General features: G+C 41.7%; 5 protein-coding genes and 3 long non-coding RNA genes across 15 annotated transcripts; 3 read left to right on the top strand and 5 right to left on the bottom strand.

Moving 5' to 3' along the window:
* The first annotated feature begins 1025 nt into the window (after positions 1-1025).
* Positions 1026-13605, top strand: ogg1 (8-oxoguanine DNA glycosylase). 5 transcript variants are annotated; one of them, XM_082187767.1, is made up of 8 exons: positions 1026-1850; positions 3993-4148; positions 4619-4977; positions 9216-9395; positions 11876-12054; positions 12566-12713; positions 12874-12923; positions 13007-13605. In XM_082187767.1, exons 2-8 carry the CDS (start codon positions 4039-4041, stop codon positions 13169-13171), a joined length of 1191 nt encoding a protein of 396 aa, XP_082043893.1. In that variant the 5' UTR covers positions 1026-1850; positions 3993-4038; the 3' UTR covers positions 13172-13605. The 5 variants fall into 5 exon arrangements, with proteins under 5 accessions (XP_082043893.1, XP_082043891.1, XP_082043892.1 ...); XM_082187765.1 differs by lacking the exon at positions 1026-1850 and adding an exon at positions 2321-2432; XM_082187766.1 differs by lacking the exon at positions 1026-1850 and adding an exon at positions 2891-3004 and having other exon boundaries at positions 3996-4148.
* A 1179-nt stretch (positions 13606-14784) lies between these two features.
* LOC309512201 (N-glycosylase/DNA lyase-like) lies at positions 14785-16730 on the top strand. Its single transcript, XM_082187672.1, has 4 exons — positions 14785-15250; positions 15764-15911; positions 16072-16121; positions 16205-16730. The coding sequence occupies exons 1-4, from the start codon at positions 15047-15049 to the stop codon at positions 16367-16369; spliced, it is 567 nt and encodes a 188-aa protein (XP_082043798.1). The 5' UTR covers positions 14785-15046; the 3' UTR covers positions 16370-16730.
* Positions 16731-38726: 21996 nt separating this feature from the next.
* LOC309512047 lies at positions 38727-43625 on the bottom strand. Of its 2 annotated transcripts, XR_014210873.1 has the most exons (5): positions 42791-43625; positions 41798-42497; positions 41439-41711; positions 40236-40940; positions 38727-40084 (listed from the first exon to the last, which is right to left on the bottom strand). It is a non-coding gene; the product is annotated as an uncharacterized lncRNA (long non-coding RNA). The 2 variants fall into 2 exon arrangements; XR_014210874.1 differs by having other exon boundaries at positions 41439-42497.
* Positions 43626-55258: 11633 nt separating this feature from the next.
* LOC309511913 (zinc finger BED domain-containing protein 4) lies at positions 55259-56046 on the bottom strand. Its single transcript, XM_082187283.1, has 3 exons — positions 55991-56046; positions 55787-55901; positions 55259-55646 (listed from the first exon to the last, which is right to left on the bottom strand). Exons 1-3 carry the CDS (start codon positions 56036-56038, stop codon positions 55303-55305), a joined length of 507 nt encoding a protein of 168 aa, XP_082043409.1. The 5' UTR covers positions 56039-56046; the 3' UTR covers positions 55259-55302.
* Positions 56047-77290: 21244 nt separating this feature from the next.
* On the bottom strand, positions 77291-84284 carry LOC309512514. The gene is made up of 6 exons (XR_014211067.1): positions 84235-84284; positions 83551-83610; positions 83250-83321; positions 82676-82778; positions 77951-77992; positions 77291-77849 (listed from the first exon to the last, which is right to left on the bottom strand). It is a non-coding gene; the product is annotated as an uncharacterized lncRNA (long non-coding RNA).
* On the bottom strand, positions 78646-82435 carry LOC309512822 (uncharacterized protein; the record flags this gene model as incomplete). Its single annotated transcript, XM_082188550.1, has 5 exons — positions 78646-78671; positions 79685-79735; positions 79863-79943; positions 80186-82271; positions 82427-82435. The coding sequence occupies 5 exons, from the start codon at positions 82433-82435 to the stop codon at positions 78646-78648; spliced, it is 2253 nt and encodes a 750-aa protein (XP_082044676.1).
* Positions 84285-88694: 4410 nt separating the features above from the next.
* On the bottom strand, positions 88695-91358 carry LOC309513399. The gene is made up of 4 exons (XR_014211443.1): positions 91245-91358; positions 90641-90782; positions 89003-89201; positions 88695-88766 (listed from the first exon to the last, which is right to left on the bottom strand). It is a non-coding gene; the product is annotated as an uncharacterized lncRNA (long non-coding RNA).
* Positions 91359-101634: 10276 nt separating this feature from the next.
* LOC309513544 (uncharacterized protein) lies at positions 101635-140947 on the top strand. Of its 3 annotated transcripts, none has more exons than XM_082189452.1 (5): positions 101635-101753; positions 127757-127853; positions 130843-131679; positions 132462-132725; positions 137476-140947. In XM_082189452.1, the coding sequence occupies exons 3-5, from the start codon at positions 130917-130919 to the stop codon at positions 139467-139469; spliced, it is 3021 nt and encodes a 1006-aa protein (XP_082045578.1). In that variant the 5' UTR covers positions 101635-101753; positions 127757-127853; positions 130843-130916; the 3' UTR covers positions 139470-140947. The 3 variants fall into 3 exon arrangements, with proteins under 3 accessions (XP_082045578.1, XP_082045577.1, XP_082045579.1); XM_082189453.1 differs by having other exon boundaries at positions 101679-101753; positions 127786-127853; XM_082189451.1 differs by lacking the exon at positions 127757-127853.
* The last annotated feature ends 3232 nt before the right edge of the window (positions 140948-144179 follow it).

Consider the following 144179-nt stretch of genomic DNA (forward strand, 5'->3'; position numbering starts at 1 on the left):
AATTGTAATATAATACACTTGTAGTGTAATAGCAACATTCATGCTTAAGTATAACAAAATGGGGATAAAAGTACAGATGAAATATACTTCAAACAATTTGTTTCTACCTTACACTATAATAACATTGCACTGAAAGTACGTGTATGATGTTTAGGTTGTAATTGAACTTCACTTCAAAAACATTATTATTGTCATAGTGGGACACTTTAAAAGCACTAAATATAGTTAGGAAGTGCATTTGTAGATCACTTGAAATATTACAGAGGCATACTAAATTAACATAGTTTTTAGTAATTATAAGTATGATAGCAGTATGCACAAAATGTACTTAAACACAACTATAATTTGCGCTGCAATTGCCTTTTTAAGTGTATTTCCATTAGAATGGCGATACAATGCAATTGTACTGTAAGTGTGCTTAATTGCTCATGAATCTTGATTTTCATTAGTGTATTTTAGTGCACTTGAAGTTTAAAAAAAGTTGTTCCATTTTAGTATACTATTTACACTAGAAGTGTAGTCAAATAGATGTTAAATTGAATACACTTAACTATACTTGGATTTGACGAAAATAGTACAAAATGTAGAAAATATACTTAGTACACTTTATTAAACTATATTTTTAATAGAATTCTTTTTCACCTGGGAACAAAACAACAAATAGAAGGAAATAACAATGTTGTAATGAATGGACTCTGTAAGTTTGGGCATTGTAAGTTAAATGGAACTCTTTTGTATATTAAGAAAACGTCCCACAGGTCAATGCGATGAATATCAAGAGGAGGAAACAGTTAGGCACATTTTTATGTCATGCAGGAAATTTCCACAAGAAAGACAAGAGTTGAAATATCATTTACAAGAAATTGGTGTAGGGCAGTATAATGTAAAAAGTAGCCTATATTAGAATGCGGGAATAGTGATAAAGGGAGGAAATATTTATTTATTCATTTATTTTTTAAGGAGGACTGGACTGGAAAGATGAATATAATTATGAAGTGACAAGTTAATAGACTACAGGAAATTGTCTGTATATTCCACAGAGTTAATTGCCATAATAGGAGGGCTACAATGGATTGCACAGACTAAGCCAATTAGGACTGTGATCTGTTCAGATTCATCGTCAGCTCTTAAAATTATACTGTCTACAAGAAGTGACAGATAAGATTTAATGATGGAAATATATACATTATTGTACAGACTGAAAACCGAGGGTATAATAGTGTACTTCTGTTGGATACCGGCACTCATTGGGATAGTAGGAAATGAAACTGCTGATAAATTAGCAAAAAAAGGCATTAAACAAAAACTTAGTGAATATAAAAGTACCACTGGGGAGAAGTGAGGAAAAATCAGTGATTAAAAAGAAACTAGTAAATAAATGGCAACAAAGGTGCGAAAATAGCAGCACAGGGAGATGATATTATAATATTGAAAAATTAGTAGGAAAAGAACAGTGTTATGGAAGGTACAGAAAGGAAGAAGTAATGATCTCAAGATTAAGATTAGGACACCCAGGATTAAATTCAACACTTGCAATAATGGGGAAGCATGAAAATGGTATGATGAATGTGATGTTTTAGAAACAGTAGAGCATGTATTTTTTAAATGTAATAAATATGACGATCAACGAAGTAGTTTATTTAATAATATAAAGGATAGACCAGTAAATGTCACGGACCTCTTGGGAAAGGGATTGAGAGATTCTCAGAGATATGGGGCTGTTTTAACCTTTTTAAAGAATACAGGATTAGAGCATAGGATATAATGTATGGGGATTGTGACGCCCACCTTAAAGGTTGAGGAGCCCAGGGCGGAAGTTGGAGGAGCTGAACACGCAGCACCAGCAGAAGGTGGGTGAGGCATTACATCCACAAATAAAAGGAGAGAAGAGGGAAGGAATGTATATAAAAGGAATATACAGATGCATCACCCATGTAGGCTGTACAGTAGGTGGCGGTAATACTCCTAAGGAGTGAGCGGCCAGTAACAACAAGAAGAAGAAGCAGCAGAAGAACAATATGGCGAGCATACTGTCTATGATGGCGAGAAGTTTCACTCTCAGTACACTTCCGGCTTCTGAACTGGTTGAAGTTCCACTCTGATTCCATATGAGGGCTCTCACAGGACGAGTGCAGAATGAATGGAGGTCTATGGAGATATTGCTCTCAAAATCCACTTTTCTCAGGATATAATTTTTTGTCGAGTAATTTGAATATTGTTTTCGAAAGGGGATGCAAAGGGGATTACACATTGCTGGGTGTTAGATTTTTTTGAGTCACTTATTTGCTTTAAAAAGTCTTTTAAAGTGTCAATGACGTCATACACATCGTACGACCAGAGATACTGCTTTACGGCGATCCTTCAGTCACTTTGGTGCTTTCGCGCTCTGCACTTTCTTTTCTCTCGAGGCATCGACAACACAGCTGTCACAGGTAAATACACGTGCTAGAAGAGTTTTTGTTTTGTTTGTTTCTGGTCCCGCTTCGGATGCCACGATGCCATCAAGCTGTATCTCTGGTCGTAATCAGTCCTTCACTGACCAATCAGCGTTCATTAGCAGAATGCTAGTGTGTTATGGGCAACAACAACTCAACCTGTAAGAAATCGAAAGGACATAAGTACTCGTTCATTCAACTTTCGACCTATAACCCATGTTGAACTTGCAAAACCTACAATCAAATCTGAGATTTCTCAACGGCAATCGGGTGAAAGAGACAAATTTAGCCGTCTAGCCCCATTGACTCCCATTCATTTTGCACTCATGGCGAGCGCCCCCAGTGGAACTCTGGTGGAACTACAACCAAAATTCGGTACAATAGCCACAGTGGGCAGGCTCTCCGTAGACGGGCTCTGCTACAGGCAAAGAGCCTTCTATACTCTTTGCTACCATATACTGTCTATGTTTGCTACAGGTGGCAGTAATGCACATTTTTGAATGCCAACAGCCAGCCATAAAACACCGAAGAAGGAGAAGGAGAAGAAGAAGAAGGTAATGCGCCGAATGGTGTTCAATCTGTCATAAATTTTAATCGGAAAAAGAAGATAAATACAATGTTGAAGATTAGCCGATGGGCTGTCAGTTCATTAAGTGAAAATATGAAGAGTTCAGATGCAAAAGCCTCTAAATGCCATCTGAAATTTTCTTATAGAATGATCATTTTTATGAAGCTCGTATATTTAAATTCAATAATTTCACTTAAATGGCAATGAAGATTACCTATTAATTATCATTTAAGTGAAATTACTGAACTTAAATATACAAGCTTGATAAAAAATGATCATTCTATAAGAAAAATTCAGATGGCATTTAGAGGCTTTTGCATCTGAACTCTTCATATGTTTATTCGGCGTACTAAAAAAATAAAATAAAATAAAAAGTCAGAAAAACGCTCTCTTGCCTCCTTCGCAAAGCAGCGTTAAGTTTTGTTGTTGTTGCTAACATTGGAGGCTCGACTTTAAATCTGCTCTGCTGATGCTGAAACATCTAGACGGCGTTGTGAGTCTATTTATCTTTTCAGGGCTGATCAGGATAAACCAATCACCTCGTTTATTAGAGCTTACTAGGACGGGTTTCGATTTGTATCTCAGATACCAATCCTTGGAATTCATATATTTAAGCAATTTATTGTATACATTCCAATGTGTAACAATAAGAATTGAGGGAAAAACAAACAAAGTGCGCCCCTTGTCCATAGAACACAGTGATTAGCTGGCAACATTTTCTGCTCAATAGACTGCAAACATTTTGAACTTAAGTATATTTATTTCTGTGAAAAATAGTTGTTTCTGTTAATTCTGTCGTATAGAATATATACAGCGTGCACAAGATATATTAAGTAGGGTGTCTCTTTGTGCGCTACAGACCTCATTTTTTTAAACTTTTCTTCTGTGCAAACCATATGTGTATTTTCATAGCATGTTTTAATTTGTTTCAGTCTATTTTATTCTTTCCTTGAATTGTTGTTATAATTATTTCTATATTGTTATCACAGTAGCTGACTTGATATGTCCTGATGGTGTAAGGATCAAAGCTACATAATGTCCCAGCATGCTCTGCTCTCTGTGGGTTGTAAGGCGTGGCGGTCACTCACATGTCCACAGTCAGAGCTTCGGCTGGATTTCACTCTGGGATGTGGTCAGACCTTCAGGTAAACTATATTCTACTGTTTCATTGCTCTTCAAAAGAAACATTTCTTTTAAAAGGGTCACATTCTATGCTTTTGTAGCATTTGATTTACTCCCTGCAGACCATTTATAATGTTAGTCATTGTTTCTCATACCCAAGCCAATCTTATTTTTTTTATTTCACACCGTCTCTCACCCTAAGCATGCTGTTTTTATACTGTACCTTTAAGATGTCTGTGTAAATTGTGTTTTGACTGGCCTACCAAGACACATGTGAAATAATTAACAACATTTCCACCAAGCTGCTAAATACTGAGTAGGTACTGATATGTAAATATGGGCTGTATTTAAAAATACAGTAAGCAGCATACCATATATAGCACCCTGTAAGTAAAGTAATATTTCATTCTGTACAATGCCTTAAAATTAAAAAAAGTTTCTTTAAGCGTATGAATGTCTTTGTTCAATTGTTCATGATTGTCTATCTTTTTAGATGGCGTGAGACTGCAGATGGTCACTGGACGGGAGTAATGCGGGGAAAAGTGTGGACGCTTACTCAGACAGAGGATACATTATGGTACTATGTTTACAATCATCAAAAAAATCCAGGAACAGAAAACAGACAGAAACAAAAAGTGGAAGAGGAGGAGCAGTTATTGGGGAAGAGGTCAAAAAGAATGATTGACGTGAAGCAGGAAGAGGTGGGAATGTGCACAGTTATGTCAGAACCTGACATCAAAGAGGAGGAACTTCTGAGGGACTATTTCCAGTTAGGTGTAAAATTAGGGGATCTCTACAGGGACTGGAGCACCGCAGATCCACACTTTAAGCATACAGCTAACATCTTTACAGGTACATATCTAATTAATGGAATATTTTACCCAAAAATGAAAATTCTGTTATAATTTTCTCATGTCATATGATTTCCTCTTCAACACAAATGCAGTTATGCTGAATTTTCGTGATGCTCTTTTCCATATACTGAAAGAATCAGTGGCGTAGTGATATGAACTACATACAGTATGAACTACACTTATACCGTCAGCATGTGAGTTCTATGTAGTCCTGTGAGCAGAGCAGGGAGTGGATCAGTGAATGGCTATACCGCCTTTACCACAAACAAGTCCAGAGAAATTTCATTTCGGCACGTTATTTGAGTGGACTTTGCTTTTACGGTGATCGTGAGTGCATGAGTGGAGCGTTTGGGCCGTGAGCGACAGAAGAGAGCGCAGCACACACACGGAACGAAATACTGAGCAGTTGCTTCGAAGCTGTGCATCTTTGGAAGCGGAGCCGCTTGCAAAGTTTAAAACATGCTGTACACTGAGAGGAGGGGTGGGGCGCCATATTTTCGGCCTTTTTTCTCTTTTGGCCAAAAAGCAAAAATGCCATTTTTGGCCGATAATTTTTAGCGGCTGATATTTCGGTGAATATAGTATTTACCTTTTATGGACATTTTTACCTTTTTTAAATCCATTTTTTAAACCTATCATCTTTTGTGTCAATTTCATACATTTAATCAAATTTAATTATAATGATAAGACACAATAGGGCTGTTACCAATCAAATTAAATAAGTATCTACAAAATCCATCTTGGGCAACGGAGAGGAGAAACAGAAGTGGCATTTAGATGCATTTACACCGACTGTTCAATGCAGCTCAGAGGTGACAAATTAATAACCTGCAGCTACAAATGCATAAATAATGTTTTGATGTTTTAAACAATTTATATTTGAAATGATTTAAAACATGAAAAGATACTTTAAATGTGAAATTAAAACCGCCAGTACTAGCCAATGGGGCAGCAAGTCACCGTTAATGAGTGAGTCATTGAGATTCAACCGATTCATTCAAACGGCTGATAATTCAGGAAGCATTTGACTTAATCCATCTTAGTAATTGATTCAACGGTAAAGCTTTACAATAAGGTTCATTAGTTAACATTAGTTAACTACTTTAGTTAACATGAACTAATAATGAACAATACTTCTACAGCATTTATTTATCTTTGTCAATGTTAATTTCTACATTAACTAATACATTCTTAAAATCAAAAGTTGTATTAGTTAATGCACTGTGAACTAACATGAACAAACAATGAACAGCTGTATTTTTTGTTAACAAAGATGAATAAATACAGTAAAAAAATGTATTGCTCATGGTTAGTTTATGTTAATTAATTAACTAATAAACCTTATTGTAAAGTGTTACCTATTCAACTGATTCATTCAAAAGCTGATTCATTCAGTAAGGAAACACGGGTGTGTGTTGCTCAGAGATGCAATTACAGTGCTGTGGCTTTGTTTTGAGCTATTTTGGTTGGCGAAATAGAGCATAAACAGGCAATATGGTGTCTAAAATGTAAGTCACTTAATATTAACTTCTTGTTTATTAAACTAAAGTTTATTTAATATCACATTTGTTATCATGCTGATATCTGGAGAAAAACTGCACTCTTCGTGTGATATTTATTAATTATATTAAATTATATAAATTAGACTAAATCACGCGGTGAAAGCGTGCACTCAAAACGCACACCTGCACTAGTCTAATCTACTAGACTACATCACTTAGACTGTGTGCACTCTCTCTGTGTGTGAGTGTGTGTGTGAGGGATATACTCGATAATGTCAGATTGCACATTGTTAAAACAACAATTACGATACTATCGCAGACAATATATATCGCATACCCCTAATAAAGAGTGATACGAACAGTAACAATGGTGTCAGTTTTACCTTATCTAATCGTCCTCATCCTTTGGAGTGTGTGCAAAGTAAATTAGCTTTTTCCCCCAAAAAAAGTTAATAAAGAGATTGTAAAACTAATCCATATTGAGAGGTTTAGTCCATATTTTCTGAAGAGACCCTCTTTATATAATGAACAGATAATTTAGACTTTTATTCACATTTAAAGGGTAACTAAACCCTAAACCAACTTTTTTCAGTTAATGATCTGTAAGACTGGGGCTTTATTAGTGCTGTTCATTGATTCAAGTAGTTTTTTTGACATTTGTGTTTAAAGTGTTTTAATTTTACAAAATATGGTGTAAAAACGTCTGAGTGCTGCCCTCTTCAGGTTGAACAGTGGCTACTGCAGTTGAATTTTCCTATTGGAAGTTGTGGTACCCTCTGACGTCAGAGGGTACCAACTAACCACGCCCTCGCCTGCAGAGAGATACGTCACAGATGCACGCCCCCTCTCCACTGGGCTCTGCCTACTTTTCCAGCATTTTTCAAATATTGCCAGTGGGTGGAGTCAGGCTCTGACCAGGGGTTTAGTTACCCTTTAAAGGGATACTCCACTTTTTTTGGAAATAGGCTCATTTTACAACTCCCCCAACGCCCACTTTTAGCATAGCTTAGCATAATGAATTGAACCGGACAAGACCATTAGCATCTCTCTCAAAAAAATTAACAAAGAGTTTTGATATTTTTCCTATTTAAAACTTGACTCTTCTGTAGTTGCATCGTGTACTAAGACCGACGTAAAATGAAAAGTTGCGATTTTCTAGGCTGATATGGCAAGGAACTATACTCTCATTCCTGCGTAATAATCAAGAAACTTTGCTGCCGTACCATGAGTCCAGCAGGCGTAATGATATGACGCAGCACCTGATAATAGTCCCCAGCTCAGTAGCCTATTATCAGGCGGCATGCGCTGCGTCATATCATTGCAGCAAAGTTTCTTGACACACACACACACACACACACACACACACACACACACACACACACACACACTCACACACAGAGAGATTGCACACAGTCTAAGTGATGTAGAACAAAGTAACCTCATTGGTTCTTGCAGAAGCTCAAATGTGCTGTGTAACACATGAGAATGAACCTCATTGGTTCTTGCACGTGAAGCGAATATACTTGAGCTTCCGTTTACCGCAACTGATGTGTGAGTTGATGAATGTTTATATGTGACTAAAAGCCTAAATTCAATCTGTTCATCATGTAAAGCAATCGAGTCTCTTCAGAAAATTTGGACTAAACCGCTTGATTAATATGGATTAGTTTTACGATCTCTTTATAAACTTTTTGAAGTGTCAAAGTGGAAGTTGCTAGCTCTCCGAAGATGAATGAAAGTCTTACGGGTTTGGAACGACATGAGGGTGAGTAATTAATGACAGAATTTTCATTTTTGGGTGAACTATCCCTTTAAGGCAAGTAGTGAATGTTTTATGAGCAGTAGGATAACTAAATTCATCTGCACAGTCACGCAGAGCCGAAGCACAAACAAAATGCATGCAGTTTTGTTTTTAACCGTTAGAAGGGACAAAAAAGTTACATAGTGTACCTTTAAGATGTAAAAATAATTCATGGACTAGTTTTATACTTTTATGGTGCATTGCCAGACACTTTGAAACCAGTTGATTATTGTATGTTTTCAAACAACTTGAGGGTAACAATCACAGTATTTTCTTCTCTTTTCAAGGTGTACACGTGTAATTTTTCAGTTTAAAGATGATTTACACACATCATATTTGTATCTATTAACATATCTGTATCTATTCTAACAACTATTTTTAACATTGATAATATTAAGGAATGTTTCTTGAGCACTAAATATAAGTATATTAGAATGATTTCTGAAGGATCATGTGACATTGAAAACGGGGCTGCTGAAAATTCAGCACAGGAAAAACAATCGCATTTTACAATATATTCAAATTAAAAATAGTTATCTTAAATTGTAATATTTCACAATATTACTGTTGTTACTGTATTTTTGATCAAATAAACTGAGCCTTTGTCAGCATAAGAGATTTATTTTAGAAACAAAAAAAAAATCTAAAACTTTTGACCGATAGTTTAAGTAGCCTAATAAAAGCTGATTTATTTGACAGGAAGCAGATTGCTTCATAGGCCAGACATGTTGAAATCACATGATCAGCCTAATACTAGTCACTTTTTTGACGAAACAAACTTTGTGTCTATAGATCCAAGACGACTGAGCAAGTGCAACATAAACACAAATGCTGTCTTTTTGTGCAAAAGTGCTGTCTTTTGAACAGTGGTTCTTAATAAAAAAAAAAAATTTTTAATGTGTGTGGATGTGTCTGTCTTTTTGAATATTTCAGGAGTGCGTTTGTTACGTCAAGATCCCGTGGAGTGTCTTTTCTCATTCATCTGTAGCTCTAATAATCACATTTCACGGATTCAGGGCATGGTTGACAGACTGTGTCAGACACTCGGGACTCTCCTCTGCAAGATTGATGATGTGGCCTATTATGATTTCCCCCCTCTGCAAGATCTTACAGGTAGAATTATTATTTTTTGTATAATATGACTTGTGTTTGTTTGCTTGGTTTTATTGTATTTATATGATATTTGTATTTTTGTAATTGAATTTTTGCCATGAAAATAGCCTTAGATGCTGACATGGCATTAAATAAAACTATCTATCTTACAAGTCAAATCAATTCAAGTCACCTTCAAGATGATAGGAAATTACCATAAGGCTTTACAACAGCTTTAGGATAAAGTTATTGTCCAGCTAAAGTTAGTTTTGATTGATTGATTCACTTCCGTTGCGAAGAACGTGAAGGACTATAATGCGTTAAGAGCTCGCTCAAGTACTGCGGCGCTAAACCATTTAGTGCTTTGTAAGTGATCAGCAATATTTAAAAATGTTTACGATGTTTAATAGGGAGCCAATGCAGTGTTGACAGAACCGGGCTAATAGGGTCATACTCCCTGGTTCTGGTAAGAACTCTAACTGCTGCATTTATATGCTTACCGGTAGCTATACTAGCACTCTACTGTCATGCAATGTTTTTGTTTTTTTCACACAATCATTTTGTCAGTGATCAAAAAAGTAAAAGTAGCTTTAAATAATGTACAAAATAAACACTCAAGAATGTTTCACTGGTCTCTAAGTTAGTTTTCTGTTTTAAGTAGTTTTTTTATAATCACTGTTTTAAGTTGTTGGGGTGCTTTCTTCATGTTTGTATTTATTTCATATTATCTACATAACACCACTCGCCTCTTAGACATCAAATACAGATATTTGCAGTGAAACTTCACAATGGTGTCTGCAGAGGAGCTAATGGACTCCTATTTCATACCTTTTGAGCTACCACCAAATTCTACCATACAACAATTGAAGTGTCTTATATGGATTCAATTTATAAATAAATTATACTTAGCCGTTTACTCTTACTAAATCGCACAGAACAGAATGAAGCAGCCGATAAAATGGAATGAAGTCCTTAATTGAGCTAATCTAACCCATTAAACATATTGAATTAATTTCAACCAAACTCATCATCCATGACGACTCTGATACTTTTACATATAGCTATACAATAAAATCTGCATTTGCATGTTAACATTTAGTGACACTTTTCAATGAAACAAATTATATTTAAAATATCAATATAATAAAAACATGAAGGGTAGATGTTTGTCAGGTCTCTCACATATGAAGTATTGCAGTGTTTAAAGCATGTATTTGTTTCATTTAAAGAGCGCTGGTAACACACCCTTTAATCTCATTCAAGCTGATCTGTGATTTACTTCAGACATCTGTCTGAGGAGAAATGGCGAAATGCGGTTACAGAATTTACCAGCCATTGCTTTCTCAGACAAGCTTAGCTGAATTAAAGCTTTTAAAAAAACTTTTAACACTGTATTTTTAATACGATGTACACGATAAAGTCAGAAATGTCAGAATATGTCCTCTTCCGTCTCTGAAAATATACAGACTGTAAAATCTTCTTGGGAACACTTTCGGAAACTAGGTAACAACTGCTCATTATAAACACAAACAACCGGAAACTAGCAAACAGTTTTATTGCAGTCTTTTTTTGTTGTTGTCTGAGCATACAATAGGATATAATGAAATATAAAAAAAATAAATACCAAAAAAAGCACATGGGGGCCTGCATTTTAAATATCTGCAGTAATTTTAGTTAGTGACACTTTTGCCACAATATCTTGTTAATTTCTGACCCTGGTACATACCAAATAATTAAAAGAATAGACATGAAATGTTGATTTGAGTTTAATGGTTAGTTCACATACAAATTCACCCTAGGCTTTTGTTAAGGAAAATGATGTCCCTTCATTAAAAGTACATTCACCCAAAACTTCATAAAGTTAATAAAATGCAAGAAAACTTAATCCATATGAATTGGGAAAGTTTGATCACTTTATATGATTTAGGCTTTTGTTCACAATATAAAACATTGATCAACGCACATTCTGTAGATAGCAGATCAAATATGATAAATAGAAACTCAAACGTGCTTGCTTGATGCACAAGGTTTATTCTCATGTGTAATGCAAGCACATTTGAGCTTCCGCAAGAACCAATGAGGTTTGTTCTCGCACATCGAGCATGTACCACTGACTATCCTTTTACCATATTTGATGTGCTCTGTGTATCTATGTTGATTTAATGTTTATATATGAATATCCCTCGGGTGAACTATCCCTTCAAATAATAAAACATTTTTTAGAAGAAAGATCATAGACTTATCTGAGATGTGAAAATACCACATATATATAAGAAATGGGTTGCCAGTGACAACAGTTATTTATATAGTTTAGCATTCTTATGCTAAACTATTTGGCTGCTGAATGCCAATATTGACCATCACAATCATATATTCCAGACAGACTAATAAGAGTAAATGTGTTTAAAAACCAAAATCATTGACACCACAATGCAAAATTAAACAAGCACTGAAAAGGATAATGCTTAATATTTTAATGTTTGTTTGTATATCTGTGACAGACCCTAGTGTGGAGATGCGTTTGCGAGACTTGGGTTTTGGCTACCGTGCTCGTTTCCTGCAGCAGAGCTCACAAATCATTGTGAACTCTCATGGCCCTGACTGGCTCCAGTCGCTCCGCAGCGCCCCCTACCTGCAGGCCAGAGATGCACTGAGAACTCTTCCTGGAGTTGGTCTCAAAGTAATTATTTGTTAAGCCTGCATTTTTATATAAAAATACTCTTTGCATAGCAGTACATGAATGCATACACTTTTACCCTCGCAATTGCAACGCAAGTACACGTTGCGTGCTCAGCTTTGCTCAAAGGCGTGAAGCCGTGAAGTTCCATCTTCTATGGAGGATTTTCTCTTCCAGGTCAATCACTATCATGGCAGTCTAAAGCTGAAGTTAAAGTTAGGTAAATTGTCAGTGCTTAAAGCTACTTGATTAATATTAATATATTCAAACGTTTGATTAACTCCATTATCAAGTACAGTATGTACAATGGGACACATGCTTGCAATACATTTGCATTGGGTATGTTTCTAGCATATGCTCCTTTATTACCTCTACTGGCATAGTTCCCTTTACATGAGGGCTTTTATTTTATTTCAGCCGAACTGTCCTGATCGTTCTAGCTGTTAAACGCATAGATTTATCATATCTGCAAACATCTGTGTTACATCTGAAATGTATATTTGCTTGGGATCAGGTGGCTGACTGTGCATGTCTGATGTCACTGGACAAGTTTGAGGCTCTTCCTGTGGACACACATGTGTGGCAGATCGCCAAACGTGACTACAACTTTGCTGCGGGTAACAGCCAGAAGACCTTGACTGATAGAGTCTACAAAGAGATTGGTTAGTACCTATAATATACTCTGCCTGGCAACCACACAACAGTCAATTTGTGCCTGTGAGTTTTAAACTGACAAACTCGCGTTGTCTCAAAAAAAGTAGTAGTAAAAATCTACTTTAAAAGTAAAGTAAATGAGGTATATTTTTGATTCTCTTTTTCTAGGTGACTTCTTTAGAAAACTCTGGGGTCCCTATGCTGGCTGGGCACAGTCTGTGAGTAATACTGTACAACTTTCATTGGATAATAATATTTATATATTTTTTTGACCACTTTATTGTTTCTTTTTGTGTCTCAGGTACTTTTTTGTGCTGATCTAAAGAAGTTTCAGAAGCTGAGAGAAGAGGTTCCTGTAATGAAAGATGAGAAAACTGAGCTGAAGAACAAGATGAAAAAGAGAAGATATGACGGTTATAAAGAAGAACAGAAAAGAGAAAAAGGCAATAAGCATCAGAGGTCATAAGATCAAATGAAAACATTTATCTATTATCAACTCAGTGTGTGTGTTTTTTTTAAGTGGGGATAGGATGCATCTTTTGAAAATCTACTTTTATATATACACACACACACACACACACACACACACACACACACACACACACACACACACACACACACACACACACACACACACACACACACACACACACACACACACACACACACACACACACACACACACACACACACACACACACACACATATATATATATATATATATAATTTAATTAATTCATTATCAGAATTACAAACTGCTCAGTTTGATTGGTAATTTCAAGGAAGGAACAACATTTTCCACTGTGTATGATAAATGTGCAGTTAAACACTGAAGGTTCTGTTGTTGTTTGTTGTAAAACAGTTTTTTTGCAAAAAAAATGTAAAATCAATCTTTTTTTATTTTTTTTTAAAGAAACAGATAAAATATACATTTTGATAACTATTGTTTTTATATGTTGTTTTTTTTCCCCCTCAGTTTTTAAAAATAATAAAATTCTGCATTTGCCTGAAATTTTCTATTTTGTTGAAGCAATAGCCTCATGGGCAGAGCTCCAATATGTCTCGCAATAGCCTTACAGGTGACCCAAGTTTAATTACCGGCTTGGTCTTGATCATGTGCCCAAGTCTTCTCCTTTGTCGTTTCCTGTCTCTCCTTCACTCTTATCCCATAAAGGCTCTCAGGACATCAAATTCAAATTCACTCTTTGCCAGGTATAGCAGTTACATAAAGCAGAGCTGCACTTATAAACTACATTATTATAGGCATTATACAGAGGCAATAATAAAAAAATGGCATCAAAACTTTACAGGCTGAAATGCACATTTACAGGTATGACCTAGACACCATAAATTAAAACAATTACTTGGCATAAATGTGGGCAATTTGGTGGTTGCAAACTGCTCTAAAAGTGCGAGCAAATTTGAGACGCAGATTATATCCACATGCAAGTTACTGAATCCGCATTCAATGTGGAGCGGCTCTCGCACTGTATGACGTTACAAAAAAGGAGTTGTCTAATCCTGTTCCGTTTACACAGCAAGGATATGTAAGGATGAAAATACAGTTGCGAGTCCTGAAAAAACACAGGTGGTGTGTGTTCGTTTATAGAATGCGATTGTCACTGCTATAAACTCCCATATATAAAAATAATTATTTGAAAATAATTCTAGGCTTCAGCCCATGGAAGCCCGTGCGTTAATGTGCCCCTGGGCCTGAATGCATATGTGACGCTTCACGTTTTCTGGTCCAGGAAAAGAAGGCGTTCGGGTACAACCAGCTGCTGTGCAACACTTTAAAGTTTTTATTTAACAAAAGCTTCTCTGAAAAAAAATCTTTTCTTGCAATCTTGCTCTCTTTCTGCAACAAAACCACACCCCCTTGCCACATACTCAGACTGCCTTACTCAGGCCAGACATTCTTCCACCACCTGGGACAACTCAGGTCCCAGATCCCAGTCTTTAACCGTTAGAAGGGACAAAAAAAGTTACATAGTTACAGTTACATCTGTGTATCTATGTTGATTTAATGTTTATATATGAATATCCCTCGGGTGAACTATCCCTTCAAATAATAAAACATTTTTTAGAAGAAAGATCATAGACTTATATGAGATGTGAAAATACCACATATATATAAGAAATGGGTTGCCAGTGACAACAGTTATTTATATAGTTTAGCATTCTTATGCTAAACTATTTGGCTGCTGAATCCCAGTATTGACCATCACAATCATATATTCCAGACAGACTAATAAGAGTAAATGTGTTTAAAAACCAAAATCATTGACACCACAATGCAAAATTAAACAAGCACTGAAAAGGATAATGCTTAATATTTGAATGTTTGTTTGTATATCTGTGACAGACCCTAGTGTGGAGATGCGTTTGCGAGACTTGGGTTTTGGCTACCGTGCTCGTTTCCTGCAGCAGAGCTCACAAATCATTGTGAACTCTCATGGCCCTGACTGGCTCCAGTCGCTCCGCAGCGCCCCCTACCTGCAGGCCAGAGATGCACTGAGAACTCTTCCTGGAGTTGGTCTCAAAGTAATTATTTGTTAAGCCTGCATTTTTATATAAAAATACTCTTTGCATAGCAGTACATGAATGCATACACTTTTACCCTCGCAATTGCAACGCAAGTACACGTTGCATGCTCAGCTTTGCTCAAAGGCGTGTGATACCGTGAAGTTCCATCTTCTATGGAGGATTTTCTCTTCCAGGTCAATCACTATCATGGCAGTCTAAAGCTGAAGTTAAAGTTAGGTAAATTGTCAGTGCTTAAAGCTACTTGATTAATATTAATATATTCAAACGTTTGATTAACTCCATTATCAAGTACAGTATGTACAATGGGACACATGCTTGCAATACATTTGCATTGGGTATGTTTCTAGCATATGCTCCTTTATTACCTCTACTGGCATAGTTCCCTTTACATGAGGGCTTTTATTTTATTTCAGCCGAACTGTCCTGATCGTTCTAGCTGTTAAACGCATAGATTTATCATATCTGCAAACATCTGTGTTACATCTGAAATGTATATTTGCTTGGGATCAGGTGGCTGACTGTGCATGTCTGATGTCACTGGACAAGTTTGAGGCTCTTCCTGTGGACACACATGTGTGGCAGATCGCCAAACGTGACTACAACTTTGCTGCGGGTAACAGCCAGAAGACCTTGACTGATAGAGTCTACAAAGAGATTGGTTAGTACCTATAATATACTCTGCCTGGCAACCACACAACAGTCAATTTGTGCCTGTGAGTTTTAAACTGACAAACTCGCGTTGTCTCAAAAAAAGTAGTAGTAAAAATCTACTTTAAAAGTAAAGTAAATGAGGTATATTTTTGATTCTCTTTTTCTAGGTGACTTCTTTAGAAAACTCTGGGGTCCCTATGCTGGCTGGGCACAGTCTGTGAGTAATACTGTACAACTTTCATTGGATAATAATATTTATATATTTTTTTGACCACTTTATTGTTTCTTTTTGTGTCTCAGGTACTTTTTTGTGCTGATCTAAAGAAGTTTCAGAAGCTGAGAGAAGAGGTTCCTGTAATGAAAGATGAGAAAACTGAGCTGAAGAACAAGATGAAAAAGAGAAGATATGACGGATATAAAGAAGAACAGAAAAGAGAAAAAGGCAATAAGCATCAGAGGTCATAAGATCAAATGAAAACATTTATCTATTATCAACTCAGTGTGTGTGTTTTTTGTTTTTTTTTAAGTGGGGATAGGATGCATCTTTTGAAAATCTACTTATATACACACACACACACACACACACACACACACACACACACACACTGTACATATATATATATATATATATATATATATATATATATATATAATTTAATTAATTCATTATCAGAATTACAAACTGCTCAGTTTGATTGGTAATTTCAAGGAAGGAACAACATTTTCCACTGTGTATGATAAATGTGCAGTTAAACACTGAAGGTTCTGTTGTTGTTTGTTGTAAAACAGTTTTTTTGCAAAAAAAATGTAAAATCAATCTTTTTTTATTTTTTTTTAAAGAAACAGATAAAATATACATTTTGATAACTATTGTTTTTATATGTTGTTTTTTTTCCCCCTCAGTTTTTAAAAATAATAAAATTCTGCATTTGCCTGAAATTTTCTATTTTGTTGAAGCAATAGTCTCATGGGCAGAGCTCCAATATGTCTCGCAATAGCCTTACAGGTGACCCAAGTTTAATTACCGGCTTGGTCTTGATCATGTGCCCAAGTCTTCTCCTTTGTCGTTTCCTGTCTCTCCTTCACTCTTATCCCATAAAGGCTCTCAGGACATCAAATTCAAATTCACTCTTTGCCAGGTATAGCAGTTACATAAAGCAGAGCTGCACTTATAAACTACATTATTATAGGCATTATACAGAGGCAATAATAAAAAAATGGCATCAAAACTTTACAGGCTGAAATGCACATTTACAGGTATGACCTAGACACCATAAATTAAAACAATTACTTGGCATAAATGTGGGCAATTTGGTGGTTGCAAACTGCTCTAAAAGTGCGAGCAAATTTGAGACGCAGATTATATCCACATGCAAGTTACTGAATCCGCATTCAATGTGGAGCGGCTCTCGCACTGTATGACGTTACAAAAAAGGAGTTGTCTAATCCTGTTCCGTTTACACAGCAAGGATATGTAAGGATGAAAATACAGTTGCGAGTCCTGAAAAAACACAGGTGGTGTGTGTTCGTTTATAGAATGCGATTGTCACTGCTATAAACTCCCATATATAAAAATAATTATTTGAAAATAATTCTAGGCTTCAGCCCATGGAAGCCCGTGCGTTAATGTGCCCCTGGGCCTGAATGCATATGTGACGCTTCACGTTTTCTGGTCCAGGAAAAGAAGGCGTTCGGGTACAACCAGCTGCTGTGCAACACTTTAAAGTTTTTATTTAACAAAAGCTTCTCTGAAAAAAAATCTTTTCTTGCAATCTTGCTCTCTTTCTGCAACAAAACCACGCCCCCTTGCCACATACTCAGACTGCCTTACTCAGGCCAGACATTCTTCCACCACCTGGGACAACTCAGGTCCCAGATCCCAGTCTGAGGTCCCAGTCGCACCTGCCCATGATCTGTGTGTAAGCCCAGATTCTGTACTTCCTCTCGACCAATTGCGCAGTTTCTTAAGTTTGCTGAGTCCCTCCATGGGCAACGACCTCAGAACTGCCCTCGTGTGTCACATATGCCACGTCCTATCATTAATGTAAATTATGTCATCAAGGTTGGCTGTGGTGTATGCCTGGTGGGGATGGAAGACACTGTCCATGAGACGCTGGAACGTAGGTGGGGCCCTGAACAAACTAAGGAAGTGTAGCAAATTGGTGTGATCCAAACGGCCATTTTCTCTTGGGACATTGACGTTCCCCTTTTCAAATCTAGTGTCGGAACAAAATTGAGCTTTACCCAACCGATCGAGCAACTCGTTAACCCTGGGCATTAGATAAGCATCAATTTTCGACACTGCTTTTACCTTTCGTTCACGAGTTCACACTAACAAATAAGTCAGATAGAATAAATGCGTATTTGGCGTGCTGTCCGAGGAGAGGGCTCCGGGCTCGGTATTCGGCCCGAACCCAGAGTACTCCCCCCGTATTCCTGGCTGTGAAAGAACAAGCCAAGAGTGAGGAGTTGGGGTGGTGGAGGGATGCTGAAAACTGTCAAGGAATGTTAGGTGAGTTGACAGAGTGAATATATATATGCTTCCTCTCATGCTGATAGGGTAGACATGGTAATTGTTTGATGACGAGTTGATTGATTGATTATTTGAACGTGCTCCTCCCGAACTTTGTTTATAAAACATCATTTCACGAGTTCACACTAACAAATAAGTCAGATAGAATAAATGCGTATTTGGCGTGCTGTCCGAGGAGAGGGCTCCGGGCTCGGTATTCGGCCCGAACCCAGAGTACTCCCCCCAAAAAGCTGCAAATAAATGCAGGACAGCCGCCATGATGATGTTGATAACCCCCCAAAAACTTGCAGAGTGCAAAGCTTAAGGTATCAGAAGTGGAAAGGGGTAAGTTGCTGGAAGGCTTCCTGTGACGTCGGACGGGAGTTGGTTGTCATGACGTCGGATGGGTGTGCCTCTAACGTGGTAGGCTGGGGATGGTCATATGTGATGTACTTCTGCGGAAGCGGAGAAGAATGGTATAACCGTTGCAGTGGAAGCAAGTTTGATGGAGAACTAGCTCTAGAGATGAACCTGCTGCGGCATTGAATCAAACTTGCTTTGGCTTGCTTTTCAAATATCTGATGACAAAGGATGGATAATAGAGTACTTGTGGGAACAGAAGAGTAAACTGCTACGGGGAACGGAGCTCCTGCGGGAGTGGAGCAAACTTGCTTTCAATTTGCTTTTAAATATCCAAAACTATTTTAGAACTGAACTGAGCTCCTGCGGGAGCGGAGTAGATGACACTGCTGCGGCAGTGGACAAGTTTAGATGGAGTAACTGAGCTCCTGTGGGAGTGGAGTAGATGACACTGCTGCGGCACCAGACAAGTTTGTACGGAGTAACGGAGCTCCTGTGGGAGCGGAGTAGATGACACTGCTGCGGCAGTGGACAAGTTTAGATGGAGTAACTGAGCTCATGTGGGAGTGGAGTAGATGACACTGCTGTGGCAGTGGACAAGTCTGGACGGAGTAACGAAGCTCCTGCGGGAGCGGAGTAGATGACACTGCTGCGGCAGTGGACCAAACTTGCTTTTCAACTTGCTTTTAAATATCCAAAACAATTTTGGACATAGAACTGAGCTCCTGCAAGAGTGGAGTAGATGACACTGCTGCGGCAGTGGAGCAAGTTTGGACGGAGTAACGGAGCTCCAGAGGGAGCGGAGTAGCTGACACTGCTGCGGCAGTGGACCAAACTTGCTTTCAATTTGCTTTTAAATATCCAAACTATTTTGGACATAGAACTGAGCTCCTGCAAGAGTGGAGTAGATGACACTGCTGCGGCAGTGGAGCAAGTTTGGACGGAGTAACGGAGCTCCTGCGGGAGCGGATTAGATGACACTGCTGCGGCAGTGGACCAAACTTGCTTTTCAACTTGCTTTTAAATATCCAAAACAATTTTGGACATAGAACTGAGCTCCTGCAAGAGAGGAGTAGATGACACTGCTGCGGCAGTGGAGCAAGTTTGGACGGAGTAACGGAGCTCCTGCGGGAGCAGAGTAGATGACACTGCTGCGGCAGTGGACCAAACTTGCTTTTCAACTTGCTTTTAAATATCCAAAACAATTTTGGACATAGAACTGAGCTCCTGCAAGAGTGGAGTAGATGACACTGCTGCGGCAGTGGAGCAAGTTTGGACGGAGTAACGGAGCTCCAGAGGGAGCGGAGTAGCTGACACTGCTGCGGCAGTGGACCAAACTTGCTTTCAATTTGCTTTTAAATATCCAAACTATTTTGTGCGGAGTAACGGAGCTCCTGTGGGAGCGGAGTAGATGACACTGCTGCGGCAGTGGACAAGTTTGGACGGAGTAACGGAGCTCCTGCAGGAGCGGAGTAGATGACACTGCTGCGGCAGTGGACCAAACTTATATGGAACTTTTTTTTTTTGCGGATGTAACACTCAAAGGCCTCCGATGAGCAGCGCCAAGTGCTTGGATCTGCTGCTGAGAGAGGCCTTTTTGGGCAGCTGTGGTTGCTGTGGTTACAGAAACGTCTGACGGGGCGGTTGGAGTCGTGGAGTCGAGCCAGCGGGGGTTGAGAGTGTGAGCTGGCCGGCCGGGACTGAATCTGCGGCGCGGCTTACTGAGGGCCTGCTGCGGCGGCCTGGTCCTGGAAGAAGGCCCGTTTCTTCGTGTGAAGAGGGCGGCATTGCCCGAGACGCGAGCGTGGTGCTCGGCGGGCCTTATTGTCCATTTCTCGGTTTAGAGAAATGCGCGGAAGAAGATTGCGGATGTTTCGCCTGTGGTGGCGAGGATCCGTTTGTTTAGGCCTGACGCCCGCGAGATAACACCAGAGGATTTGAGACAAAGATTCCTGAAGGACGAAAGATTCTTCATTGGACGGGAGAGCTCATTTCGGAAATGTTTAGGAAGGTAGGGCTGAGCCAAATGCTGCTGAAAACTGTCAAGGAATGTTAGGTGAGTTGACAGAGTGAATATATATATGCTTCCTCTCATGCTGATAGGGTAGACATGGTAATTGTTTGATGACGAGTTGATTGATTGATTATTTGAACGTGCTCCTCCCGAACTTTGTTTATAAAACATCATATAATCAACACCTAACCTTAAACCCGCTAATTAAACACTAAAATTATTGGCCTGGCACAGTCACTGAGTGGCTTCTATCATGCCCATTTTAAGTATAGCCTCTAATTCCACACACACCACTTTTTTCTAGTGTTCAGGCAGCCTGTAGGATTGGCAATGTATTACTACCCCTGGATACAGCTCAATATGGCGGTCCATGATGTTCATATGGCCGGGAGAGGGAAGAATACATGAGCAAATTCATGTTGTAACTTGATTACTTCCGTGAGTTGGAACAATGAGAGGTGGTCTCCGTAAGTGACAGGAAAATAAGCATTAGACTTAGAATTTATTTATGCTTGAACTCCGTCTTCTCTTTTACTGTCACTGCCAACTGCACAGAGCCCTCCTCCAGTGGAACACTCAGGTCCAGTTCATACTGAATTACATTTTTCGTATTAGTAGATCCCTCCTCCCAAGCCTCCTCCCAATTCATAAAGTTTGCGGAGTGTTCTTGACATAAATGTTGTGCTTTGGTCGGTGAGGATTTCTTTCGAGATCCCCACCTGCAAGCAAGAGTTTTTTTTTTTTTGTCCTTGCAGAGATATATCAGAGAGCCACCACTTCCTTGTCTCACGTTGCATACAATGACTAGCCCAAAGCGGTGCCCATGTACTGACCGTTCTAATTTTGGAATGACAGGCGGATTAACCAGATTACATTTACGGCATGTCGCACCTCACCTGTGAATATCCGGCCAAAGCCTGATATGTATTCCCCTTTACACTTACTGGCAAGTGATACTTCCCAGCTTGATCGTTGACAATCTGTGCCAGGACCTCTGTACCTCAATGGACATACACTGATCTTGGAAAGTCCCTGCCTCTCCGCAGTGCCAACAGATCAACCCAGGCTTCCCATCTACACTGGTGGCAGCGGGTACATCCTCTCACAGATGAGTCAAGAAAGAGAGGGAAAGGAAGAATACTGGGGCCGGAGTGGTGGTCCTCCGACACTTGGAGACGACTGTGTACGGGACAGCGCTGCCAAAGGGCTTGATCTCCTCAGAGTTTGGCTATGGGGGCCGCTCCTGCAATGCTCTCATTTTCTGAAGCGGGATGTGGGCAGGCGGGCTGTGGGGTAGCTTCAGCAGCCTCCCAGCCAAGCACACTTTGGAAAAGCTGACGATCCTCCTTCTGCACATCCAGAAGAGCCCAGAACGTCCTGCTCCTCTCGGAGCTAAAGGAGGGCTTGATGTTGCTCATGGTGGGAGTTGGTGGGGGATTTTACCAGCTTTTTCAATGACACAGACTCCATGGCGACGTAAACCTTCTTTTCCCGGTTTTCATCACCTCTGTGACATGCTTCACATTTTCTGGTCAAGGAAAAGGAGTTGTCGGGGTCAGAGAGCTGCTGTGAAACATTTGAAGTTAAATGCAGTTAAAAAATAAAAACAGGTGTGCAGTAATCAGTCCAAGTATGTGGAAATTGTAGCCAATTGAGGAATCTTCACCAGCGTTCATGACAACGTTATCTAGAAAGATAAATTGTTGTTCCTCTGAAATTGAAGACCCTTATTATACATCAAACAAATTAATGAAAGATGTATTTGTTATTAACTAGCATCAGTTATATTACCTCTAATGTCAATTAGAGGATCATATACTGATAATATACAACAATGCCATGGTCTCTGGAAAGAGGTTTGGTTAAGTGATATTTGTGAGCAGTCCGATGGTGGTGACGTCTTCCACTGGTTGTGCTGTGTAACAATGCAGTGGGAAAAGGAGCCAGAATATGTTTCAACCGTCTTGAACACGAAGCTCTCCTAAAGCAAAAAGGGTCCTAAAATCTGGAACACGCAGATGAAGTGCTGAAATATGTGCAGAAGGTCCTTAACAATCTGGAAAACTGATACGAAGGTACCTTGAAGTGAAGGTTTGCTCTCCTGAGCTTAACCTAGTTGCAAATGCAAATGTTGCAAATTTTGCAGTATGTTTTCTGCCTCTGGGCCAGAAAAATTTAGAACTTGGTCAATCTGCTTTTGTCTCTCTGGACGAAGATTCGTAGTGAATGTTGTGTTTGTTAATGTCTTTTTCCTCACAGACTGGAGGCTCAGAACGTGGTCTTTTCTGTAGACTCAGAGCATGGAATCTGTTTCTGTCTCACCTTTGCAGGTTAGAGACTCAGGACGGCGTTAGTCTCTCTACATGGGAGACTCAGAACCTTGCATGTATCTGTTGCTGCCTTCCCCGTTACGTTCCAGGCTCAGAACGATGTATCTGTTAGTGCCTCACTAGACGGGAGACTCAGAACATGGGTGTATCTGTTAATGTCTCACTGGATGATCTGGAGACTCAGAACAAGGAGTGTCTGTTGAAAGGATACGTTTATCCCTTTCTGATGAGGAGGAGATTGCAATTTGGCACTTCTCTATTCCAGCGCTGCGATTGGCTGCTGGCATCAGAGGCGACACACACAGGGTGGCCCACCCTTCTTTCCCCAATGGAAATTTCTCATTTGCATAATCGAAAACACACATTTAGGCTACGTCTACATTAATCCGGATACATTTGAAAACGGCGTTTTCGTTTATAAACGCTCTCCGTCCACACTAGCGTTTTCAGGCGTTTTCGGACGTTTCAGTGTGGATGAGAAACTTTTGAAAAACGCCTAAAAACGCTAAATTCACCATACTGCGCATGCGTAAAACCCCACAAAAGATCACTGATATGATTCAGATGGAAAAATAAATAATAAAGTTATCGCGCAATTCTTCTGACAGGATAATTTTATTTAGTAAAATATCTCACCATTCACTGATGCTGTCCAGGTCGCACGCAGTCACCATATGTTTGGTCTAAAACGCAACTGCTCTCATGTATTGCCGCAGGACAGCAGATGTGAGTAAATTCTGTCATCTTTGCAGGACTGTGATATGAAGAGTGTGCAATGTAGAATATTTTTAGCAACAGTGTGAAAGTGAATAGCACATAACAGGCACAATACTGGTATAAACATGAATAACTATTGGTACAATATGCGTCACATGACTAAATTTACGTCATCGTTTTTAAATACCACCGGTTTCACAGTCCACACTACAATGTGAAAACGGCGTTTTCAAATGTATCCACTTTGGAGTGTGTTTTCAAAAAACTTCGTTTTCATTAATAAAAACGCCATCTTGGACGGAAGGCCAAAACGGAGAGAAAAATATACATTTTCAAACGAAAATGTATTAGTGTGGATATGGCCTTAGAAGTCTTTAAAGTGTCTTTAAAATTGTATCAATGCATTTCCAAACCACCACCAGAATACCTTTGGCAGTATTCTAAACAAATATAGTCCAAACAAGATGGAAAAAATGTAACTGTCATGCGCAATGGCGATTCTAGGGGGTGGCCTGGGGTGGCCGGGGCCACCCCTGAAAGCTCATTGGCCACCCCTGTGGCCACCCCAGATCTGATAGGTAGGTCAAGTTCGTCAACACAAGAAACGAGAAATGTTGTCAATCAGTGATGACAGCTGATCAACTGATTTAGGGCCAGTTTCACATTTTTAACTAACACAGTATCGGTCGTACTGAGACTGTGAGAGCTGATTTCTGCTCAGCGGACGTTTGGCCATGCAGGTCAGATGACCCATGAGATAAGAGCACGCGCGCTGCACGGTGCACCTGCTGCTGCTGGTCCGTGAAACAAGAGGACGGTCACACAGTTGCAACAATACAACAACGATAAAAACGCTGGAATCAGTCGATTGAGAGGTATGGTCGGGACCCAACGCAACAGAGTGCGGCACGGGAATATAGATCTGATGGCCGAGTGCGGGCGCGGGCGGTAATGCACTCGTGTGTCGATTCGCGGGAGTCGGGACTCCCGCAAAATAGAATTATCTATAAATTGAACAAATAAAAACGAATAAATTGTCATTCATCTGTTGCACAAAAGCAACAAGAACAACTAAAACAAAATAGAAACGATTTACAGGCCAGAGTCTCTATTTATAACATGTTTGCAGCGTTGAACAATGTAACCAATCACAGACATATGTGTTGATTTCTTGAACGCAATGGCCAATCAGATGCAATTAAGATAGAATTCCCTCACCACTCAAAATGGACTTTTTGTTCAGTGCTGAATTCTGCATACTGGCAAATCATCTATTATATCAAACAAAGTGTAGATAATATGATAGATTAATTATGCAGCCAGTTTCATTGATAATAACAGAGATTTGTGAGATGGCGATGAACTGAGATGTCAGCTTTTTAGGAATTATTAAGTGAGAAATCCGTCCCGCGCAGGTCTCTAATGTAGACTTTAAAAACAAACCACTAACATTATATTTACATTAACAGTAGCCTAGGCTGCAATCTAGTGTATGTAAACCTTTTTGCAGATAAACACAAATGCATTTTCGGACAAGTTAATGGCCAATGAGTCATATCCCCCACTATGGCAATTAATAACAGACTATAGTAAACACATTTCCTAAATAGGCCTGTGACTGTATCTTACATTTTATGAAATAGTACCATTATTTAAAAATAAAGTTTGCACTTTGTTACTATTATTAAAATCTTCTATTGTTCATAAGAGTTTAAAGGTTTACATAACATTACTTTATAGTATATATGGCCACCCCACTCTAGTTTTGTGTCCCATCTTGGCCACCCCAGTAAAAATGTCCTGGATACGCCACTGGTCATGCGTGCATTCATTTGTACATTAACAGCTGAATTTTTGTAAGATGTTGCACTACAAATAGCTGTCACTGAGGATACGTATTTCTTTAAATAAGTATGAAAAGGATGTGTGTAGTTTACACAAGTTTTAAGGTTTCCAAACATAGTTATGAATGGATTGGATGGATCATTGTGGCCTCTCATTGTTTCAGCCACTGCTCATGCATCGAAAAAGTCCTAAATAATTTTTATGGCAGTTAGTTAATCTTAAGGATTAGTTTCATGATAGGTGCAGGGCAGAAACTGCCTGTGGATCAATGAGAAGTCCTGTACTTCCCGCACTTGAGGTGTCTGTCAGTTGTCTTAGCATCCTTATTTGATGGTGTTGAACATTTGTTTGTGCTTGTCCACCAAGATCCAATCAAAATGCAGCAAACCTTTCTCCACTGTTGCAGTAAGAGAGGGGCCCTGCCATAAAACTGGGCTCTGGAATGTGATGTTCCCTACACAGTTTTCATAATGTAGAGAGTGAGTTTAATTTACATGATTAATAGCCTATAGTAAATCAGGAAACTAAATGAGGTAAAATAAACGTCTCGGTTACTGATGTAACCCTCGTTCCCTGAAGGAGGGAACGGGAGACGTAACGTCGACGTGACGACGTAATTGGGATCACTTCAGGGAGCCCTATCAACTTCGAGTGTCTACAGAACGAGCCAATGAAAGTTGGCGTGCGTGAATCGCGTCACGCGCCCCCGCCCCGCCGCGCGGGTATAAACAGGAAGCGGGCGCACGCACACATTGTTTTTCGCTGAGGAGCCGAGATTTGTGACGGCCATGCAGCGATGGTCAGCAACGGTGGCGACGGGACGTTACGTCTCCCGTTCCCTCCTTCAGGGAACGAGGGTTACATCAGTAACCGAGACGTTCCCTTTCAGTCGCTCACGTTCGACGTAACGTCGACGTGACGACGTAATTGGGATCCCATGGAAAACGCCACGGTTGCTGCCACATCCAGCGCCCTACGCAAGACTCTCAGACCCCCAACTGCTGGGGCGGAAGACCTGCGTAGAGGGAGTTCAACTGCTGTTCCATTATACCCCACACAGCGGAACTCTTGGATAACACTGGGAAAGCGTACCTCTCCAGGAGAAAGAACGCTGCGGAGCCACATCCTGCCCGAAGGGAGGTAACATGTGGAGAATACACATATGGACTGGCCGAAGGGGCAGTGCGACATATGGAATGTCACTGGGGTGGCTCCACCCAAAGGGGGAGACACACCGGACAGTGACGGCAGAGCAGACTCTGCCAAGGGAAGACACGGGCTCACCGCAGGGAGCTGGTCGTGGAAGAATACACATATGGGATCGCCGCAGGGATCACCACATATGGAACCCAGCCTAGCACAAGTTACACAGGCATACGAGCACTAGGCCTGGCGTCGGACGCTCCGCAACGTCCGACTGCCGAAGGGGTGCGGAGGAACTCACAGGGTTCGCCAATGGGGAACTTGACTGGAGTAAAAAGCGCACGTATCCGTTCCTAGGAAGGGAGTGGCGCAGCAAGCCGACACTAGAGCGGGAACTTCGGTGTTACCGGCTAGTAGAAGCGAGCACACAGGAAGAAACCGGCTCAACACGTAAGCTATAAAACCTAGCGAACGTGTTAGGTGTCGCCCAGCCCGCAGCTCTACAGATGTCTGTCAGCGAGGCGCCGTGAGCCAGCGCCCAGGAAGAAGCGACACTCCTAGTGGAGTGGGCTTTCAACCCAGGCGGGCAGGGCACGCCTTGGGCTTCGTAAGCCAAGGCGATGGCATCCACTATCCAGTGGGCCATCCTCTGCTTGGAGACAGCCTTCCCTTTCTGCTGGCCTCCGTAACAGACGAAGAGCTGATCTGAGGTCCTGAGGCTTTGCGTTCTGTCCACGTACAGACGCAGAGCGCGAACGGGACAGAGAAAAGCCAGGGCTGGGTCTGCCTCCTCCGAAGGCAGCGCTTGCAGGTTCACTACCTGGTCCCGGAAGGGAGTGGTAGGAACCTTGGGCACGTATTCGGGCCGGGGTCTCAGGATGACGTGAGAGTTATCCGGGCCGAATTCTAGGCACGATTCGTCGACCGAGAATGCATGCAAGTCCCCTACCCTCTTGATAGAGGCCAATGCAACCAGGAGTACTGTCTTACAGGACAGAATTTTTAACTCAGCTGATTGCAGAGGCTCAAAGGGTGGTCTCTGAAGTGCCGAAAGGACCAGAGACAAGTCCCAAGAGGGTATAGAGAGTGGGCGAGGAGGATTCAGTCTCCTCGCTCCCCTCAGGAACCTGACGATCAGGTCATGCTTTCCCAAAGACTTACCATCAACAGCATCGTGATGTGCGGCAATAGCGGCAACATACACTTTAAGGGTGGAGGGAGACAGCCTTCGCTCCAGCCCTTCTTGCAGGAAGGAAAGCACGGCTCTGATCGAGCAAGATCGGGGGTTCTCCTCATGAGAGGAGCACCAGTCAACGAACAGGTTCCACTTCAATGCATAGAGGCGCCTCGTAGAGGGGGCTCTAGCGGAAGTGATGGTGTCAACTACCGCAGGGGGTAGGTCACTTAGAACCTCCGCGTCCCGTCCAGGGACCAGACATGGAGTTTCCAGAGGTCTGGACGCGGGTGCCATAGGGTGCCCCGTCTCTGAGAGAGCAGGTCCTCTCTCAGAGGGATGGGCCAGGGAGGGGCTGTCGCGAGGAACACTAGTTCCGGGAACCAGGTCCGGTTGGGCCAATACGGCGCAACTAACAAGACCTGCTCCTCGTCCTCCCTGACTTTGCACAAGGTCTGTGCAAGAAGGCTCACTGGGGGAAACGCATACTTGCGAAGGCCCCGGGGCCAGCTGTGTGCCAGAGCATCCGTGCCGAGGGTCCCCTCGGTCAGAGAATAGAACAACTGGCAATGAGACGTGTCCGGGGCGGCAAACAGATCTACCTGAGCGGTCCCGAAGCGCCTGAAAATCAGCTGGACCACCTGGGGATGGAGTCGCCATTCTCCCGGTAGCACCTGCTGCCGTGAGAGCTCGTCGGCTGCACGGTTGAGCAGGCCCGGAATGTAAACGGCACGAAGCGACCTCAGATGCTTCTGACTCCAGAGGAGGAGATGGCGGGCGAGTTGTGACATGCGGCGGGAGCGTAGACCACCTTGGCGGTTGATGTACGCAACGGTCGCAGTGCTGTCCGTACGGACCAGTACATGCTTGCCTAGTAGCAGCGTTTTGAAACGGCTCAATGCAAGACGTACTGCTAACAACTCGAGGCAGTTGATGTGCCAATGCAGTTGAGGCCCCGTCCACAGACCTGAAGCTGCATGCCCGTTGTACGTGGCCCCCCAGCCGGTGGTAGAGGCATCCGTGGAGACCACAGAGTGCCTGGACACTTGTTCCAGGGGAACACCTGCCCGCAGGAACGAAGGGTCCGACCACAAGCTGAGAGTTTGGCGACAGTGCGGAGTTACTTGGACCCGGCACGAGCCGCTCTGCCACGCCCATCTCGGGACTCGATCGTGGAGCCAGTGTTGGAGCGGCCTCATATGAAGCAATCCGAGCGGCGTAACCGCGGCTGCAGATGCCATATGCCCCAGGAGCCTCTGAAACAGTTTCAGTGGTGCCGCTGTTCTGCGTTTGAGCGTGCTCACGCAGTTCAACACTGACTGGACACGGGCCTCGGTGAGGCGCGCTGTCATGCTGATCGAGTCCAACTCCATACCGAGAAAAGAGATCCTCTGCCCGGGGGTGAGTTTGCTCTTTTCCCAGTTGACCCGAAGCCCTAGGTGGCTGAGGTGACTGAGCACCATGTCCCTGTGTTCGCACAACTGCTCTCTCGACTGGGCCAGAATAAGCCAGTCGTCGAGGTAGTTGAGGATGCGAACACCACGCTCGCACATGGGAGCAATGGCCGCCTCCGCGACTTTCGTGAAGACGCGGGGCGACAGGGCCAGCCCGAAGGGTAAGACCTTGTACTGATATGCCCGTCCCTCGAACGCAAAGCGGAGAAACGGTCTGTGTCGAGGGAGAATCGAGACATGAAAGTACGCGTCCTTCAGGTCGATCGCTGCAAACCAATCTTGGGGACGGATGCATTTGAAAATGCGTTTCTGCGTAAGCATCTTGAACGGTAGCCTGTGAAGGGACCGGTTCAGGACGCGCAGGTCCAAGATTGGTCGTAACCCACCACCTTTCTTGGGTACAATGAAGTACGGGCTGTAGAAGCCGGTCTTCATATCGGCTGGAGGGACCGGCTCGATCGCATCCTTCGCCAGTAGGACTGCGATCTCTGACCTGAGCACCGGGGCATTGTCCGCCAAAACACGGGTGAACAGAATGCCCTTGAACGCAGGGGGGCGCCGGGCGAACTGAATCGCATAGCCGAGTCTGATGGTACGGATGAGCCAGCGAGACGGGCTGGGAAGCATTAACCAGGCTCCCAGAGACCGAGCAAGCGGGACCAACGGCACCACAGACGTACCCGGGGTGGGGCAGCGCGGCGGAATGCAGGGACCCGACTCGGACAGCACAGCGGCCCGAAGTGGGGTCTGAGTGTGTGGTGCAGCACATACCTGCTTCCGTCGAAGGGCAGAGTGAGTGTGCGGAGGCGTCAGTGCGTCCAGGACACAGCCACTGTTGCCTGCTGGCGATGAAAGAGGGGCTCGGGAGTGACAAGGCATGGCGGCGTCGTCGACTGCCAAGCGCGCCCTCTTGGGGCCCGGAGGTTTCAGAAATTGCTCTTTTATCGAAATTGTGGGTACCACTGACCCGTGGGTAAAAAGAAAAGGAAACAAAAGATTCTCCGCCCGGCCCTCCACCGGGGGAAGGAGTGGCGCCGTCGCCATCTCCTGAAGAGCAACTTGATCCACCTCTGGGCCGCCCGTCTCAGGGTCGTTTGCACCGTCGCTTGCCTCCTGGTTTGGCAGCGGCCTGGACGGGCGGGGTCGGCTTCCTGCGGCTTGCTCCACGCTGAGGCCTGGATGATGGCTGCTGCTGCTGGGGCTTAGCGGGAGCGGAGGACGCCGCAGAAGGCCGACCACGGCGACGAGTAGACGGAGGGTCTGCGGCCGGCGGACGGGTGGGAGCAGCAGGGGTCTGCCGGGGCAGGATGTGCCGGATGGCCTCCGTCTGCTTCTGTGCGGCCGAGAACTGTTGGGCAAAGCTCTCGACCGCGTCGCCGAACAACCCAACCTGGGAAAGAGGGGCATCCAGGAACCGATATTTATCGGTGTCCCTCATATCCGCCAGGTTGAGCCAAGGTGGCGTTCCTGGACCACCAGAGTGGACATCGCCTGACCAACCGAACGTGCGGTTTCCTTCGTCGCCCGGAGGGCGAGGTCGGTTGCCACACGGAGCTCCCGGAGGAGCTCTGGGTCAGAACCACCCTCGTTCATGTCCATGAGCGCCTGGGCCTGGTGGACCTGCAAGAGCGCCATGGCATGGAGGGCGGAAGCAGCCTGTCCACAGGCCTTATAAGCCTTCGCCTTATAAGCCGGACGAAAACTTACAGGCCTTGGACGGGAGGCGTGGATTACCCCGCCAAGAGGAAGCGGACGCCGGACACAGTTGCATCGCGACCGCCCGCTCCACTGGGGGGATATCCACATACCCCTTAGCTGCCCCGCCGTCGAGGGTGGCGAGGGGTGAGGAGCCACTAGAACGGCTTCGGGCACTATACGGTGCCTTCCACGTCCTAGAGAGCTCCTCATGCACTTCCGGAAAGAAAGGTACCGGGGCGGCGCACTGAGAACCAGCACGGCCCGCCCCAAGAAACCAATCGTCCAACCGAGAAGGTTCGGGACGTGGTGGAGGATTCCACGCAAGTCCGACCTTCTCGGCGGCCCGGGAAAGCATAGCGGTCCATTCTGGATCTGGCTCGGACGACGCTACACACCCCGAGGGGGGCAACGCAGCCGAGTCGTCATTTCCAGAGGACAGCTCCCCCTCCGATGCTGCGATCGACATCTGGTCATCAGCCGGAGCCCCAAAGGAAACGGTTGGTCGTTCCGGAGAAGGACCAAGGCGTCCACTAAGGGGCCCCAGTGGCGACAGCGCTTGTGAGGCGTGAGGGGCCCGCGGAGGATGACTCGACGGGGAAGCCCTCACGGTAATCCTCAGATCACCCTGGTCATGCGCCAAAGTAGGTCTATTCTGCGGGGCAGAATAGACACTAGATCGGGGCATAGGCGAGGGGACTGCACCTCCCTTGAGGTAAGCGAGTCTCGATCTCAGCGCTGCGATAGTCATATTCCCGCAATGGGAACATGAACTATCCACAAAAGCTGCCTCAGCGTGTTGAATGCCCAAACACGAGAGGCAACTGCTGTGGCCATCTGCTGGCGCCAGGGAACGACGGCATCCAGAAACACACAAGCGGAATGACATCTTGAAAAAGACGCAGGGTCACGCTTGTGTTGCTCTTTTAGTAAAAAATAAAAAAGGATTTAGAACTCTCTTTTTGTGTTGAGGCACCCAGGGGTAGCCGCAGTGTGAATGCACACACAGGGGAAACGCCCACCGAACCGACACACACACACACAGACACAAACACAGTGCTGTGAAAACAGCAGTTGAGAGCTGCAATGCTCGCGGCCACCGCTGATCGCGCCGTCACACCAACACAGGAACAGAGAGAGACGATCCTCTTTGAAGTCTTCAAGGCTGATTCTCATAGACAAAAAAGTCTCACAGAAACTCGGCTCCGAAGTGAAAGACAATGTGTGCGTGCGCCCGCTTCCTGTTTATACCCGCGCGGCGGGGCGGGGGCGCGTGACGCGATTCACGCACGCCAACTTTCATTGGCTCGTTCTGTAGACACTCGAAGTTGATAGGGCTCCCTGAAGTGATCCCAATTACGTCGTCACGTCGACGTTACGTCGAACGTGAGCGACTGAAAGGGAACCTTACATATGATTTCACATTCTCTTGATTCTGCTTATAGGTTAAAATGCAATAATTCTGATGAAATGTAAAAATAAATTTCTTAAATGACAACAATCATTGCGATTATAATTTTGGGCAAAATAATTGTGATTATCAATTTAATCATTATGCAGCACAACAAAAATAAGACTACATTTTCATTGACTAAAACTAGACTAAACAAAAACAGAACAAGGTTAACTAAATATGATAAAAACTAAAAAGTACATCTGACACAGGACTAAGACTAAGACTAAATGAATAAAATAGCTGACGAAATTAACACTAGCGCATAGCTTCACAATGATGCGTTTTGACGTGTTCATGGCCTATTTAATCTGTGAAGTTCTAAATCAGTAGCGAACCGTGACTTTCGAACCGTAGCACTCTCACCCCCACCCCTTGTCGGGAATAAGTAAACTCAAACTTGTGCCCTCTTCTATATTACCAATGTTACCTTTGACAAGAAATGCCAGACAAGTAATTTGTTGAGGTCAGTTTGTAAAGAAGGACTACACGCCTGCGCACATATATATTCAAATGTGCATACCGGGGTGCTAAAGTGCCAACTAGTTTCTCCTTATGGAGGATCCCTTTACCACCCTACAGATAAAGCTTTGTCGGGAAAATTCGGTTCGCGTATCTACCCCGAAGTGATACAATTCTGTATAAAAAATGTTAAGGCCAGACAAGTAGTTTTTTAAGGCTTGGTTTGTAGGGAATTACAAACCTGCGCACATATATTCAAACGCGCATACCAATAGACTGCACGCCATCAGCGTTCTCACAGAGTTTCCTGTTAAAACTGTCGTGTTAGTGGCCCCTAAGTTAATAACTAAAAATCGTTGCGACGGAAGTGAATCAATCAAATTAACGTTAGCTGGAAAATAACTTTATTCAAGAACTGCTATAAAGCCAAAACAATCTCTGTTACTTTAAACTATCCTTGTATCTCTGTAAAGCCGCTTTGGAACAATCTACATTGTTAAAAGCGCTATATAAATGAAGATGACTATTATACCTATGGACTAAACACGTAATACGCATGTGCACGCCGTCAGCATTTTCACAGGTTTGCGTTTTTGAAGTTTGCGCAGAGATAACTTTTTTCCCCCCAACATTTTTCAAGGCTTGCACCTTGGAACCTATTTCAAGGTTTGCGTTCTCGAGCCACCGGGCACTGTTGTTGTGCGAATGAGCGGGCCGGAGCGCGGTAAGGGTTTTCTGTTAGAACGGTGTCGTGTTAGCAGCCCCTAAGTTAATAACTAATGATCTTTGCAACGGAAGTGAGTCAATCAAACTTTAGCTGGACAATAACTTTATTCTAGAGCTGCTGTGAAGCCAAAACAATCTCTGTTACTTTAATTTCCTATTATCACTGTAAAGCTGCTTTGAAACAATCTATATTGTTAAAAGCGCTCTATAAATGAAGGTGACTTGACTTGACAAGCAAACATCAGAGTGAGTGTGAGTTATCACCCAAATTAAACAAAAAGTAGTAAAATGCAAATCATCATTACAAATAATTGCATCATCACACAATCAGTGTGTCATTTCAGTGGAATATAGTGACAACTGGCCACAAAACCAACAAAATGTTTTCTAAGCTGACGCATCATGACAGCGCTCAGACCAAAGCACATTAGCGACAGACACTTCCACATCATAGACAGTGAACAGCGATCATGGAATCCATCACCACAAACAAGCAATGTTGATAATAAATCATATCATTAGTTTGTGGTCTGCCTTAGCAGTTTCACGGGCACCAGAATTTAGTGGGTCTCAAAGGTGGCACCAATTTAATATTGTGAGTTTTGGTCACACCATTTAAGGTTAGTGTAAATGTGTTAGATGACTCTTGGTCTGTGGGGCACCAGCTAAGGATTTTTGTATCTCGACAATGAAGTACAATCAATGAGGATTTTTGAATAAATAAGAATTTTATAAATTGGAGAGAGTTTGTCACCTGAAATTTTTTGGAGATATTGTTAACTTTTAGAGGCTCTTACTGCATTATAAACACAAGGAAAACAGGTGTAATAAAATGAACGAGTAACTAACAACTACTAAATGAATAGATGATTGGATAAGGAAGTAAAGTGCATAAGACTGATAAATGCAAGTGATTGAGTTGAATGTTACAATGGCAGTTACACATTATCTTATGGAAAGATAAGCTGTTGTTTCTCTGCACTATAAGATGAAGATCTTATTCTGAATTAAACAAATAAATGTAATGATTATTTGTAATTAACTGACATCAGTGTGGGATAATTATGTAGTGAAACTACACTGCAAATATAGACTAGTTCTGAAAATATGGGCCATTGCACGATGAACTAATCAGTGACAGGTTAGTCGTTGGTTTAAATGATACACTACTGTTGGAGCGAATGTAGTTAGATAAAGATCTAATGTTGGAAAAAGCCATTGATATGGCAAGACAGACTGAAGCAGTGAAGCAGCAGCAGAGTAACCGGCGTAGTAAATGTGTTAATGCTAAACAATCTGGTTCTGAAGATAGAGTCATAAGCAGAAGCAAGCCATCTCAAAACAGGCAGAGAATCAAAAGTGGTCATGGAGCAAAAGAAAAATGTAACAGTCACAGTCAAAATGTCACAAGTGTTGAAAAAGCCCATCTCATCCGAAAGCGCACTGCCCTTCAAATACTGTACTGTGTCATGTGGGAGAAACCTGGATGCTCTCCACTTAGTGTGCTTGGAGAGCTGAACATGCTGCTTCAGAGGGGGAACAAACATACATTGGAGGAAGTGTATGTTGTTAAGAGTCTACATTCGGCACTGCTAGGCAGACCTGCCATCACCAAATTGGGTCTTGTCACACGTGTTGATGGCATAAGCATTCCCACACTATAGGAATGTTATCCAAAGCTGTGCAGTGGGCTGGGACTGATACAGAGGGCTGTGCACCATTAAACTGAGCCCAGGAGCGGTTCCATTTTCCCTCAAAACTCCACGACACATTCCTCTTCCACTCATGCCAAAAGTTAAAAATGAACTACAACGCATGGAGCGGATAGGGGTCTCAAGCAGGGTGGAAGAACCCACGGAGTGGTGTGCAGAGATATCTTTGGTTTTGATTTTTTAAAGAAAATGTTTTTGTAAGTCAAAGCTTTTAAGAATTTGAAGGAAGACTTCTGTCATCTGCACCATTGCTGACCTTGTACTATGCAAACACGCCGCTCAAAGTATCTGCGGATCCAAGATTTCCGGATGAGACTAATGAGCTATTCATAATAGATTTCTCTTGTTCCAGGGAAGAGCTTATGGACTGCAGACACTCTGTCACGTGCTCCACTACCTGCTGACAAAGAAAACACAAATGATGAGCTCATGGAATGCACTAAAATTTACGTTGTGGAGTATCTCCCAGCAAGCCAATCTTTCCTGGACAACCTGAGAGAGCACCTCAAATGAGACAGTGTTTGCTCAAATGCATAAAATGTCAGGATGGAGGGCCTGAGTCCAGTCGTTGATGGACTGAGAAGCTTTACTGGTCTGAGCAAGCTTACCTATCTGTTCACAAAGGTCTTCTAAAAGGTACAAGACACGTTATTCCCTCTGCATTGCGGAATGATGTCCATGCCAAGCTGCACGAAGGGCATCAAGGAGTAGTTAAATGCAGAGAACGTGCGCATCAAAGTGTATGGTGGCCGGGGCTTAGCCAACAGTTGAATGAACTGGTTCTGAAATGCCATGCTTGCATTAAAGAGCGCATTAATCACACTGAACCACTAATCTCAACAGTTTGAAAGGTAAAAACCTACCTTTTAATTGTGGATTACCATTCACGGTATGTCGAGGTGGCAAATCTTTCACTTACCAGCTCTGCAGATGTCACTACACGCCTAAAGTCTATCTTCGCACACCACGGCCTCCCAGAGACATTAGTGAGTGATAATGGGCCACAGTTCTCATCCAGGACTTTCTCAGATTTTGCAGCTACTCATCGATTCAAACATGTCACCAGTAGCCCGAAGCATCCACGCAGCAATGGAGAGGCTGAGCATGCTCTACAGACTGTCAACTCCTCTTCCCAATGGGTACAGCCCAGCCCAGCTGCTTATGGCTACAGGACTCTTTGTTACCTGATAGCGCCACCATACGTGTTCGGGAGAGAGAGACAAGAAGTGCAGACATGAGATATTTCAACCAACGTCATCGAGTGCATGACATGAACAAGCTCTCACCTGGCGATCAGGTGTGGGTCACGAATCAAAAGGTGTCGGGTGTCGTTCTTACCAGGTGGATGTGCCTAAAGTGATATTTAGGTTCCGCTTGGCTGTGATGAGTCTTGAAGCCACCTTTCCACTGCACACACAAACGGCAGCTGCTGGACCGGAAGTCAATAGTTTCCAATGGAGAGTAGTATGGGAGCTGCGTGGAGTTCCGATCTTATGCGCATGCGGAAGTTTCGGATCCGATTTGAACTTTTCGGATGTGTTGACATTTTTTAACTTCTGCGGCTAGACCGTGTGTGACCGGCCGACCAGATCTGATGTATTCTAATCAGACCTATGAGCGAGAAGCTAGAATTACCAATATTTTAACTCTTTAACGTTATTCTGTAAACACTATTTCTTCAAAATGGCAGTTTTAATAATTATGGCAGAAATATTATTTTAACTTTTTGTTAACATTGTGGTAGTTGCGGTTCGTGAAGTCATACAGCTCCGGGTAACCCGTGACAGCCACCACAAGTTTCTCCTCCGTCATTGCAGTCTCCGGAAGTTCCAGGCAACAGTAAACTTCCGTCACCACAATGGAAGGCCCATTGATGTGAATGACATCAGGTGCTTTTTTTTCAACTTCAGGCGCTCAGAGCGTTCCTACAAAAACGCGAGGTGCAGCAGGCGGCTAAAACGTGAGGCGCCCGGGGCGCAAAACGCTCACTGTCAATAGAAAACAATTTTAAAAAGGAGCCTTTCACTGCAAGAAACATATTCTGTCTGACTGGATGAGAAGTACAGCGTTGCGCTGGGACAACTCAAGCATCGATTATACTCCAGTTTGGACACGTACATGGACAGCACGGACACGGAATCCTTTTTTTAAACTACTGAAAATGTATGCTGGGGTCTGCTCGGTGGATTTGTTCCACACATGCGCAGTAGATCGGCGTGTACACTTCCACAGGTGCAATTTCCCTCCACAAATGATTGCGCATCTGGCTGTCCTTATTTTGTTTTGATGACGGATTGTAGAGGTGCGGGTAGCGACAGACTTCTTCACACAGCCTCTCTTCAAATTAGACGTTCATGTTGTTTTTCTAGCTCATGCACAGTTGGTGCTTTTGTAGCCTAGTGACCGCGCATACATGGCTGGATCCCAAATGGCACACTTCATGTGGACTCGCGGTCTCGTGGCCTGCTCGCGAGCGCCACCTTTGTGCCCTTGATGCAGACTTCGGCGAAGTCCGCACTTTCGCACCCTCCACACAAGTTACCTACCCAGGAATCATTGCGAACGCCCAATTCTATAAATGAGGGGAGGAGTTTCATGCCTGTTTGACTTTTGGTGGCATGATGTCATCAAGCCTGTCCCAAAATACACTCTTGCGTGCCCTCGTGGACTCGAGGCCAGCGCCCCTTAGGTCTGCACCTCCTGATGTCACCAATCGTGAACTTGGCCATTTGGGATCCAGCCCTTGTCTATGCGGTCACAAAAAATAGGAGGAACGCGGATGTCCGCAAAGAGCCTCCGTGTACACCCTCTGATGACGATTTATACGTCACGCGGACCCTAACGTATAGTATAACACAAGCTTCGAGGTATTGCACACCGGTCATGTAATGTGTTTGAGTGATGTTCCAATACCTGATGGCCACTAGAGGGCACTCCTGTGCTGTTGGTTGTTGTTGTTGCGGTGTGCCGAATAAACCAGTCTAAAACAGTGCAGTCATGTCTCCGGTTCCCCTCGCGTATATTCTGACTGAATCGGAGCTCACGTATGAAAAGGCTGTGTGATGTCAATGGAGGCTGGATCTAGAGAATCACAGTACTTGAGCAACTCACTGAAAGTAAATGCCATGTCTCTGGCGTCAGAATCGCCCAAGGAGAAATGTTATAGATGTGGAAAGTCCAACCATATCCAAAATGAGTGTTTTTATAAAGATCAACTGTGTCACAATTGTGGAAAGAAAGGCCACATTTCACGAATGTGTAAAGGTAAGAAGACAGAGGAGAAAACACTTAGAACTACAGTAAAAGGGAAAAGTGGAAAATGGAAGGGACAGACAAAGAAAAGACCAATTCACAGAGTGGATGCTAATATTGAAAAGAGTGAGGAAGAGACAAATTCAGACACGGATACGGAACTGACACTACACAAAGTGACAGAAACACTGCACAATTCTCCACGGGTGAACAAAATGAAAAGTGAAACTGATTTAGTGTCATCTGTAATAAAAGTACAACCAAAAATTGAGGGATTGCCAATTGAGATGGAATTGGATACTGGGGTGGCGGTCTCTATTATCTCAAGTGAACTATACAGAGATAAACTGAGCCATGTTCGATTACGCCAGACGAACGTTGTTTTCAAGATGTATACAGGCGAAGTCATCCCACCAAGAAGGCGTCATCAAAGTGTCAAGCTAAACAGACAAAGTGTACGCTTACCTTTGTATGTTGTTACAGGAAACGCAGCTCCTCTGTTGGAACGAGAATGACTTCGCAGGATTCGTCTAGATTGGCGTGAGATCAAAACTGTAAGAGCAGTGCATCAAGTTAATGAAGGGACATTTGACAGCCTTCTAAAAGGGTATGCCAAAGTATTCAGAGAAGATCTAGGGACATTCAATGGGTATACAGCTGAGCTACCTTAAATCTGAAACCGGGAACCCAACCAAGATTTTTCTAAGCTTGAGTGGTACCGTTTGCCATCAGACCCAAGGTGGAGGAAGAAATTAATCGCTTACTGAAACAAGGAATCATTTCACCTGTGCGATTCAGTGAATGGGCCACCCCGATTGTGCCTGTAATAAAAAAAGGTGGCAATGTTAGGATCTGTGGTGATTTCAAAATAACGGTGAACCCAGCCCTGTGTGCAGAACATTATCCATTACCCCGAATTGAAGATTTGTTTGCTTCACTGGCTGGGGGGACAAAGGTTTAGCAAACTAGACCTTTCACATGCCTACCTGCAGATTCCTGTGCATGAAGATTCACGTAAATATTTTACCATCACGACCCACAAAGGGATGTTTGTATACAACAGATTACCCTTCGGCATCACTTCAGCTCCATCGATATTTCAACGAGTCATGGAACAAGTGTTACAAGGGCTACCGTGTGTACATTGTATCAGTAAAGGAACCAGAGCAGATCTGATCCTCTGTCGTGTGAAGGAGATGGTATCCACTGGATCATTTACATCTTCCAAAGACTCAGAAAATTTACTAAAACCATACCTCACAAGGAAGGAGGAACTCTCACTGATGCAGGACTGTCTGATGTGGGGACAGCGAGTTATCGTTCCATCGAATCTGAGAATTACACACAGGACACCTAGGTGTAGTCAAAATGAAGGCTTTAGCTCGTAGCTACATCTGGTGACCAAATGTTGACTCACATTTGAAGAAAAATCAAAGACTTGCATGTCCTGTCAACAAAATCAAAAATCTCCATGTCTCTCACCTCTACATCCCTGGGTATGGCCAGAAACTCCTTGGCAGCGAATTCACATCGATTTCGCTGGTCCATTTGAAGGACGAATGTTTCTGGTAGTTGTTAACGCACACTCAAAATGGCCAGAGGTTCATGTGATGGATTCGATAACCTCCTCCAAGACAATTCAAGTTCTGCGCGGTCTATTCAGTCGTTATGGTATACACATTGATTGTTGTGTACTGTTACACCTTAGTTACAATGGCCCACAATTTACTTCGGAGGAGTTTGGATGTTTTCTGAAAACAAATGGTGTTAAACATGTGCGTTCTGCACCATTCCACCCAGCCACCAACTGAGGCTGAGCGATTTTAAACATTCACTGAAAGCATCCAAAGAACCAGTACCATTACAGCAGAGATTAGACTCTTTCTTGTTACAGTACAGGAATACACCACATAGCACAACAAAAGAAACACCTGCTATGTTATTCTTGCATCGCAGATTGAGGACACGGCTGGATCTACTGAAACCAAGTGTGAAACTGACTGTGGAGCAGGCACAAAAAGTTCAATGTTCTTACCGTGCCCTCCATGCAAAACACAGAGACTTCAATGTGGGTGATTCGGTGCTGGTCAGAGATTATCGACGGGGAGAGGAGAAGTGGAAAACCGGTACTTTTTCTTCTCAGTCGGGACCAGTGTCGTACACGGTTCAGGTGGACAGTTCACAAAGCTGGAAAAGACATGTAGATCAAATGTTAGACTGTCATCCAGAAATGACAAAAAACACAGAACCACTGCCAGCAGTGCAACAGTACATCACAAACACTGGATGATAAGGGACAAGAACTGCCTTGCCTTTAACATCTAATGACACCGAACCAAATGCTCTAGACCAGCATGTAACCAAGCTTGTTGAGCCAGCTACTGCTTCTTTCCCAAATGCGAGAAGATTTCCTGTTAGAACCCGTAAACCACCGAACAGACTTGATCTGTAAAATGTTTAACTGTTATATACACAGTTGAATGTGTTAAAAGTGTTACATACTTTTGGAGTGAGTAGTTAAGTTGACACGTCAGTTAGTACTGCTTGAGGGTGGACTACTAATTTATGGCTCCTAACTGTTATTTCCTAAGATGAATGGATGTTATTATGTTAAAAAGCAAAAATACGGGGTAGACTGAATTAAGGTCGGAGGAGATGTAATGTATTTGAGTGATGTTCCAATACCTGATGGCCACTAGAGGGCACTCCTGTGCTGTTGGTTGTTGTTGTTGCGGTATGCCGACTAAAACAGTGCAGTCATGTTTCCGGTTCCCCTCGTATATGGGCCATTCTACAGAATTGGTGCAAAGTCAGAGTTGGAAACATCTTGAATTTTTTTTGTTTTTTTCCCCACAAATTTTGCATGTATGCAAATTGTATAATATCCAAGGTACACTTTTCTAGTAATTGTGCAGTTAATTCTCATATTGTATTTTCAGAAAATGCTGGAATATTTTCCTTCTCCCCAAATTTGTCACTACCGAAACACAATATTACATAATTTATTAAGAAGGCTTATAATGACCTATTAAGATTTTGTTTACATCTACCTTATAAATATATATATATTTTAAATTTTTTAAAAATATTTTTACAGGTTAAATCAATAAAGATTATAATTTTAATAATATTTTAAGTGTAATTTATGAGATTTGTTGTATTTTGAACCCAATCTTTCTTTGTAGAAGGCATAAAGTTTATCGTACTGATTTCAAAGTTAAGGATTCATTAGTTTGAATATGCACTGAACCAAACACTATCATAACATCTTAGTTGATAATTCAATATACTTTATTTTTTACAAAACATCCCATGTTACGGTAGTGACTGCACATTTTTGGTAGTGACAGTAATGTTTTGGTAGTGGCCACAATACTTAGTTTGCCATGGCTGAATCAGACTGTCCACATTTTATGTTAATATAAATAAATAACTATGATGCACATATGCAGTCAGTACATATAGCAGACACACATCTGACAGTAAATATCTTATAAGAACACCTAGAGCTATTCTATACTTTGGGTCTTGAGGTGCAAGTGAGAAGAGGTATGCTCATAGATTTTTCTTCCTAAAAAAAACACAACAACTTACAATGTAGACTGTTTCAGAACCACTTTGTTTTATTTTCACATTTTCAACATTTTGTTTATGAGTCATTCAGATAAATCTCCAGAACCACTGAACTATGTGTGTGTGTGTGTGTGTGTGTTTACATAAAACATTAATTTCAGAATAATCTTCCTCATTCAAATAAATCTCCAGAACCACTGAACTGTGTGTGTGCTTACATAAAACATTAATTTCAGAATAATTTTCCTTTGTTCTAAGCCTTAGACTGCACTGACTGTTCTGATCACACCGATGCGATCGTACGTGCGAAAGGGTTAAGAATGTTTGTCATGTTTTTCCTCCTACAGAAATTATATTAAAACAAACAATATTTTTTCCATTTTCATATTTTTGAAAAAGCTCCAGGGAGCCACTAGGGCGGCGCTTAAGAGCCGCATGCGGCTCTAGAGCCGCGGGTTGCCGACCCCCGTTCTAAGGAGTATTCAACAGTATTCAAACTTTTTGTCTTTTCACCATCATCCTGTGTCTTTTCTGTCTTTTCCTCCATGCTTTTCTGACATGTCTTTGCTTCCTGTCAGATAATTCACTGATACTCTTCAACTTTCCTTCTTCCCTTCGTTTCTTATTTCTTTCTCTTTCTTTCCTTAAGTATTCCTCGTACTTCACTGGGTCTACCCTCAACCTTTGATTTGTATTCTCTCTGTCTCTCTGTTGTAGTTTTTCTATTTTTTTTAGGCATGTTGGTGTTTTATGTCATTCTCCCTGTCAAGTTAATCATAGAAATTAACATTACTGACAACAACCTTACACCTAAGCTAGTATCATGGACTGCAACCTTAAAGGACAAGTTCGGTATTTTACACTTAAAGCCCTGTTTACAGATCGTATCTGATGAAATAGAACGGTTAAGATTAAAATTTGGACACATGCTGCTGTCCCGAGAATTTTAGGTTTATTTTTTACTGCGCCGAGTCCAACTACTCCCAAAAGTGCTATTCCGCCATACATTATAGTTATCCTTTTTAACCTGCTTAGAAAAGCGCCACGTTTTATTTGGTGTCACCCTACTTGGTCGTATAACTACTCGTGTAACTGTTTTTAAATAGGGAAAACGTTGATGTGTTTGGTCACTTCTAAATTCATTGCTGTTAGATACCATTGAATATACTGGGCTAAGCTAAGTGCTATCAAAGTGTCACCGCGCGCCAGAGCGATTAAGTGCACGCACTGAGATGAGAGAGGTATGTATCAACTCGTCGGGAATAACATAGTTTAATATGAAAAAACGGTGGAGTATTCCTTTAAAGTTACACACAGATTTTTAGACTTTAGAACACATTTACCTCAAAATGATGGAATCTACTCACCATATAGCACATGAGAGAGAGGGACACAGGAATATTTCCTGATCAAAAATGTTGGGGTGTGGTTAAAATCAGTCTCAGCCAATGGACAACATTCACTGTTTTGGTAGTGACATGAAAATGCAGGACACGTTTTTTTAGATATAGTTTCATGATTTAAAAATAAAAAATAAAAGAATTTTTATTTTTTTACTTAATTTAAAAAAATAATAATATTTTTTTTTCAATATCATTTTCACAAGTTGAAATTTAGGGGTTAGGGTTTGGGACAGCCACCTCCTAATTGAAAGTAGCCCATAAATGATGATTTTATATATATAAAACTTACTGATATCTTAAATATTATTGTGGGTTTCAATAGATAATTGAAGGATCTTAGTAAACATCTAAGATTTTAATAATTAAATGCTTTTCAAATGTGTTTTTTTGGATGAGGGACACCAGTTTGCTCCAATTCTGTAGAATGGCCCATATATTCTGAAACACAACAGAATAATATATGTCATTATAGCATATTGATGCAGACATAACAGGTCACGCACATTCTAATATCAGTTTATGGTCAGCAATATTGTTATTTTTAAAGACATTATGAAATTAAGATAATTTCTGTCTGTACTATGTTATGATTGTACTGTACAATTATACAATCGTTGCTAATTCTGCAGTCTACACATTTGACCTCAGGGTGTACATTAACTGAATTAATTGAGAATCTCACATGAAAATCTGATAACATTTGCAATCTTCATCCACGCAGCTGATTTCTGTATTTTGTCTTTAAAGAATCAATGGTTTGTGGCATATAATTCAGGGTATTTCCCAGCAACATTGAGTTTTTCTTTGTGTGTTGTGACCTGGTACCTCCAGTAAGTGGAGGTCACAACAAGCAAAAGTTTTTAATGATTTAATGAATGGAAAAATTGCCCAACAGGGCAAAATGAAAGATTAGAGAGGGTAACGTTTAGGCCTATTATATATATTTTTCCTATATGTTTAGACTTTATTCAAGCAGTTAAACTGTGAATGCAAAACTAAATGTAGCTTTCAGCACAGGGTGAAGTCACTATGGACATTAACGATGATTTGAAACAACTATAATGTACATTCAGTATAAAACTATGTAAATGGCGCTCTGTGGCGTGGCAGGATTTTGAACAGCACCCTGAGATGCCGAAATGGCGCTGCCGGTGTATACACTCATAGAAAATAATGTTGTGTTCGATTTTTAAAGACGCATTGCGCTTCTCGTCCGGTGTGCGACCCCCTTTAAACACAAAGACTGAAGTACGTTGATTAGATCTGTATAATCTGGAACACAGGAGGATCCCTAAAAAGAAGATTCTGAAGTTGGTGCAGAAGGTCTTGAAAATGACCACACTCTTGGTCATTGTTACTTTTTGTTGTTTTAGAACTCCCCAAAATACCCTTCTTGAAGAACTTCCTTTGGATCTCTCTTTTTTTTTTAGAGCTTCAGAGTTAGACTTACAACAATATTGCAACAACTAATTGTTACGAACTTTGTCTCAAAGAGAACCTTTTATCCTAAATGTGCAGAAGGGATTTGCAAATTGGAGCTATTCTGATCTAGTGTTGTCAGAGGTGGCCAAAGTATGGCTTCAAAATTTGTATCTGTCCTCGTCTGTTTGCACGTATAGTATGACAAATAATTAACTGCACTTGAAGCTTTTGTAAAATTATAAATGAAACACCAAAAACTGTATATGGTACCATAATGAAGACGAACTGTATGTTGATGTGGAGGGAACGGTGTGGCATGGTAACGTAATGACGTGTGCCATTAATCGATCAGAACATGTTCTTTAACATGTAAAATGGGAACATGAAAGGAATATTCTAAAAGAAACTCATTTAAACACCTTAATCAGAATGTCTTTTTTAGAATAAGGTCAATAATTAGATTACTGCTGTCCATGTAAACAGTCTATATCTGAGGCCTTCAGAACATCACCAAACACCGCATATATGTTGAGGCAGATGAAGCCTGAAATACACAACAAAGTTATCAACCAACAAAAATAATCCAGTTTTTCATGCAGTTTTTTTTTTTCTCCTCTGTTCTCATTGCGGTATGAGAAAAGGCCAAGGAATATTAGTCTCTTCCGACAAAGGATTAAACCCTACTTAAAAGTTGAATTAAACTGAATCATGAATCTAACAAGAAACAAAAAATCATCCAAATCCAAACTCATCCAAATGATTACCAACAACAGCTTTAAACATCTAAGAATGTTTTCCATTTACACCCCAATATATATATAGATGTATTGAAATCTGGGCCCAGTTGTTTAAAAAGTTTCATCCAGATCAGAATTATCTAGATTTGGAAATCCCATGTTTTGCTATCCAGGATCAAGTAATCCATCTTTTCTTTTTTTTTTTTTGTGTGTGTGTGTGTGACAGTTTTTCAATGCAAAATTGGATTGGATCACCCAGACAGACACTTTTTTAGATGACCAAATCTGGATTACAAATGTGCCAAATGGGGTTACATTTTACAATGTAGGCTGCCAGCCATGTAATTTTTGAAGAGAGAAAAATACACCCCCCCCCATTCCATTTTCAATTTCTTTTAAACAATCAGACCCCTGATTATTTAAAACAACATCACAAAAGAGCAGTGATGTTACATGACACTGAAGCTTCAAAGCACCCATCAAGTATGCAGCACAATTTCCCATGAAGCTCCGTGCCAGAGCACGTATTGTTTTCAGAGAAACACATGATCAACGGAAAACTAAGCCTCACTTTCTTTCCAGTCACGTGAATGCTTCACTTTGCGTGTCGGAAAGTTTGAATCCAGACTACTACTCTACAGGTTTATGGAATTGATCAAACCCTATACAGTGACATGGTGATGAAAAAAGGGAGAAAAATTATTTTGCATTCACTGACAAAAGTTATAATCTCCCAAGGAGCTTGCATTTATTCTGTCATGGCTATCTGTGAGGACCCAGACGCAGAATGAGCAGGGGTGATATTTATTGCCAATACACAGCACAAGGGTGAGGTATGAAGTCCAAACAGTAGGGCAGGGCAGACGACAGGCGAACAGGCAAGTTTACCGCTGAGACCATCCCCGGGTGACAATAGAAAGAGGCACGACCAGATGGGATGACAATGATGATCAGGCAGCAGCTCAAGGAACCAAAAGCTTGACACTTGGAGATGTAACTGAAGTCTAGCTGCCAGGCAGAGAGTATCCGCAGCCAGGGAGGATACAGAAACCGTGCGGGAACCAAAACATGACAAGACTTGACAAGACAACAAGAGATAGCAAAGATAAAGACTAAAATAAAGGCTGATAAAGTTACTATGACTACAGAAACCAAAACAAGTGAGAAGAGGAAACTAGAAAAATAACTGGAGCTTACAAACAAGTCGTGAATGCAAAAAACAAAACAAAAAAAACAACAACTGATGAACAGAGCAAAAATAAAGACTAAAACAGCAACAAAGAAATACTAGAACTATCAAATACACTTGAACAGACAGGGAGTAACTTCACATATCACTGTCAAACAAAACACACAAGTTCATGCAAGCAAACACGCATGCAACATACCAACCCAGATATAAGGGAAAGGAGCACAATAAATAGGGAGCAGAGCATAGTATCATGTGAACACAATCAGGCAAACGAGGACTAAACAAGGAAGTGTGGTAACGGGAAAAAAGGAGGTGGGGCGACGAGAGGAGCACATTGACTACGCTCAGACTTTTTTTGTACATATCTGATTGAAATCCGATCAGATTCAGCAAATGTGAACGGCACATAATCGCATGAAATGCGATTTTTACAAATCCGTTTCGAGCTACATTCATATGTGGTTTGAAATCCTATTCAAATTGCATTTCTGGAAATCCATTTCAATCTGACCGCTCTGGGGTGGGTTTCCCGAAGCCAACTACAGTATAAGTCTTTACCAACACAATTCAATGGAACTTGTGACCGTCTTTGGCTAACGATGCTTTTGGAAATGCACCCCTGATATGATTTCACATGGTTTATTATGTTACTTTTTTACTCCACGTAAAATGTAAATGTCAGACGTTTTTTTCAGTGACATGTTTTAGTTTTTACCCCTTATCCCAGCTTCCAATGTCTCAGAATGACTCTGCATCCAGAAGCCATATCTAAACGGCACCATAGCATCTGTTGTCGAGATATACGCATATCCTCTGGTATAATACCCAACATACACAAGGCAGGGTTCTTATATAATAACAGACTAAAAATATTATTGACAAATTGTAAAATTTTCTCCCACATTTCCTCCACCATGTCACATTCATATAACATATGACCATAGTACCATAGTTCCTATATCTTTGTTACACCGCCAGCATAGTGCAGTATCTCTTAGTTTTATTCTAGACAATCTGCTTGGAGTCCAGTAGCATCTGTACATTTTTTAATAATTTATCAACTGCACTGTAAAAACTAAAGGAGCCTCAAATATCCTGTCGGATACTCAAGGAACTTAAAAATGTAATTTAAGTGCCTCAAAGCTCTTTCTCCTATAGTAGGGTTACTGGAGGAGCATTGACAATATTTGAGGTTCTTGCTGGAACTTATGGGATCCTTTAAGCACTTTGTATTTAGTTCAGAGGTTCTGGAGTCACCTTTTCATTACTATGAGACCTCGAAGTGCTTTGGGGGAAAATAGAGGAACTTGAATGTGATAAAAGGGTTATTGGAAGATCTTTTAACATTTAAGTGGTTCCTGGAAGATCTCTTATGTTAAAGCCAGCATCTGGAGGAACCCAATGGTTCAGTGAGGCCAGAATGATATTATTATTATCCTATTATTACTTAAGTTTGATTCAGTATACCCAGGTGAAAAATACGTAGGCTACTATTAAAAATGTACTTGAGTGTGTTTTTAGTAGGCCTTCAATACAAATATAACCTACTTTGATGCATTTAAATACATTTAACAGCAGCCTACGTCTTTTTCACCAGGGTAGCTTACATTTATTTAGTATAGGCCTATTTTATTGATTAATTTAAACCTTAAACAACAACACTAAATAATAATAATATTAATAATAAAAAATCATTAATTATTATTGAATAAATAATAGTAATTAAATAATATTTTTTTACTTCTTCATAAATTATTATTTGAAGAAGAAGAACCAGGAGGATAAAGGTTTTATTCAGTCACGAAACTGCTGCTATTCCTCTGCTGTCGTCACTTCAGTGTTGCTCGCGCTGCTCGCGCGCAACAAAGCTCAGCTGATCGACGTCATCGAGTTTGAAAGTAACGGCTCTCCTCATCAAAGCCTGCCGCATCTTCCGCCGTTTGTTCGGCTGTCCGTTACAAGGTTTGTAAACTCGCCAAAGAAATATAAATACTTACTATATATTCAAACACACACATATAACTAAATTGATTATACATTACTACGTTTTTACAGTGTTTACCACTCGTTTATTGTACAGTATCTGGTATGAAGGTTTTAGCCGCGATGCTAACTAACTACGTTGATCTAATGAACAAATGGAAATTATTGACTTATTGTCTTAGATTGATTTAAAGTTAGTCATTCAATTCAACATATTCTGTACAACTGTGTCTTCAAATTGCTGATATACAGCCTAACTAATTTAGCTGATTCCTGCTGTCGTCATTGGCGTTTGTTATGAATAACAAAAGCAGGTTAATATAGTTTGGTCTGTTTTTGTTTAGCCTAACTTTACTTACTACAGGTGCCCTCATTCTCTCAAATACCATTTTGAATCCATTTAGTGGTCAATAAATATTTTGTTGTGAATAATCAGCTTTGTTATTTTGTTTCCCCAGAACAACCAGTACAATGTTTCAGTGGCAACATTAAATTATAGTAAGTACCTGCACCACATGCAAGTACTTTATTACTATGAACTTTCTCTGTGTGCAATTGTATTGTTTGACTGTGTACTTGTGTTTTTTAATCAGTTATTCTCTGAAAATCTTCTTCCCTCATGCTCTCAAATCTCATTCATGTTACATTCATGTAATATCACAGGTTTGGAGCTAATAATGCTATGCATTTTTTATAGGCTATACCTTAATCATATGCATTTGAATATAAGACATTTGAACCCTGAATTATAACTTCAAGTTTGGTCTTTTTCGACAAAAAAAGAAAAAAGCTATTAAATGGCTTCATAAGACTTACAACACAAACCATAACACATGAGTTGTGAATTCATTGATTATTTTTAGGATCTTTTCTGGGACATTTTTGGAGCTTAACCATTTTTACATAAATTGATGCATTGAATTGAACTAGACAAGTGTACATAAGAATGGTTTCATGAATGATTTACACAATTTTTTTCTGCTTGTGTTTCATGCATTGAAAGCGAACGGTGACTGGGGTTGCATAATGCCTGAGATCTGCTTTTGGGTTCCACAGACAGAAAGTCAAACAGGTTTGGAATGTCACAAGGCTGAGAAAATTATAAAAATTTCACAACTATCACTTTAATAACCTTACTAACAGTAACTTTTGTACTTTGCAGGGATCTCGGTAAGCTGAAATACAAGTTTGAACAAGAATAAAAATCCTCCTGTAGACCTGAAAATCACTGAAGTGCCTGGACCATCCACCAGAAAAGAGGAAAAACAAACAGAAAATGAAGCTGATGCACTTTTTCACTTTTCTAACTCGTTAAGTACCTCACATGTCCCTTGTGAAGATTTTATAATTGATTGCATTTTATGTTGCAGTGAGTGAAGGTGCGTCACATTTGTGAATTTCGTGAAATGACACAGGCAAAAAGGTCCATTGACCATTGTCAGCAGTGTAGCGATGTAATGTATGAAGCACCACACAAAATTGCAGATCGTGTGGATTCTTATTGAAATGACTGAATTCACCAGTGAACATTCACAGAACAACAGATCATTTTACTGCACCTTAACTCTGTTCAAATGGAAAATGTTTTCTGATTGTTGTGACATAAGGAATACTGTTTCTGGGTCGAAGCCTCTACTTCTACTTCCTCTATCTTGTTTCTAGATATTGAGAATACACAACAACCATTTATGGGAACTGTTGATTCAAGTCACACATTTAAGCTTTTCAAAAGCCATAGTGTACATTACAGTCTCCAGTCTCACGGCATCCCAGACTTCAACATTTTATAATTCAAAATAGCTGAATAACTAAACCATCTGAGATTTTGGAATAGAGATAAAGGTTAGGATCATAATTTTCAGGAATATTACAAAACAATGAGTGCATATTAGCACTGTTTGTTGTTTGTTTTTGGCATCTGAGAGAGCTTTTGGACTTGGAAACAGTGGCGTCAGACTTAAGCGAACGGAAAAACTTTTTAAAATTAAGTGAACATGGACATTTTTAATTAGTCAATTTAATTTTTTTACATTGATTTATTACATGGAACATGTGTTTTCTATGCATTTTGTTGAGATGTCTTTTCTTGTGTGGCCTATTGTATACACATGGCTGATTATTCATGTTACTTATGTATTATACCATTTTTTTTGTGTGTATTCATTGATATTAATCTATTACTAGCTTTTTTTCCCCAAGTGCATTGAAGTGTATGTATTAAAATGGATCTAAAATATGTAATAAACAATTCTTATTTTGTATTTGGTTCAGTTTGTTTATTATAATAGAAGTTAATGGTAATCGTAGTAGCAACGTGAAATTAATTTAATCCAAATAAATAAATAAAAATTGAAATTTGGTTCCTGGAGGCACCCAAAGTGGTTCCACACAGTGCTTCATATAAGAGTTCCTCAGGAAACCTGTGTGGTTCCTCAGAGAACTGGCCCTTTTTAAAGGGTGCCTAGAGGATCTACAGACGGTTCCGCCGGTGTGGCAAAGTGAAGAACCCCAAAAGGTTCCTCGAGGCACCTTTAATTTTTACAGTGTGGGATTGAATTTCATGAACATTAGTATGCCATTTTGATACAAACTGCTTCCACGTTTCTTCCTTGATCACTGGATCAAGGTCTGGTATTGATCGGGCAGGCTGTGTCAAGAAGGTCTCCGCTGGAAAGGGGGCAGTTAGTTCTTTTTCAGCACCCAAGCAGGGGCTTCGTTGAGTGTCATATTGTTTTTAGCCAGCTGTGAGAGCGAGACGGACCAATGATACCAGTCAATTCTGGGAAGAGAGAGCCCGCCTAAATCTTTAGCAGAATAACATTTATTTCAGTCTCAGACTGGCCACCTGAGCACTAAACCAGTGGACATTTAGAGAAGCTTTTCTCAAACTGTTGACCATTACCTGGATCAGCATACATGGTGGTGGCCATTTAGATTTTTAGTGAAAGACCGGAATGGACTTCTATCATGCTTTTTATACCTGTGCTGTGTTGCAGCATGGGGGTGGGAGATACCAAGTAGATATATACAATAGAAGTCGCCTTGGCTACGGCAGTTCATTGGAACGAAACCGTAGCCAAGGCGACATCTAGTGTATATACTGTGTCTATACCCGCCCGCGCTCTCAGATCACTTGGACGTGGCTGTGTACAAGAGGTAAAAACGATATAAATACTGTTCGTTTTCTCACACAAACCGCTCGTTTCGTGTCTTAGGTCATCAGTGTGTACTTACGATGGGGAATTGTTTAATTTGAACGATGGGGAATTGTTTTAATTTGGACTCTGTGCATGCTCTTTGAGGTGGTGACCATCAACCTGCATTATATGACTGACAGACAAGAACAGTTTGACCTAAAAATATCATAATTGAAACTACTGCGGAAAAAAAAGACACCTACATCTTGGATGCCCTTGAGGTAAGCTAAAACATACCAAAATTTAATTTCAAAGTGAACTATCCCTTTAAGCTTTGAGAAGTTCGTTGTGAACCTGCGGCCGGTTGCATAAACAGCCATAATGTTAAGACAGTGTCTTAAGTTCTAGTATGACCTACTAGCAGTTAGTCAGGGGCAGTCAGTCTTAGTTTTCATTATCAAAGTAGGCTTATCTACGTTTTTATGTAACTGGTTTAAAAAAAAGCTATGAACCATTTTAAAGAACATAAATTGATGTCTAACTTGTAAGACTAGTCTTAGAGGTTTATGCAACCGGCCCCTGCTGATTGCGACGAGAAGATAACACTAACGTGATAGGATCAATCTTGCGATCTTTTTCCTTTAAACTATTTTTTTTCTTTTGTTCTCTGATTTATATTTCTCCTTGGTGAGTACAAATGAGTTGAAGAGTAGAAATGTATTTTGGGAATGTGGATACTGTTTTTGTAATCTTAATGTGTAAAATACATTTAAAAAGTGATGAGTGATGTAAAAAATTGTTTGAAAATGCTTTAAGTGTTTTCTGATATAATATGTGAGTGCATATAGTTATGTTTAAATGTTTGAAAGACGTATTTTTGTTGAGATTATATTTTTCTCTATTGTAAAGTGTGTGCCATGCGGTGCTAGCTTTGCCTAGACTCTAGTGTATTAATCAAGCACATGGTGACTAGCATGTATTTGTTTCCTGTATCCAAATAATTGAAACAGACATTTTAGTAATTTGAAACTGTTTATTTGAATGAGTTTAACTGATGATTGTTTTGGCTTTGTTTTTGCAAGGCCGGGTTTTTTTTTTTGTTTCTTGTTTTATTTCTCTCTTTTGTGAGTTTCTGAATTGCTGCTGTGATCCTGACTTCTGCTGGCTGTGGATTCTTGTCCCTGTTTTCTGATATAATATGTGAGTGCATATAGTTATGTTTAAATGTTTGAAAGACGTACTTTTTGTTGAGATTATATTTTTCTCTATTGTAAAGTGTGTGCCATGCGGTGCTAGCTTTGCCTCGACTCTAGGCTGCGTTCCAGTCCAAAATTGTCATGCCCTTCACTTGCTAACTTCCCTCCGTCTTGTTCACTCGGATGTACGTCATTGCGAGTGCCCACTACTGGCGGAAACTGCAATGGGCTGAATTGGAACGTCCTAAGCCCTTGATCACTTGGAATCAGCTATGCAGTTGATTTATTATTTACATTTGTTTTCCCTTTAAGAATTTGTTTAATGCAGCATCCAAATGTATATATGGTGTTTGGGTTGTTTTCAATTTAAAAAATTGAATTAATATATCATAGAGTTGTTTGTTGTGGTGGTGATTAGACGAGATATGTGGTGACGTCACAATCGTACTGCATTGTGGGATATATAGGTGCCTGAAGTGTACATATGAAGTAGACTCGCTCCCTCGGTCCAAATCGAGGGAACGAGGGTCTGTCCATCTAAACTTCCCTCGTCCACTTCACGAAGTGGAACGCACTTCAAAATGGCGGCGGGGATTCCCCCGAGGGGAAGTGCGCAAGTGCGTGTCTAAAAGTGGACTGGAACGCAGCACTAGTGTGTTAATCAAGCACATGGTGACTAGCATGTATTTGTTTCCGGTATCCAAATAATTGAAACAGACATTTTAGTAATTTGAAACTGTTTATTTGAATGAGTTTAACTGATGATTGTTTTGGCTTTGTTTTTGCAAGGCCGGGTTTTTTTTTTTCTTCCTGTTTTATTTCTCTCTTTTGTGAGTTTCTGAATTGCTGCTGTGATCCTGACTTCTGTCCTGGCTCTCACAGTCTTCAAACAACACGAGCGCTGTATTGCTCTCTCTCCCTCGTGCATATCAAAATCAAAAGGTCGGAAGACCGATTATGTTTTATAGATAGGCCTAAGTAGTTTGGTCAAATAAAGTGTTTGATTAGTTAGCAAGTACATGTTCAGGAAATGCATAATACAAATTGTATGGGTTAATGTAAGTAACGGTAAACGACTCTGCAAGCTCTTTTGAAGCTGTCAAATCAAATGGTGTCGCTATTGGACACTTTATTGTGATTAATTGATTTTTTTTTTTATTTTTTTTTTTTGAAGAAGAAGAAGCAGCATTACTCTTGCTCGGAGAAAACAACACGGAATAGCAACAATTGTGCACATAAATTACTACTCGGGCTTGAATTACAACCCGTGGCCAGTTTTTCTACATCAGAGGTTTATTTATATTATTATTATTATTATTAAACATTATATTAATTATTATTTTAATAATTATTATATTAATTATATACATATATATTAATTATAATTTTTAATTGTTATGTTTTTCACTATTGATGTTTTAGAGTTTGACCCCTTCATTGCTGAGCACTTTTTTTTCTGCATCGTGGCCGATTTGTAGAGAATTTTTGTGTTTTTGTCAATTTCCCATTCATTTCCTATGGTCGGTCATTTTTGACCGAAGACCAAAAGTGTGACTATTTTTTTTTACAACCACTTAACCTGCTCGAATCATGCCCTATATTTTTTTGTGTGTTCACATTCCTAATGCCATAAAAGTGATTTAAAAAAATTCAAAACAGATTCAGATTTTTTCAGAATCATTTTTTTAGTTTGATTTCACTTTTCAACTATGAAAATAAGTTTTACAAAGAGATATTTTGCCACTGAATATTCAAAACTTAACGTTGTGAACTAGCAGTGTTATGCTGCTTTTACTTTGAAACATCACTGTCACTGTAAACAACACGCTAATAAAATAAAATAAAATAAAATTCTAAATTAAAAAAATGCCTTTTAGAATAGTGCACATTGGTCAGTCACCTTCAGTTAAAGGTTTTTCTTCAGAACTATCAACTGATCAACATGATCAGGGTGAAGCAAGCTACGCTGAGCTGTAACTATGTCTCCAGCTGTGCTGAAAACTCTTTCAGCTGGTACGCTTGTTGCTGGGATGGACAGATATCTCTTTGCTAAAGCTGATAGTAGTGGAAGATCTACTTGCAGTCTCCACCACTGCAACACATCCCCATCCAAACCTAAAGTGTCCCTTTCTCTATATTTTAAGATTTCATCCTTAGCTTTCTCCCTGATGGTCTTTGCTGGTGGTCTTGCACTCAGGAAATCTCCAAACATCTGGTCCATGGCAGTCTTTTTCTTTGGAGGGGCATCATCTACAGAAGAGGGCAGAGGAGAGGCTCATCAGTTGTGCTAAAAATATTCCTTTCATTTACAATCTGAAAATTACTTCACTATATTGAATCTTCACTACATACTTCTGTACATTTTTGGCATTGTCTCCATTTAAACCAACCTGTCTTGTCCTCTTTGGAAGGGCTTTTGTCGCCTTCTGTTTCAGCTGTCTGGTCCTCTTCCAATGTGCCTGTTGCCTGGTCTTCATTCGGCATTGCTGTGTCACTGACCTCTTCCTTAAAAATGCATAAACATGTAAAATAATGCATATTCATATATTATTAGTTCTAAACTGCAATAACAATCTTACTTCAAATGTTCTTACCTCTCCATTCATCTGTACCACCTCTGTTGTTATCTTCATGAATACCATATCCTTGGCATCACTGTCATCCAGAAAAGCCAGGTCTTAAAAAACGCGGGTCAAGTGCTGAGGCACAGTGGAGAGTGCCTTCAAGATATGTATAACGGCCATCAAAGTCCTGGCTGAATCTGTCTTTCATATGGGAAATAACCTCTAGAATAGATCACTCTCATCTGGTTGGAATTGTCTCTGCAATTTGGCTTGGATTGGAGAGATAATGGAGATGGTTGGATTTTTTTCCTCACTGAGGAGTGTGGTTGGCACTTTCAGAAAAAAATGTCTTGCCAAAAAATCCATTGACTTGTGTTATCTGAGCAATGAAGGCCGTACTACTTAATGCTGTCCACTAGAGGGGGCGACAGGATAATAAGTGTTTTCTACTCTTTCCCTGTTTGCATCAGATTAAATGACAAATAAATGCATTAATTTCATTCATAAACAGGCCATATCGGTGTATCCACTCTCTAGTTTATTTTAAGATATTGTTATTCACACTGGTTTTTGCATTTAATGTTTGTCCATCTGGAACTTTTATTTGTCATGAGCTCTATATTTAAAGATGTAGCCTACTAGAGAGAAAAAATAACACAAACACTGTTTTTACTTGGCAAATTTGTTTTCCTTTCAAGTAGGCTATAGCCTACAAGTTATCCTGCTTTTTGCCATGGCTTTGCCATACTGCCCAGAACAAACAATATTTTCTCCACACGAGATGTTTAAAAACCCTGCATTAGTCAGGGGGCCAAAACTGATATTAAAACTTTGTTGGACACTTTTTGGTACAAGTATACAACCTATCCAGTATTAATATTTAACCCCTCAACATGTGTTCTAGCCAGGTTGTCAGCTTAGAAAATGTTTTTTTGTCCATTTTAACACTATATTCTTAAAAGTGGTAAAAGCGGATTTTTTTCCCAAAGTGCTTCCATTTTCTTCCATGTTACCCATTGTAATTTTGGCCAAATGTGCAATATAATCCAACTTATGTGCAAGCATGATCATTAAAAAATAATAATCAATAAATACCACAAGAGTATCACACCACAAGGGGCACTGTTGTGTCAGCACAGCTGTGATTTGGCAGCAGATTGAGGCAGCAGATCCAGAGAAGATGATCACAGCAGGTGTCAACAGTACAGTCTGAACAAAACTTTATAAAGAAGTGAATCACACAATCACACAACAGATTAACTTGATCTATTTGTCTACACAAATATTTACCTCAAGATTCTACCATTCTACCATCAAATGTTGCCAGAAACAGGTAAGATAAACTGTTTTCCAACTAGCTATATACTTACCAGACATACACTCACCTAAAGGATTATTAGGAACACCATACTAATACTGTGTTTGACCCCCTTTCGCCTTCAGAACTGCCTTAATTCTACGTGGCATTGATTCAACAAGGTGCTGAAAGCATTCTTTAGAAATGTTGGCCCATATTGATAGGATAGCATCTTGCAGTTGATGGAGATTTGTGGGATGCACATCCAGGGCACGAAGCTCCCGTTCCACCATATCCCAAAGATGCTCTATTGGGTTGAGATCTGGTGACTGTGGGGGCCATTTTAGTACAGTGAACTCATTGTCATGTTCAAGAAACCAATTTGAAATGATTCGAGCTTTGTGACATGGTGCATTATCCTGCTGGAAGTAGCCATCAGAGGAAGGGTACATGGTGGTCATAAAGGGATGGACATGGTCAGAAACAATGCTCAGGTAGGCCGTGGCATTTAAACGATGCCCAATTGGCACTAAGGGGCCTAAAGTGTGCCAAGAAAACATCCCCCACACCATTACACCACCACCACCAGCCTGCACAGTGGTAACAAGGCATGATGGATCCATGTTCTCATTCTGTTTACGCCAAATTCTGACTGAATGTCTCAACAGAAATCGAGACTCATCAGACCAGGCGACATTTTTCCAGTCTTCAACTGTCCAATTTTGGTGAGCTTGTGCAAATTGTAGTCTCTTTTTCCTATTTGTAGTGGAGATGAGTGGTACCCGGTGGGGTCTTCTGCTGTTGTAGCCCATCCGCCTCAAGGTTGTGCGTGTTGTGGCTTCACAAATGCTTTGCTGCATACCTCGGTTGTAACGAGTGGTTATTTCAGTCAAAGTTGCTCTTCTATCAGCTTGAATCAGTCGGCCCATTCTCCTCTGACCTCTAGCATCAACAAGGCATTTTCGCCCACAGGACTGCCGCATACTGGATGTTTTTCCCTTTTCACACCATTCTTTGTAAACCCTAGAAATGGTTGTGCGTGAAAATCCCAGTAACTGAGCAGATTGTGAAATACTCAGACCGGCCCGTCTGGCACCAACAACCATGCCACGCTCAAAATTGCTTAAATCACCTTTCTTTCCCATTCTGACATTCAGTTTGGATTTCAGGAGATTGTCTTGACCAGGACCACACCCCTAAATGCATTGAAGCAACTGCCATGTGATTGGTTGATTAGATAATTGCATTAATGAGAAATTGAACAGGTGTTCCTAATAATCCTTTAGGTGAGTGTATAGCTAGGCTAATTTACTTTCATAATTACTAGCTTACTTACTAATAGGTAAATTAAGTTTTGTGCAGATGTGTAATGGAAATATTATGTTTTTAATTTATTTGCTGCACAGCAGCCTATTTTACAGTCTGCTATAGCTAAAAGTGTTAATACGTTTGTTTGATAGCAAAGCCCTCAGCTTATGTCAGAGGACATTGTAGTGATCCACTCAGAAACCAATCAGAGTAGTGTAGTGAAAAATGTCTTTGCCTTCAGATGAGATAACATGGATCCAGAGGGAGCTGTAAGCCTAGCGTCCAAAGAAAAACAAATAGGAAGAGATATTGATTGGGAAAAATGTTTCATTTGTCAAGACAAATATGGAAAATACAGCCAAGATAAAGCCCTTTGATTGAAGTGATTTTTCAGGAAGTGGTGTCTTTGTGCTCTTTCTGGAGATTATTGTAGTATAATATTGTGCAATATTTTTGCAATATAATAGACACACACCATTATTTGCATTGCACTTAGCTTGACCTTGCTTATTCAATCCATTCAGTCTCAAAGGGATGAGACTGACAACCTGAGAGCCAACCTCTGCCAACCTGAGAGCCACTGCTTTGATGGGGAAAAACATACCTTTACCATACGACTATTACATAGTTATTACTACTAGTTACTAACCCCTAACCCTAAAGAAGTGAGAGAGCAGTTTTGTTAGGATGGAATTAATAACTATAGTGATATGTGAATTAAATATAATTTGTGTTACAACCTGGTACACTAATTAAGTCAAATAGCACCATAGACCATCATCTACAGTTCTAAATTTCCGCCTTGACATTAAAGTATTATAACTTGTGCAGCATTGCACTGTCTCTCCCTACAAGCTTTAAACTTGGCTTGACTCATTCCCATAGATATGGGTACTGATTGATAGAGGTTTTGGGATACAACTAGGTTATGTTTCCAAGCTGATATTCACTTTGAAAACTGGTTCTCTTTAGGCGGAGATTGTTTTTTTCATGTTCTAGTTCTAGACATCCCATGAGTGTTAGCTTTCATTTGATACCATTTTTATGAATATGGTCCTTGTGGTTGTGGAGATATTCAACATTTACTGTTGGCATGTCGTGTTGAGCAGGAAACCCAAAAATTGGCCTGAAATTGCTTGTACAAGTCACAAAAAAAAAAAAAAAAAAAAAAAAATTCAGCTTGACAACCACCCTAATATCTTACCTATGGGTGTCTTCTAACTAAAAAAATAGGGTGACAGCTTGTACCAAAACATGTCCGCAAAAGTCTTAACGGAAGCCCTTTTCAGAATTGGCCCCCTGACTACATGTAGTTTTTGTGAAGACGAGCTAAAATAATCTGTCATATAGGCTACATGGCTCACATTAATGGAGTCACACTTGCAAGTCGCAGCAGCACGAATTACGTGACCAGCAACATATTTCTGCTTCAAATATTGTGCGTAGTTAACAGTGAGTGGTGGTTTCAGACATTATTTTATTAAAGTGCATTTGTCAGTGCCGCACTCGTACCAGAGCCCGTCTACGGAGAGCCTTGGCACTTCCTATTAGCCCCATTGTATCGATCTTGGTTGCAGTTCCATTAGAATTCCACTGGAGGTGATCGCGGGCGAGTGCAGACTGAATGGGAGTCTATGGGGCTAGACGGCTAAATTTGTCTCTTTCACCCGATTGCCGTTGAGAAATCTCAGATTTTATTGTAGGTTTTGCAACTTCAACATGGGTTATAGGTCGAAAATTGAATGAACGAGTACTTATGTCCTTTCGATTTCTTACAGGTTGAGTTATTGTTGCCCATAACACGCTAGCATTCTGCTAATGAACGCTGATTGGTCAGTGAAGGACTGATTACGACCAGAGATACCGCTTGATGGCATCGTGGCATCCGAAGCAGGACCAGAAACAAACAAAACAAAAACTCTTCTAGCATGTGTATTTACCTGTGTCAGCTGTGTTGTCGATGCCTCGAGAGAAAAGAAAGTGCCGAGCGCGAAAGCACCAAAGCGACTGAAGGATTGCCGTCAAGCAGTATCTCTGGTCGTACGATGTGTATGACGTCATTGACATTTTAAAAGACTTTTTAAAGCAAATAAGTGACTCTAAAAAATCTAACCCCCAGCAATGTGTAATTTCTTTGCATCTCCTTTCGAAAACAACATTCAAATTACTAGACAAAAAATTATATCCTGAGAAAAGTGGATTTTGATGGTTTAGCGTCATAGACCTCCATTCATTCTGCACTCGCCTGCGAGCGCCCCCGCATGGACAGAGACGTGTTACTGCAGCCAGTCCAGAAACCGGACGTAACCAGAGAGTGCCAATTCTCTTCCTATTAGACATTCTCTGCTCGTACTGACTCTTATTCTGCCTGACAGAAAGAAAAGCTCGTAGTTTACTGAAGGCGGAGCGGTTTGACCAATCAGATGAAAGGGGCGTTTCAGCGCCGCCCACATGTGCAAATGAAATATCGAGCCCATAAACCGATTTGTAAACCACTAACGAAAAATGGAAAATTGAAATTGAGACACTGAGGTCAAATTTCAGAAACTGACATTGGGAATTGTTGACTGTTTCTGTGTTTATCATTTATTTCAAATATTGTGTGTTACTGTTATCCATTTGTTTTTATTTTGTTTTATTTCATTCTGCCAATTTCGAAAAAATACAACATATGCAAAACAACAAACAAAGAGAAAAGAAATACATTTACCTTTTCATTAATTAGCTGTATTCCAGTAGTCTGAGTGGTTCATTTATTTTATAAATTTTTACTATCATCTTTGCTAATAATTGCTTCTGTGAGTCGATCCGAATCTTCTGTTTCTGGTCCATAGTTTTGATTTTATAGGATCTAGTATCGAGCCGTGTGCTACAGGTTACTTGATTACATTTTCATGATCTTTAATACTTTTCCATGCTATTATTGCTGAGAAATGGTCGTACCCATGTGTATAAATTCTCACACAAGGAAGTGGTCAGTTAGTTTATGACTGGTATCAGTGAGTGCAGTATCTGCTGAGTACTCTGAGTTGTTATACCTGATCCAAGGTTGTTGTTTTTTCTCTCTCCTTTTTCTCCTTTTTTTCTTTTTTTCCCTTCTTTTTTCTTTTCTTTTCTTCTTCTTCCCCCCCCCCTTTTTTTTCTTTTTAATTTTCTCTTTGTATATTGAAGTTGGATTTTTTTTATCCTAAGGTTTATTTTCCCTTTTTGAATTTTTTCATGTTTTTGCACTTGTGAGCACCTTGCACTTTACTGACTTGGGAGAAACTAAAATAAACAGAAAACTGGTATTTAACGTCCTCCATGTGTTGTTTGAAGAACTCTTAGACGGTATCCCTAGTTGATCTGTGACAACTAAAAACGTACAACTTTTTGTGTGTTTTGGCCCTTCGTTTACACGACAATCGTGTTTTTGGGTGTCTGAAAATGCTAACTTTTGAAAATGGGTTTCAAAGTGCAAGTTCCCTTTCAAGGGAACTCCCGTTGCGTCGAAAAGCTGACGCTATGGGAACGCTTTGCGTGATGACGTCTTGAAGCACATGTAAAATCAGTCCAATGGTGTGGCGGAACGTCAGAGGCGGGTGACGTCACGTACCAGGAAGCTATAAAAGCCGGCCCGAAACAGAAAACGAAAGCTTTCTGAGTCTTCAGTTGCGCTCTGTGTTGAATCTGTCCTTGTTATTTGGTGTTGTCTGTCTATATTATATATATATATTCAGTATGGCGAGCAAGCAGCAGTTTAGAGTGTGTGTCCATCCCTGCCCGCGTTATTTAACGGGAGGTGATACTCACACTCTTTGTGTTGTTTGTTTGGGTGAGGAGCATGCCCAGTCAGCACTCGAGGGTGGTGACTGTGTGCATTGCGACGCGCTTCCATTGCGCACGCTCCGATCCCGCTTGGCTCGGTTCAATCCCGATCGCGTTCCCCAGGGCTCGGGTCCCGCCGCGGCTGAGGCTCGGCGGCGATCTCAGACCTGGGGTTCGCAAATGGATCTGTCAGTGGATGTTGAGACGGGCTCTGCCTTATCTCAGCATCAATCTGACAGATCCAGTGCCTCTCATCAGGGTGTGGAAGCACGCATTGCGGTTTCTTCCCCCCCGATAGAGGCACCAATACTGCAACTGTCCAGCTCTGAGGAGTTGGATGTTGTGAGTATTGAAGCTGAGTCTGAGGATTCGCCACCTCAGTCTCATGCGTTTGAGGAACTGCTCGATGTTATTACTAGAGCAGTTGACAGACTATCTATTGAGTGGCCAGAGGATAGGCAGGACGTTCGTTCGAAAAGTAAGCTCGACGAACGCTTCCTGCCATCTCGTACACAGCCTCAGCGAAGAAGCCTTCCGTTTTTCCCCGATCTCCACACCGAGGTGTCGAAATCGTGGGGAAAACCGGTTTCATACAGAGTGTATGCACCACAAACATCCCACTATTCTTCCATTCACAAATATAAAGAATATGGTTATGGGGAGATGCCGAAGGTGGAGGAGACGCTTGCGAGCTATCTCTCTCCAGCAACGGCATCTTCCCTGAAAGCTCCTTCACTTCCCTCTAAGCCAGTAAAATTCACATCATCTCTGGTTCATAAATCGTATGCAGCCGCTGGTCAAGCTGCAGCGTGTCTGCATACGATGTCTATTATGCAAGCCTATCAGGCAGAATTATTGGGGGATTTAGAGGAGGGCGGGGGAATTGGTCCTGACACAGTGGCTGAACTACGCAGAGCCACAGATCTGTCTCTCAGGGCCACCAAGGAGACCGCTAAATCAATCGGGCGGTCTATGGCAGCCCTGGTGGCCACTGAGAGGCATCTGTGGCTCAATTTGAGCGATATAAAAGAGAAAGAAAAGCACGTTCTCTTAGATGCTCCGGTTTCCACTGTTGGTTTATTTGGTGATGCAGTAAACAGTGCGGTAGCTAAATCTCAGGAAGCTGCTAAACAGGCAGCTGCATTACAAAAACTTCTCCCCCGCCGTTCTTTCATTGAGGCTGCTGAGCGGGAGCAGCCTCACTCCTCTAAAAAGAGCGCTGAACATCGTGCCACTCAAAAACAGAGTGTGTCCTCTCGTGCTCCCCCACAAAAATCTCGCTCTCAAACCCAGCAGTCTTCGAGGGGTAAAACGGATCTGCGGACCGTTATTACCGCCAAGAAGGCTGCTGGGAAAAAGTCCTGATGTCTGAGGGCTCAGGACAAATGAGGGTAGTCCCCCCGAAGCAGAGCGGTTAACACCTCTTTTCACGGTGCCCGTCTCTCTTCGGTGCCCTCAGGGGACCGTTCTGCCCACCCTGCCACCTCTGGTGTTACAGGGCGCAGCGGTCTCCGGCGAGCACATATCTCAAGGTCCACCCGGAAACGTAGTGGCCTCGGGATGCCCGCCCCCTCTGAGGAGGGTGCTAGAGCAGTCTGTTTGGTCGTTCCCTGCCGGTGCGCCGTTACAGGGCGACGAACCGACTACTCAACAGCAGGAGAAAAATACGGTGCCGTCTCTCTTCGGTGCCCTCAGGGGACCGTTCTGCCAACCCTGCCGCCTCCGGTGTTACAGGGCGCAGCGGTCTCCGGCGAGCACATATCTCAAGGTCCACCCGGAAACGTAGTGGCCTCGGGATGCCCGCCCCCTCTGAGGAGGGTGCTGGAGCAGTCTGTTTGGTCGTTCCCTGCCGGTGCGCCGTTACAGGGCGACGAACCGACTACTCAACAGCAACAAAATCCAGAAACCAGTCTCGAGAGACTGGTACCTCTAGTAGAATCTTTGACAGCGTGGAAGCTACTGTCAAATGTTTCTCGTTGGGTCCTGCAGACCGTGGAAAAAGGGTATTAGATACAATTCTATTAACGCCCACCGCGGTTTATGGGGGTCCTGCCCACAGTGGTGGGCCCCGAGCAGGTTCTGGTTATGGAACAGGAAGTAAACACTCTGTTAGAGAAAGGGGCCATAGAATATGTACCCCCCTCCAACAGGGAAACCGGGTTTTACAACCGGTACTTCATAGTTCCAAAAAAGGACGGGGGATTGCGTCCCATTTTAGATCTTCGAGTTCTGTACGAGTACATGCAGCTCAAGTTCAAAATGTTAACCTTGAGAAAAATCGTGCCACAGATCAGGTCCGAGGACTGGTTTGTCACGATAGACCTCAAGGACGCATATTTCCATCCGTCCGTGTCATTGGAAGTTCCTGAGGTTTGCTTTCGGGGGCAAAGCATACCAATATCGAGTTCTTCCATTCGGCCTGGCTTTATCACCCCGCACTTTCACCAAATGCGTGGATGCAGCTCTGGCGCCTCTGCGCCTCCGGGGTATTCGCATCACGAACTACATCGACGATTGGTTGATTTTAGCTCAGTCGCATTAGATGGCGGTTCAACATCGAGATGTTGTTCTCGCCCATATGAAAGAGTTGGGGTTACGGCTGAACGCCAAGAAGAGTGTGCTTTCTCCATTTTAGAGGACCACTTTTTTAGGCGTGGTTTGGGATTCAGTGTCGATGCAGGCGCGCCTGTCATCGCCACGCTTCGATTCCATCCTGGCAGCTGTGAGAAGTGTAAAGCTAGGCCAGCTACTCACTGTCAAACAGTTCCAGAGACTGTTGGGTCTCATGGCAGCAGCTTCCAACGGGATACCTTTTGGACTGCTGCACATGAGGCCCCTGCAGTGGTGGCTCAGGACCAGAGGGTTTTTCCCCGAGGGGCAACCCATTTCGCACAATCAAGGTCACGCGGTGATGCCTACGTGCCTTGGTTATGTGGAAGAAACCTTGGTTCCTGTCCCAGGGCCCAGTGCTGGGAGCTCCTTGTCGTCGCAAACTGCTAACGACGGATGCTTCCCTCACGGGTTGGGGAGCGATCCTGTGGGTCGCTCATCTCAAGGTCTGTGGGAAGACCATCATCGTTCCTGGCATTCTATAGCCTAGAGATGTTAGCTGTCTTCCGGGCTCTGAGGAGCTTTATCACAGGTCTCAGGGGACACCATGTGTAGTACATACGGACAACACGTCGGTAGTCGCCTATATCAAGGGGGTTTGCGCTGGCATGCCATATCCTCTTGTGGTCCCAGGGGAAGTTGCTGTCACTCAAGGCAGCCTACATCCCCGGGGTCCAGAATATAGGAGCAGACACTCTGTCGAGACAGGGGCCGAGGCCCGGGGAATGGTGGCTCCACCCCCGAGGTGGTGGAGCTGATATGGAAATTATAAGTGGATCTGTTTGCGTCTCGAGAGACGTCTCACTGTCCACTTTGGTTCTCCTTCACGCATCCAGCTCCTCTGGGACTGGATGCTATGGTACAGACGTGGCCGAGGCTACGTCTGTACGCCTTTCCCCCAGTTGCTCTGCTCCCGGGAGTTCTGGAAAGAGTTCGCAGGGACCGGGTTTCCCGATCTTGTGTCCCTCCTCGACGGGCATCCTCTGGAGTTACCCATCAGGAGGGACCTTCTGTCCCAGGCAGAGGGCTCGATATTTCACCCTCGGCCAGAACTGTGGAACCTGTGGGCTTGGCCTCTGAGGGGGCCCAGCTCATAGAGTCAGGTCTCTCAACCGAGGTTGTTGAGACCATTCTACAGTCCAGAGCTCCCTCCACGAGGAAACTTTATGCCCTGAAGTGGAGAGTATTCACTTCTTGGTGTAGTGACCGTCGGTTGGACCCAGTCCACTGCCCAATTGGTACAGTGCTGGAGTTCCTGCAGGAACGGTTCACTGCAGGTCTGACCCCGTCCACTTTAAAGGTCTATGTGGCGGCCATAGGTGCTTACCACAGTCCTTTGGGTGGAATGTCTGTGGGGAAAGACCCCTTGGTATCTCGTTTCCTTCGTGGCACTTGGAGGTCCTCCTCCCTTTCGAAATCGGACCAGGAGGCGAATAATTTGCTTTGCCCTGTTCGGGCGTTAGACGCGTATGTCCACAGAGCTGCCCTGTGGCGTAAAAGTGACTTTTGCTCCCCTAACAAGGGAGGTCCAGTGTCTAAGCAAAGGATGAGCAAGTGGGTGGTTGAGACTATCTCACTGGCTTATGAGGCGGCTGGACAGCCTTCTCCTTTGGCTGTCCGGTCGCTCTCTACTAGGAGTATGGCGGCCTCTAAGGCCCTTATATCAGGAGTATCGTTACAGGACGTCTGTGATGCGGCAGGCTGGTCCTCACCGCACACCTTCGTCAGGTTCTACTCTCTGGATTTAGACTCTTCTCTAGGGTCTCATGTTTTGTCTTCTTAGTGCTGCTCACATGATTACACACAGGACAGACATTTGTAGCTATGGAGGCGTTGGTATAGACGTTCCCATAGCGTCAGCTTTTCGACGCAACGGGAGTTCCCTTGAAAGGGAACGCCTCGGTTACGACTGTAACCTCGGTTCCCTGAAGAGGGAACGAGCGTTGCGTCGCCTTGCCATATCTCCTTCATGCCTGTCAGCGCGACTTCAGACTTTACGAAGCTTTCGTTTTCTGTTTCGGGCCGGCTTTTATAGCTTCCTGGTACGTGACGTCACCCGCCTCTGACGTTCCGCCACACCATTGGACTGATTTTACATGTGCTTCAAGACGTCATCACGCAAAGCGTTCCCATAGCGTCAGCTTTTCGACGCAACGCTCGTTCCCTCTTCAGGGAACCGAGGTTACAGTCGTAACCGAGGCGTTTTGTAAAACAGTCTCCATGTAAACAACAAAAACGCGAATCTCTGAAGACGATGACATCATGTATTACGTGCTCCATCTATAGTGTTTCATCACCATCTAACAGCCTGGCAGCAGAATATAAGGTTTTTTATTCATTTTCACGAATTCGTGTGAATGGGGATCGTTTTGACAATGGTGTCATCTGTACATGGAAAACTCAAAGGAAAAACTTATCAGTTTGAAGCATATCGTTGTTGTGTAAACATAGCCTACCCATAGTTATACCATCAGTATTGGTTATTTTACCATGGTTGGAGCACTATATTGAACAACTTCCAGATACCAAACTCTCCAATTTATTAGTTTGATTGAGAAATTTGGAAGAAAGCAGTATACTTGATTTAGTGGTCTCTAAGCATTTGTCTTTTTTACAACACCAAATATTAATAATTCACACTGGAATTTTTTTATTTCTGGCACTTATGTAAAGCTACTGGGCATGACATACTTGATTATGTTGTTTGTAAATACTTGTGTGTACAGTATGTGTGTTTGGGCAGCTTTGTTTGTTCTGAGGTGGTTAGTTCTGACTCTATATGATAAACAAAGAGAAACTGCACAGAAGTTACACTGAAGACTTTCAACATTTCCATTAAACAAGCACAAAAAGACATCTGTTTATACCAGGTCACCCAACCGGAAACACAAACAGTGATGCTAAAAAAGGAGACTGGATTGATTCAGTGTCTTATGTAAGTGTGACCCTTGCCATGCTTCAGTGTTCCTTCTCTGAGGGGCTTACAGCATGTCAAAGTAACTTTCATCACAATAGAAATGTTCTACCAAAGGACCAATTTATAAACGTGCATGCACCACTTTCCTCGCAAAGGTTGTGATCTGTTAAAAACAAACTTGAATGTGCGCACCTGTAAGTAAACTCTGAGCTAAGCGTACGTTCATTTTGGAGACAAAGCAGTTTGGCGACACCGATGGTGAGCTGAGGGACTGATGGCAGATGAAGGAAAACCACTTGTGTACTCCAGAACTTGCGCAAAATTCCCTTCATAAAACCCAGTCAGCTGATTTCATGATTTCATGTAATTTAGGTGCTTAACTAAATGTGTATATCAAATGTAAAACATAGTTTAAATCATTATTTTATTTATTTAAACTGTTATTGTGAACATGCACTGTATTTATGATTAGGACTCATAATGAGGATTTCAAATTTGAATTCAAGTTTTCCTTCATCTGCCGTCAGTCTCTCAGCTCACCATCGGTATCGCCAAACTGCTTTGTCTCCAAAATGTGTACGCATGGCTCAGAGTTTATTTACAGGTGTGCACATTCTCCCGTCAAGTTTGTTTTTAATAGATCACAAGCTTTGCGCGGGAAGAAACGTGCCACATTTATAAATGAGACCCCAGATATTCGGACTGATGTGGCAATACTGTTTGTCTACCACCCTCAAACATTGTATGTCTATATATGTCTTCAGTGTCAGCCCAGATCATGGGTCTTATTCAAAGTCAAATTCTCACTGAATAGAAGTCAAGGACATACAGAAAAAGACACTTAACTTGAACACTTAAAGGAGAACTTGGTAACTTTTTTAACTTAATAAAACTGTCTAGAAATCATTTGGATGGTTAAACAACCTGTTCTGGTGATATTGGTGACTTTCCCCGCTCCCCCCAGCGTTCCCAGGCGGAAAACCAACCTTGCAACTTGCGCACTGCCGTCCCGGCAAAGTGAAATTGGAAGTCTCGTGAGAAGCGAGAACTAGAACGAGAACGAGCGCGAAACACAAATTGCTTTACGGCAATTCGACATAAACACACACGCATGTATGATGTATCACCAGATTACCCACCTCGGTAGACATAGTTCCACACGATACAGTTGGCTTTCTCCGATCAAAACAAACGCACATGAGCAGCGGTAGAGAGGGGGAGGAGGCCGCCGCAAGTGAGTTTTTTACGACTGTGTTGTGAAATATACGCCCCCCACAGCTGTAGGGGGAGCTCGTGGGGAAAACATGCGACAACAAAAGGGAAAATCAGCGAAGAAGTGACTAGAGTTCGCTAGAGTTACAGAATTCTCCTTTAAGACAAGTAAAATGTATGTCTTTGCAGTATATAACAATTCAAGCACAAACACTTTTCAAGCAACATTTCACAAAAATGTCTGCTACTGTTCAAAAAGACAAAGATATTGTGACACTTGTATTGGTATTGGTATTTGCCAAATGTATAAGTGGAACATGTCCATAGTTAAAATGATACTAAAACTATGCAACAATAAGTGAAACTGGAACATGAATTTACATTGGTTTAAAATAAAATAAAAAGTAAGGAATTTGCTTCCGCAATTCTGAACACCACTGCATGCTACACAGAAAATATAATACAATGGCTTTTTAAGAAAAACATCTGGGCTGTAAGCCAATAGCAGGTTGTGCCCTTGGCTTGATGTGAAAGATAAATTGTTTTATCTGATAGAAGCTGGCTTCCAGGAAATCAACAGTGATTTGATCTCCAAATGAAATGAACTGTTTTTCTTCATGGCTTTATTTGAATATATATTTAACCTGCACAGCATATATGACAAGTTAAGCAATAAATAGTGCAATATGATATAATGTAATATATAATTGACATAATAAACAACCTTGAAGCTCCTTCCACCGGGCAATTAAATAATTGCTCTAGACATGGGTTTTAAAACCGTTGCTAACGTCTTCCTAGAGGCTTCAGGAATAGTTATAAAAGCAATTTCTTCTGTCTTGCCTTATGCCATCAGACAGAACGGCTGTCTGTTCCTCACGTGTTTGACTGCATGATTCACCCCATGGCTGCCCAGTGAGCAGTAATGACATCACACTACACACCAGCATTGCCAGATAATGCATTAGTTTTTTGTACTATGCTATTGCACTCTGTTCATGCCTTGCGTGGTCTTGTTGTTGATGCCAGCACTTGAGCTTGCATGACCATAACCTGATTCAGCATAATTTGAGTACCAATGATAATTTGAGTAGCAAAGAACATCTTGAAAAAAAAATTCACTTTTTATTAATTAACATTCTCAATTACACAAAATTGCCCGCATTTTATTAGTGTGCTAGAAATGCATGTTAAATATTTCTTGATTTTACATCATGATGCTACTTTGTTTGACATATTTCTAAATATTAAAGCTATATGTTTATGTCCATGTTTAAATGAATTCTGAAGTTTAAATGCTATCTCTAACATTTAGAATATAGTACGTTTACAGTAACTAAAAGTCAATGCAGAGGGTCCTACTGGTTGCATGACAGTGAATGGTTTGAAAATGGAGGAAACAGTATTATGTAATTTATTATGTGTGAATGCCAAAAGAGAAGGTCACATCAGCGTAATGACAAGTAGGTATTTACAGCCTCACAAGAGAAACAACAGATTTAGGCCACCAAGAGTATGTGTGTATGGCACAAAGCCAGATACTGTTGCATAATCACCAGAAACGACACATACATGCCAAAGGGCCCATCTGATGTGGACAGCTATGTTCATTAATGCCACCTCAGTGGAGTAAACTAGGGAGTAATGTAGCTAACAATAAAGGCAACTAATTCTTGACACCATAATAAACATAAAAAATTTATAAACATAAAAAACATATCCAAAATACATTTTTGAGCAAGTACATAACCAGCCAGTGTTCAAAACTATCTGCTTGCCTTAGCTCGATTCAAAATGGTAAGCTTGTAATAATGTTTTTAATTCCAGTGGTACTGGTGGATTTCCGCGGGAAATTCGAGCATGTCTTTGTCATTACGTCACATCTGTCCACATAAAGAAGGTGTCTCGGCTAGTAGGCTATATTATGTGTGAGGATGTTGGAGGTGGAGATTTATAGCCTTTTCTCGCAGCACTTGATATAATTAAACTTATCAGTTTGATGGTGGATCCAGAAAAGTTCAAATGACAATCACCAGAGACAACAGGAGATTCACCCGTTGTAAAACCGAAAGACTTCGGACTTCGGGGAAAAAAAGGGACTGCAACCGGCCCATGCGAAAACAAGGATAAATATTGGAAGGGCATTAAATGTAGTCACTCAATGCTGATTTTGTTAACATTAACAGTTTGAGAACAAAGTATAATTTGCACGGTTTGACGTGATGATAAGCAATGGTTAGATTTAATCAGCGTGATTTACTGCAATGCTTTTTTCCCCTTAGTTGGTCAGAACAAAAGTGGATGTTTCTTACTTGTTCAGACAAAAAAAATTTTCCGGTGAAAATTATTATGTTGGTCATACTTCCAAAAAGTAGAATCTGTGAATTGCGAATGACAGTATCCACACCACCAGCGCGGTGATTGACAGCCGCACATTGTATGTTTCTTGTGAGGTCTTGTCCTTCCATTGCTGTTGCACTGTAAAAAAAGAAAGAAAAAAAGAAATCCTACTTTTATTTAGTCAGAGACTCTTAAAGGTTGATTGAACTAATGTAGAAAAAGCTGAGATTAAAGTAAATTGAGTAACGTAAACATAAGCCATTTAGTAGGAGCAATGCATACATTTAAATAATGAGAACTAGTTTGGGGATGAAGGTAGAACTGACAGGCCTGAGCAAGCTCAGTTTGATTACTGATTCTCAGTTCTGCAAAACCATTTGAGGCAAAACAATTCCACCTTTCTTACAACTGCTATTATGTTATTACAGAGAGTCTTGATTGCAGGATTATTTAACATGTAATGTAATTTTGAAATGTAAATATAATACTGCATTTACCTGTGAAGTGGGCAGTTTGACTTTGCTTTAATGCACCTAAAAAGTAGTCTGGAAATCCAGACCTAAATCTAAAAGATTAATGGTCTGGCGTCGACTAATGAAAATCGGCCAGCTCGAGGGGCGGCACCAAGCATGCATTTGAAAATCTCACTGCACGCAATTGGATAACACTACAATCACAACAAATTATCGCTTAGCTACCGCAGAGCTAACTGCTAGATTAGGCTCTTACTGTATCCGGTCGGCAAAACAGCAAAAACGCCCTTCTTGCAAAGGAACAATTCTGTCTTCTGTTCTTCTTTTAGAGAAAAAGTCTAAATCTTTCATTGTAGCGGCCAAAGCCGTTTCAAACAAATGGTGTTCATCCATAGCCATCTTGCAATGTTTACTAATGACTTCGACGTCGCAGCGCTGTCGTCATCTCGCCTCTGGCCCACCTATATCAGATAACCCGATGTGATTGGTGCAGCTCAGATAAGAGGGGCATATTAAATGAGCATCATTACTCGACACCAGAGTAACTCGTTGAGCAAATTCAACTTGTGCTCTCGCGAGAACTCTGGATTACCAGGGTAGCTAAAAAGGCTAAGCACGTTGAACTTCATATTGTTGCATCGATTACAGAGCATTGAGAAGCACTGTGGCTGGAGGGAATACCCATAATCCCTTGCACTTAAATTATTTAATTTTGTGAAAACATGGGGAATGATAGGACAAAACATCTATTAAATGTGTTTAAAAACAAAACAAACAAAAAAAAACGCTGGAGTTTGTCCAGGTGTGTGAGCCGGCATCAGCATCTGTCCTCGAGGGCATATTGGTGGAGTTAATCGGCATGGATTGTAGCCCCGCCCACACTTCCGTAGCTGAGGTACATAAACAAAGCCGGAGCTCAACGGAATTAATATTGGATGAGCTGGATGAGGACATATTTGCTGGTCCAAAGTCTCCGCTGGTCCCATCCAAGTCATCTTTGTCTGGTTAAGCCCAGTTCCAAGTCGTCTCAGTCATCGCTGGTTAAGCTCAGTTCCAAGTTGTCTCAGTCGTCGCAGCCCAGTTCCACGTTGTCTTAGTTTTCACTATAGCTCAGCCAAGCACCAAGACATCTTTGACGTCCAGCTCCATGTCTCCTTAATCGTGAATGGTCCCCTCATTTTCTTGTTCTGTTTAATTTGTTTATTTTCTTGTAAATTTCTCGGTATGCTATATTATTAACAAATATTGGATTAGATTTTTTTGGTAAACTTGTTTTCTTTCAATTAGTACAGGTTTTGTGTTTCTTTTTGGATCTGATTGATCGTAGGACTTATTGATCTAAGCATATGGACCTAAGTTTTTGAGAGAAAAAAGCATTATTTGTGGACGTGTGCTTGCAAACATAAATGCCTCGGACCTGTGCATGCGTGGACACGTGCACACACACACACACAAACATGTGTGCACACACAAAACACACATTCATATACACAAACTAATTTGAGTATTACACGCTTTCTTTTTCACAGAGATGAACTTTATCCTACCCTGAACTGCATGCATACAATATCCATTCATCCAATATTACCACACACATGTTGTGTTTTCATGTTTTATGTGGACTTTCCATAGACATGATTTTATACTGTACAAACTATATATTCTATCCCCTAACCCTAAACCTACCCATCACAGAAAACTTTCTGCATTTTTATATTTTCATAAAACATATTTAGTCTGATTTATAAGCTGGACCAAAACATTTCCCCACTCGGAAAAGGATTTCAGATATTGCCATCTTTGTGGGGACATTTTGTCCTCATAACATAGGGTTTACCTGGATCACACACACACACACACACACACACACACACACACACATACTGGTACGGGTGGTTTATAAGGACTTTTTCCCCTAAAAAGATCCATCCTGGTTTATGGGGACCCACCTTTCCCTTTGTCATAGAGATTAATAAGAAATATCAAACTGCTCCTTATGGCATGGGGTAAAAAGCTGACTGCTCAGAATTTAATTCTAATAAAACAGTCTGGTAATATGAAGACCTGACAAACTGAAGCACTGTAAGGACAGGGCAGGAGTGGGCGTTTCCTGATTTAATTATGATTTATGAGGACTACCCTGGTTTATCTGGACATCACTCACATACACACACACACACACATCTGACCCTTAATTATGAAGACAACCCCGGTTTATCTGGACATCTCACACATACACACACACACACACACCTAACCCTTAATTATGAGGACTAACCTGGTATGACCTGGACTAACTTTACCCATGAGAGTGCCACATCACTTAAGTTTGTTTCAATACCAGCATATAGAAAAACAAAACAGGAAATTATCAGCAATTGTTCAACCTGGCTTAAACTTTAAGAGAGATTTCAGAAAACTAACCTGAGTTTGTAATGTGAGATTTAGCAGGTGTGAAGTGAGTGAAGAGCAAAGAGAGAAGAGGGAAAGTGAAATACGGAAATATTTTAGCTTTAAAAATTAAGAAATTAAAAAACCAAAAGGAGAGTTTACTATTTAACCATCACTGACAAATGCATTCACCCACAAGTATTTTTCATAATTGAACCTTGAATGTCAGTCTTAATTTATTCATTAGATTTGAAGAAGTTTTGTCTAAAGATAGTTTTGAATAAAGCTAAATATTTCCAGTTGATTGGGTTTGGGTTTTGTTAATGTGAAAAGAGAAGATTGTTCAAGACTTGGTATTAGTATCTAAATGAACATTGCTGACCATTTGGGTTTAACTGGGCATCAGTAACCATATGAATCATGCATACACACACACAACCCTAACTAACCCTTGATTATGAGGACATTTTGGGTTTAACTGGACCTCTCACACACACACTCTCAAACACACACAAACACCTGACTAACCCTTGATTATGAGGACATTTTGGGTTTAACTGGACCTCTCACACACACACACACACACACACACACACACACACACACACACACACACACACACACACACACACACACACACACACACACACACACACACACACACACACACTCTCAAACACACACAACCCTAACTAACCCTTGATTATGAGGACATTTTGGGTTTAACTGGACCTCTTACACACACACACACACACACAAACACCTGACTAACCCTTGATTATGAGGACATTTTGGGTTTAACTGGACCTCACTCACACACTCTCAAACACACACAACCCTAACTAACCCTTGATTATGAGGACATTTTGGGTTTAACTGGACCTCTCACACACACACACACACACACTCTCAAACACACACAAACACCTGACTAACCCTTGATTATGAGGACATTTTGGGTTTAACTGGACCTCACTCACACACTCTCAAACACACACAACCCTAACTAACCCTTGATTATGAGGACATTTTGGGTTTAACTGGACCTCTCACACACACACACACACACACACAAACACCTGACTAACCCTTGATTATGAGGACATTTTGGGTTTAACTGGACCTCACTCACACACACACACACACACACACAAACAAACACCTAACTAACCCTTGATTATGAGGACATTTTGGGTTTAACTGGACCTCACTCACACACACACACACACACACAAACACCTAACTAACCCTTGATTATGAGGACATTTTGGGTTTAACTGGACCTCTCACACACACACACACACACACAAACACCTGACTAACCCTTGATTATGAGGACATTTTGGGTTTAACTGGACCTCACTCACACACACACACACACACACACACAAACACCTAACTAACCCTTGATTATGAGGACATTTTGGGTTTAACTGGACCTCTCAAACACACACAACCCTAACTAACCCTTGATTATGAGGACAAACTGGGTTTAAATGGACATCACTATTAACTCCACACATAGCAGGGGAGTACCTGTATTAGAGTTAACCATACTAAACCAAATCAACTATTCTACATTAAAGAGTGAATTCACAAATGATTGTGCATCTTTTTGCTGCCACTAAACCTGTAAAAGTAATACGCACACCTAAGGAAATAGTGCTACAATGTGCTGTTGCTATATCAACCAACATATACACGTGGTGCAAAATGAACCTGGTTGGAGAAAATTCAGTGATCAAAGATCAGCAAGTTTTACACTTCATAGAAGACTAGTTAAAGGGCAATTAGATGAAGAAATGCAACTAGACAGCCAATAAAAACTAACAAAATTAAACTGAAAGGGCAATTTTTATTTTGCAAATGGTAAAAAAAAGGCTCAACAACTGAGATCTAATAAGGCCATTATTAGAGATGCACCGATTGATCGGCTTGGGACCGGAATTGGCCGATTTTCACGTGATCGGTCATGACCGGCGATCGGCCGGTCAGTCTGACATTTGCCGATTTTATACCGGTCAAACATACTCGGGCGCCGCATGATTAACATCGCGCAACATCAGCATCACACGTGCACACGGAACACACATGTAGAAAACCTTGTGAATTACGGCAGTTTCACACCGCAAGCGTGAGAGGCGCGTATTTTTTTCGGCGTGCATGTTAATAAATGAGTGCATCACACCGGCAGCAGGAGCAGAGCGTGAGCGTCAAGCAGGAGCGTCAAGTGAGCAGCAGTGAAGCGGTTTCGGCGCAGAGTCTATTTTTGCTGCGCTGCTCACACTCAATTAAAGTGAAAGCACACTTTTTTTGATGGGCAAAATAAATGATTTCACACAAAAATGCACAGAATTTGCATGTCTAGTGTGTTTTAACAAGAACTGGAGTAGGCTATGTCAGAAAAGAAAATGAAGAAGACTCAAAAATATTTATAGAAAATTCACCCATTTAAACTTGTTTTTATTATTCAGTTTGTGTAGTAGTATATGGTGTTTTATAAAAAAAAATATATATATAGAAAATAAATTGTGTGTGCTGTAAAGTGGTTAGAAAAAATGAAATCGAAAAAAATCGGTATCGGCAGGTCAAACTCGGAAAAATCGGAATCGGCCTAGAAAATTTTAATCGGTGCATCTCTAACCATTATGGGACTAAAGTGCATGAGGGAGTGTGCCTCAAAATGACCTCAGCAACACACTGAAAATAAAACCAAATTAAATTGCCTTCCAGTAAATGCATGTATTTGTACATTTCTTTCAAAACAGTGTTTTAATAAAAGTAAATAAAAGGATGTCTTGAACACTCTTCTGGCCCAACAACACTTTTGAGAACAAAACCCTCAGACATTAAAGGTTGTATCAGCGATTTCACGCCCAAAAAAGGCCCAAACATAAATGATCACATTCATCTAATCTTTCCTAACAATCCGCTAGCTGGCCGCCCCATAAGCATGCCATCCAAAAACCGCGTCTCTGTAGGCAGCCTAGGCGCCGAGATCTGCACACAAAAACAATGGGTTTCACCAACCACCAAAACCAAAATAAACAGTGTTCCAACCAATCACCAACAGTTCCAACCAATCACCGCAAAATCTCAAACCACAACACCCCCACCTTTTGTGTGCAGATCTCAGAGCCTAGGCTGCCTACAGAGACGCGGTTTTTGGATGGCATGCTTATGGGGCGGCCAGCTAGCGGATCGTTAGGAAAAATTAGATGAATGTGATCATTTATATTTGGGCCTTTATTGGGCCTGAAATCGCTGATACAACCTTTAATGGAAGGCAACACTGATCTCTCGAAGAACTCTAAGAAGATTTCTTTTTCAACATCAAACCTCGGTTCCTCACGAAATCCCTTATATTTTGGGCCGTTCTTTCTCTCAGAACAGGGTCCTCTGCAGTCTTGCACTGCTCACACTCTGCCTTTGTTGCAAGGTGTCCCTTTGAAATATGGACTCTGAAATGTTTCATGACAGCATTCACTTCATTTGGGCTCCATGGCCTTTTCACAATTCTCCTCAATTTGGTCTCTGTAAAACAAACAAACAAACATATACATACACATATGTATAACTATACACCTATATGTATATACATGGAATAACTTTAATATACCCAAATGTTTAAATACCTCTGGAGTTCTCAGTTTCATCCTGATTCATTTGGCTTTTTCCTGAGGGGTAAAAAGCAACAATTAAAATGTATTCCAGCCCTACAATCCAAACAGTTTCGGACCATGTGAAATATCAGCAGATAAGCACACAGGGAAAACTAGGTCCTGTGTAACACGAAAAGGACCACTTTACACTGAATTACTGTGGAAGATAAAAAATAAAACATGAACCCAAAATCAACATGTATCCTTTTTCTCAAATAAATATCTAAAATATATGCGCACACACATACCTGTGGAGCTGTCAGCCTCACCCAGGCCCATTTTTGTGTTTTCTAAGGGAAAAAAAAGCAACACACTATTCCTCTTCTCTACACGGCAAACAGGTATATAATATATATACAATAATAATAATTATTATTATTATTATTATTATTATTATGTAAATATGAGGGCTCTGAACCAGTTCAAAGAATGAAAACAAAAACTGGGGAAAAACCAGAAACGATTACTTGAAATGACCATTAACCGGTTAATAATGGTGGGGTTTTTTTTCTTCTTTTTTCTGTTTAATGTTTTAATTTGTCAGTCAACCTCAACCAATCATGAATTTAAATAGTATGGCCTATGCTGACGCTGACACATAGTGAGTGAAATGCAAATGCTCAGCGGTCAAGTCAAGATAAGTTAGTCGCCATGTCAATATGCTGGCATTAGCTTTTGGATCTCAGAAGTTTATCTGAGGAAATGTCACCATGGCAGGTAATATCCAGGTGTTTTGAAACCAGCTAAAATTGCAGGTTAACTGCTGCCATTCAAGAAATTAGTTCAAAAATAATAAATAAATAAAATGATGTATGGCCAGACACTTCATGTGTCAATCAAGCTCAAATAGATTTACGATGTTTTGGACCAGCGAATGTTAGATTTGTGTTTTGGGTGCTTACTTTGTTTTTGGTTTAAAACATTTGGCCAAAATCTTGTGTTATTAAAGTGCTATGCACAGTCTGCATTGGCTATGACTAGACAACCAACACCAGACTAAAGCCAGAAGTATACCTCTTTCTTTTTTTTACCACAGTCGAATGCACAGCCTTGCAAAGTATACTTCTTTTGACTCGTACACAGGCGTTCAACACATTATTTTCAAATTAATTTTTATATCATTATTATTATTTTAAATTACTATTGTCAGTTTTAAATTACAGTTTCAGTAAGGAACTCTTGTAATAAATTAGCAGTGGTTGGGACATATTTTAAGGATCAACCCCACTTAAAAAGATGCAATCTAATCCGGTTTACATGAAATAAGCTTCCGAGCAGGTTTAAGTTACGGACCACTATAGGAACACTATGACAGCAAGTCCAGGATGAGCACTGAAGAACCAAACAATCCAAGATCATGCCAAATCATCCACAATCAAATCCCACTAACTGAGTGGCGTACGAAGAACGGACCCCAGTTCCTTACTACCCTTGCATTGAAAACAAGACAGTCTCCAAAGCGTGCGCGTAACTGTATGAGGTTTTGTCGTCAGTTTGAGGATGCACTGGAGTTATGAGGTTTATTCACAAGCTGTTAGCATCGAGTTCAATTCAATTTCTGGTATTAGTTATTAACCAGTATGGTTTCTAATCAAGCCGTTCTCTGAACAATAATGTTTCACAAGGAACGCATGAACAGAAATGTAAGGTTGGATTTTCTTTTTTTTTAAAGCCCTGGTAAATATATAAATATACATTAAAACATACCGTTGGAACTTTCTGTCTCGTCCTGGGTCAACTTCATCCCTTCTTTGCTTCCTACATTTAGAAAATGAAACCATACTTAAACTTGACAACCCAAATACTTTGTTTCTGATAATCAGAAACCTGATGTAGTGAATACACTACACCACTGATGCTCACTGGAATTAAATTCATTACATACCGCTTACTCCAGAGACAGGCTCAGACTCTTCATTGTCGTCATCGCTTACTTCTTCCTCATCTAAATCCAGATCAATTTCATCTATAGAAAAACATATTTGACAAACATCCCCACACACCTGCATTAGTGCACATATACAATTCCTAAACTTCCTTTATCTAAAGAAATGAGAGGTACTCTAAAAAAAACTAATTCACCTCAAAAACATATTTTCTGAGTAACCTAATTAGCTTCAAAGTTTTTCTCTACATGTAATTTAGAATTGTCCTGTTACTGTACCGTAACATTATTATTATTATTATCATATAAAATAAGGCACATACCTTCGATCTCAATTTCATCAAGAGACTTTCCTTGGAAATTGACAAGAGTTCCTTTCTCCATTGCCAAGAGCAGCTTTGATATTTTTGCAATTTCTATAGTTGCATCTGGCAACCGATAATAGTCTCTATGGACCCGAATGTCGTGGCCCAAAAAGTTGGCTAGTTGATCAAGCTCATTATCCCTAAGATTAAGAACCTGGGACATTGTTGCCACCTGCTTACGGAGCTGTGTAGACCGGAGATATTCTGGGTGCTGTGCACCACACTGACTTGCAAAAAGTCTGATGCAGTCCTGTCCTCTGAAGAAGCTGTTGGGCGAGCACTTCGGTCTTCCAAATAGGAAGGGGTTGTCCCTGTCTACTTCACATGCATCTCTCTTGTCCACAAGAAGTTTTATTGCACTGACAAGTTCAGGGTTCAACAAAATTGCAACTTTTCTCCCTTTCTTGCCCATTATTTCCACTCTGCTGAAATGCTTGGCCATTTTTTGCTCAAATGGAGAGAGACTGACGGCGATATCATCATGGAGCTCAGTCTGGTCTCTTTTCCTGAAACACTCAAGCGTCATTTTTGAAACCTCTCCTGCACGACGTCTATTAAAGATTATAACTTGTGCAAGTGTCACTTTGGCGAGTTCTGCATATGTTTGTGAAGACTCATGATGTTTTAGGCTTTCAAAAGCATCAGCTGATTTTTTCTCTAGGTGCAGGTGGAGAAGCTGCACATCATGTGTGAATGGTATAGTTGATGGTTTGTTGAACTTTGATTTGTTCAAAGTAGCAAGAGCAGCATGGGAGACATGTTCTGCCCATTCACTTGAGCACAGTCGTTTAAATCGCTCTGCTGCTTTTGTCATACCATCGTCCTCTGCTGCGATAGCCCTGCAGAGAATGATGTCACCGATCTTGTTGAGCGAGTGTCCTAACTTCAGCGCAAGGCTTGGTGTCTTATATGAGTGGCTCTTTTCATCGTAGCCAGCAACATCTTTCACAGCCTCAATGACTTTGTAAAAATTGTTTGGCTTCACAGCATCTTCAAAACTAAATATGAAGTATTTTTTTCTCAAGGTTAGCAAGAGTCTGCCCATTTCCCGAACCTTCTGTCTGATGTATTCGGATTTTGTTGGATCACTTCCATGCTTGTTGTAAAGACACTGACTCAACTGCAGTATGAGGAAGTCATTTCGAACCACAGATGAAATGTCATCAATCTTCATGTTTCCCAAAATCTTCCACACCTCTGGAGATATTGCCTGGGAGAATGTTGACTCTGCAATATCAGCCAAAACTAAGACTTTGGCCTTACCAGTTGCTTCAGACTCTGAAAACATCTTTGAAGGGCATCTCCGTGTATGGCGCCACAGCTCCTTGCGAACAAACATGCCTTTACAGTATACACAGTGCACATATGTTTTGGCACTCAGTTCAATGTCTGATCGTCCTGGCCGCCTTCTAACTTTCAATGGTCCACTTTTACTTTCCATAACCTCTTGATTATGTTCATAGTTGCCTCTGTTTCGTAATTTCTCAAGTAACCTTTTTCTGTCCTGGGAGTGTTTAGGGAGCAAGAATGCAGCAGCAATTTCTGTCTCACTGTCTTGATGCTTTTTAAAGTGGCGGGCTATTTTAGACTGTGGTTTCTTGCAGACATAACAGTAGTTTTTGTGGGTGGAAATAGTGTTTTTGGGGTTTGGCACATTGTCAGTCTCTGACCGTTCACAAGACGACACTGCTGGTGTTTTCTTAAAACTCTGAAGCATCTCAGTATTGTGTGTAGTAGTATCATGATCATCACAAGTGAGGTCTTGAGCATAACTGGATCTGACCATTTCTTGCTCAGTGGAAGAACAGGGAATGGGTTGTGGTGGCACACTCTTTGCTCTCATAGAAGACTCTGAAAAAGCTGGTGTGGACTTATAATATGGTGGATTGCCTATATTGATAGATACACTATCATCACTATCGCTATTTTGTCTAGAGTCCGGGATAAAGTCATCAGAGGAAGATTCTTCAGTGTGTTTATCAGCGTGAGGAGAGTACTCTTCATCAGAGCGAGATTCTTCAAAGCTGGAAAATTCAACATCTGGCTAAAAAAGAAAAAAAGAAAAAAGAAAAGAGAACAATAAGAACAAAAATAATAATACAAAAATAGTGTACCCTCCTTATAGTCCAGCACAGTTTTGATGTAACAAACTTGAAAATGTTTATGTAAAAGAAGGTGATGTAAAAGAAATTAACATACCAGTGTCATATTATTCAGGAAGCAGGTTTTGTGCCATGATCTTGAACATACTGAAAGAATATAAAAATAAGCATGTTTCTTTTAGTTTTTTACCAGATTACTGCTCCTTTTAAAATGCCGAAAACAATAGATATGCCTTTGAAATAATAATGATTTGAATAAAACTGCACAAAAAACATTTAATAAAAGCCCATTTTGTTTTCAATACAAAAACACATACAAACATATATGAGTGATGCAGATACTGACATTTGCATGTAAGGCCAAGCCATTTTCGACTTGACACAGGTCCACTGCAATCTTCACAAGAATCCAAACTGGAGATAACAGCACTGTGAACTTCATGGTGGCACTATAACAAAAATTATTTATTAAATCAACATATATTGAACATAGCACAACTTTCATTCCAGAGTGTGGTGTGAATGGGCCTTAACTGTTTACGTCTCGGTGACTGAAAGTCACAAAGCATATCCAGATTGAAAAGTGTGCATATTGGGTCTACAGCTTATCCACATAAAGAAGCAGCCGGCACATACCCAAAGCAACATCTTTTCCTCAAACCCTATCCCTGACATGACGGTCCTCGTAGTGAAGAACTGTCCTTACATTTCAGGTCAGTGTCATGCCCATCCCCCAACGCACGAGTTATGAAAATGAATGAACCGAGCAAGGTACATTTTACTCGAATTTGAGATGTCACAACAGCGTCTTTAAGACGACAGTCCATGTCAACCAGTCTAGTATGATGCCCAACCATCCTACACTTAACATTGCCTGTGTCAAAGAGAAGAAAACAATGAAGGAACATGCGCTCACTTACTTTCTGTTTCACTGATGAGGAAGGATTCACACTGCATTCAGTCACAGCCACTGATGTCTCGTCACACAATTCCTGTAATTATGAGAAAGACAGGTACAACACTGAGGCAAGGATGTTTGCCAATTGGTCACCGCAACTAATTCTAGTATCAACCAAAGTCTAAATATCTAGTGTCCCTTTCATGGCTCCGTCGTGCACAAAGCAGACATATAAAACAAGTAAGGACGAGGCTGATACATGTGGATCTTGTCTATAAAGTCAAATAAATCAAATACACATTACATAATAAACATCAACATACCATTTCCTTTCCAGTCAAAGCTGAATCTCCTTTCTTTGCAACCATCTTTGATGTGGTCATCTGAAATCAGACAGAGCAATTGTATGCTGTCGTCATAAAATGGTTTCATTCTGATGCATAACATTTAAAGGGACACTCCACCGGTTGAGACATGAATGTGTATTGAAAGTGGGTCATATATGTAGTAGAATAGTAGCATACATTTCTAATTTGGGTCCTTCTTGGCCGATAAAAGGCAGAAAATGACTTTTTAGTGCTTGTGGATTGTAGACAATACCCATAGTGCATTGCAATGCTCAGCTCCGCAGGCCACTCCCACTACTCCGCCCATCAATATAGACTAGAGTTGAGCTCCACTCTACGCTACCGCCTGGAAATCATTTCACACAATTTCTAGTGAAGAGTTACTTTGCGAACTAATTATTGAATTACTCCTCGTTTTTGTTTCGAAATGGTGTGCACTTGCTTGCATACTACCTCTCTCTCTCTCTCTCTCTCTCTCTCTCTCTCTCTTCGTTCTTCAGTTAAACATGCGCCCTGTCACACGCGCAGCAGTTCGTCTACATCTGGCTACTCACCGATCAGATTTGTAAGACTATGGCGGGACAAACACCCTCCACCTATCTACCAATCACGGAGTCAGTAGTGTTGCGGCATCCGGGTTGCCAGCTCTGCTCTAGTCACCACTTCTTGTAGCAGCCTACGTTCCTGCTGGATCCTGCAGCCTATCTGGCAACCTCGAGTCAGGGAGGAGGGGGAGGGGGTACAGTAATTTGAAAGTGATTGCAGTACCAGTTTTGGCCACAATCTTACATAACCCTTTAACCCTCAAAGACCTAAGGGTATTTTTAAAATTAATTTTCCGTCTGGTGTTATTTACAAAAAAAAGCTTGTAAAACATCAACCCTTTTGTGCACAGACAATTGACACACCTCTTTTTTTTTCATGACAAATTGAACTTTCAGCATATTTGTGTTGCATTGATGTCACCTGAATGTAAAATAAGTTATGGGACCACAAAGACAAATGAAAAAAATAAAACGGAAATTGAATCACTCAAACATTTATTGAAATCACACACAAATAAATAAAAGCTAAGCAAATTTCCTCTGGAAAACAGTTTGTTCATGTCTTTGGAGTCCTGGAGCACAGGAATAAACATTATAACTTGAACAGAACCAAAACTATTTACATTTTTCCAAAAGAAGTCCAGGCGTTTTGGGCCTCATGATATTCACTGGTGCCAAACCTCAAAACAGTTCCTATCAGGAATCACACAGAGGGCCACATCACAGGCTTTGCATTTCCAGGGGGTGGCCTGTTTGACCTGATTTGTCTGCTTGCAGTTCACACATTGCCTTCTACCATAGGAGGCCTTCTTGCTTGCTTCAGTTTGATCTGATGTTGGCACAGGTACATGGTCACTTTGTTGCTGGGTGGGGGGAACAGCAACTGTAACACCACAGAGTTGGGCTGTCAGCTCCTCCAGAAAAGCCCTGTGGGTCATGGGCTGTTGCTGCTTCTCTGCACAAACTTCCTTGTGAAGTAACTAACTGTTGGTCACAGCAATGTCCAAAAAATGGAAAAACAGTGTCCTGTACCATCTCATAGTTTTATGGTGAACTGAGTAGTATTGGATGAGTTGATCAGAAAGATCAACACCTCCCATATTCTTGTTGTATTCAGTGACAGGGGTTGGGCATGGAATGGATTTGGTGTTCCAGCCTCCATCCTGAGTTCTTACCCTTCTCTGAACTGTGTTGCCAGAGAAGGCTGGGTGAATTGTGGAGCAGACAGAGACTTCCAGAGCGTCCATCCACTTTACAAAAACCAGAGGGCCGTCACGGATCCACCTGATGGTGCCCCTAGGATCCTTTTTGTTCATGGCATTTGTGGTTGTGCGGGGGCATCCTCGTCTGTTGTCCCTGTAGGTGCCACATGCTCCAAAGTTCATGCTGTAGAGATCCATGAATAGCTTTGGACTTGTGTAGAAGTTGTCTACATACACATTGTAGCCACTCCCTAGGGATGATTTGTTCATGAGGGACATAACCGAGTCGTATGCCAGTCCTACACCAGAAGCAAACACAGACTTCCCCGTGTATACAGCAAAGTCTAAAGTGTACCCAATGCTGCTGTCTGCCAGCACAAAAAGTTTGAAGCCCCACTTAGTTGGCTTCGCCTTCATATACTGGGTCATGCCAGTGTGAGCCTTTGTTACCACCATCCTCTCGTCCACTGAAAGGTTCTGCCGTGGGTGATAAAATGCTCTGCATGCATGTTTGATGTCATCTAAAAGGGGCTTCAGACGAAACAGCCGGTCATAAGCTGGTGTCCCTCTCTTCCGGTCGGACATCTTCATCAGGGTTGCTCATGTGGATGTTCCAGGAAATGACCTGATACCTGTCACGTGCCATCACTGAGTGGGGAAACTGTTGGCTGAAAATGGTGTTTGTCCTCCAGTAGTGCCGGATATTTGTCAGTCTCACCAGTGCAAAAAAGAAAGTCAGTCCTAAATATTTGAAAAATTCTTCAACAGTGAAGTTTTTCCAGGAATATTTTTTGCCATTGGCAATGTTTTTTGCAGCGTTTGTGTTTGTGTTATTACACAAAGTGGTTGCTGCACTGTCACTGACAAAAAGTTTGAAAAGGTCCAATGGTGTGTATATGGATGTGGGGCTGAGCTGATGTCCTGGCTTTCTTGTTGGGACGAACCTTTTGGGCACTGGAGGGATGTCTGGCTGACTCTCACTGTTCCATGATGGAGTTGGGGCTGCTGGCTGTGGTGATCTAGATCTCGACCTTGTGGATTCAGGACTCTGTCGACCCCTCAAGCTGCCGGATCTGGATCTTGACCTTGCCTCTGGATCTTGACCTTGACCGCGCTCTCCCTCTAGACCGTGACTGCAGCCGTCCATGACCTATTCCTGGCAGCTGCTGGGATGCTGCAGCAGAAGTGGAAGGGCCCTCCTCAGCGGAAGAATGGGAGCTTTCCTGTCTGGCTCGGGTGGGTGGGCTGGTGTCTTCTTCATTATCATGACTGTAAAACAAATAAAGCAAAATATTAGATCATACATATCAGATCAATTAGTGTTTTTGTATTTGATTTCTCACATAAGATAACAATGGCTGAGATTGCTACTGTACCCCCAACCCACCACAGCTATAATATGAGCATTCTCTCCCCAGCCAAAAGGTGTGACCAACCCCCCACTACAACATCCTTGAGACATTCTCTCCACAGCTAAAAGGTGTGACCAACCCCCCACTATCCTTTGTTTGTATCTCTAGGTAAACTCAGACAAACAATGGCTGAGAGACAAAGTGTAATCCACAACTCTTACTACTCTTTAACAAACATAGAAAAACGAAATACTACTTTTACAGAACTTATTTTTACATATTTAGAAAATTTATATTTTATCATATTAGTTTTTTTTATTTTTTATACTTTTACAGTAAATAAATAAATGGAACTTACTCTTCAGCAGGGTCTAGACCATCCTGGTAATCTAGTTCCTCATCAGTCAAAAAGCTCTCTTCTCCAGAAAATCCATCATCCTCCATGGCATCAAAAAAGGCCAGCGCTTGATTTAGATCCATGTTTCTCAATCTCTGACGATCCATTATTCTCTGTGTATTCTTCAAAACTCGCGTCTCTCTGTGCGTCTCTCTCTCTCCCCTCGAAACCACTGTGCCGTGCGTCTCTCTCCACAATATCAGCCTTGGTTCATGCGTAATGACGCACACCAACGTGGACGACGGATCAGCCTGTCATTTGTCAACAACCTCACGCAAAGCATCACGTGATATGGAGTGTCCCTTTAACAAATTAGTATGAACGCAGATGTTGTTTATGCTTTCCCCCCTAAAATGCAGATATTAGACAAGAAAATCTCCCTAAACGCAAACCCCTCACCGCTAGCTGAGGACAGGATGAATTTTACCAACTAAAAAAGGACTGTTCAAACTAAAAACTATATATCTATTAAATTATAGGCCTAAAAAATCCTCTCAGTATTAAAGAATAGCAGAGTCTACACCACAGCTTACACGATAACACCACAGAGAAACAAAAACAAAAAAATCACTTTCAGAACGATTTTACCAGCTGAGAAACGCTAGAAACATTGGCAGTAGGGGTGTAACGATACCCTCATGTCACGATTCGATACATATCACGATACGATATTATAGAGATACTCCAAGACGTGGTAAAAGGGTAACTTTTTTTTTTAACTGTTGATTAAAATGCCTAATTTGCAAAACATTGGGGGAGGAAATGAATAGGCTTAGAGATTTGTTTTAGACAAATATGCTTGCACTCTGTCACCAACTAGATATATTTAAATTAATGTAGGCCACTTTTCACTGGTAACAAAAGACATTTGGCATTATCAGGACCCACAAATATTCCCCCACTGCATTATATTATTTTATATATATATATATATATAGTATATATAGTAGTTTAATGTAGTATTGACACAAACTCTGTAAACTTGATTGTTTCCCCTCACACAGTAATTTTTATTTTGGGTGTACTATACACAATACATATTGTCACTTTCCACAATATATATTGTTGCATTTTTGTATTGCGATACATTGCTTAATTGACAGCCAATCGGAATCAATTCTGCTATAACATGCTTCAGTATATAAGCAGCAGTCAAAGATGCGATCACAATAAACAGAACATTACCGTCTGCTGGTTGGACCCTAACACAGTTATGGTTGGTGTGAATGGGCCTTAACTGTTTACGTCTCGGTGACTGAAAGTCACAAAGCATATCCAGATTGAAAAGTGTGCATATTGGGTCTACAGCTTATCCACATAAAGAAGCAGCCGACACATACCCAAAGCAACATCTTTTCCTCAAACCCTATCCCTGACATGACGGTCCTCGTAGTGAAGAACTGTCCTTACATTTCAGGTCAGTGTCATGCCCATCCCCCAACGCACGAGTTATGAAAATGAATGAACCGAGCAAGGTACATTTTACTCGAATTTGAGATGTCACAACAGCGTCTTTAAGACGACAGTCCACGTCAACCAGTCTAGTATGATGCCCAACCATCCTACACTTAACATTGCCTGTGTCAAAGAGAAGAAAACAATGAAGGAACATGCGCTCACTTACTTTCTGTTTCACTGATGAGGAAGGATTCACACTGCATTCAGTCACAGCCACTGATGTCTCGTCACACAATTCCTGTAATTATGAGAAAGACAGGTACAACACTGAGGCAAGGATGTTTGCCAATTGGTCACCGCAACTAATTCTAGTATCAACCAAAGTCTAAATATCTAGTGTCCCTTTCATGGCTCCGTCGTGCACAAAGCAGACATGCAGAATTGTTTTAAATAATCTGCATCATATAAAAAACTAACATTCATGAAATACAGAACATGGTTGACTTTCAGTGATAAAGTCTTTAAGAGACTCACCCTTAAACGCCAAGGCCAAGAGGAATCCCCATAGTTGTATGTGACCTCCTCATCTGGAAAGATATGTCTTATACTAAACAGACACAGGTGTGGCCTTCCGTCAACAATGATTGTCTTGACTTTGCAATTTGGATTTTTGTCATCATCATTCACGAGTCGTCCAAGTGAATGTCCACCGTCCTCTTTTGTTGCATCTATGCTGTGATAAAAATAGTCCAGTAAGAAACTTAAAACATAGACACACACTGAAACATACGGTTCTAACTGAACATTTGGGTTAGGCTAACCTTGGCCTATTTAACCTATATTCAAATACACATTGAGAAAGTTAACTTGACTTCCTAAGAATTTAATAGGTCAGATGATCCACTTAAGGTAAAAAAATAATACCCCAGTTGAAAAATAACCATGTTATTGATTATCACTAACTAATAAGTTCCTAATATTATGAGAACCCTAGCAAATCTGCTATTGTAATAGTGCTGCACGATTAATCTTATCGCAATCGCGATGTCAAGCCTGTGCGATTATATGATGCAAAATGCTGCGATTGTATGTAAAATAAACAATGGGCTGTTACGCAATTAACGCAGCATCTGTTATTTTTTGTCATCCTTTGGCTAGTGTTACATGATAATGCTCTCATGCGATTGCTTAAAACCATTCATGCGAGACAAGTCAAAAGAGAGCGCGCTGAATGTCCGACTGTGACTCACAGAAAGACACGCGCCAGAATACAGTTCTCTTTCGCGCTTGAACGAACAATAACACACACAATTATGCCAAAATGTCGTTTGTCGAGTATCTTCATAACATAAGAGCAGTCTTATGATGGACGTATAGAGTTGTGAGAGGATGAGGCGCATGTGAGATCCGCGTCTCTGTCAGCAGCGGCTGCTCTTAAAGGGCCAGCAGCCAAAGCTTTCTGTCAGTAAAGTTAATCAAAGAACAAAGGGGACAGAGAAAATTACTCACTGCTCTTGACTAAAGAACTTATGTAGCTTTAATAAGGATTAGTCTATTTATTATTTATGCAGCGCAGACTGTTTGATAACTTTATTCAATTTCTGTATACCTGTTAGACAGGAAGGGCACAGGTAAATATGACATTTATTATGGGTTTATGTGAGGATTATTTGAAGTTCACTTAAATTAAAAGCTGTTATATTTTTGGAAGTCTAATAAATGTTTGTTTTTTTTCAATTATAGCTTTCAATTGTAATGATGGAATCACTGTAATGTTGGATGGCTATAATTAATGTTTTAAATGGGGGTGGATTAATTTATATCCAGACATCAATGGCTTAGATGTTATCAATCATTTAGTTGTTGTTGCTGCTAGTTTGAGTTGAGAAATACACATTTCAGAATTATCACTAATCTGTGTGTGCATTTTGCTTTAGATCCAAGCAAGTTGACTCATGAAACCATTTGTTTATTATATCGCAATCGCATATTCCAATTGCAATATTGACCTCAATCGCAATATGACATTTTCCCCAAATCGTGCAGCCCTATATTGTAATAATAATAATCATCATAATCATAACTGTTTTTATTAGAATGACATGCAACTAGTTTGCTCTGAATATGAACCAAAAATAAATAAATAAACCAAAAAAGAAACAGCCAGCTTACCAATAACGTGTTCCATTCCATGTGAAGTCAAACAAGTAGTTGCCTTGTACATCTTTAACATGTTTACTTTGAGAGAGAATCCCACGGTATTCAACAACAAAGGTGGATGGTTCAATGTGCTCAAGTGCAAACACACCTCTCCCTAAAAGGGCAAAATAATATATAATAATACAAATAAAACATGAATCCAAGTGCACCTATATGTTACACAGCTAACCAACCTATCCTTTTAAAGAGTTAAATCCTGTAAAACTGTGTAATGTAATATGAGGTGCAGGAAATAAAAAATAAAAAAATCAAGCATTGGTTTTCACTGTGATATAGCCTACTAGTTGAATTTGGTTACACTATTCTCTGTATACATAGTTTTAAGTATTTATTTTAAAATAATAATAAAAAAATTGTTTAAAGTTTTTTTTTTCCATCTCTTAACCTTAATGAAAATGAGCGGCTTACCCAAGGGTAAAATGTGTGAATGTGAAAGATCATGTCCAGACTGCCAGCAATAGGCCTACTTTTCATTCTTACAAGTGCATGCCTACTTTATGATTTGATTTGCCTGCAGTCTGAACATAGTCAAATTGCCTTGTGGTGCACAATTTACCTTTGAATGTGTTGATTTGTCGTCCCTCAATGAAGGCTTTGTCTTTGCCCGACAATATGTGTTCTTTTGCATCCTGCTCAGGTTTTATTCTCTTCTTTCTTAACATGTTGACTGAAAACATTCCAGACAACATAATTAGTATGTATTTATAAATATAGATAGATAGATAGATAGATAGATAGATAGATATGCTTTATATACAGTACATTATTGTCAGACTGTAGTCTATATCAATAAATACAACATTTTACACATAAAGTTGATAAGTGAGGTTTTGAGGCTTGTTACTTTTGATAAGAAACAGTCTCCGATTTCAAATTCAGTCCATTTTAATACCATTTTATCACTCTTTAATGTGGCGCCTTAGATCAAACGAAGCTAAACTCGTTACTTAGAAAAAATAACTATAGAGAGAAAGTTTTAGAAAATGTTACATGTATTACACCTGATTTACATTAAAATAATAAATGTAAAATCGAATTGGAAATAGAATCGAAAGCATGTGAATTAAAATTGAATGGAATCATAAAATGTCTGCTAATATCCAGCCCTAAAATGAATCAACTAAATATTTTTTCAAGTCATTCTAATGACAGTAACGTTACATTAATGAAAGTATACTTTTACATTAGTTTCGTTTCTGTTTATTTAATATATTTCTGTATCTTACTGTATTAAACTGTAAATTCATCCACTCAACTTTACCAGTCATCATGATGACAACATAGATTTGATTTATTTCAAAATGTTAATTAATTCTCTCAAGCATCCATGGAGATGTATCTTTCATCAACTAATACTAATACTTGTATGTGTCTATAGATATGAACAACAAGAGAATTTCGTTTAAGTACCAAACAAAACAAAAAACGTGAATAGCATGTGCAAGTTGTTTGGAGACGCCATTTTAACTGCTTATGGACTTATATTAGCCCGATTAGTGGCCACGTTTAAAGTAATGTAACTAACGTTATTTAAAACTGTCTGACTCATGACACTTAACTCCATAAAGGTAGAATATATAAATAAACGCACTTACCTTCCTCGTGATAAAGTGAAAATCTCCCACTATAGCTCGTCAACTTCGCTCGAATTCTGCTAATTAATCTTTCATGATGATGATTAATCTTCTGATTAATCACACCGTCACACCACACGTCTGCGATAGAAGATCAGAGGCGCAGGCGCGCTGACTTTGACGGATGTGAAATGCAGCCAATCACTGACGAGGATTCCAGCAGCCAATCACTGACGAGGATTCCAGCGTTCCACCAATGAATCGCGCTTGGGCGTGGTTGTGGGTGTATGAAATGTGTATGATACTGCAGTAACGTCGAATTTCACATAGAGGGAGATTAAACACTCTGAGCATACACTGGCACACACTGAAAAACGTCTCCGGTTACTTTCGTAACCTCGGTTCCCTGAAAGGCAAGGAACGAGACATTACGGATGTCGTATATGGGAACTCCTCTCATCCTTCACTTCCGCTGAAATCTTATAGGCTAACGCCAGCAGAGCTGGCCAATTGACGCAAATATGCAAATACTGAAACACCGTTGCAGTTATAATGCAAGTGCAGCGCCAATTCCCTTCAGAATCGAACAACGCTAAATAATAGCGAACACGGCGGCGAGCGTAATGTCTCGTTCCTTGCCTTTCAGGGAACCGAGGTTACGAAAGTAACCGGAGACGTTCCCTATCAAGGCTACGGAACTCGACATTACGGATGTCGTATATGGGAACTGTATAGAATCCCGCCGTGGCAGCAACTATTGAACAGACCCAATACAAACCTCGCCCCCAGAGTGCAAGCGCCTGATAGGCCGAGATTGACAAATAGCGAACCTCTAACCTCTGATAGGTCCAAAGGGACCAATCACAAGCTTACCAACACTATATGGAATTTGCATATCCCGAGCAGTATATCTGGGGGAAGGTTGCACTGTAGACCAACAGGGCAACAACAACAGAGAAAGCCAACGCATAGCGGTGACAATAGTACAACACACAAATAGCACACAGAACAACTCATGAGCAAAGCGCAGAGCAGCTCTCTTAATGCTGTGTAAGCGATCAACTCACTGAAAGCACTCGAGACGCTACAGAGGGTAAATCCAACTTGTAAAATCTGGCGAACGTGTTCTGAGAAGACCAGCCAGCCGCAAGACATAAATCCTGAATAGACATACCCTTAGTCCAAGCCCACGAGGAGGCAATCGCCCTAGTCGAATGGGCCTTGATGTTCAGGGGACATTCCTGTCCCAGGCAATCATAAGCCAAAACAATAGCGTCCACGATCCAGTGAGCAAGCCTCTGTTTTGAGACCCCCCGTCCCTTGTTGCATCCACCAAAGCACACAAACAGCTGGTCCGATTGTCGAAACGCTGCCGAGCGAGAAATGTATTCTCGGAGCGCTCTGACTGGGCAAATAGCACTCTGAGCATCCGAACCCTGAGAGGTTGATGGCTCAGCGGACAGGGCAGGCAGAGAAACAATCTGCGCTCTGAACGGGGTATTGAGCGACTTAGGAACGTAACCCGGCCTCGGTCTGAGAGTAACATTACAGTTTCCCGGTCCAAAGCGAATACAATCTTCACCTACAGAGAAAGCCTGTAAATCCCCAACCCGCTTCGCCGAGGCGAGAGCGAGAAGCAGAGCCGTTTTAATCGATAGTTCCTTAATGGCAATCGAGGCCAGGGGCTCGAAAGGCGGTCGTGACAAAGCCTCCAAGACCAAAGCTAAATCCCACGGCGGCACAGAAGGCGGCCGTGCAGGGCACAATCTCCTAGCTCCCTTGAGGAACCGTGTCACCGACGCATGTCTACCGATAGACTGTCCGTCAACAGGGGGGTGAAACGCGGCAATAGCGGCCACATAAACCTTCAGAGTGGATGGCAGGCTCCCTTCATCCATCCTATACTGAAGGAAGCGTAGAATATCCGACACAGAACAGTCCGCTGGGTCTATGCCGACATCCTGACACCATTTAGAGAAAACACCCCACTTCAGAGCATACAGGCGCCTGGTGGACGGAGCTCGCGCCTCCGCGATGGTATTCAAAACCCGCGAGTGCAGCGCGTCCCGCCCGCTCAGCGACCCTGTAGCGGCCACACATGGAGGCTCCACAGCGCGGGGCTGGGATGCCAGATCGTTCCGCTCGCCTGAGACAGAAGGTCCTTCCTGAGCGGAATCTCCCATGGCTGCCCTGCTAGTAACTCTACCAGATCCGCGAACCAGGGCTGATTCGGCCAGTTCGGGGCTACCAGAGTCACCGCCGCCTTCTCCTCCCTGATTTTGCACAACACCATGGGCAAAATTTTCACCGGAGGAAAAGCATAGAGACAGACTCTCGGCCATCGCGCAGTCAGCGCGTCCACCTCCCGGGGGGAACGGGACAGCGAGAAGAACATCTGACAGTGCGCGTTCTCGCTCGTTGCAAAGAGGTCGACCTCCGCCCTGCCGAAACGATTCCATATCAGCTGAACCGTCCCGGGGTGAAGCCTCCACTCCCCCTGGGGAATCCCGCTTCTCGAGAGCATATCCGCCCCGCGATTTAGAACACCGGGGATGTGCGCCGCTCTCACCGAGAGGAAAAACCGGTCCGCCCATAGCAGAAGGGATTCCGCCTGCCTGAATAGGGCTTTGGAATGTACACCGCCTTGGCGATTTATGTACGAGACCACGGAAGTGTTGTCTGTCCGAATCAACACATGCCGCTGCTCCAGCTGAGACCGGAAGGTTTTTAGAGCTAGAGAGACCGCTTCTAGTTCCAAGCGATTTATGTGCCACTCCATCTGCTTCTCTGACCACCGACCCGAGGCGGGCTTGCCCAAGCAGACCGCTCCCCATCCGGTGGATGAAGCGTCCGTCAGGACCTCCACTCGCCGCGTCACTAAGCCCATAGGGACACCTGAGCTGAAGAGATCTGGGTTCCTCCACGGGGCCAGGGCGCGGGCGCATCCGCTGGTGACCATAACGCGCCTGTGGCCAGAATACCACGCACTCGGGGGAACGCGCGCTTTCAGCCAGAGTTGAAGCGGTCTCATATGCAGCAGCCCCAGATGACACACCGAGGAAGCCGCTGCCATCCGTCCCAGTAGCCTCTGAAACTCTTTTAGCGGGACGAGCCTGCCAGGTCTGAAGAGACTGAGAGAAGAACTCAGAGCCTCCGCTCGCTCGGGGGAGAGGCGCGCTCTCATTCTCACCGAATCCAAGCACACTCCCAGGAATGTTATCGTCCGGCTCGGTGTGAGCACACTTTTCTGGACGTTCACCCTCAACCCGAGCATCTCCAAGTGTCGAAGGAGGGTATTCACGTGGCTGACCAGCGTTTCTCTCGACTGAGCGAGAACTAGCCAGTCGTCCAGATAGTTCAAGACGCGCATTCCGCTCGATCTGAGGGGTGAGAGTGCCGCGTCTACACATTTTGAAAACGTTCGGGGGGCTAGGGCCAGTCCAAACGGAAGCACCGTATATTGGTACGCCGAATCCTCGAACGCAAACCTCAGGAATCGTCTGTGACGCTTCACTATCTGAAAGTGAAAGTAAGCGTCCTTTAAATCCACTGAAGCGAACCAGTCCCCGGGGCGAATTTGCGCCAGGATTTGCTTCAGTGTTGTCATCCTGAAGGCGCGCTTGTGAAGCGCTCTGTTGACAGGTCTCAGATCCAGAATGGGGCGGAGACCCCCTCCCTTCTTCGGCACAACGAAGTAGCGGCTGTAGAACCCGCTGTCCCGCTCGCTCGGGGGAACTGGTTCTATAGCCTTCTTCTCGAGCAAGCTGCACACTTCCTGCCTCAGCACATGAGCGTTTTGGGGCAAAGTTAATGACTGAATTACGCCGCGAAAGCGGGGTGGTCTGCGTTTGAACTGAAGTGTGTACCCGCGCCGAATTATATTCAACACCCACGGCGAAATGCCCGGAATAGCTTCCCACGCTGCCTGGAAACGACTGAGCGTGGGCTGATCTAAACCTGCGGTCATCGCCGCTGCGGTCATGGCCGCTATGTGAGTGCTGGGGGTAGTTATTGACCGTGACTCTGCGCTGCTCGAGGGCAGGGCGGGTAACACAGTGTGTGGTGCAAGAGGAGAAAAAAGCTCTGTTTGTGAAGTAGTGATTTGCTTTATTTGAACAACATTCACAACATTTGCATACACAGAACAACTGCACGCGTCGCTCGCAGAACTCTGAGGGACGAAGTGCACTAGAGCGCGCCGCTTGAACGCGGGGCCGGCCTGACGCTCTTTCCTCCTCTTGCCCGAGCGGTCAGGACGACTGCTTGGGCCTGGCAGGGGACGCGGTGGGCTTTCTGCGCGGGCTCCTCTGCGTCCTCCTGTTACCTGCCCCTTGCCACTGACCGCTGCGGCCCTTACGGGCATCCTGTCCCGGGCGGGGTGCTGCCTGTCTTCTGGCCGCAGCCTGGGGTTGGCGGCCTGAGGCTGAGGACGAACGAGAGCGCGGCTGCGGCGGCGGCGGCGGCGGCGCCCTTCGCGGAATGACGTGGCTCATAGCCTTGGCCTTTTTCTGCGTCTCGGAGTAACGCTCGGTTACTTTCTCCATGGCGTCTCCGAACAGGCCTGCAGGGGAAATGGGTGCATTCAGGAGCGTCTTCCTGTCGGCTTCCTGCACGTCTGACAGGGTGAGCCACAGATGCCTGTGGAGGACCACGAGGAAGCCCATAGAACGGCCGATCGCCTGGGCCGAGCGCTTCGTGGCCAGGAGCGCGAGGTCCGTGGCCGAACGGAGATCTCGGATGGCGTCAGCGTCAAGAGAGGCGGCGCCATCCAGAGACTTCAGCTGCTTTGCCTGGAGCACTTGGAGAAGGGCCATAGCATGCAGCGCGGATACTGCCTCCCCCGCGGCACCGAAGGCTTTGTTGGCCTGGTGGGCCGTAAATCTGCAGGCTCGGGACGGCAGGCTGCGGTCCGAGCCCAGGGCGGGAGCCGACGGGCAGAGATGAGCGGCGACGGTCTCCTCGACGGGGGGGATGGTGAGGTAGCCGTGGTCCCCCGCCTCGTCCACGGGGGCAAACATAGCCTGGGTGGAAGTGAGGGTGCGCGCCGATTGCGGGGCCGCCCACGACTTCACCACGTGCTCATGCACGTCGGGAAAAAACGGTGTTCCCCTTTTCGAAGCGGCCTGACGGCGGCTCGATTGTAGGAACCACGTATCCAATTTGCTCTTTGATGGTTCATCAGGAGCTTTCCAGTCGAGGTCCAGCTCCTCGACGGCCTTAGAGAGGACGCGGAAGAGCTCGTCCTGCAGGTCCGCAGGGGTGTCCTGCTCCGCGGCCGCCAGCGGTGCGGCCTGCTCTGCACCCCAGTCGTTCTCGGAAGCCGACAGCGACATGGAGTCGTCCCCCTCACTCACCCCGAAGGAAACGAAGTCAGCGACGTCGCGAGGGGGATGAAAGGTGGGGTCGGGAAAGCTCACCGGGGAGCGAACCTCGACTCTGCGGTTGGGGGGGGCTACCAGCGGCTCAGAGGCGGCGGTAGGCCCAATCCCCGCTGCTGCGCGAGCTTCCTCCCTCCTGGCTCTGAGGGCTCGAAGGGATAAATCCGCGCAGTGGTCGCAGGACCCTCCGTCCCCGAGGGCTGACTCAGCATGGGCCAGCCCCAAGCACGCGATGCAGAACAGGTGCGTGTCGGTGGGGGCGATGGGGCCCGAGCATAAGTTGCAAGTAGTTGCCATCGGATGCAGGAGACAGTGCGAGTATCTCCGACGCAACTTCAACGACGGCGAATAATCCAAGTTTGTAGTATCAGCTTTCTAGCACACGATTTAAGCGTGAAGAGAGAGATTCTGAAGGGAATTGGCGCTGCACTTGCATTATAACTGCAACGGTGTTTCAGTATTTGCATATTTGCGTCAATTGGCCAGCTCTGCTGGCGTTAGCCTATAAGATTTCAGCGGAAGTGAAGGATGAGAGGAGTTCCCATATACGACATCCGTAATGTCGAGTTCCGTAGCCTTGATAGGGAACGGGTACAACGGATTTATAAGGACATATTGAGAAAAAGCGGGAGGTGGTTTGGCGCAGCCTGATAAGCCTTTCTACACTGCTCGACTTATGAGGACATTAGTGCTGTCCTCGTAGTTACGGCATGTCCTCATAGAGTCGGTATGTATCCATGGTTTTTGTCCTCATAATCAGGTCGCACCAACGCACACACACACACACACACACACACACACACACACACACACACACACACACACACACACACACACACACACACACACACACACACACACACACACACACACACACACACACACACACACATTGGGATTACATGTTGTATGACTTTGCATAGACATAATGATTTTTATACAGTATAGTATGTCCTCTAACTCAACCCCTAAACACAACCCTCACAGAAAACGTTATGTATTTTTACATTTTCATAAAAATAAAAATAAATTCATTTAGAATGATTTGAAAGCTGTTTTACTCATGGGGAACAAAAAAATGTCCCCACAAGATTAAAACATTTCTGGTATTACTATCTTTGTGGGGATATTTTGTCCCCATAATGTTGGGAATACCTGAACCACAAACACACACACACTCATACACTTAAATTGTCTTTGCCCCTGCTACAAAAAAAGTATTTCTTTCAAATTAAGAATATAAATGCTGCATAGCACATTTTCATGTTGTGGCAGCACAATGGCCAAGAAACTGTCTATGCATGAGGTTCTTGATCAAATATCTTGAGAGAAGAAGAGAATACAGGATGATCTTGCTGTGAAGGTGCATTAGAACTGAGAGGTCTTTAACCCTGCTGTCCTGAAAAGCTTAGTTCCAACCCTAATCAAACACACCTGAACCAATCAATCAAGCTCTTCAGGAAACTTGAAAACACACAGGCAGGTGTGCTGAAACAGGTTGGAAATAAACTTTGCAGGCCAGTGGTCCAAAGAAGCAGGGTTAAAGACCTCTGCATTTGAAGATGTATCACAAGGTCAATGGTCTAAAACTCAGCTCCTGGAGGTCCACGGCCCTGCAGTGTTAAGCTCCAACCCTAATTAAACACACTTGATTCAGCTAATTAAGCTCTTCAGGATTACTAGAAACTTCCAGGCAGGTGAGTTGGAGTTGGTTGGAGCTAAACTCTGCAGGACAGTGGCCCTCCAAGAGCTGAGTTCACGGAGAATATGCTACAGACCTTGAAGCAACAGACGAGGAACAATCTTCTGATGATAGGCCTAGCTGAGGTTGCTGTTACATTCTGGTCAAAGGATGAAAATTTGTCGTGGTCTTCATCCCAACCTAATAGGCAAGGCAAGGTTGCCTGCAGAACATGTCATCAAGATGACCCCATGGCTCTATTTCTGACAGAACCCATAGAATACGATTAGCACCAGAAGATTGCTCCTCATCATTTGTTGCAAGGTCTTTAATCAAGAACCTCATGCTCAGACAGTTTCTTGGTCATTGTTCAGCCACAAAATGAACAATAAGAAATGTGCTATGTGGCATTTATTTACCGTTACAGTGCTATTACTAAAACTTTCTCAGCTTCTTTGTGATACATGAAAATCCCAACACATTGTCATAATATTTTGTCTGATTAAAATAAAGAACATTAAATAAATACTTTTTTGTCGCGGGTCACTGTGGACCAAAGACAGTTCAAGTGTGTGTGTGCATGTGTTTTGTAATGTTGGATGAATGGATATTGGATGCAGTTCAGAATAGGATAAAGTTTATCTCTGTGAAAAAGAAAGTATGTAATACTCAAAATAGTTTTGTGTACATGAACGTGTGTTTTGTGTGTGGACCAATGTGTGTGTGCACGAGTGTGGTAATGTTGGATGGATGAATGTGTCGTGTTTTCTCTTTAAGAAAAACATCTGTGAGTCCCACATTTGCATGAACTTGAAGTTTATTCACTTCATCTGCATATCACAATGACACATCCCCTCTCCCTAGGCGTGTCTCCCCCTCAACCTTCTCAATCCTCCCCTCATTACGCAATCTGCCACATATTATCATATTATTGCACATACACCTCCCTTTTTCAAAAAGAAAACAGGATTTATATAGTTAAAATTGTACCTGCATATGACTTTCAAAAACAATACAGATTATCTTATTTTAAGAACACATCAATGTTTAGTCTGTTAGGTTTAATCCCGACTCTCCCTGACCAGATTCTCTGTAGGCCTATTTCAGGCTGTGTAAATACTATTTCAGGCTGTGCAAATACAAGAGAATGTGGAGTAGATACAGTGGGTGGATCTTGAACAATATCAGGTGTAGGCTACTACAGTTTTCAACCTCCAGAAATGGGAAAGGTATCAAATGACATCTGTTCGCAGAATACTCTTATACAACAATCCAAGGGGCTTTAACATCTGTAAACCAGACTCAATTTTCTGACTCTATGACACATGTCATACTTCTGAGTGTTCACACTTTTCCTCATTTGAATGAAAAGCATCACCATTAAGAAGGGAAGGTTTGAGTAACAGAGGAAGAATTGGCACATTAGTCCTCAGTTGCCTCCCCATGAGAAGTTTGCCCCAGACTATATCCATTTTGCAATGGAGTAGATCTGTATGCCAGCATTAAGATGCTTTTGATCAGATGCCTTTATTCAAGAGATTTTTAATAGTTTCAATGGCATGTTCTGCTTCTCGTTGCTTTGTGGAAATCTTTCATCTCCAGTCACTTGCTTGAAATCGTATCATGACACAAAATTTGCAAAGTCCTGAGATACAAATATGGTCAATAATCTGTGATCAGCATCTCGGGGATGCCATGCCTCACAAAGATTGATATGATATGTTTAATTACATCTTATGACACCAAGTCATAAGAAACAGGTAAGCCATCAGGGTAACATAGAAAATAATGCAACATTAAACTAAATAACATACAATGTAACACAAAACATTTAAGCCCTACTTACTGATAACAAAAAAAGAAACAAAACATATAAAAGAAAATAACAAACATTGTTTTCAGTGCACCAACCTATTGTTGGCAAATTTTCCAGGGCTTTAATTGAAACATTGTACATGCGTAGGTCACACAGTTCCAGTATATCTAATGTCTTCTTCTTATCTAAAGCCTAATCTGACATGCTTACCTGTATGTATGGAAATGAAAATCCAAGATGCACTCATATTTTCTTCAGAAAAGGTAAAATCCCTGTAAAATCTGAAAATGACTGATCTCAGAAGTATTCTTAGATATTTAGCCTATAGCCTATGTGCACATACATTTTTGTTTGTTTGGATATTTTAGACAGATATAGGTAGAGGTAGGTTCCTCCTCCTCAAGAAGAAAAAAAAATATCTCTCTCTCTCTCTGATGTTGAGAGAGAGCGAGAGAGAGAGAGAGAGAGAGAGAGAGAGAGCGAACGAACGAACGAACAGGGGCTGTATTTTGTGCCGCAATGTCTTTCCACGGGCAGAATCGCAGAAGGAAATACAAATGAAAAATGAATGAACACGACACTAACTACTTGACTGCAACAAACGACAAACTCACACGTAAGAAGGTTTTATTTATTCCTCTCTGAAACACATTGTTAAATATTAATGAAAACGCGCGCCCGCGCGTGTATGTAATAAGATGGTTCATGACCATGACAGCTACCTGCGCAGGGAAACTCTTTCGACTTGACGTCTCGCACGAAGCGTTTATGTTCAGATGAAAATGCTTTATTGGAGATATATGTTACTGTTCATTTTCGTGTCGTTGCGTTACGGATATCGTTGCGCTCGAGGACGTATCTACACAGGCCTATACAGAAAAGAAAGAAATCGACTGTCGCATGTTTAGTAGCACAACCCTGGACAGCACATTGTTTATCTATGCTAAAGGCTCATACTCCATACTTAAGATGCCCAACGAATGATAAAAACATTCACACAAAAACACACAAAATTGCTACCCGGGTATACACCTTAATGTTTTGTTAGGTAACCTAATATGTGCTTTTTACTTTAAAAAGTCCAAGTATTATTTATATTAGGTTTAAATTGAGCTGAGACAGGAAAGTAATTTTAACTTTAAAGTTATACTTAATATCGTGTTTCTGGAGGTTAGCTAAAGAAGTGTTTTGCACCAAAAAATTTAAATGAAAAATATTATTTTCTATTTTAATTTTCACTCTGTCAAAAACACTCCTTCACAGCATGTGTGATGTGAGTTTTGATGGTCAAGATGGCCAACAGTATAATAGAGCCGTATGTTTGAGATCCTGAGGTAGAAGAAAATGAACCAACACAACCACAACAATTGCAGCAGACTGTTTCAGCGGGCACTTGCTAAAATCTATTTTTATATAAAACTATTGTTGAGAATAATTAAGAAAAGAGCCTGTTCTGAAATGACACGAACAAATGAAATTTTTTTTTGTTCAATTCATCAGGCATATTTTAAATAAATTTCAGCCAGGCATTTCTAATAGTTTGATCTTTTGGAAGTGAAAGGGTATGCAGTTTTTGGAGGTGCAATTTGTCTACATCAAGGGACAGAACAACGTCAGACAGTCTATTTGGGCGGGATTCGTTTTACATGGAGAGGTGGGGTAAAGTAATTATTACCATAGCTTCTCAGAATTTGCCATCTCAGTAATCATTACGGACAATGTCAGTAAAGATTATGGCGATTTTTACCTTCTGTAACCTAAAAATGACAAATTCTGTGCGACTAGACCAGCTGTAAATATAGGCTACTTAAATATTTCGTCATTTCCTGTTTAAAAGTAGTTTTCCACAGTTTTTCAATTATGGAAGCGCTTGAAGAAGCATTCAGTTGCGTTCTATGTGGTGGGACAAGTCTGTGGCAAACCACAAGTGTTTTCCGCATACCATTCAGAAGGTTGAAAGCACTTGTTAGAGGCACAAAACTTCTTTTAGCTTTAGGTAAATGCCATTTATCAACAGAATTCAATCAAAATGTAATTAATTTAATTAATAATCCTGTACGAACAGGTTTTTACTCGATATCTTAGACTCACACAGCACAACTGATATTGAAACTAACCAGACAAAGGTTGTCTGAACCTTTGAGCAACTTTATACTCACATGGTGTAATTTCATCACACTGTGATACCTTGTTTGGCTTCACAGTGGTAAACCAAGCTTTGGTAACCACAAGTTAATTGACTTGTCTTTGTTACTTTATTTATTTTTTATTTATTTTACTGCTTTGTCAAAACACTAAAACTTCAATTCTGTCTGCCACAGCTGCAGCAGAGTATACAGTATTATGGTGCGTTCAAGTCATCTCATATAGATTGTATTTACGAGTTGAACGCACATTAACGCCACCACAATGTGTAAATACCAGTGGGGAGCTCTGGATTTTATCTAAGCCCCGATCTTTACGAGTTCGGGCGTGTCACTGAGAAACATGGCGGAATACCACAATACTTAAAGGTATTTAGCAGTGATATTGTCAGGCTTTTCTATTTACAGCGCAGTAAGCTAATTGCCTGCACAGAATATGATGGCATTATAATATAACAATGCAACATGTAACAATAAAGTTGGCAGTGGCTTCATAAATTAATTAAAACATAAAAAAAACAAAATACACCTGATGCACATTTCTTTGTTCTTCATTTTCTAGAACAGGAGTTTAAGAACCTTACTGTATTATTGTGTAATTAATTAAGAGAAAGTACTCCGCCAGCTTACCAGCCGTCGTAAACACGACTTCCCACCTAGTAAAGACAAACTTCCCAGGAGGACTTGAACGCACCATTACCTACTGCAAAAAGTGACTTTACACAGACTGACAATAGAGATAAAAGCAGCATTAACCCATTGACATTCCTTTGAATGACCTCATGGCTATTGAACTGGATAGAGCAGAACCTGATTTAAAATTGAAAATCAAAACTGAAATCTCTAGGATACAGTAACATTTCTTTTTATGGAAAGCCTCATTTTGACCTGTTAAAATGTTTTTGTTTTCGTGAAGAAAATAGAGAGAATGAATTTGACCAGATGTTTGACCAGAGAAGATATTAGAATGAGAGACAGATCCACAGACACTTTATTAGTAAGTGTCAAATGAGCCTACTGTTTAAATTTTTTTTACACATTTTTATGGGTATTTCATATCGCTCAGCCCTATGATTAGAAAAAAAGAAACACCATAAAAAGTATTTCATCAGCCAGGCGTGGAAAATGTGTGCATGCACTTCTATGTGCAGTTTCATTTAATCTGTGTTGCACAAAGTATCTTATGGCTGGTCAGGAATTAATGAGACATTCCTTGGGTGTTGAATAGTTTATGTAAACGGCTGCTGTATACCCTTATGTCAAATACAATCAAATACAAATAATCCATGTGTCTCTAAGCTGTTGTGATTGCTGATACCTGGCTTGTTCTGACCTTAGTCACAAAAACACACACACACACACACACACACACACACACACACACACACACACACACACACACACACACACACACACACACACACACACACACACACACACACACACACACACACACACACACACACACACACACACACACACACACACACACACACACACACAGTTAAATGGTTAAAGCTAAACGGGCTCTGATCTCACTGCCTACAAATGGGCCTCTGTTTGGGCCTGGAAACATTCACGGAAATGTCTGACTGCGTGGACTCTGAGCGTGCATGAAAGGAAAAGAGGGAGACTAGCTGCAGTAACAGGCTCTTTTTCAACTGAAAACTTTCTTGATACAACCATGCGGAATGTAACTTCTTTTTTTAGTTTGACTTTATTTTACTCTTTTTTAATGTACTTGAAAGTCTTTGTATTACTCTTACAATTTTTTTTTAGCTGTTAAAACATTCATAATTAGTTAAAGAACACGACGATTATATTTTTTCTCTGTGCAGATATTTTAATGCAATTCTTACAGACAATGGGCTTCATTCATGAAACACAAGCAGAACAAATTTTTTTTCTTCTAAATGTTAGTTGGTGAAAGAAATTTACACCTGCTCCCTACCATATGTAAATGGTGCGTAAAAAATGTGAAAGTTCTGTGCTATTATAGGCAAACTGTCGACTGCATTTTGATAATATTTGAGAGTTGAACATTTTTCAAGGTTGGGTCAAACGCTGAGCTTGTCACTGTCACTTTTTACCCAGCCGTCCAATCAGAGTGGAGGAGGGGTGGGACAAATGCTACACAGACCAACCATCCTACTTGTACAACGACTGAACAACAATGGAGAAGTTAATATTGCTGGTTACTGCAATTTTTATATTCAGTAATTTTTTTCTAAACTTATTAAATATGTATGTCATTTTTAATGTTAAATTCTTAAATTTAGTCAATTAAATTAGAATTAAATATAGGCTGTTACCAACTAAATCAGTATCAACCAAAGCCATCTTTGCACTGCAGAGGTGGCAAAGAAGCTGAATCTGAATGTATTTACACAGTTTAAAGGTGCAGTTTAAATGCTGTTGATATTTGAAATCGCCAAAACAAACATGCCCCTACCCAAAGGACCACACACCTATCTTGATGCCCAGATTTACGTACACGCTATGCAACACAGGCAACGACTATGGTGGAATTTGCTGTGCCTGCCGCCCAAGAGTATCATGTTGTCAATAAGTGAAAGCAATTTGTGTTACATTACGATAATTCAGATCAAATGCCTAATTGTTATTTAGCTCTTCTACTCCTTTGATGGCAGAGTCAGCCCTTCCATCCCAAAAAACTACACAAACAGTTTTCATGAACAGCTCCCTACATAACACGATAATGCAAGTAACTAATACATTACAAATGTGAAAAGATTAAGGGGTTATAGCGATCACTAAAAGGGGAACCAAAAGAATATGTTATCTCACTTTTCGGACACACTTTGGGAGCCGATGCTTGAAACGGGCAGTGGAGGTGGTTTTGCCGTTTCATGTTTATAATAATAATAATAATGCTTTTTTTTAACAGCGTTTTTCAAAAATAACTTTCTGCACCTTTAATGCTGCTCAGAGGGTAAATTCTACATTTACGAGAATAAAGTCAAAATATTTCGAGATTTAAGTCGAAATTACGAGAATACAGTCTTCCATAGAAGTTTTTTTATGTGTGTGTGTGTGTGTGTGTGTGTGTGTGTGTGTGTGTGTGTGTGTGTGTGTGTGTTTGTGTGTGTGTAAAGAAATACATTTGTGAAGTCGAACTGCCTCGGACATGGATCTAAACAAAATAGAAGCTTTTTACTTTTATCTGGGCTTTCAACAAAAGGAAATTCTACAGCTACCATCTACCAACATGGCATTACCATTTGTTTTAGGACGTTACAAAATATATACTGCAGTGGAATAGACTTAACAGGCGAAAACACTTTTCAGACTGCATGGATAGCCAGCTTTATACGGGATCCGACCAAGTGATTGGATACAGAAGGATGCACTTAAAATATATCCAGAAAGGATTTACTGTGAAGAGGGAGACAGTACGGTTACTGTTAAGTGTTCTTGACCCAGATGGCGTTGCCTATAGACGAGCTCGAAGATCTTCGTATAGCACGTAGGCTTCGAATCAATGTGCCACATAAAGTTTGGATCAGGATTGTGATACCTACTCGGAGGTACCTAGGCGGAGTCTTTGTGCTCGTCTACAGGCAACGCCATGGTAATGCCATGTAGATTAGCACCTGTAGAATTTCCTTTTGTTAAAAGCTACTATTATATTTAGATCCATGTCAGAAGCAGTTAGACTTCACGAGTGCATTTAAAAAAAAAAAAAAAGAACTTCTATGGAAGACTGTATTTTCACAATTTTATTCTCAAAATGTTTCGACTTTATTCTCGAAATGTTTCGCCTTTATTCTCGAAATGCCCCTTTTGGTATAATGTGGTATAATGCCCCTTTTTACAAGATGTAAAATAAGGGCGCTTTCACACTAGCACTTTTGGTGCGCACCCGGGTTCGAATGACGTCAGAGTTCGGTTCGTTTGGATGATGTGAACGCTGTCTTCCGAACTCGGGTGCGCACCCGAGAACCGTACTCGAGGCCGCTAAGGGCGTTTTTCCACTGGGTTCGTTTGCTGCGGTCCGAACCCGAGTGCGCTCGTTCCCGGCGCCCCCCGCAGCGTTGGTCTGGTTTCACACTCAATTAGTTGTATCGAACCCAGGTGCGTTTGCAGTGATCTTACGTCATCGCAAACGCACACGGAAAATGCATGGATAATACAACTCGACTGAGCATAGCTGTAATTTGTCTGTTTTTTTGGTGCTATTATGCACAACATAGTGAGAGACATCACCTCTTCAGTGTCCCACAACGTTCCCCTGCCACTCATGGTTGTCGTGTGTGAGGAAACAATGATATCGACAGTGATACGCATGCGCGGGATACTATACTTCCTGAACAAGCGCGCACCCGAGTCCGTGTTGCTTGCACATTAACGCGAACCGCGCCACGGTTCGGGAGCAACCGAGCTCAGACCACCTCCTCCAGGTAGTCTCGGGTTCGGTACTCTAGTGCGCACCCGGGTCCGATGACAGCGTTCACATTAGCGATTTTTCATGCGAACCGTGCCCCGGTCCGCACTAAACTGCCAGTGTGAAAGCGCCCTAAAAAAGGTGGTCTGGGGTACGGTTCATGTGAACTCGGGTACGGTTTGCTGCTGATAATGAACGCAATCATACCAAATCACGGAAGTGAACCGCTATTGATGACGTATAATGTGGTGCGTGCCTGCGTGCGTGTGTGTTTAACAACTGTAAAAGGGTCTATATACACTTACCTTGACGAAAAGCGGGATTGACGCACTGCAAACAGAGAGATGATTTCTGGTTGCCTCCACAAAAATTGTCTTCGATTCGCCGGGCGGGCGGACATCCCGCTGTTTTTGGAACGGTTTTAATACTTTTGCGGCAGACAGACGCAAGTGTGTTTCTGTATATTTTCTTTGAAAACAAAACCAAAGGTTAAAAAAAACAAAAACAAATGTGAAGCGAGCAATTCTATCCATTTTGACGCCTTTTCATAGCGGTTACCAAGCAACACGAGTACGTGCCAGCTGCAGCTTGATGACACAAGCGTACCGCGGTTCGGATACAAATAATATAATGTGAACACAGTCCATCGGGGGCAGGGGGAGGGGGGAGCAATCGAACTCGGGTTCGGAACAGGCAATCGAACCAAGTGTGAAAGCACCCTAAGTCTCTGATGTCCCCATTGTGTGTATGTGAAGTTTTAGCTCAAAATACCCCACAGATCATTTTTATAGCATGTTAAAATTGTCCCTTTTTGAGGGTGAGTAAAAACGCATTGTTTTGTGTGTGTCCCTTTAAATGCAAATGAGCTGTTGCTCCAGAGGGCTTCTGTGTTAGCAGCACCTCACACAGACATGCACTAAAGTGTTAGAAACTGTTCTGCCTTTTATGTTCAAACCGGAGTCGGACAATGATGGAGAGACTCAAGAAGAAGTGACAACATGTAGAATGCAACAGGTTGTTTCTGATTGGTTAGTTGATGAATTTATGTAGCTGATTGGGAGTTAACTATCTTCAAGTCATTGATTAGCATATTCTTTCATGATAATCTATAAATCGCTTGTGTGGGAACTGTTGTAAGATGCCTACAGAGTGACATGCTATAGAATTTGTGATGTCACTAAACCGGGAGGAAGCTTGTGTAGTCCCTACCAACTGTTTGTTTGTAGTCTTTAAAAAGCGATTTCTATAAAAGAAAATATCTCTCTTTGCTTTGAACTTTGAACGTCGTAACTTTGTATATGTTGTTTATGCTCAAACAGCAACATTACACACTAACTAAAGTTAGAAAAGTTAAATCATATACCACCCCCTTTAATGAATGAGTCCTTTATTCAGCCGATTAATGCTGATTCATTCAGTAATCAAAATCAAGTGGCTGTCTATATGGGGGGTGAATCACTCACTCAAACAATTCGTTTAAAGACTGACTCATTCAGGAATGAAACAACACTCCGTGCTCCTACTTGGATTTTGAAATACAAGTCACTGTGTTAATGAATGAGTGCTTTATTCAGCCGATTAATGCAGAGTTCACACTGCACGATTTTCAAAGTAGTCTGGTCACTGTTCTTTTCACACTGCATGACTATCTGAGGTAACATTCAGTTGCTGGTGTGTTCACACTGCACGATGGATCGGCAACAGGGAGTTTCACACTGCATGACTTTACAAAAGAAAGAATCGCCGACAACTTCTGTCTGGTCCGCAAACTACGTTTCACAACCAAACACACGCGTGAAGTGATAAGGAAATAAGCAAGATCACGCGTGCGTGAGACCGGAGTTCTTGCACAAGACTGAAATTGTTATTAAAAATGATAGCCTGCAAGAAGATTGCGATCCAAATTGCCTGTGCGCTGATTTGGAGCGAAAAGGAGAAAATAAACAGTTTATGCAGGAGGAAATGGTTGGGAAGATGAGGGGAGCAAGGACTGTGTGTTCTGCAAAGAAAGTTAGGGGTAAATAAATAATTTTGCAATGTGTTGCTGTTGCTGCTGGTCAAGCAAATGTTTGTGCTTTGTTTCTGTTTGATATAATTGTAAATATATCTATTAAAATACTGATATTCTGGTCTATAGGGACGTCCCGCGTGACGTCACGCCATTTGGAGCAGCCATCTTGACGGAATAGAAAATGCTAAACCGCTGGTGATAATACAGCTCGTCGCGAAATATTCATCTATTGACCAACCTTTGCGGTGATGATTGAAAAATCCTTCCCCGCTGGCGTCCAAATCAAAGAGTTGCTGATGATACCGATAGCCTGCTAAGCTTTTGTATGCTTTTAATGAAGCTCCGGTGTAGCGTGATGGGAAGTGAATAAGGTAGCTGTAAATGTCACCGAACTCAATGTCAGGAAGTTTTTCTACACATTTAATGCCTGTAAAAAGAACTCGTGGTGCTTCATATGGATCTATGATTCCTAATTATTTTATCTTCCTCTTGTAGGCTATATTTCTTTTTATGATGACATGACGTGAAGAGTTAGCTGACGGCCGCTGCGCTAATAATAGATAGTGGCCAGTGACCGCGACACTGTGAGAACAAATGAATAACATCAGTGCGAACCACGAACATTTATTTATTTGGATTAAATATTTAAATATTAAATTTTAATCATTCTGTGTCATTTTTCAATGTCAGTCTTTTCACTATTTACATGTTTATGCCCAAAATGCTATAATATTCAAAGTAGTTGACTGTCGTTCTCCTCTACCCTGTGTACATTATTGATTAAATAGTCTAACGTTAGCCTGTTTAAAATCGTTACAGGCACCTCGCGAGCATTCATTCATTCATCTATTTTAAAAGACTGGAATGAACACCAGCACACACAAGCAATCTTTTTTATAGTCAATTTAATAAATAAAAAATTAACAACAGGTATGAAATGTCAGAAAGAGAAAAAAAACTTAATGGGAAGACGAGCATAGGACTGCTGCAGCTTAGTGGATAAATATATTTAGCCTATTTATTATTAAGATTGCACAGTTGGAAAGAAAATATATTTATAGGAACATTTCAGCAGGCTCAAGATAATTATACAGTGACCATTATTCATTATTTTAATCAATGCGCAGCCATAAAACGTGATAATCCGCATTCTCATGTATGTGCGCTTGTGCAATAGTATTCCGTCAAAATGGCTGACACGCGGCTAGGGGTCACGTGACTGGGAGATCCCTATAACTCCTCCCCGAACTCCCCGCTGCCCTGTATCTTGCCCTGTAGCATGCCAAATATCTCACAGGTGTCGGCGACTCGTCAGCGATTCTCTCAGGTCGCGTCTTTGATCATTCACACTGTGTAATTGTCACTCACGTGAACGAGCACCGATTTACCTATGATTTCGGAAATTTTTCGCCTATCTCACAAAACCTGTCGGCGAGCGAAAATCGGGCCTAAAATCGTTCAGTGTGAACTTGGCATAACGCTGATTCATTCAGTAATAAAAATCAAGTGGATGTCTATATGGGGTGTTGAATCACTCACTCAACCAATTCGGTCAAATACCTTTGAGGTACAGTATATGAGGTTTATAAATACCTCATTCCTTCATTCACAACACTGTCTGAAGGATGATGCAACTGGATGTATGATTTACTTTTTCTATTTCTATTTTAAATTATTTATTCTTTTTGGGTTCCTTTAAAAGACACTTCAATCATACATTCCTTCACTGTCTCTGACTTAGTAAAGGGTTCTCTTTTTCCACTCTATGGGAGTTGCGCCCTTGCGTGACTGTTCTTGAAGCTCTTCTTAGGCCCTGTCTCAAATGGAACCCTAAGCCCTCGAAGTGTTCCTCTGAGTACACAATTTTGTGATGTAATGCCGCTTTGAATGTTGGTAGGGCTGTTGCAGTGAAGGAATTTCCCTTGCGTTAATTTTGAGTGGCTCAATAGCGCGATATGCGGTATTATCGCCATTTATTTATTTGGATTTATTTATATTTATTTGTTGCTAAACAGCCGAAACCAAACAGCGTCTCTGCGCATTGAAAGGCTGTCATTCAGCACACAGTTATTTTTACGGTCTTTGAGTGAGTCATTAAACAAGGTGTAAATTAATTTGTAACTTTGAGCACCACTTTTTAAGGCTCAGCTGACCAGCAATGCGTCGCATGGGTAACGCTGAAGTTGATGCTTCACTTAATAGAGACCAATGGCATTGATTCAGTGCGTGACTTGCTGATTTATTTTTCCAGCGGCTTCCTCGCGCTGTGGAATGCTGACCAGTGTTGTCGCCATTCATGGTAAATACCCTTAAACTTTAAAAGGGTGATACGACAAATATTTCGCTTTCCTTGGACACAGCAACCTTTTCACGAATAGTCAAGTCAAGTCATCTTCATTTATATAGCGCTTTTAACAATGTAGATTGTTTCAAAGCAGCTTTACAGAGATAAGCGTTTAATCATTTAAGGTAACAGAGATTGTTTTGGCTTTATAGTGGTTCTTTAATAAAGTTATTTTTCAGCTAAAGTTAGTTTTCTGAATATATATGACTTGACCTCAAAGACAGACGCATGTAATCGCACGCGCTCAGCTGATCTCTCTCATTCACTGTCTGTTTAGGCTTAAGTGCAAATCCACGAAGCCTCTGTACAAATCACCATGATAAACAGTCTTGTTATTATTATTAACTTATTTAACATTCACTACACATGCATGAAGTTCAAAACAAGAAGGGTATAGACTTATGAAAAAATAAAACACGCGAATATCGCGGTTGCTGCTTGCATTCCTCTGCGGTTGGCCTGTAAGTAGCGTGGTACTACAATATTGCGGTTATCGCGACAGCCCTAACTGTCGGATATAAGTCTGCTGCCAAGCTCATGGCCTTGCTGGCTCTGCAAAAGTGTGCATCAATAGTGCATATCGACAACCTGCGGTCTTGAGGACTTAACAGATGAGCATTTTGTGGCCATTGTAAGTCCACAAGACTACAATGCACATGAAGTGTGCCATTTTGGGCCAGTGCTTAAATGAATAGTTCACCCAAAAATTTGAAATTTGTCAATACTTACCCTCAAGTTGTTCCAAATTTGTATGAGTTTCTTTCTTCTGTTGAACACAAAATAAGATATATTAAAGAATGTTGGTAACCAGACAGTTGATGGCACCCATTGACATCCATAGTGGGAAAAAGAAATACTACGGAAATCAATGTTGTTGTTTTTTAAATGGATAGGATGACAGAAAGGCTTTGTGGAGTGTCCATTGTGGAAGTTTTTGGATGGCTCAGTGGCGTGGTGGCTTAGTGGGTAGCACTATGGCTTAATGGGTAGCACTGTAGATCCCCGGCTGAGCCAAGAGTATTTTCTGTTTGGAGTTTGCATGTTCTCCCCGTGTCAGCTTGGGTTTCCTCCAGGTTATCTGGTTTCCCCCACACAGTCCAAAGACAGATTGGACATGCCAAATTGGCTGTAGAAGTGTATGTGAGTGTGTCTCAGCACTCCCAGTCAGGAAGGGCATCTGGCGTAAAACCTGTGCCAAATCCAATGTGTGTGTGCGGATAATTCCGATGAATTGGACCCTGCAAATGAGCGTTACTAACGCTAGGAAACTATATAAGCCGTGTTTCAACTGTTTGCGCCAAAAGCAAGCATGCTAGTGCGTCCCAGGGCCAGTCGTGTTTCCACTGTCACTTCCGGGGCTTGATCGGGCCTCGTCTGGGTTTCCTCTGTGCCAATGGCCAGGGTTTTTTGGCCCGCCGAATACCTTGGTCCAAAGCGGGCCAACTGGGGCTTGAGGAGTGGCCATGAACAGAGGCGGAGTTTACCTGAGTCAGGAGATGGTCAACACTGCTGCTCATTGAAATGGTGAAATGGTGGGGTTGTATGAAGTCATTCTATAGAGGCGTGTAAAGGATGGGCTTTAGGGTAGCGCTGTGGGGCTACTGGCCCGACAGTGGAAACACAACTTGATTTTGGCCTCTGTGCTTGTGGTCCAAGGCTATTGGCCCCTCCCGGCACATCGTTAGCCCTGGCTCGGACTGGCCCGACAGTGGAAAAGCAGCTTTATATATCTGGTGGTGTTTCTGGATGTGCCTATGTCCCCAGATGGACTTTTCGGGTCAACGATGGCAGTTATGCAGTCCCGCAGTGTCAAGGAAAAAGGTAGCTGAAGTGAAATGCAGGGAAGCTGCTGACACCTGCGCCTGCTTGTGGGGCAATTAAAAGCTAATTGCTCAGGGGTTTTACAGCAGGTAACCTTAAAGAACAGGCCATCCAGCAGAGCATCTTCCTTATGTTATAGGGCCACAGGTAGCTTGGGCTAGGGGCCACCTCACCATCACCGCTCCCCAGTACCGCAGAGACTTAGCGGGTCACCTAAGAAGAAGAAGCAGGGGTAGTGGCAATCTCATGATTTTCTGAGAGGAGTGAAGCCAGTGATATTTCATCCGTTCTGCGAAGGACAACCCTCTAGTTGCCCAGGAGTGTGTTTTCAAAGCCCAAAGTATACCAACTCACACTTGCACAAGCACACACAGAATGTACACAGATAATTAATAAAGGCTGTGAGCCCTGTCCCAACATCTCCCCTTTCATTATCATGAATGTTGGTCAAAATGAAGGCATAGAAATGAGAAAACTGCTTCATTCTCAAATTCCAAGTGGTCAGAGCCTCCTTTACAGGCAAATTCCAGCCCTGAGTGCCCACAGCAGGGTGCTTAGGGAGCTTGAGTCAACCAAGTGGTGGAAACACTGTCACTGTTTCTGCTGGAGTGGCACACTCATGAAACCTACCCCTGGGTGCTGAGTACAGTCAAAAATGGTTACAGAATACAGTTTGTGAGCCATTGGCCTATATTTTGTGATGTGTTACAGTCAAGAGTGTTAGGGGATTCAGCCCAGATTCTCAGACACAAGATCACCTAGCGTTAATAAAGAGGGCAGGTGTTAAGATATGAGCAGTTGCTACTGTTAATTTGGAGGGGCGATTGGTCTACAAAGATAGACAGGAAAGACATGTATTTTCATGTGTCAGATTATAAGATGCACAGGAGTTAAGTAAAGCTGAAAAAGTTCACAAAAGTAGCTGAGGTGGCAATAGCTCTGCTGAGGGAAAGGGGAGTGAGAACTGTCATAAAGATAATTTTCTTATCTGGGCAAAGATGTGACATCAAGCGTGGGAGCAGACAGCAATGTTCGTGCCCCGACTCTAGTGTTCAAATTAAATTACCAAAAATGTATTCTCATTCAGACAATAATCTGGGGCTTGCACTTAATTTTGTCTTTTTCAAGGCCACTTTTTGGAGGGCAGGGTGAGGGCATTCCAATAATGCTTGCAGTTTTGGTTCAAAGCGCATGTGCGTTTTCGCCAGTGCTTATGTCTGCTCAGGTTGATGGCATCAAAGATTGCAGTAATTTCATTGGGTTGTCTGTATATTAGGAGTGTGCAAAGATGGGTACACTCTTTGCACCTAGACCTGACATGGGTTGCCCAGAGGAACAAGTTTGTTCCAATTTCTCATGCTTGCCTCAGTGTGCTGGGGGCCATACTGGAGGGACGTGCAGTATGAGGCAGGTGGTCGACCCTCCAGAGGCAGCAGCCTATACATTTCCTAGAATTCTTTTTAGCTCTGAAGCAGTTTCTTCTGTCGTTTTGGAAACAGCAGGTTCTTTTGAGAAAAGATAATACCACAGTGGATTCTTATATACACCTGCAGGGAGAACTGTAATATCTGCACCCCCATCAGCTAGCCTACACAATTATAATGTGAGCAGACACTCAACTGTGCTTACTGAGGCAAATGCATTTTCCAAGGCATCCAAATGTGGGGGCTGATCTAGGGCTGTTTGGGTGAAGGAATTTCCCTTACGGTAATTTTGAGTGGCTCAATACTGCAATATGCAGTATTATCGCCATTTATTTATTTATATTAATTTGTTGCTATATAAATAAGTGTTCAGATGTGGTCAGCATGCACAAAATCCAGGACATATTCAGTAACCAATGTAACCGAAACTAAACAGCGTTGAAACAGGAAATGAAGTAAACAGAAGAGAATGTCAAAATAAGGATCCACATAACAGAGCATAAACCTGAAAATAAGCTTGTTAGGCTATTTTTATATGTATAACAGTTAGTTCCGATCCTCGAATCTGACTGGATAAGAGGCTTTCTGCTGATATTTCACCAGCAATGCGTCGCATGGGTAACACTGAAGCTAATGCTTCACTTAATTGAGACCAATAGCATTGATCAATGCATTGACCAGTGCTGACGCCATTCATGGTAAATAACCTTAAAAGTTAAAAGGATGATACGACAAATATTTTGCTTTCCAAGGACACGGCAAACTTTTCACGAATATGAATTGACCTCAATGCCAGACGCAGGTAATCGCACGCGCTCTGTCGATCTGTCTCATTTACTGTCTGTTTAGGCTGAAGTGCAAATCCACGAAGTCTCTGTACAAATCACCATACTAAACACAGCCTTGTTATCATTATTAACTTATTTAACATTCAATACACATGCACAAAATTCTAAACAAGAAGGGGTATAGCCTTATGAAAAAAGAAAACATGCGAATAACGCAGTCGCTGCGGTTACTTGCGTTCCTCTGCGGTTGGTTTGTCATAAAGATGATTTTCTTATCTGGGCAAAGATGCGACATCAAGCATGGGAGCACACAGAAATGTTCGTGCCCCGTGTGCAGACTCTAGTGTTCAAATTAAATGACCAAAAGTGTATTCTCATTCAGACAATAATCTGGGGCTTGCACTGAATTTTGTCTTTTTCAAGGCCACTTTTTGTGGATGAGCTTCCAGTCCGCAGAGACACAGGCAGGGTAGCCTGATAATACTTCTGGACCTAGCAATCTGGAATTTGTGGATCTTTCTCTTGAGAGGGTCAATTTACTAGAACTAACTCTTCCACGGAATGTCGCTGACACTCTTCAGAGTAATCCTGCTACAATACATGTTTACAAGATCAAGTGGAATATATTTGTTTCGTGGTGAGAGCAGCACAGAATAGTGGCAGCTAAGTGTCCCATAGTTCACATCTTGACATTTCTAAAGGAACTGCTAGAGCAGTGCAAATATTTTTTTAACCTTAAAGGTATATATATCAGTAATATCTGCCTGTCACTGCTGAGGTGTTTCCACGTGCACATTTGCTGATGTGCAATTTTTTTAAAAGGGGTCCGCTGTTTCTGTCCGACCTCTAGGACTATCCTCCCATCATAGTACTTAGTCACTGTCTTGGACACATTATGCGAATCACTGTTCAATTCATTGCTGTAAGTAAATTTGAGAATCTTATTGTACAATGCAACTCTCTTGCTCACACTAGCTTTCAGCCAAGTGCATAACAGAACTTGAGCCACCTATACCTTTACACCAAGTTCAATGTGGATGGCTCAGGCATCACTCTGCAACTAGTGCGTCTTTTATACCAAAAGTCCCCAGCACCTACTTATCTTTACCCTTTTGGCTCTCTGCTTTTTATCTCCCACCAAGATTCAAGATTTAGGCCCCGTCCACACTACTGCGTTTTCGTTTAGAAACGGAGAATTAAAACGAATACGATCTCCGTCCACACCAGCGTTTTAGCTGCGTATTAGAATTGATCTCCGTCCACATTAAAACGACTGAAAACGCGGATCACGTGACCATTCACCAACACTGGGCATGCGCGTGCCAGTGTAAACACAACTTCATTGATAAAATTATCCCACCATGCGCTGGTTCTTCCCGGGTTAACCCAAAACCGACGCTCCATGTACGGTCGATACCGCCGCTGCACACGGGATTGTCACAGATCGCTCGAATAACAGCTTGCCTCCGGCACATGTAGGCAGTTATAGCATTGTAAAATGCAGAATTTACTTGCACAACAGCTGCTAGCAAAGATATACGCCATGACTGATGACACCCAATCATAGAGCCGAGCGTGAGCCTCTACTACGTCATCGTTTCTAAAGTCCTCTGTTTTGACCCGTCCAGACTAACGCCCTCCGGAGATTCAAAACGAAAAACGTGTTGGCAGCGTTTCTAAACTTCTCCGTTTTGGGTCTCCGTTTTTGCCGTTTTAGTGTGGACGGGAGGTGCAAACGTAGCAAAAGGTCTCCGTTTTTAAACGAAAACGCATTAGTGTGGACGGGGCCTTAGTGTGCTTGAATCTTGTCACTGGAATGTTAGGCTGATGGTTTCTAACTGTGTTAGAAGTTATTTGTTTGTTTTGCCAGGAAAGGAGTGGATAATGTTTAAGCAGAGATTGTCACACTGGTTTGTTAAAGGCACATTGGCATAGCAGTGTGTAGGGAAGGAAGCCCCTCACTGCCCATTCTACTAGAGCCAAGCCATTGTTGTGGGCACTGCTTAAGGGGGTTTCTGTGGAGGAAATTTGCACGGCAGCTAATTGGACTTCCTCACATTATTTGTAAATTACCACCGATGCAATATCACCACACCTCAGATTGCTCATATGGTTCTATGAAGGGGCTGTGTTATCAGAATCAGTCGTGTAGGAATATTCCAGGGTTGTGGGGGCCTTCTTCCATAGAGAGGTCTGTGTCGAAAGACTTGACCAAAAGAGAATGTCTGGTTACCTAGTGTGATCACAGTTCTCTGAGGGAAAGGAGTGAGACACAGACCAGACCGCAATTCGGTTCAGCATTCAGAGCATATAATTCTAAGTATGGATAATTATTAGTAAGTTGGGGGCATGACCCTAGACATGGATTTTTCACTGAAATCTCACCATTGTTTCAACATTAATTGCGGGGTATAAAAGTGACATTGAACCAACATCTCTTTGTAACATTAATTCAAGGGTTCATTAAGGTTGTGAGGCCCGTGACACACCAAGCCGACAGTCGGGCATTGGCCAATTTAAGGCTGTTGTTGAACGTTTGTTGGCCTAGAAGAAAAACCAAAGTGACATTGTCATTATGTGTCTACAGTTAAGTTTATCTACCTACCTGTTTACTGCAGCATACAATAAAGCTCCATAATTTGGGTTCATAAAACTACTAAGTTTATTGTAGTTATATTCACTACTATTACAACTATTCACACAAATGGAATGCTCTTGAAGATTACTTTAAGAGCACGTATCAGAATGAGTTGCTGTATGTAATGATAGTAGAGCTGTGTGTGATTGATGCTACTTAACTTTAATTGATGCTAAATGTTTAAATATAATTCAGGTTATGCTTGTTCATTTATATAATGTTAGCACTAATTTTCAACAGTCCTATATCCATGCTTTTTAGTGAGGTGCATATGAACTGTAAAAAAGTGTTTATTACTTACTGTGTTTACCTTATGGTTACAAATGTAGTATGTACATTATAGCCAATAAGGTTATATCTCAATTTGTTGAAGGCCCTTCCTCTGACTCTGGAGATGGCCAATCATAGTTTTGAATTTTAGGATATCACCTAGGGTGGCCAGTGGCCTATGGTTCAGGCCAATGTGAGAAACCCAACATGCGCTTACAAGTACACTACTACAGTAATATTTACCTGTCTGGCCTTCTGTGCACACAACCTTTCTAGTCCTGTGATGCAAGAGCACTGCACTACATCTACTTCACCTGCCTCTAGTAACATAGAGCTATAGATTTTACTGGTAAACACCAGATAGGTGTAACAGTCTTGTTTAGTTTCTAGTCTTAGGGTACGTTTACACAACAACAATATGCTTAAAACTTTCCACGTACAGACGAGCTATTTAAAAAAATAAAAAAACAGGATCACGGGTACAGGAACAGGACAACCAACTACATGTAGAACTAAGAACAAAACAGAACACTGGGTTTAAATAGACCGATCTGAAGAGCAAATTAACAAGACACACCTGGGGCCTGTTTCAGAAAGGAGGTTAAGTGAAAACTCTGAGTATGTCAACCCTGAAATGAGGGAAACTCTGGGTTCTCTTACGAGAGGTCTCTCGTACTGCGTAAGATATCTTACGCTAGGGGAAAATCCTTTTCCGCGAGATATTGAAGCCAAAAATTATCCTTAATTTTGTAATAATGCAAAACGCGTTGCAGCAGCAATGCAGACATAGGCGAGACAGCTCGCGCGCCTATTGGCTGCTCTGCGGCAACTGCAGCAGCCTATCGAGCGAGGCCTGGCGTGACGTCAGACCCAATCAGGGCACTTCGCGCCCGCTGCGTCACGTCCCGCCGAAATGGGCGTGGTCTAGGCCTATAAATATCGCTCGCAGGCAGCTATTATCTGATTTTTCATCCTTCAAGCGAAGCACACGCATCGCTGGAGCTGGATAAGAAGCCGCGCCGTCTGAAAGAGAGCACCTTCAGCGGGACGAGTCACTGAAGTCGCTGGCCGCGCCGCCTTCCTTGCCTTCCTGCTGCGCTTTCCGGCATTATATCCTTTCTCTGCTACTGTGTTTATGTATGTGTGTGTGCTCGCCGCCGCGACACACACTCCCATTGCACTAAAAGAGCTGGCCGTCTTTTTCAAGACGCCCCTTTTCCTGATCACGCAGCTCTCGCACTCGCTGACGGCGACTGCCCTCACTGCGAGTTAGGTACTGCCTATGGTGACTCTGAGGACTCACCTGGCATCCTTCTCCGAGACTGCTCCTCCGCCCCCCCCCCCCCAACCCGCAAAGCTTGCCGGTTCGCCCGCTTGCCTTGCCTGCTTGGGGGACGATACCTGTTCTCCCTCTGTTCGAGCCGCGCACACCGCGCCGCTCACAGAGGATGTCAGGAGCGGGCGGTCACGGGGCTAGCTTTCTCTCTCCCTCTGTTCAAGCCGCGCAAACTGCGCCGCTCACAAGGGAGGCTGGAAGCGGACGGTCGGGGTTAGTTTTTCTTTACGTTATAAGAAAGCTACCCTGCCTTCTGCGCCCCATTCATGCGTCACTCACCGGCGAAAGGAGAAAGATGTGTTTTTTAGTCCCTCCGAGGATGGACTGACCTTCAATTTCTCATACATATTCCCAGTTCCCTGATCATGCGACTGGAAATATCAATATTGCAGCAGGCGAGCCTGTTTTAATACAAGCGCGCCTGCAAGCATACGCCGAAGAAAGCATGTGACGCTCTTATATGCTCGTGCATCCGAAAACCTTTGCGTTCCCCCCTGTGGCTCAGTGGCGGAATCATTGGTTTTTCTCACGAGAGACCGGAGTTCGAATCCCGGTCTAGCGGCAGTTAAAATTATGCCGCCAATGCTTCGCTCTGTCAGTTCCCTGAAAAGCGACTGCAGACGTGCATTTTGCAGCCAACGAGCGCGTTGCACAACCCGCTCGCCTGCACCCAAACACCGTTTCTATGGTTTCCGTGCGTCACTGGCGAAAGGAGAAAAGAGCGTTTTCTGGTCCCCCCGCGGACGGACCGACCTCCTCTTTCTCGTACATTTCTCATTCCCCTCTGAAGTTCGGGCGACTGGAAATGTCTGTATTGCAGTGAGCAAGCCTGTTGTAATACACGCATGCCTGCAAACAAACGCCAGCACGTTGACGCTCTCTTATAATACTCGCGCTAACTGAGTTACAATGTGTCTCCCCCTGTGGCCCAGTGGCAGACTCTCAGGTTTTTGCACGCGAGAGACCCGCGTTCGATCCCCGGGTCTACCGGCAGATAAAATTATGCCGTCAATGCTCGCTCTGTCAGTTCCCTGAAAAGGCGACTGCAGATGTGTATTTTGCAGCCAACGAGCGCGTTGTACAACCCGCTCGCCTGCACCCAAACACCGTTTCTATGGTGTTCCGTGCGTCACTGGCGTAAGGAAAAAAGGGAGTTTTTCTGGTCCCGCTGCGGACGGACCAACCTCCTTTTTCCTATACATTTCCCATTCCCCTCTGGAATTCAGGCGACTGGAAATGTCAATATTGCAGTGAACAAGCCTGTTGTAATGCACGCAGGCCTGCAATAAACGCCAGCATGTTGACGCTCTCTGTTTCTATGGCAACTTCTCGCTCGTTCAGTTCCAGTAAATGTGACTGTTCCAGTGTATCCTGCAGTAAACAAGTCGGTTCTGTCACCCGCTTGCCTGCACACAAACGCCGTTTTTACGGCTACCCAGATAAATCCCATAAGTGTGAATTTTTTTCTGGTGTCCCGGCCACGGCCGATGGTGCTTTATGTGTAAGAAGAATGCCCACTGCCCAGTGCCCATCTCTACACACAAGCACAGCCCGTCACACAGGGCTCGCGCACATGAATCGGCTCAGACCGATTGCGCTTCAAACATGGTGAATGTGCCCACTAACACCACGTTATGCATGTCTCACGGTTTCTGTAAAAACGAAACCAACGTGCACTCGCTTCACGCAAGCGAACGATGCTTTCGGTGTGATAAATGTGCCCGCTGTCCCGCGCCCACATCCACACATAGACATGACAGTTCCCACGGGAACCGCCCAGCCCTCCCCCTCGCGGTTAACCACCGCAGAGGAGTCGAGCGCGGGCAATCTGCCCGCTGTCATCAGCGCGCCCCATGCCTCAAATGTCACGAGCGACACGCTTGTGTTACAGCACACCGAAGCTTCTCCATCGCTGAGCGAGCGGAGCGCGCTTCGTATTCGACCCCTAGCTATCCATGCAGACGCATGGGCAAAGCTACCCGGGGTTTCGAAGTGGGTGCTGAACATTATAGAAAGAGGCTATTCGCTGCAGTTTCGCCGACGCCCTCGCCGCTATGTGGCGCGCGTCGAGACCACGGTAAAAACAGAAGTAGCACATCTACTTCGAGCCGAAGTGACGAAACTATTGAGCAAAGGGGCCATAGAACCTCTCTCTCAAGATCAGAGCGAGGGAGGGCTATACAGCAGATACTTCCTGGTACCGAAAAAAGACGGGGGTCTCAGACCCATACTAGATCTAAGGCAACTGAACAAAGTGCTTGTGAAGCGACAGTTCAGGATGCTCACGACCAGGCAAATCCTTGTGCAGATTCGCCAAGGAGATTGGTTTGTGTCAATAGATCTGAAAGACGCGTATTTTCAAATACAGATAGCGTCACGTCACAGGCGATATTTGAGATTCGCCTTCGAGGGCCAGGCATATCAGTACACAGTCCTGCCGTTCGGTTTGTCCCTAGCACCCCGTACATTTACGAAGTGCATGGATGCGGCGCTCGCACCCCTCAGAATGAGAGGCATGCGAGTGCTGAACTATTTGGACGATTGGCTGATTCTAGCGCAATCGCGCAGTGCTCATAGAACACACGACCATTTTACTCGATCACCTCGAGGATTTGGGTCTGAGTGTCAATTGGGCGAAGAGCTCCCTGTCACCCAGTCAGAAAATATCTTTCCTGGGCACAGAACTGGACTCACTATCCATGATAGCGCGACTATCACAACAGCGCGCGGTAGACATTCGACGCACAGCGAACTCTTTTCGCTGCGGCGCGTCTGTCCCGCTCAAGAGATTTCAGAAGATGCTAGGTCTCATGGCCTCAGCATCGTCAGTGCTCCAGCTGGGTCTGCTCCGCATGCGCCCGCTGCAGTTTTGGCTGAAAGCGCGAGTCCCACGCGAAGCGTGGGCACCCGGTTTGCTTCGCCTCAGGGTCAATCAGAAATGCGTTACAGCTCTGAAACCCTGGAAAGCGAACGACTGGTACCAATCTGGTGTAAGCCTGGGGACTTCCTCGAGGGTGAAAGTGGTGTCCACGGACGCGTCCACCTCGGGATGGGGAGCGCTGCTCGAGGGCAGACCGTTCTTCGGCCAGTGGTCAGAACGGGAGAAGCTCCTGCACATAAACTGCCTCGAAATGCTGGCAGTAGACAACGCGCTGACGCGTTTTTGTCCCCAAATAAAAGGTCACCACGTCTTGGTCCGTTCGGACAACATGTCTGTGGTGTCCTACATAAATCGCCAGGGCGGCATCAGATCCGAGAAACTGTACAGGCTGGCAGAACGCCTCCTGGTATGGGCTCAGTGCAACCTGCGCTCGCTCAGAGCAGCGCACGTGCCAGGGATCATGAATATAGGACCAGACAGACTGTCCAGGAACAATGTTCCGGCAGGCGAATGGTCTCTACACCCACAGACAGTCCAACTGCTGTGGAAGAAATTCGGCAGAGCGGAAGTGGACCTGTTTGCGTCTCAAGAAAACGCTCACTGTCAAGAATTTTTCTCCAAGAGCAGGAGCGCGCTGGCCCATGTGTGGCCCCGCCGCCCGCTCTATGCTTTTCCCCCCGTCTCTCTCCTGCCTCAGGTGATAGAACGGATCAGGGAAGAAGGATGCTCAGTACTGCTGGTAGCACCGTTCTGGAAAAACCAACCTTGGTTCCCAGCCGTGATGCAGTTAGCAAGTACTGCCCCGTGGCCAGTACCAGTGAGGAGAGATCTCCTCTCACAGGCCCGCGGCTCGATCTGGCATCCTCACCCGGAACTATGGTCCCTTCATGTCTGGGCCATCAACGGGTACATGTTGGACTCCCTAAAGGAGTATTAAACACGATCACGCAGGCTAGAGCTCCGTCTACAAGACGACTCTATTCTTCGAAATGGTCAGTGTTTTCGGGCTGGTGCACAGCCCGTGGTGTGTCACCCACAAACTTTGATGTGACGGAGGTGCTTTCCTTCCTACAAGAGCTGTTGGATGGGGGCAGGGCCCCCTCCACGCTCAAAGTTTATGTGGCGGCTATAGCAGCGTTCTCAGAAACAACGCTTGGTCAGTCAATAGGAAGGAACGATTTAGTCATCCGCTTCCTTAGAGGAGCTAAGAGACTGAATCCTCCCAGACCTCCCTCAGTCCCCGTATGGGACCTTTCTACGGTTCTGGAAGCCATGAAAGGTGCGCCATTTGAGCCTTTACAGTCAATCGATTTGAAACACCTGTCTTTCAAAACGGTGTTTTTGCTGGCTCTCGCTTCAGTGAAGCGCATAGGGGATCTGAACGCGCTCTCTGTGAGCGCGGCGTGCATGGAGTTTGGGCCCAATGACTCAAAAGTTATACTCAAACCTAAGCACGGTTATGTTCCAAAATCCCTCAACACACCGTTTAGGGCGCAGATTATCTCTCTGTCAGCCCTACCGGTCCCTGATGAGGAAAGAGACGCGAGCCTCCTTTGCCCAGTCAGGGCATTACGAGCTTATGTGTCTCGCTCGTCTGTTTTCAGACAGACGGAACAGCTCTTTGTTTCGTTTAGCGGACGTTCTAAGGGACTAGCCGCGTCGAAACAGAGCCTATCCAGATGGATAGTTGATGCTATAGCGCTGGCATACGCCTCCAAGGGCATGCAGTGCCCTTTGGGTGTCAGAGCGCATTCCACGAGAGGCATGGCCTCTTCGTGGGCCTGGTCAAGTGGGATTGCCTTGCAAGATATTTGTATGGCGGCAGGCTGGGCCTCTCCGTCTACATTTATAAGGTTTTATAACCTAGAGGTTCCCGCCCTGCAGGCCAGGCTGCTGTCGGTCTAAACTACCAGTATTATCTGACCTGATGCATTCAGCTCAGAATGCTGCGTTTGCTGAGCACAGCTCAATGTTCGACAGTTTAAAGCTGGGCAAACTGTGTAAGACCCACATTTTTCCCCATCAGTTCAGGCCGTACCCCGCCCTGTCTGTATGATGAAATTCGCGTCCCATCGACGCTACTTTATGTGGAAAAGTGAGGCTGCACCCCTCCTTCTTCCCGGACTCTCTGTGAGTTCACTGAGTGATTGTGCACTATATGTACCCCGGGCTTTCGCCCTTGGGTCTTTGGTGTCAGATCTCAGCATGCACGGCGTTTTACATTGGGTCCCCTAGCGTAAGATATCTTACGCAGTACGAGAGACCTCTCGTAAGAGAACGTACTCGGTTACTAACGTAACCTCGGTTCTCTCTAGAAGAGGGAACGAGTACTGCGTATCTTGCCGTGCATGCACACGCTCTGGTTGCTTCGATGATGAAAAACCAGATAATAGCTGCCTGCGAGCGATATTTATAGGCCTAGACCACGCCCATTTCGGCGGGACGTGACGCAGCGGGCGCGAAGTGCCCTGATTGGGTCTGACGTCACGCCAGGCCTCGCTCGATAGGCTGCTGCAGTTGCCGCAGAGCAGCCAATAGGCGCGCGAGCTGTCTCGCCTATGTCTGCATTGCTGCTGCAACGCGTTTTGCATTATTACAAAATTAAGGATAATTTTTGGCTTCAATATCTCGCGGAAAAGGATTTTCCCCTAGCGTAAGATATCTTACGCAGTACTCGTTCCCTCTTCTAGAGAGAACCGAGGTTACGTTAGTAACCGAGTACGTTTTCTGTTTCAGAATGGGAGGTATGTCAAACCTGAGAAAGCAGAGTAAGTCAAGCCCGTTTCTGAAAGAGAGGTAACTTATACTCAGAGTCAGTTACCATGGTAACTTACTCTGTGAACCTAACCTGGTCGGGAGCAGGTTTTCTTCGGTAAACCCAGAGTTTCTTTCGGTCTCCTCCCCTTTTTTAAAGAGGAAGCGGTGTTTAAACACCTCATTCATTCTTTCAGTACATTTTTATTAATAAAATGAATCTTTTATTAATAAATAAAATATTGCTATTTTTGCTGCTGTTAAAAAAAAAAAAAATTAATAAGATGAAGTCTATATAACTCCTTAACTGGCAACTGAAAATACAGTAGTAGATTAGAGTTACATAATGTAGTTCTAAACAAATTCTACAGAATTAAACTGTGGCATTTACTGAAAATCACTGAACTGTGTTCATCTGTGCAACAGAAGTTGCTGGACCCTCCTCCTGCTGTTCTTCCACACTCTGGGGGCGGGGGGAGAGATAAGAATACCCGTTTATACTTTTAAACTAGATTTAAACTTAGATTCTATAGGCTACTCCACATAAAAATGTGAAAAAATCTGAATGTGTAGATTGTTTGATGTGTAGACACATAATATTAAAGGGTTAGTTCACCCAAAAATGAAAATTCTGTCAGTAATTACTCACCCTCATGTTGTTCCAACCCCGTAAGACCTTCGTTCATCTTCGGAACACAAATTAAGATATTTTTTTATTAAAGCTGAGAGCTATCTCACTCCTCCATAGGCTTCTAAGTGATTGAAACTTGCTGGCCCAGAAAAGTTATTAAAGAGATCGTTAATATAGTCCAAGTGACTACAGTGGCTCAATCTTAAGTTTATCAAGCGACGAGAATACTTTTTGTGCGCAAAAACAAACAAAAATAACGACTTTATTCCACTATTCATTTCCTTCTCTCTGGGCCTCGAGTTAGTTTACGTAGTGTTTTTGCGCTGCACGTCTGTGTTACACGTCACCACGTAGGCTCACTATTGGTCGACGCTTGTCATGTGTGTGATGCGTGGTGACGTGCAACACAGACGCGCTACGCTTAAACACTACGAGGCCCAGAGAGAAGGAAATGAATAGTGGAATAAAGTCGTTATTTTACACTTGGACTATATTAACGATCTCTTTAATAACTTTTCTGGGCCAGCAAGTTTCAATCACTTAAAAGCCTATGGAGGAGTGATCAGCTCTCAGATTTAATAATTTAAAAATTAATATCTTAATTTGTGTTCCGAAGATGAACGAAGGTCTTACGGGGTTGGAACAACATGAGGGTGAGTAATTACTGACATAATTTTCATTTTTGGGTGAACTAACCCTTTGACATTACCTCTGTAGGCCTCTCTGTGGCAGCAGAAACTCTTTATCCCCATCGTCCTGTGAAGATGAGCATTTGGTCGAGTACACTTTATAACACTATTTGTCATAATTTCTGGTGTATTGATTAGGCTACTTACAACTGCCTAAAAGACAGATATTACCATCAGAATCTGTTGGGACCAACAAAAAACCCAACCCAAAGTAAAATAAATGGAAATATCAAAAATAGCCTATATAAAAAATAACACATATCTGTAAACCTCTTACATTTTATGAAGGCCCTTGGATCTTCGGGAGTGACTGGCTCTGAAGTCCCTCCAGGAATTCCCTCAGCCAAAAATGCTGCTGCACTGCTAGACACTGGATGCTATTTAGTTATTTAATATGTCAAATGTTTGTAAAGTCAGGTAGCCTTCACCCATGATATGCTCAACCTTACCTGATTGAATTATGTTTTTATATTTAATTTTCAGCTGCTGCCATGTTCTTTTAATACCTGCAGGATTGCACCTACATGAAAATTAAAACATACTGTTCTTCCAGTTTCACCTCTGATATTATAACAGTTGGGTAAGTTACTCTAAAATAGTTATTAATTACTAACTACAAATGACATCTTCAACAGTGTAAGTAGATTAATGTAATAATGACTATCTTTAGAAAGTATTGGTCTACTTATTACTAATTACTAAATCCCATATCAACCTCAAACACTTGAACAATACAAGAAGAGACAAGAAACTGCACTTTTAATGCTTTCAAATAAACAATATACAATTGCATGAATTATTCTTGAATTGACCAAAGTGTGTAGAGGGAGAAGGTTACATTAAAAATATACCTTTTAAAAATGTCTGTTAAATATACAGAATTGTTCTAGTCTAATGCAATTACATCAGATTTTACTTTAAATTACAGAATAATTAAGAGTAATCCCTTTAATTAAATGACAGTATTTAGATTACTTGGTAATTAATTACACCCATCACTGTATAACAGTAATTAAAATGTAAACTTACGCATTTACTCAAGCAACTATTTTCTCCCTAGCTAACTCTCTATCCTTCGCTGCTGGAGCCGATATTTAAAAAATAATAATAATATGTGTTCGTACTCTCCATATGCTTGCAGAAGCAATATGCAGACCTCTTTTTGTCTGGCGCTGTTGCCATGGTGACTCATAATATCTGCGCTCCATTGATAATGGCTTTTTATAGTTGTGGTGCACGCGCTTAACTCAGAGTCAGTCAACTCAGAGAACTAATTTCAGCTGTTCTGTAACCGAAAACTCAGAGTTTCCCATCTCAGGGTAAGTCAACTCAGAGTTCAAGTTTTAACTTTTAGGCTATGTGTTGGTGGGCACTATCACAAAAGAAAAAAAAAGTAGAAGGAAAATTAAGGAATATTTACTGGGGGAAAATATTATGTCTTTATGTCTTCTGCAGTATTATGTCCTGGCATACTGTAGGTCAATTACCTAGCTTAGAGTCATCTTACCAGTTAAAATGTATGCTGTGCTTTTGTAATTATTTATTTAAATTTTTTTTTTTTTAATTGCTTTAAAAAGCTTTTTTTTATATTGTAATTTTCAATTTAATGTTCTTCTGATAACCATAAAATATACTACAGCTGCCAAACAAAACCAGAGAGAAATGTATTCATAAATCTTTAAAACAATCTAATTAAATCTTGGGCACAAAACATTCAGCCAGTAAGAAAAGAAAACCTGTAGGATATATATTGTGTGTGTGTGTGTGTGTGTGTGTGTGTGTATGTATATATATATATAGGCTACAACGATAAATGATACAAGACCTACAAACATGTCATGTGTTAAATTGTATACTATCAATTGTTTATGTAAAAAAAAAAAAAAAAATATATATATATATATATTTATATATATATATATATATATATATATATATATATGTAAACAACGTTAACATAAACATTTCATATACAATATAATTTAACACGTTTGTAGGTCTATATTGTCTCATTTATCATTGTAGCCTTATTTAAGTTGATTTTCTGTATGCTGTGTATTTATTTTTGGACTAACAGTGGTTAGTAAAGTCCAATAATGGTATGAGAGAGTGTCAGTGGTAATATCATTGTGTTCCTGTCGGTCAGTGTTAGAGGATGTGTGTAACAACTGAGGCTTAGCCTGGACCAGGTTAGTTTTCCAGCATAAGTTGCCAGAGTAACTGAGTTTTAACTATTTTAAGTTTGCTTATGAAACAGAATCAACTGACAATAAGTCTGACTAACCAAAATAAGCCTGGCTTGTATTCTAATCTTGTTTTATGGAACAGCCTGCTGAACTAATTGACAGAACACAGACAAAGACAGAAATCAAAACAGACAATGTGACGAACACCATTGTCAAACCGATCCCCATTCTCACAGATTTGCGAATAAAAACGCTGTATTCTGCTGCCAGGCTGTTAGATGGCGATGAAACACAATACACTGAACACGTAACACGCATGTGCAAGACGTCATCATCTTTAGAGATTCACGTTTTTGTTAACACGGTTTTGTTAATGCGTGGCGCATTGCAGAGCTAGTGCAAGACAAGCATTTGTGGTTAAAAAGTATATAAATGTGTATTTCCTTTTAGAAAATGACAGATCGTTTTGCTACACTCTAAAAAACCTGGGTTGTTTTAACCCAACTTTGGGTCAAATATGGACAAACACAAACGTTGGTTTAAAAATGTAATTTAAAAATGTAACCCAACAGCTGGGTTTGTCCATATTTGACCCAAAGTTGGGTTGAAACAACCCACCATTTTTTAGAGTGTAGATAAGAGCCTTATTCCTCAGCTGGGATCATATAGAGCACTTTGAAGCTGTATTGAAACAGCAATTTGGACCTTCAAACTGTTGTACCCCATTGAAGTCCACTATATGGACTTATGTTTTTCTTAAAAACCTTAATTTATTTTCGATGACAGAAAGAACGACATTAACATCTTGGATGACATGGCGGTGAGTAAATTATCAGGAAATTTTAATTCTGAAATGAACTAATCCTTTAAGTATACTTGGAATAGTTCCACTTTAGCACAAAGAAGTATATTTAATACAACTTTAATTGAACTTCAGCACTGCTTTTGGACAAAAATAAAATGCATAGTACAAAATTAGTTGTTCTAATTTAATAGACGTTAAGTGTACCAATTTATAGTGTTAAACAAATACATTTAGTTATACTTAAGTACATATGAATACATTGTATTTAAGAATACTATTTTTTGACTAGGGTAGCATATGATAATATGCAATTAAAATAGTTGATGCATATAGGGATGCTGTATACTGAATTGAGGCTGCAACAACTACCTGATAAAATGGAAAGCAACAGCAAAAGATGTATCCATCATGTCTTCTTTGAGCATTCATTAAAAAGCTGAGGTGCAAAGTATGTCTATACATTTTTCTCATTCAATAGGCATTTATCTCTCATTTATCTTTATCAGTCGCCAATGAGAATAGCTTGTTTTCAACACTGTTTGTGAGTTTAATTTTAATGTATTTGTTTCTCTCTGCAGGAGAAGAAATGAGAAGAAACAGTGAGCATATTTCACACCCATAGGCAGTTTCGCTTGTAGGGCAGATTGTCAATATGGTGCCTCCACTCCAACTCTTTCTTCTACTGCCTCTAATTCATCCAATCATAAGTCATGTCCATAAAAACTCTCTTTCTCCTCTGACCACTCATTCAAATCATAGCCTGTTTTCCTATTGTTCAAAAAAACAGACTTATGTACTTGTCAAAAAAACTGATCATAGACTGACTGCCAATGCTGCATTAGAAGTTGTCAGACCATTTCTTCGTGGCTTCTATGGGAAAAGTTTCATGAAATCAATTGGACATTCAAATGAATGGACTGAAAGCAGAAATACTGAGGACATATTTTCAGCAAAAACGTCACATACTGAGATAACTGGGTCAAGGGTTAAATTTGTAGTATCACACAAAGACCGAGTGAAAAGAGGTTCTACTCAAAATGTCATACTACCACAAGATGCCGCTGGAAAAGAAGAAGAGACTGTTGATGAGACAGAGTCAATGACAGATGACACATTTACTGAATTTAAAGACAAAGACTTGTCATCCGTTGGGTCAGGTGATGTGGTAATACCTGAAGAAAATGGCTTTGTTAGGGTGTCAACAGAGGCTATAACATATCTTGGTGGAGAGCATGCCCAGAACAGACCACAAGTTCATAGTGTGCTGGCTAGTTTGGCCACAGTACATACAAATCCAACAATCAACCCTTCACTTCAGACAAGCCCTTCTGCAACTGCACCACCTAATGAAAAGCCTGTATCCTCTTCCCATGGGATGAGTCAATTGGACGGCAACAGGACTCGACTGGAAATAGGTATAGTACAGATGAAGTAATACTACGTTCACCTAAATAACCGTAATTACAATATTCTTTTACTTAGTTACTTGTTTCTATAGCAACATTCATAGTGAAATAGTTAATTATAGGTAGAGTATATTTCAAAAGTATGTTACACACACACACACACACATATATATATATATATATATATATATATATATATATATATATATATATATATATATATATATATATACAGGGCTTGACTTTAGCACCCGCCAAATGCGGGTGGATTTCAGCAGTGGCATGTATGCAGTCACTCCTACTTGCCACTTTGGCAGCTAGAATTTTATAAGTTATATATAGATTTTTAATTTGTAGTCTTCAAATTATTTTTCTAATAAATAATGTAAAATTCCCAGTCTTGGTGAGCATTCACGTAAACACAGTCAGCTATGTCTGAAGTGAACATAAAGTTAAGAAAGAAAACGCATGTGTAACAGTATAATGAATCCGTGTGTCCAGTCTTAAAGTGACAGCAACCTAATATATGAGATAATATAAAAAAGATCAATATGGCAGTTTTTTCCCATGGTATCAATGTCATAATTGTGGCCAGTGAGAATGCTGAGTGGCTAGTAACTTTGGAGAACCACTAGCCACAGTGGCTGGTGAGCAAAAAAGTTAATGTCAAGCCCTTTATCTCTCTCTCTCTCTCTCTCTCTCTAGTATATATACTACATTCATTGTATTTATATTAATGCTTTAACAAAAACTAGAGGAAAAACTGTTTGATGTTTTCTTTTGTTTTTCAGGTAGTTTGGGGATAACCACTCCAGCTAAAATTCAGCCAAAAATACAGTTTACCACTTTACGATCATATATTGAAACCACCTCTCTTAGCACAAGAAAAACCAGTCTACAACTAGAGGCACCATCACCAGGAGTGGACATCGTTAGTTCCAACGATTCACAACCAAAAAGCACTTCACAGTCAACAAGATCTTCAAAAATACCCAATGACCAGTTAAAGGAACCAGGAACTAAAAGAACAGTGACCGATATAAAGAACACTAAAGGTATGAATTATTTGTTTGAAGGATAAAAAAAATAAAAAAAATAAAAACAGGGGTTAATTTCCTGGTCTTTTGGAACATTGGTGTTTTTAGTGTGGGTGTGGCCACTTTTGAGACTGAGACAAATGTTAAAGACCCACTGAAAGTGGACAACAGGAAGCTAAGGTGGGACATATTGAATGGCTACTCCCCCTTTTCTGAATAATCATATATATCAATAGTATTGTTGAATATTAAATGTCCCCAACTAAGCAAGCCAAAAACCAAGGCAACAGTGGCAAGGAACCAAAATTCCATCAGGTGACAGAATGGAGAAAAAAATAAACCTTGGGAGAACCCAGGCTCAGTCGGGGGCCAGTTCTCCTCTAGCCAGGGAACAGTGTATGATTATGATCCAGGTGGTGACTGAAGGCGGTGACTAAGTAGTACGGAAGTCACAACGGCTCGTGAAAAGGCACAGCTACTTTATGCAGGCTGTGTGCATTTTTCTATGGATTGACTGTTTTGAAACATATGGTAGTTACATAGCCCCTAGACCTCTGCTATCATTTCATTTTTGACAATGTGGGACCTTTAAATATCAATATACTGTATATCAATATATTATTCTTCATTCAGTTCTATGCAACAGACTTAGATTTAACAGATTTTTTAAAATTTATTATCAAATTAAAGTATAGTCTATTGCCTAAAGTATAAATTATTATTATCAGAACATGTGAGCAGATAGCAGGGAGCTGATTAGTGATCAAGAGGGTAACGTCATTTTACGGTGTTTGTTGTTTTTAGCCCCCAACGGCGCCTTCCAGGCAGCGAGGGGATGGGTAGGTTTAAGGTTGAGGTTAGGGTTAGCTGCCTGGATGGAGCCACTGGGGGCTAAAAACACCATCGAGCTCATTTTACCAGCATTGCCCAGCACAACTATACCATGTTACATTTACATTTATTCATTTAGCAGATGCTTTTATCCAAAGTGACTTACAAATGAGAACAACAGAAGCAGTTCAACTAACAATAGGACAACAATATGCAAGTGCTATGACCCTTTCCAGTTGAATCTAACGCAGTACCAGGTTTTTAAATATTTTTTTTTTATAAAGATGATAGATAAAGAATAGAAGAGAAAGTGTTACAGCACAGTAGGGCTATTGCAAACAGAAGTCTACTACAGAGAAATTTCATGTCGTCACATTATTTGAGCGGACTTTGCTTTTCCAGTAAGCGTGATCCGTACATGAGTGGAGCATTTGGGCTGTGAGGGACAGAGCAGAGCAAGCGTGCAGCGCAAACACGGAGCGGAACATTGAGCAGAGAGCAATGGTGTTGTCTGTACGTGGAAAACTCGTCAAAAAAACGTATGCGTTTTAAGCGTATCGTTGTCGTGTAAACGTACCCTCAGTTTTGGTTTTCCTGGTTACTGATTATCTTACGTATAATTTTGCATTTAAACTTCCTGTTTTGTTCAGTCCCTTGATCGGTTCTCATTTCAGTGAAATGAATTTTTTTTTATTTTTTTTTATTTAATATTTTATGTAAACGTATATCCCTGTTACAGTTAATTTTTCTGGTTGAAAAAATATTTCATAAAAAGGAGAGACCAAATACAATTTGATGTTGTAAGTAATGTTCAATTTATTAAAAAAAAGTAACAAATCCTTCCCTCGCGGGTCACTTTGACCCCCATAGGAATGAATGGAATGCGAGGCATGCTTCAGTACACATAGAAAAACCTAAAAATGCTCAAAATTCAAACTAAAAATGCTAAAGCTTTACCAATTTTTATTTATTTATTTATTTATTTATCTGAATGCATACTGAAGTAAACTGACTTTAGGACCCAGCGGAACAGCTCATTTGCTCCAAATAGAGCTATAAGGCATCTAGTGGCTAGAGTCATGAAATATCAAGATATAGTGCGGTCTCTGGGATTAAGACATGGGTACGTAAGTGAAAGACACCTGAAGCGCATTCTTAAGTTGAATGGGCTTTTTCGTCGGAAATTTTCTGGCTTGAATGAAATACTCGGGTCACGAATAAAGTCCCGTTTAAGGAAATAAACAAAAACAAATTATGAGAAACTTAAATGAACAAATAACAAAGTAAATTATGACTGGGGTAAAAGGAGGAGCCCGTATCGTGTGTGAAGATTTGGTTCCCACATGTTATAAAACTGGTAGCCACTAGAAACGGATGTCGTTCCCTCAACATATTAAAGGTGCTCTAAGTGATGTTGGGTGACGTCACTTCTTGTTGACGTTCGAAGTATTGTCAAATAAAACGGAGGCTAGCTAGACCCTCCCTCCTCCTCATCCGCGAACCAAAGAGTATAGAAGCCCAAGAGGCGAAACTCAATAGAACGCTCCATAGCAACAGTTGCCCCCATGACGTGACGGCGCAGCCGCCATTATGGACTGAAAACTGAAGGAAATCGCCGAAAAATAATGGGAGTCAATGGCACTGAACCAATTTAACATAACAAAAACTTAACATAACTTAATTTTTTCTGGCCGTCATATCTAAATATGAAAACAATTTAAAATACATTAATGAGGATGACCGACGTTAAATGACAGAAAATGTTACGTTTATGTGTTGGTTATGCATGACCTAATTACCCTTAGGAAAATTGTATTTTGGGACAAAATATTACTATAGAAGGACTATAAGACTACTACAGAAATACTATAGCGGCTCGTATTCCTATAAGATTACTATAATATTTTGTCCCAAAATACTATAAGATTCCTATAGTACTTTTTCGTAAGGGTGACGTATGTCCCCCACCGAATCGGCTTCATTAGCCTACCACTTACGGTTTGCAAAGATACAATTATAAAATTACTGCAAACCTTTAATCTATCAATATTTATGTTCTATTATGCATTTTCCTTGTTATATGAATAACAGAAATTCATGAAATAATATATAGGTAGACACACAGTAATACGATATTTATTCAAATGTTGATTTTTAAATTAGTGAACATCACCATATGATTAAAAAAATATATATAAATGAACATTTCTAAAGACAGTTAATCTTTTACATAGAATATCACAAAAATATGAACAACTTGTTTTTTCAACATCTTCAGTGAAAGTGCACACAGTGAACGTTTCAATGGCAAGAATAAAAACAATCTATGAATGTCCTATTACAGGGGGAAAGGTAGGCTACAAAAAAGATGTGCAATCTAGCAAGTGCACACATGAACTATAAACAGTACTAAAATGGAAGTGGTGCCAAGATCTCAGTAATTAATCAGACACCACCATCTATTGTGTTTGCATTTGTGTATGAGATGTTTTTTTGTATTTTTTTCTTTTTGTGAGAGAAGAGGCATTGATTTTTGCCATTGACTGGCGCTAACGATTTCAGCAGCTTTCAGTCCACAATGGCGGACGCGCCTCCGCAGCGCCATCTACAGACTGTTACCCATAACACAACAGAGTTTCGCCTCTGGGGCTTCTATACTCTTTGCGCGAACTAACCCCCAAACCCCACCCCCAAATCCTTCTTGTCGGTTATTGGCTGGAACAGTTTGTTATGTTTCGTTAGCCCAGTTTGTTTTTGTTGCCGTTTGTGGAGCCTGGGCTGTCTACAGAGACCGCTTTTTTTACAGTGTGTTCAGGGGACAGGTAGTTAGCGGATAGTGAGGAGATGTTTGCTGTATGTGACAAAAAATGTTTTGGCCCAAAAAACGCGTGACATCGCTTAGAGCACCTTTAAGTCGTACCCACAAGTTATTATGACATTCCCATGACTTAATATCACGTTCCCACCAGTTTATATGTTGTGGCCACGACAAAACTAAGTGAACCGAACATGTTCCCTCCTGGTCACCATATGTTATATTGTGTGTGCGTAGAAAGAATTTGTCCGCAACCGCTCAAAAAATACAAAAACAAAAACTCCTGAGCGCAGGTCCACCGTCAGTGTTGTGTAAGGTATATCACTAGGCAGGAAGTGGCTCAAGAAGTGACAACACGTAGAATGCAACAGGACGTCTCTGAATGGTTAGTTGACGATTTTATGTTGCTGATGTGGAGTTAACTATCTTTAATTAGCATATTCTGTCATGATAATCTATAAATCGCTCGTATAGGAACTGTTGTAAGATGCACAGAGTGACTTTCTATTGCATGTGAAAAGACGGATGCTAGTTTCAGCTGACTCACAAATGTGCTCGACTTCAACAACTCTTCCTCTTCTCAACATGGACTGTGTGTTCCTGGGGGCGGGGTTTATGTAAATTTTAGGGTTGGTGATGTCACTGACCCGTGAGGAATGTCGTGTTGTCCATACCAACCATTTGTTGTAGTCCTTAAAAACGATTTCTTTAAAAGCAAATATCTCCCTTTGCTTTGAACTTTGAGCGTTGAAACTTTGCAGATGTTGTTTATGCTCAAACAGCAACATTACACACTAACTAAAGTAAGAAAAGTGAAATCATACTCAACCTCCCCTTTAAAAGAATATTACCAGCTCAAGAATGCAGTGAATGTACATTTTTCTTGATAACTTTTGAACTTGAATATGAAAACATATAAATTCATATATAATGAAAAGTATTCCAGCTTTATTTTTATTAGCATTCATGTTAATTAGAGATCAGTTTGTTAAATGTACAAATTGCAAAAGGATTGTATATTGTTGAATGTGTTTTATGTAGTTACATGCTTTTCTATTGTTTGTTATTGTGTTTTGCCAGTTACCTCAATAATATTTCCTGTACCTCTTTTGATTTCCACAGGTATATCACCTTTTCTAAGTACAAGTACAACCTCCCCTCGCCCGACTGGACATGGCCATTTTGCATTCTCTGAAAATGATAGAAGAGTTATAGAGACGGACCAGTCAGTCTCACAGGGAATAGTTCCATCATTGAAGTCAAACCCTGCCTCTCCAACCCATGCCCAACCCAAGGACCCTTGTGGCACTGTTGTGGGCCCCTGTGTTTTTTCCAAAGATCAAAACAATGCTGATATATATGGTGCAACAAATGGCAGCTTTTTAGTGTGGGCAGACTTAAAACGCACACTGTCATTTGCATGGGAGCTGCATGTATTTGGTTCTGCTGCCCTCTTCCTTCTGCTTACTGTTGGCTCTGTTCTTGGCTTAGCGTTAGCTCCCAGCTTGAATTGCCCCCACTGTGGTGAACTGATACTTGCCAATAGCCTCTTGCTAGTTGTGGGTGCGGTTAGAGCTGGCCACTTTTTGCTTGACCCATATGGGACACGGTTCCTCCTGCCGCCTCCTGTAATAATAGCTTTATATACGCTGCCATTACCACTGTTAATTTTGGCACAGGCTGCATTAGTGATATTGGTACTAAAAAAGACAGGAGTAACTTGGCTACCACCAACACTTCAGCGCCCCCCTCTTTTAGGAGTATTAGCTGTTTTACAATGCACTCTCCTACTTGCTGCAGACTTACTTTCCCCTGCACTTTCGCCTGCTGTTCCCATCGTCCTACAGGGCCTCACGCTGACTGCAGGCCTGACACTGTGTTTAGGCTACCTTTTCTTTGCACTGCCACGCCTCTCCCACACACATGCAGCACGGGGAAGAAATAAGGGAATAGGTGAAGAAAAAGTGAGGGTTTTAGCATGGGTACTGGCAGTATGCGCTCTTCTTGGGGCACTGTGCTGTCTTTTGCATATTTATTCCTGCATGTGGCTATATGGACTACTAGGAGACTGGAGGCGCTTCCGTTGGGCATGGTGGCTCTGTCAGTTCTGGGTACGACTGTTGGAGCTTGTTTGGGCTTTCTGCCTGCTTTTGGTGTCTTCCTGGGTCTTCTGGAGGCCCAATGGAGGCCACATATGTGGAGCACCAAGACAGGAAGGGGCTGCCACAGAAAGCTTGCCCTCACCCTCTCAATCATCAAACTCTACCAGCAGACATACATGCTGGGCAAAGATTGTGCAGAGCCTCAAGGTAAGGCAACAAAGGAAATCTGAAAGCAATGGAATTGGAGGGTCCAGTAGTAGTGCAGCGGCCGGAGAGTTGCCCAATAACTGGGCAGGACAAGAGCGATCAGGGGCTGATATTAGCAAGAGCCTCATACGAAATCAGGATCCACTCAAAGACAACAATCTGAAAAGCTTTGCAGGGGGCTCTGCTGGTTCATTGCTAAGGGTGCAGTCACGTGCTCATCCACCTCAGTGCTCTTCAAGTAGCAGTCTGGACAGGGACAAGGAGTCAGCCTTCTCACTCTGCGATTTTGACCTGCGCCCTCCAACCCCAATTGATCTTGGCCGCAGTATTGATGAGGCACTTCATCGTGAGCATTTGTTAGGGGGCGAAAGTTTATTCTATCCACTGCGACCACTATCACCTCCTCCATTTCCAAACCTGTGGATGCGACGGAATAGTGACCCCCAAATAACACTGTCATCGAGCAGTGATGAACACACTTTGCTCACAGAGTCTTCCACAGGTCTGGATCGCTCCATTCCTAGTGCTGTGCCCAGCCGACAGGTCACAGCTCCCCCTACACCGACTCATCAGGGCTTCCGTTGGGTCTCTGAGGCACCAGTGCCTTCCTCTTTGTCCTGCCCGGTCTCACTGCACCCTTCCCCAAGCATAAGCCATACTCTTGTGCCCAGTCCAGAAAACACAAGGCTTTTTCTAACCCCTGACCTTGAAAGTTCACAATCAAATAGTAGAGGGGGGCATATATATTTGAAAGTCACGCGAAATGATGACTCAGCCAGTGTTGGCAGTGACATTATTGACCTTTGAACATGGTGTGGCACACAACAACTCCAGGTTAAAACGCATTCGCATTCTCCAAAAATCAGAGATTACATATTTAACTTGACTTCAGTCAAATGTGAATGTGCAATCAGTACTGAAAATATTTACTTCTAATTTTTTTCTTCTAAAGTCTTGTTTACAGTTATGTACATACAATAGAAGTCTATGAGGCAAGGCATTCCAGAAGTGTGTATTTTGTTTTCACTATTATATATGTTTTTGTATAAAATGTTTTTTTTATTTGGTCTTGAAAGTTATCATCATCGTCTTTTTAGTGGTAGGACCACCATTATAGGCTAATTAACTTCTAAAAATGTGTTATTTGTGTAATTTCTGTTGGTGGGGTGTCTCCATGTAAAGGACTTCACAAAGAGTTACTAGTCTCCTGTCATTACTTGTAATATTTAGGTATTGTGGCTATACTTGTGCAGTAGTGTGTATGTTAATGTTTATGCTGTTGCAGTGCCTTGTCCCGTAGACCAACCTAAGTGCTACTAAGCATTGTGAATACCTGAGTCTGGATAGTAATTTTTTTCTTCCTTCTGTGCACTGCATTTAAACAGAATGTACAGTATACTGTATGTGCCAGAACATGTTGACTTGCCCATGCTTTGTACTTCCAGTTTATTCCCGCAATACATCATACCGAAAACATACCAAACTATTCCCACAACTGGAGTTATGTGTAGTAAAATCATTGTTATATAAATGACTTGGAAACTGACAGAATAGCAGACCAAAACTTTGTTGGTGTATTCAACAGTTTAGTCAAATTTCAACACAGTTGGATGCTCAACTCATCATTACTTTATACAATACAGTAGAACTCATGTCTGAGCAATAAATGATAGAAAGCTGTGAGTATATTTAAAACAGATTATATTTTTGTTTGTAAATAATGGTGTATTGTGGTTACATGCAATGCATTTACTGTGAATGACAATCTTTCCTATTGCAAGAATATTAACTGATCACAAAAAAACACACTATTGTCAGTCAATGACAGATGCATAGACAAATGTATATTAACATTTGTATAGTTTTCCTTCTTTAAAAAGAGAAATCAGTGCCACAGTAGAAAATAAACTGCATCACATATTAACCAGGCACTATATGTGCTTGTATTGTGCTGTGACATTTTTTTTAATGAAATGATTATCTTTCATTTCAGCTTTAAAAAAGTCTGAATGAACTGTTTGCATGGTACTGACACCTGCTGTAATTTTATTGATCAAATGATGCTCAAATAAGAGCATTTTAACCAGGCCAAACCCCACACATGGTATACTGTCAAGCACACTTTCAGCATTTAAAGAGATGATTTATGAGGGTGGAGTAATGCTGTGCAGTCCCAGCTAATTATGCCAGAATGTGGTAGTCCCACGTATCTATATCCATGTCTCTATGTATTTTTGTGGTCAAGTTTGCTTTTGAATAAAACAGAAAGTGTTATCACCAACATACTGTACTATTTAAAAGCCTTTTAATTGAAGGGTCAGTTTACCCACTGAGTTATCTTACTTTCCACATGACTTTCACAAACTTTAATCATTTAAATAAGCACTGCATTTGTGCTTGACAAATTTAAGCTAAATGAATTCATATTAACATATTGATAAAAGTATTATTTAAACAGAAAAAAACAGAACTAAAAAAGATGTTCTCATAAATGTGTTCTTTCACGAGGTATAAAAACATTACCACTTTTTGAAGAAATCAGCCAATGATTGGTGCATTTACAGTATAGTTATCTTTGTTGCACGTTTCATTTGGGATAGGGAAACATACTGTATCTTATAATTAGAAAAATGATTGTTATAAAAAATATTCTGACAATTTATTTAGTGATCATTCTGGTGCAAGGTCCAGAACTCAAGTATTAAATATCAGTGCGGAACTTGACAGTGGTATTCTTCATCTTCTGTTTGTAGACTTCATCAAACTGTTCATTTTGTGCCACAGTGAAGTGACCTTTCCAGTCTCCAACTTTACCTTTTGTAACACAAACAAAGACAAGATAAAAGCAAATAATAGGACATAATTTAGAAGTCTAAATTAGATCAGTGGTTTATTAACCTTTCCGCATGAAGGGTGAGATCTTGAAGTCCATGACTGGGAGAGTGGAATAGTTAGTCATTTTGTTCTGTTTCATGGCATCAAATTGAACCCCTTTTGTTATTTTCTCCCTCTCTTCAACTGAAGTGGACAAACCCAAGAAGGAACACAAACGTTCCACCTCACGTCCAGTGTCCTGAGTAAGACATGGAAAAACACATTTAACTTTCATGTTGATTTTATGCTTCATAAAAATGTCACATTATGAACTGAACTTACTTCCACCAAATCTTCATAGAACAAGTAGAGTAAGTTAGAATATGTCTGTTTTTTCTCCCACCATCCACTGACATGGTCGAACCAAGGACCAAACACATCTAGGGAATATTAAAACAATTCCTCAGTTGTAAAATTCTTAATTCATGTAGGTCATGTAGATACATTTTACCTTTTTACTCTCCAAATGTTTTTGTAGTTATAAAAACATATTTTACTACAATAATATATAATAATTTAATATAATTTCCTGACACTAAAGTGGTTCTTTAGTTATTACCATTGTAATTGACTAATATGATTTAATTTCATTACTGTACAAAATATTTTACTTACTCTTTCCTTCCATAAATTTCTGTAAGAAGGTGTTCCAGTCTCCTGGTTCAGGTTCTCCCATATTCATTCGATCAAAATGAAAATAGGAAACTGCATTGTCTTTTGCATTCCGAGCTACATACACAATCTGGAATGAGTGGACACAAATTATGACAAGAAACAAGATTTGCATTACATTCACTAAATTACACAACTAATGCTGTCTTAAAGGAACACTCCACCGTTTTTTCATATTAAACTATGTTATCCCCTTAACTAAGACGAGTTGATACATACCTCTCTCGTCTCAGTGCGTGCAATCAATCTCTCTGGCGCGCGACGACACTTTGATAGCACTTAGCTTAGCCCAGTTCATTCATTAGGGTCCAAACAGAGATGAAGCTAGAAGCGACCAAACACCTCCACGTTTTCCCTATTTAAATACAGTTACACGAGTAGTTAGACGACCCAAGTATGGTGACACAAAATAAAACGTGGCGCTTTTCTAAGCGGGTAAAAAGGATAACTATAATGTATGGCGGAATAGCACTTGGGAGCACTTCGACTTGGTGCAGTAAAAAGTCACGTTGGTTCTAATGACAGAAGTGAGAGGGAGAGGGGGAGAGGATTTTTCAGGAGTGATGATATTTCTGCGCCGAGTCGAAGGGCTCCCAAGTGCTATTCCAAGTTATCCTTTTTACCCGCTTAGAAAAGCACCACGTTTTATTTTGTGTCACCATACTTGGTCGTGTAACTACTCGTGTAACTGTATTTAAAAAGGGAAAACGTGGAGGTGTTTGGTCGCTTCTAGCTTCATCTCTGTTTGGATCCTAATGAATGAACTGGGCTAAGCTAAGTGCTATCAAATTGTCGCTGCGCACCAGAGCGATTGAGTGCACGCACTGAGACGAGAGAGGTATGTATCAACTCGTCTTAGTTAAGGGAATAACATAGTTTAATATGAAAAAAACGGTGGAGTGTTCCTTTAAATAGAGGGAATTTAGCTTTCAATCCATAGGGTCCCTATGCTGGGTTCACTGCTCCCTACTAACTGAGTACACATCTGTTCAAGTTCACTTCACTTGACAAAACACGCTGCAGTGTTATCAAACACAGATGAAACTTACAGTAGGTCACTCATATTAGAGAAGATTGAGATTTAATGTGTTTGGCCCACCACGTGCTGCCAGAACAGTTTCACCTTGGCACTGATTCGGCAAGTCCCTGGAACTCTATTGGAGGAATGGAATATCATTTTTCCAAAAGATGTTTCCTAATTTCGATGGTGGTGATGGTGCTGTCCTAACATCAGTCTAAAATATCCCATAGGTGTTCAGCTGGATTTAGATCTGGGGACTGTTTGAGATCATATGCCATACCACATGATTCACATATTTTTCATTCTCATAAAAAGATTCAGTGAGCCCTTGTGTTATCTCGCGTTACCTCATTGTCATCCCGGAAAAGACCACTTACACCAGGATAAAAAAAGTTTCATCATAGGATAAAAGTGATTACTCAACAATACTTTATTGATTTGAAGGGGACAAGTGGGTCCAAACCATGCCAGCAAAATGTATAAATCCACCAGATCTCCTGTATTTTCCTTTTATTTTTCACCCATCTATGAATATTCTTTCATTTAAATCATGTTTCTAAGTTGTGCACTTAAGTTTGGTAGTATGAGATTCACATTATACTATGATAGATTGATTACATGTTGTCACCTACATCACATCACAGAGTGAAAGGAGCCCATATACTTTACCCTTGAGTTCTGCTCCCAGAAGGACTTGGGCACAAGCTGAACAGGCAAATGAGTTTTGATGAGGCGAGGAGAAGTAGGCAGATTATCAGCCAGCTCTGTCCCTGAAAGTAAATAAAACAAACAAACAAATACAATGTGGTTCCAATTTTAGTATCCTTCAGTATCCTAGTTGGCATTGTGGTTAAACCAAGACATACAGTAAATAAACAATACTGTAGCTTTTGTTAGGAAGACACACAGAAACCGTCTTGCTCTGCACACTTAGTACCTTCTGTCCGCTT

Source organism: Leuciscus leuciscus (genome assembly GCF_965113295.1).
Source record: "Leuciscus leuciscus genome assembly, chromosome: 13".
In the NCBI taxonomy this organism is placed as follows: Eukaryota; Metazoa; Chordata; class Actinopteri; order Cypriniformes; family Leuciscidae; genus Leuciscus; species Leuciscus leuciscus.

Bases quoted from the DNA above. Each gene is read 5' to 3' on its own strand.
- ogg1 (XM_082187767.1), top strand. From the start codon at position 4,039: ATGTCCCAGCATGCTCTGCTCTCTGTGGGTTGTAAGGCGTGGCGGTCA. The intron at 9,396-11,875 runs GTAGAATTATTA...TATCTGTGACAG, and splicing joins CCCTCTGCAAGATCTTACAG to ACCCTAGTGTGGAGATGCGT. The intron at 12,055-12,565 runs GTAATTATTTGT...GCTTGGGATCAG, and splicing joins TTCCTGGAGTTGGTCTCAAA to GTGGCTGACTGTGCATGTCT.
- LOC309511913 (XM_082187283.1), bottom strand. From the start codon at position 56,038: ATGGTATTCATGAAGATAACAACAGAGGTGGTACAGATGAATGGAGAG. The intron at 55,902-55,990 runs GTAAGAACATTT...TGCATTTTTAAG, and splicing joins TGGTACAGATGAATGGAGAG to GAAGAGGTCAGTGACACAGC. The intron at 55,647-55,786 runs GTTGGTTTAAAT...CCTCTTCTGTAG, and splicing joins TTCCAAAGAGGACAAGACAG to ATGATGCCCCTCCAAAGAAA.
- LOC309512201 (XM_082187672.1), top strand. From the start codon at position 15,047: ATGTTTGTTTGTATATCTGTGACAGACCCTAGTGTGGAGATGCGTTTG. The intron at 15,912-16,071 runs GTTAGTACCTAT...CTCTTTTTCTAG, and splicing joins TAGAGTCTACAAAGAGATTG to GTGACTTCTTTAGAAAACTC. The intron at 16,122-16,204 runs GTGAGTAATACT...TTTGTGTCTCAG, and splicing joins ATGCTGGCTGGGCACAGTCT to GTACTTTTTTGTGCTGATCT.
- LOC309513544 (XM_082189452.1), top strand. From the start codon at position 130,917: ATGGTGCCTCCACTCCAACTCTTTCTTCTACTGCCTCTAATTCATCCA. The intron at 131,680-132,461 runs GTATAGTACAGA...TTTGTTTTTCAG, and splicing joins CAGGACTCGACTGGAAATAG to GTAGTTTGGGGATAACCACT. The intron at 132,726-137,475 runs GTATGAATTATT...TGATTTCCACAG, and splicing joins CGATATAAAGAACACTAAAG to GTATATCACCTTTTCTAAGT.